Raw genomic sequence first — 144179 nt, forward strand, 5'->3', positions numbered from 1 at the left:
ATCTAAACATTCTTAAAGGATTAGTTCACTTTTAAAAAAACTTTTGCTGATAATTTACTGACCCCCATGTCATCCAAGATGTCCATGTCTTTCTTTCTTCAGTCGAAAAGAAATTAAGGTTTTTGATGAAAACATTTCTCCATATAATGAACTTCAATGGGACCCAAACGGTTCAAGGTCCAAATGACAGTTTCAGTGCAGCTTCAAAGGGCTTTAAACGATACCAGACGATGAATAAGGGTGTTATCTAGCGAAACGATCGGTCATTTCAAAAATAAATTAAAAAGTTTAAGTTTTATAAGCACAAATGCGCGCCTTGCTCTGTTCTGTGATGCGCGTTCGTGACGTCACGTAATACGCAATGACGTTGAAAAGGTCACGGTTGACTTGGGCGGAAGAACTGAGTCAGTGTTTACAAATGTGCGGAAGGAGGACCATATACACATATTCAAATGTCTTTGTGTCAGTTTATCGTTTAAAATGCCCATTTCGTGTGCGTATCCTGGGTGTTTTAATATTAAAACCGTGACCTTTTCCACGTAATTGCGTATTACGTGACGTCATGAACGCTCATCACAGAACAGAGCAAGGCGACCATTTGTGCTTATAAAACTTAAATTTTTTTATTTATTTTTGAAATCACTGATCGTTTCGCTAGATAAGACCCTTATTCATCGTCTGGTATCGTTTAAAGCCCTTTGAAGCTGCACTGAAACTGTCATTTGGACCTTAAACCGTTTGGGTCCCAATGAAGTCCATTTTATGGAGAAATGTTTTCATCAAAAACCTTAATTTCTTTTCGACTGAAGAAAGAAAGACATGGACATCTCGGATGACATGGGGGTGAGTAAATTATCAGCAAAAGTTTTTTTTAAAAGTGAACTAATCCTTTAAATCAAAATACAATTACTCAAGTAGCAAAATGACTTAAAGGGATAGTTCACCCAGAAATGAAAATTCTGTCATTAATTACTCACCCTCAAAACCGTAAGACCTTCGTTCATCTTCAAAACCCAAACTAAGATATCTTTGATGAAATTTGAGAGCTCTCTGACTCTGCATAGACAGCAATGCAACTGAAATGTTCTCAGACCCAGAAACATAGTAAGGACATCGGTAAAATAATCCATGACATCAGTGGTTCAACTGTAATTTTACAAAACAGCAAGAATACTTTTTGTGCGCAAACAAACAAAAATAACTTTATTCAACATTTCTTCTCCTCCAAATCACGTCTTCCATCATTATTGAGAGCACCTCTGCATGTAAACAATTCAAATGCATGTGTTGTGATACTCTCCATAATGGCGGAAGGCATGGAGAAGACTTGTTGAATAAAGTTATTTTTGTTTTCTTTGCACGCAAAAAGTATTCTTGTAGCTTCGTAAAAATTACAGTTGTCACATTGACTATTTTACCGATGTCCCTACTACATTTCTGGGTCTGGGAACATTTCAGTTGCATTGCTGTTTAGGCAGAGTAGAGAGCTCACAGATTTCATCAAAAATATCTTAATTTGTGTTTTGAAGATGAACAGTCTTACAGGTTTGGAACGACATGAGGGTTTCTTGCCCCATCTGCCAATGGGGCAAGAAAAATAATCCTGTTTTCCCTATAAATTTAGATTATTTTTCTTACCCCAGTGGCATCATATTTTTTAGCAAAACTAACAATATTTCGATACATTTTTCAAAAAACAAGACTTAATATCTTAAATCATTTTGCTTCTCAAGTAAATTTATCTTGATTCAAGTATGTTTAGATATTTGTAATAGAAAAAAGTAAAATACCTATTCTTCAGCAGCGCACAAACTGTACAGTCAGCATTCACAATGAAAACTTAAATTATGACCAATAGCAAGCTTCTTCTGCCATGATTATTTAATTGACTCATAGAAAATCCTTTTTTCTTTTTCTTATTAGTTACAATTTTGAGGAGGGGTTCCTGTGCTTTCATATCATTAATATGATCATGCCAACATGACTTGAAGGCAGCTATAAATGTTTAATTAGATTTTTACCCTTTTTAGGTCAAGAATGCATTCCTTTTTGTTTTTGAGATCTGATAGGATAGTTTGAGTTTTATTTTCTGTATCTGCTATCAAATACCTAATCAAATATTTTGTTTCAACCTAGTATACGAGTCCATTTAAAACAGTCTGCTGGTCTATCCATAATTGAAATTACTAGATTGGACAAAATATATTCTTGTTTTAGAATATAAAAGTAAAATAATTGGGTAGTACTACCATACCATAAGATTATTAGATGCTCAAAAAGAATCTCAAGGTGGGGATGGCTGGTTTCCTTGGTGACCATCCCTCACATCTGGTTGCCATGGAGAGAGACGGCAATGTGTGCTGTTTTCTTGTGACCCCAGCGCACTTTTTCTCACAGCCTTTTGAAAGGACTGAGAAAAGCCTAAACAATGGATGAGCCCCTCTTTGTTAGAGGAAAGCGCCGGCACAAACCCATGGTAGGGGTCAGTTTACGTGTCAGAGGATCTCGCCCACTGACAAAGAGGCTTCTGGGACTTTCCAGCTGCTTGAATAAAAGGCTTTCTGTGACCGGTGCGCAGATGCGTCTGATGATGTTTGAGCAGGTATTTAAGCTGGGATCTTTCATTGAAAATTGAGAGCGAAAGACACTTCGGTAGAAAATAAAAAATGGAAAAAGGCAGCCTTATCAGCCGTAGCTTCATTTTGTTTGTTTTCTGTAGATTTTTATTTACAAAAGGTAACCAATTCAGGATGTTTTAATTTGATTATTTCATCCTGAGCATTTTTTATAATACATGTTGGATGCTTGATCACCCCATATGGTGAAAGCTAATTTTTAGTGTAGATTGAAAGCAGTAGTTCACCTAAATAGTTCACAAATGAAAGCTGTCATCGTTTACTGTACCCGTATCCCCTCACTAAAGGCAATATCTTCTGAAGTCACACAACTGAAATTGAATTTGCCATCCCTTGAAAAACATGCCCTTCAACATACTTTTAAATGTCATTTGTGCTTCCTCATATTCAAATTTGACTCTTCGCATCATTGATATTAAACCTGGTGTGGGTGGTGATGGCGCAGTGGATAAGACACATGCCTTTGGTGTGAGAGACCCGGGTTCGAATCCACTGTGAGACACCAATGTGTCCCTGAGCAAGACACTTAACCCCTAGTTGCTCCAGAGGCGTGCGACCTCTGACATATATAGCAATTGTAAGTCGCTTTGGATAAAAGCGTCAGCTAAATGAATAAATGTAAATGTAAACCTGTTCCAATACATCATAGAAGGCTTTAGATGTGGTGCACAAGTCATATAGACTACAAACTTTTATGCTTTTCTCTTCTTATAGAGCAGTTTCTATCATTGTATAAAAAGAGCAGCATGAACATATTTCAAAATATCTCCTTTTTTTGTTGCACGGCTGAAATGAAGTCACAGGTTTGGAGCAACGTGAAATCAGTTTTCATTGACGTGTGAACTGTTGCTGTTGCTTTGTAACTCTAATTATCAGGAGATTATTGTAGTTATTGTATAACGCTTTCTTTTGCTGAATTTCCAATTAATCTGTGATTTCTTTTTATTCATTAAATGGCTTATTCCACTGGTTTATGATTAGCACTAACAGTATTTCTTATGTTTTTGTACAGACTCGGCTCAGGTTTCTTATTTTAACCTGCTGCTCGGCTGCACAGTTTGTTGGTGCATTGGTACTGTAAAAACTGATGTCTGGGAGCGTTAGCAGGAAATAAAGGTCAATGCCTTTCACCAATGATTCATGTGTTTTGTTATTCATAGATTCACTGTCCACTGCATCTAGCAGCATGGCAGCTTGTTTTCAAAGAGCGTCATCGCAGAGAGAAGGAGGAGAGGAGGCTGAACACGCTCTTTGGCCGAGTGTTAAATGAGCACAGAGGAAGTCTCTGTTCTCCTTATGTGCTTCACGCAGCTGATGTGTGACGTATGCACGCTTTCTGCTGACTAAAAGTGGTTTGGTTATTATTTCTGAGAATACCGAAACCATTGATTTGATGTTATGAAATAAACACTATATTTCAGTTATGACGTTTATGTTACCTGGTTAAACAGGAAAGAGCATTTTGTTTAACATGTTGAAAACTATGGCAGTATAAACCACACAATATGATCGCTGTTGCAGTTTGTTTATTCATCGCACTGGATTCTTGCAAAGTAAATTTGCAAACAAAAGAAGTCTCGACCTCCTTATTGCACTGGAGATGACGTGAAACAGTAGGGTAACACAACTCCTGCTTTCAAAACACCACAAATTTAGTCCATTTAAAGATGTCTGTTAGCATGTCGGTAAATACAGTATTACCCAGAACAAAGCATACAAACACTGGGGCACCAACCTTACACAAAGTGACAAATATTCAGTACATTCATTGCAGTAATGCCCTTAATTAACCACAATTCATCCCCCACAATTCTGTACCGTGGTCGTGACTGGTCACACTGACAAATGAACATCATAAAATATGGTATTATTAATGAAATCCAACAGTCTTGTGAACTGTAACATCATAAATACGGTGGCAGGAATGCTACAACACCAGCTCGAGCGGAAACAGCTTGGGTGAATCTCCCGAAAAAACATCCAGTTTAAATGCAAAAAACATCAACCATCCTAAAAATAGGGTTCGTTTTCTTTACAAATAAAATATAACTTGATCTTGAGGTGAAGTATGATCTGGACATTTCTTCATGAGATTCACCTGCTTATTGAAGAGCTTTATTTTGCTTATCAAGTTGACATTTTGACTCAAAAGACATTTGTAACAATGGACCATGATGACACGTTAAAACAGATGCACTTCTGCATTGTGATTTAACACAGAGAATCTTTCCATTATGTAATACAGTGTAACATTTCTTCACTGTAAATCCAAATGTTTGGTACCTTGATTTGCTGGAAATCACTATAAGTAAATAGACAAATACTGATTTTCCAATATTAGCAATGAATACGTTCAGCAGGTTGAGTTCGAGAAACACAGTGTTGCATCTATTTCCGTGTCACAGTGTACCAATAATTGTTGTGAGCATGTCCAAAAACAAAGTAACAACATACAGTTTCTTGTGTTTTACATGTATAACAAAAATGTATGATAGAAGGCGAGCAAAGGTCTGTAAACAGAAACACGGCTACATGTTACGCATTAATGCAAGAGACGGAAGCATTCGAGAACATCAGCTGCCCAATCCACAGATTTGAGTCTCTTTAGTTGTGAGATTTACAGCAGTATGTAGAGTAAAGCTGAGAAAACATTCATATTCTGGGAAAAGCACAATTCAATATTATTAAATATATAAGTAAAATAAGTTAAAGTACTTATAAATGCACTAAATCAAGAGTCATTCACAAGTGCCCTCTAAACACGGTGAAAGGTCAGTGCAAGATACTGGGAACCATGTGATTTGGTTTCATATCAACATCGGTCTGTGAACTAATTTATCAGCTGTGACTGTGAGTCTCTTCAAGTCTGCTGTAGACGTCCAAAGAGGCTCCAGCATGTGTGCATTTGTCTAAGCCACATTCCTGAGTCATTTACTGAATCAGATGTGGTCAAACTGACCAACACACACTCCTCATGCAAGAGACTTTCATTCTTCATCAAACACTACAGCATTGCTGCCCAGATCCAACATGCAATTAGGCATGTAAAATTGCTCAAATACACACAAAACAAGCTGACGACTAAATGAAACAATACACATCTAAAACTCACTGTTTAAAAATAAACAAATCAAAATAAACGGTAAAAAAACTCTATTTTAATCTTTCGATACTACGATGAAAGAGATTCCCTTTCTGTCTAAAAGTAGTGCTGTGCTGATGCATCTCAGACAATTTGTTGTCAGTACGCTAGTCTGAGGTTGTTTGATTTACTACATGTACCATAATAGGGTGAATCTACTTAAGAATCATTCATATTTCAACCCAAAATCAACAAAAAACAAACAAACAATTTTTAATCGTATCAAGAGTGCAAAGGTTTCTAATTGCTTCATCATGTGTGGACAATTATTTTTCATAATTATTCAAACCAGCATAAATTGAAGCATGCTACAGTAACATAAATCATTTAGGCCTACAGTTTAAGTAATACTTTAAGAAGGAAAGTTACATTTATTTGTTGTTTCAATGTTACAGTAATGATCATGAGATTTTTTTTAACATTACGGTTATAAGAATTTGCTTTTAAATGCGTTTTATTATTACGAAAATAATGTCATGGTCAAAACATTTTTAAACTGTAATATCTTGTTTATTCATTTATTCTTTAATAATATTTTAGGTGAAATATGACCCAAATGTGTTCTTCACCCAGAGAATAACTTAATATTTCATTACCGATAACAGTGGTCTGCAATATGTGACTCTGTGGGTTATGCATTTGGAAATATCTGGAAAAATTAGTACCATAACATAATAGCTCAATAATAAGATGGTCCATTTAAAACTGGCGGAATACTAAAGGGAGGCTAGATCTGCGGTCCGGGACATGAAGCTATTATTAAGCAGACAAGCCTTTGACTGGGAAACCGTCAGTGTGCCAGACTGCAGAGAGATACATATGTATAAAATACCTTTACTGTTTGGTAACTCTGTAGCCCACGAGACACGTCTGGCGTCTGTACCTACACAGAGAGCTCTCAAGCATACAGTATCAGCCAGAGAGTGCAAGTCCACGGCTATGAAGCCTCAAGGCCAGGCGCCATTTATGCTGCGTTCAAGTCCTCCTGGGACGTTCGTACTTACGAGCTGACAAGTCGTAATTACGACGTCAGGTGCGTTCAAGTCACTTTGGTCTGAACAAGATGGCCATTTAAGTTTTCTACAATAAAATTCAGCAATTTTTTTTTTTAAGTCTATATCTACAAAATGATTAATAAAGAATATGCATCATTGTGTTTTTATTCAACTTATGAAGGTGATGGAAACTGAATCGTTTTATATTCTATGGTAAGTATACACAGGGGCGTCGGGGTAATAGTGAAACTGAGTAACAGGGCCCTTGGTGAGGGGTGGCCCATAATGATAAAATTATTATTATTATTAATATGATTGATGAGGTGTTGTGTGACTGGGGCCCAACATTTGGTGCTACGCCCCTGATTATACAATAATATAATGTTTTGTACACATGAGCAGCATGTTGAATAAAAAAATTTATTAAAAAGGTAATTGCGACTTCTCACAATTCTGCCTTTTTTTCTCGTGATATAAACTCGCAATTCTGAGAACATAGTCGGTTTTCTTCTCTGAACTGGACTTTATATATTGCGATTGTCAGTTTATATCTCACAATTCTGAGGGGGAAAAAAAGTCGCAATTACCTTTTTTATTTTTTATTCAGTGGCAGGGCTTCCATATAATAACGACTTTGTAGTGACGTTCACGTGCGTTCAACTCGTAAATACGATTTATCCGACATGACTTGAACGCACTATTAGAGGCACCTCAACAGCAGGACGAGCGAGCCACTTTACGATTTCCGTGGAGATCGATGGAGCTGCTCAGTAGGGTGTGGTCGATGGGATCCTCGCTGGCCAGGACTTCTCGGACAGCAGCCTCAAAAGCGGCCCCCACGTTCGTGTCGTCCTTGGCGCTGGTCTCGAAGTATGGACAGCAGCCGTTTTCCTCACACCAAGCCCGGGCTTCCTCCTCGCCGACCTCCCGCTCCTCCTTGTCCACTTTGTTTCCCAGCACCACAAAGGGGAAGCGCTCCGGGTCTCGTACATCTGAGTAATACATGAACTCCTTCTTCCAGCAGCCCAGGTTCTGGAAGCTCTGCAGGTTGTCCACAGCGAAGGTGAGCAGGCAGCAGTCCGCCCCGCGGTAAAAGGGTGTGCGCAGGCTCTTGAAGCGCTCCTGGCCCGCCGTGTCCCAGATCTGCAGGGTGACCAGCCGGCCATCGATCTCCAGGTCACGGTTGAGGAACTCCACACCGATGGTGTGGAACGACTGCGAGTCAAAGCGGTCGGTCACGTAGCGGTTCATCAGGGAGCTTTTGCCCACGCCGCCGTCCCCCAGGAGAATGACCTTCAACAAGAGGCTCTTCCCACTCATAACGGCCCCCGTCGCCACAGGTCTTCACTGCAGCCTGACAAATACATGCAGAGACATTTACATTTTACATTTTATCCAAACTAGAGCCCTGCATTTCGGCCCGGACCCAACGGGCCCTGACTTTTTTACGCCTCTACAGCCGGGCTTCGGGCCAATTTCCACGTCATAGTTCAGACGCGGGCCGGGCATCGGGCCTGTTTTCGGTTTCTCCTTATTTTTATATTGTAGACATCTATTGATTAGCGATGAAAAAAATTGCCGCGCTGGTGGAAACAACATGAGACCGTGCCGCGACTGAGAGCAGCTCGATGGTGTTTAGTGTCCCGCAGCAGCAGCAGGTGCACAAGTGACTTCAGCAGCTGAATACTTCTGCGTTCAAATGCACGCAATAGGCTAAAGCTTGCTGCAAAACCCCAGCAAACATAACCATGAATGTGTCTGCGGGAAATAGTAAGGAGATATTTGAATTATTTACTAATAAACTAATGTTTTCTGAGTCTGTGTCGCAAGGATGAAGTTTCTGATCCTGACTCCCCGTCTCCTCATTAGACGCGCCTTTAGAGAGAAATGCCTCTTTATGGATTATGATTAAAATTATAATTATAATAAGAGTTTTTTTTTCAATTTTTTTATTTCGTTAAGTGATAATTTAAAGCTATCTATAGATATATTTATCATGTCTGTGAGGCATGTATCAGCTTCGGTTCATTTTTGTGAAGCGCTCCTCAAAACAGCAGAAAGCGCATCATGTTTGTTTTCTTTGTTTTATAAAAGAACTACCTTTTGTTGGTATTGTGAGTGCACACAAATACAAGTAGAGCCTTTACAGGTCCGAATGATGTATTACTCTTACCTTTATTAAAAAAAAAAAAAAAAAATGACGGCGTAGGCTATTTTAATTAGTTTCCACTGAAAACAATGCAAGTGTTTGCTGGTGCCTCCAGGTCCTGCAGAGCACGCTTTAGCTTCCACTCGCAGCACAAACTTACATATAGGCTACACACATTATTATTATAGCGCAGGTTTAACGTTTAAACAATGTTATATACTTGAACTGTTTTAGTATATCTATAGATTTTATTTTAGGCAAGTCGTGATGATATGAGAAGGCTAAATTGATCAAACATAGGCTATGATCAGCTCATGCCGCTGCCCGCTTGGTCGTTACTTTAAAAAACAAAAACTTATAGGCTATTTAACGAACAAAAATGCTCCAAACGTTTTTCTAAATTAACTTAATAAAAAACGAAACGAAATATAATAATTTTGCCAGTACACACAAAACTGAACTATTTTAATAGCCGAAACAGTAGTATAAACTCTTTTAGGAGAAGGGGGAAAAAGACGGGCTCGGGTCGGACTCGGGCCGGTAATTCTGATAAGCTGTCGGACACGGGCCGGGCTAGGGCCTAAATTTGAGGGCCGTGCAGGGCTCTAATCCAAACAACTTACAAATGAGGACAATAGAAGCAATCAAAATCGACAAAAGAGCAATGATATGACAAGTCTCAGTTAGCCTAGTCCAGGCCTAGCCAGTACACGTAGCAAGGGTTTATACATATATATATTATATATGTAAAAGTGCTGGACAACAATTAATCGTGATTAATCGCATCCAAAAATATACGTTTTTGTGTACATAATATATGTGTGTGCACTGTAACACACATACAGTATATATTTAGAAAATATTTACATGTATTAATACGTATATATTTATATGATTAATCGCATCCAAAATAAAAGTTTTTGTTTACATAATATATGAGTGTGTACTGTGTATATTTATAATGTATATATAAATACACACACATGCATGTATATATTTCAGAAATATATGTTATTTTTATATATGAAATATATTTATTTATAATATAAATTACATGAATATAAATATAGAAATGTAAATATATACATTCAAAATATATACTGTGTGTGTGTATTTATATATACATAATAAATATACACAGAACACATGTATATATTATGCAAACAAAAACTTTTATTTTGGATGCGATTAATCCTTTGACAGCACTAATATACATACAGTGCCCTCCATAAGTATTGGAACAGTAAAGACAAAATTGGTCTGTTGGCTGTGGAGTCAAGACATTTACAAATATGATTAAAAGATGAATATGATACAAAACTACAGAATGTCACATTTTATTATTGGGTGATTCAACACACAGATGTTTTACCAGCTAAGAAGTTCAGCACTTTTAGAGTTCCTCCCTCTATCTGATGTGATCATAAGTATTGGAGCAGTTGCCTCACAGGTCTTTCTAAGTGATCAGCTGTGTCCTGTTGCATTAATTCTTCAGATATTAAAAGCAGGGAATGGTAGCAGAATTAACAGGAAGGGTACAAAACCATCTTGCCTACCAATATTCAAGAAACTGCCACCAGATTCATTGGGAAGTGCTTCATATTGCATCAGGACAATGACCCAAAACACCCTGCCAGTTCAGTCAAGGAATTTATAGATTGCCCAAGTCAATCTCCAGATTTAAATCTGATTGAACATGAATTTCAGCAGCTGAAGAGGAGAGTAAAGGCAGAAACTCCCCAAAACAAGCAACAAGTGGACTTGGCTGCATTAAAGGCTGGGAAAAGTATTTCAAAGGATGAGACCAAGAGTCTGGTGATGTCTATGGGTCACAGACTCACTGCTGTGATTGTGCGCAAGGGATCTGCAACTAAATAATAGCTTTTAATCTTTTATATCTGCCTTATGTTCAGCTGTCCCAATACTTATGCTCACATCAATGAGTGGGATGAACTCTAAAAGTGCTGTTCTTTTTATTTGGTAAAACATGTATGTGTTGAAACGGCTAATAATAAAATGTGACATTCTGTAGTTTTGTCTCATATTCATCTTTTAATCATATTTGCAAATGTCTTGACTCCACAGCCAACAGAGCAATTTAGTCTTTACTGTTCCAATACTTGTGGAGGGAACTGTATACTTATACATATATACATATATCTCAAGAGTTCATTTGCAAAAGCAGATAACTCGGTTTTTAACAATTTTCAGAACTCATGTTTTTTCATTGTGCATCCAATTAATCTCAATCAAACTGCAGTTGGGTTATTTTGATTAGGTTCAAAAATAACTAAAAAATACAGCTAACTAAAACAATAAAAACATAATAACAATAAAAAAACATGATCTGTTTTTGCAAAAAAACTCTTCATATATATATATATATATATATATATATATATTAGGGCTGTCACGATATTGGATTTTTCACACCACAGTTATTGTGACCGAAAGAATCCTTGATATCAATATATCACGATATCTACAGAAACCTCAATCAAATAAATTTTTACTTTGTTTATTTAGCTTTTCTTTTTTGCCCAACGAACATAAGGAAACTGATAAACACAGGACACAAGACTCTGGTTTCTCTACAAAGCAAGCATACAAACTACATGAAGGCACGAAGGACAAATACACACACAATGACAGAACAATGACTTTCCAGCTTAAAGAAACAGCAGATGAGCTATGAAAGGCTAAAGCTCTCCAAACAAAGAACGGCAGATAATGGTTGTTTATCAGGTGTGGGTCAGATGCTCTAGTGACTGACCCAGAAACTTTGGCCAGGAGGACACCTTTTCTGAGAGCACATGGATTGGTTAAACACAGGACTATCTTCTGCTTTCCTCTTTAATTTCAACTTTTATGCTTGTGCAAAGATGAAGATCAGTGAGTGACAATATGATCTAATGTGAATGTTTCCTGCTTCATCACAAGCAAGAATATTCTAGCTTGGTTACTGTGTAATGGCATCAAGATTACAACATGTCCTGTCAAACCAAGCATTATTCAGACACCAGATATCATCTTTGATATTTTTACTACTAGTGGGTGCAGGACACTGTAGTTCATAAATGTAAGTGAGGATAGCTAAATAGAGTGAACTGTGTATGAAGAATTTTGGGGTATAATCTGTCAGTGGACTACCAGTCAAATGTGGGACCGATAATTATTCAGACACTTTGACCTGACCATGGTTTGCGTAAGTGTTTTTTCTTTAATTGCTAATTTTTACATCACAGACTGAACAAAATTAAGCAAATGAAGAGCTAAATTGGTATTATCTAACTGTGTACTTAAATTTAACAGCTGACAGCTATTCAACCGAATTCATTACATACCTTTCTATCAAAGTTATCTGATATTAAATTACATAATGACATTAAATCAAGATGAATTCGTTCTGACGCAGTTCTTGTCATATTTTATTACCATTTTCTAAACTATAGTGAATAAACTGTGATATGAGAAATGTTGAAGGTGTCTGAATAAATGTTGGTTATATTACTGATCGAAATGCAGGAATCTGGACAGGAATCTGAGCAATCTGTGTTTGTGTGTGAAGATGAAAAGGTTCCTCACAGACATTTAGCAGTGCTACACGGACAACCGATGTTTTTGTCTGCTAAATTTTGTCAAATTTTTGCTGTGACCACACCTTAATTTACCCATTTCTTCTATATTGGAATAACAATTGTATCAAATAAATTTATAATAATTATAAAAACAACCCTTCACTGTAATTATCTAGCAAATACTATTATTGTTAGTACTCTAAAATTATAATAAATGTCATTTTTATAACTTTTATTTTTTTTTAATCAGTTGTGGCTAACACCAGATGTTTTATTGTAGTAATTTTGGTGAATTTTGGTTCAGACTAATTTTCATAAGCAGCACTTATCCCGACACGTAAAAATAAAAAGGCCAGTTTTAGAAGTCCAAAACATACTACACGATACTGGACGAATACAGTGCAATATTATGCGTTATTTAATAACTTAAAGCGTTCAGTTGCGTATCTATTTATTGTAAATACATCTAGAGCAGGAAACAGATGATCGATTCTGCGCATGCGCACAAGTGCATGACAGCTGTGTTTTTAACATGCTAAGGTTTATCTTTATTACTCTCACTATTATTGCTCATTATAACTTAGCTCGTACTATGACTAATAAACATGGCTGATGCTTTTATGTTCGCGTTTGGTGTCATTAATCGTATACATATTTATTCTCAGCCCTGTTAGCTCACTTTAGCTATATGACTAGCACAGTTTTAAATGCTTTATTAAATACACTGCAGCACTGTTACGCATACGTGAACATACATACAGGAGGAAAAGAACCACTTTGCTCTTAAATGACTTGAATCATGTAAAAATACTCTCTGAATTACCTCATATTGTACCGCGAGCAGTGCTGCTGAGATTCACGCGCTGCGTGTACGATAGTGATTGAGCGCGGGCGCGCGCGAGAGAGAGAGTGTGTGTTTAAGCACAATTAATTTTAATGACTAATTTGTTTCATTACATAAGTTCAACTAATATTATATACTAATAAAAGGCCAAATAAATTAGTATAATTATAATTATAAAAACTATAATTCCTCTGTTTGTAATTCTCATCCAGAACTCTAGGTGGCAGTAATGCTCAATTTTTCCCACTGGCATTCCTCAAAGCAGGAAGAACAGTCATGTGTTCATCCTGTGCTGCAGCGAGGACAACAGTGGAGCATGCGTCTGTCCTGAACTGAAGTAAGGAAGTCTGCTGTCAGATCATGTTGTATGGAATATAAGCGTCTGTGTTTGTGCTTTGTCGGAAATGTGTTTTTATATTCTTCTTTGGCTGTGCTTCAAACACAGTGTGAGTGCATTTCTTGATATAATAGGTGCATATGATGCCCCAACATGCTGTTGAAGTAGGCTGGTGACTAGGTTTTGCCGTTATGACCAAAACTGATGTCTAAGTTAGGCACCTTGGTAGGGTTTGGGACCACAATGCCCAAAATGCTGCCTAGAAAGCTCATTGTGTTTTGAAACACAGCCATTTCTTTTCGTCTTCTCCATATTTGTTACTGTACATGTACCTAAATATTTTATATTGTTTCCAGGGCATTTTTATCTACCTGCGTGGTCTGGCTAGAGGTTCAGATTTTTTTTTTTCCCTTTTAAAATTTTTGACCCTATATATATTTATTTATTTATTTATTTATTATATATATATAATACACACACTGCAAAAAAAAAAATTTTCTCTCCAGCCAAAAATCTCAATTCTTAAATAAAGAAGGATTTTCTAGACAAGTAAAAAATATTGTCTTGTTTTCCGAAAAAAAAAACCTAGTCAAATTTAAGTGTTTTAGCTTAGCATAAGCAAAATAATCTTATTTCAAACAGAAAACAAGATTATTTTGCTTTTTTTTTTTCTGAAAACAAGACAATAATGTTTACTTGTCTAGAAAATCCTTCTTTATTTAAGAATTATGAGATATTGCCTCGAAAACAAGACACAATCTAAGTAAGAAAAGCATTTTTTGCAGTATAATATTTATTAAAATAAGGTTGTTTTTATTGTTTTTGACTCATGTAAGCTTACTGTTGTTACTGTAAAACAGCAACATTTTAGATACCAGTCAAATTTGAAATTCTCAATTTTTTGATACCACCGTGACAAAACAAAGCTAGCCTAACAATAAAATATAAACAACATTATTAAAGAGAAGTAAACAGTCAATAATAAACAAATTACAGCAAACAGCAGAAGTAAATACAATAAAACAAAGATGTAAATGAAATAAATAGTGATTTTCAAGTAAATCACTCCAGAGCAGAGTGATTTTTCTCTTTGTCTTTTGTTGTTTGACATTAATCAACATTTCTGTTTCGCTATTACATAATTTTGTGTGTTAAGACCCTAAACCAAACTCAGCTCCATACGCTCTTATTACTTGTGACATTCTAACAAAATATGGGAACGTTCTCTTAAATAGTTGGTCTTAACTTTCATCAAACAGGCAAGTCTGGCAGGTCCTTGTGCACCTGATGGACACTTTACTATCCCATCAGGCAATTTTGGGACCAGATTATTTGTACCCGCTGTAGAATAGGTCGTTCCAGGATGGTACACTAGTTTTTAATGTTAGGAGAAGATCCTCCAACATGTTCTCTCTGCCGAATCCCTTTATCCTTGAAGCATGTTTTATTAGATTGTGCTGGTTTTACCCTGTGAGAGAACCTTTTTATTCAGTTAACTCTTTTGAAGAGTTTTTTAAAGGAGTTAAGCCAAATACAGTTTTAATAAATAGTAAAAATCTGATATACTTTAGCCATACATTTTCTCGCCATGAAAATAGTGGCGTTAAACACAAACAAACTATCCTATGAGGCAACGGGAGAGGATTTGTGACTGGTATGTCACACCAGCAACAATGACAACATGTTGAATGTAGTACATCCGGATTACATTCATACTATATAGAACATGCCTTTAATGGTAGTAAGTAATTACTTTTTCAAAAGAAGAACGTACTCCGAGAGTGCAGTCGAGGAGGTCATGTGCAGTGCTTAAGACAGTGTGTGAGTATGAGTACATTTTCCCTCAACTATTTTGAGCATGCTTCATGCTTCCACATCGGCCAGGCCTTTATCATCGAGCCCAGGTTTATTTTTACCCTTAATAATATTTACAGTCCAATGCAGATACTTGAATTTTCTTTAACCGCATTGCAACAGTTTAATGGGATAGTTCATCCAAAAATAAAAACGCATGTCGTTCCAACCCCGTAAGACTTCCGTTCATCTTCAAAACACAAATTAAGATATTTTTGATGAAATCCGAGAGCTCTCTGACCCTCCAAGGATACTACCACCATGATCAATGCTCAGAAAGGTACCAAGAACATAATAGTCCATGAGACATCAGTGGTTCAACTGTAACTTTATGAAGCTACGAGAATACTTTTTGTATTCATGAGGGCGAGTAATTAATGTCATTTTTGGGTGAACTATCCCTTTAAGCGCGGAAGAATGTTTCAATGCAGTGTCTTTCTCTTTCTCAGGTTGACGATGGCGCTTTGCCTGTGGCTTATTGCAGTGGTCCCAGTATGCTGCTGGGGCCAGGGGCCAATGGACACAGGGGACAGTGGGGTTTTCCAGCCCCAGAGTGCTCTCACTGACATGGAGTTTGCCAGTGTGAGCACGTACCACGGCCCTGGAAACACTGACCCTCGCCCCAATAATAAGCTGCCCATCCTTCTGTGGTGGAGCTCCAATCTGTTCCCGCACTTCCCAGGAGACACAGAGCGTGTGGACTGCTCCCACTCGTCCTGCCTGGTCACAAGCAACCGGAAAGTCCAGCTGTATCGGCGCACGGCATCCATCATTTTCTATGGCACAGACTTCCGGGCGTATGAGGCTCCGCTGCCACGCTTGGCTCATCAGACCTGGGCGCTTTTCCATGAAGAGTCGCCCATGAATAACTACCTGCTCTCTCACGGTGTTGGAATCAGGCTGTTTAACTACACAGCCACGTTCAGGAGGGAGTCGGACTATCCGTTAACGCTGCAGTGGTTACCCTCTCTAGATTATCTTCTGAAAGCCCCGGCGGTCCCTCTGCAGGAGAAGAACCGCTGGAGACAGGCAGGTCTGGCCCCTGTGCTCTACATGCAGTCTCACTGTGATGTGCCTTCAGACCGCGATCGCTATGTTCAAGAGCTGAGGAAATATATAGAGGTAATACTATGCTTAGCAACCAAGAATGCCATAGCATACACTACGTGACTTTTGCCTTGATTTGCTAGATGTTGAAAGTCAGAGCCACTCTGCATACTTTCCGCAGTCTGAGTTGCAAATCATGCAGCGTATGCTTGGCAAATTATTATAATAGTTTTATACACACAGTGCTGGTAGTAACTGATTGCATGTAATCAGATTCCAAAAATTAAGAACTTGTTGCAATTGGAGTATATTACATTTTAAAATGCTCATAATCTGATTTACTTTTTTTATGGACAACATGAATACGTATTTTTCACACAATGGCAGTAAATTATTCATAGTGGAAATCTGGACAAAAATATTTTGTCCTGATATCATGTTTGTTCATATAATACACTAATAGCTTATAATCAACTCATAAACCTACTGCAGACTTACGTTAATGCACTTTATGAAAATTGAATGTTTTCTTTTTTTATAGTAATATGGTACAATTAATTTAAGTTTAAAACAAGTTCAATATACAAAAAGTAGTCATATTACATTAGCTAAAATGAGTAACCTAGATTACATTACTAACTACAGTTTTCATCATGTGATCTGTAATCAGTAAAGGACTATAATTTGTAAGTAATCTACCCATCTCTCTCTCTCTCTGTGTGTGCGTGCGCATTTTGTCCAAAGCAACCTATGTTGCGTTCAGGGTACACATTTACATTTTATCAGTTGTAACGTTCCCGGTTGAATCGAACCTATGATCTTGGCGTTACAAGAAAGCTTGAAAGAAACTTGAAAGTCTGGTAGTATGTGATACTCCGTTGTTTAGTGTATAATACCTAGTTTTTCTCTGAAACCATTTTCAAAGTCAGCAAATGTATGATACCTAGTGTTTTAAAATCTGTTCAGATTTTTCAAGTTGTTTAGTGTATTCCAGCCTTTTGTAACAAAATTAATGCAAGGATATGCATACAATATATAGAATATTTGCACAATGCAAATGTCGTCATCAGCACAGTGTTACACGCAGTTGTACACATTGTTTTTTTGTTTTTTGCATTTATTAATTTGTCCACAACTTGGCAACACTGGCCTCACCAATTGTTGCACAGTCAAAATTTAAAATGAACAGAAGGAGCAAGAAGAAACTACTGGAGACATGGCAACAAAAGACGCCCGCATTGCACTTGAGCACTTATGTGAAGAGAGAAACCAATTTCCACGAGTTCAAAGACATTTTTAATGGCTCATTAGAGAAATAGTGCAGACACTGGATGACAAACTGTCTAGAGTTGCATGTCATGTTCCTGAGTTTATGCATGCTATCAAGAGTTTATTTTATAAAGGCTATATGTTCAGCTGTGCGCATAAACGAAAGATTAAGTGTGCTTTGGTCTTATCATAATTTGTCTTCTTAGATTGACTCGTATGGGAAGTGCCTTAATAACAAACCCCTGCCTGACTATCTGGAGGACACCAGCACAGCCACTGGTGAAGACAGGCGCTTCATGAGTTTCGTCGGCCGTTATAAGTTCCACCTTGCCCTGGAGAACGGCCTGTGTCCCGACTACATGACAGAGAAGCTGTGGCGGCCCATGCACCAGGGCTGTGTGCCCATTTACAGGGGCTCGCCATCGGTGGCCGACTGGCTGCCGAACAATCACTCCGCTATCCTCATTGACGATTTCCCCTCTCCACGGGATCTGGCGGAGTTCATAAAGACTCTGGATCAAGACGACGTGGAGTACTCACGTTATCTCGAGTACAAAACGCCCAGCGAGATCACTAACCTGCTTCTGCTAGAGGGGCTGGAGAGTAGAGAGTGGGGCGTCAACGACATGAGTAAACCAAACTACCTGAACGGGTTTGAGTGTTTTGTGTGCGACAGAGAGAACGAGCGTCTGGCAGCAGTGAAAGCGCACAGGAAGAACCCACAACAAAACCTGCCGCCTCAACCAAAGATGGCCAACAGCTCGCACATGGGCTGCCCACTGCCCAGTCCTGGATATGGGCCTGTGGAAAGTATTGACCCAAATGATAGGTAAACAGATTTTAAGTATCACTATTTCATAAATACAGTGCCCCAAACTAATATTGGCACCATTGGTAAATATGAGCAAAGGCAGCTGTGAAAATAAATCTGCTTTGATTATCCTTTTGATCTTTCATTCAAAAAATTCACCAAATTCTACCCCATCATTGAAGTAAAACAATTGAAAGTTGGGGGAAATCTCATAAATGCTTTCTCTCATTCATGTTGCCCACAATTATTGGCACCCAATTAATGCAACGTCATTTTCCCAAGATAACAGCTCTGAGTTTTCTCCTGTAATGCCTGAAGAGTTTGGAGAAGACCTGATAAGAGATCAGAGACCATCCCTTCATACAGAATCTCTCCAGATCCTTCAAATTCACAGCTGCTTCTCTTCAGTTCACCCGACTCATTTTCTATAGGGTTCAGGTCAGAGGACTGGGACGGCCATGGCAAAAGCTTCATTTTGTGCCCAGTGACCATTTTTGTGTTTATTCTGATGTTTGTTTTGGATTATTGTCCTGATGGAAGATCCAACCACGGCCCATTATAAATATTATATAAGATTCTGACAGAGGCAGTCAGGTTTAGATTTTTTTTTTTTATCTGTTTGTGTTTGATAGAATATATAAAGCCATGCATCTGAACAAGATGTTCAGGACCTCCGGCCCACAACATTAAAGATCTAGCAGTATATTTAACCTGGGGTACATGGGTTACTTTTAATCCCTGTTTGTACTAAACCTATCTTGAGTGTTTGCTGCTAAAAAGCTAAATTTATTTCATGTGACCATAGAAGCTAGTCTGATTTGAAGTTCCAGTCATGTCTGATAACTGAATGGAGTTTGTTTTTAGATGAGCGAGGAGATTTTTTCCTGAAATCCTGCCGAACAACATGTGGTGATGTAGGGGCTGTTTGATATTTTTTTCGGCTTTCTGACCCCAAGACTCAGCTAATCTCTGCAATTCTCCAGCTGAGGTCCTTGGAGAGTCTTTGGCCACTCAAACTCCTCCTCAGCGTGCATTAGGACGATATAGACACATGTCCTCTTCCAGCCAGTTCTTTAGTTGATTAGGATCTCTTAATTATTGGCCTGATGGTGGAAATAGGGATTTTCAATGCTTTTGCTCTTTTCTTTCGCCACTTTCTATTTTGTGAAGCTCCACACTCTTGTTCTGCACATCAGGGCCCGTATTCATGAAAAATCTTAGTGCTAAGAGTTGCTCCTAGTAACAAAATTCTTAGAAATGTGGGTGTTTCCTCCTTAAAATTAAAGAAAAGATCCTAGTAAAGAAAAAAGTAATTCAGAAAGCATCTTAACCCTTAAAAGAAGTCTTAAGGTCCAAACTTGTTAGGAGTACGGACGAGGACTTTTAAGGGGCTTAAGAGTTTCTTTAGCAGCGGAGAAAATGGACGAAACATGAAGAGGGAGAAGAAATGTGTTGCACACAATGCATGACAGTGAGTTTATAAGACGCTACACATTAGATCGTGCAGGGATCATGTTTGTGACCGATCTTATTAAAGATATGCTAACATCTCCGACACCGCACAGAAATGCCATAGCGCCAGAAATGGACAGAATCACTACATTAACATATTTAGCAACTGGAAAAATGCAACTATGCAGCAGTGATGATTTGGGTCTGTACCTGACAGCACTGTCAGAACCTTATTGTGTCGCTGTTCATTTCCTATAAAATACGTTAAGTATGACAGCATGGTAAATAAAAAATAAACAATATGCATATATATGTGTCTGTGAGGGAGAGAGAGTGTACAGGAAAAACTACGCCTGTAATTTCAAAGTGAAGGCCTATAAACCCTACTCTTAAAAGCGCTCTTTTATTTCCTTCATGGACAACCAACCAATCACAGTCTTCAAAAGACTGTGTCATAGCTAGCAACGGGGTCACCCCTGCCTCCTCACTAAGATAAAGGTTTTTGCCTTTTCCTCGCTCAAAGTTGCTCTCTAGAAGGATTCTTAGAATATTTAAGAATACGGGCCCAGAACTATCTTCTTAGGTTTTACTCCTTGTGATGGATAATTAAGGGAATTTGGCCTTTGTGTTCCTCATATTTATAATACTGTGGAACAGGAATTCATGGATGGACAATTTCATGCTCCTAGGTACCCTGGTGTGATTAAAATATCTCTGAAGAATATTCCCTTTTTTTTTTTTTTTTTCTCTCAAGAGTTTCTAGGGGTGCCAATAATTGTGGCACAACATGCATTGGCGAAAAACATTTATTTGATCATGAGATTTTCTCCCTACTTTGTTGTTTTACTTCAATGAAAGGTTCGATTTTTTTTTGATTTTTTAAATGTAAGATCAATGATGCAGATTTATTTTTACACCTGCCTTTGCTCCAATGTTAGTGGAGGGCACTGTATGTGTATTAAATGCATCACATTTTAAGTTAAATGTTTTGTGAATGTTGTTTTAAAGACATGGAGTAGAGTGAAACTGACGTGTGTTTGTTTTCAGCTGGCTCCAGATGTGGCCGCAGGACTACTGGCAGAGTCTGGATCAAGCAGAGGGTTTGGAGTCACTCATCAGACACAATGTGTCAGATCCGTCGTTATTGTGGCAGCATATACAGAGCATCGCTGTGAGGAGAGCCAGAGGCCGATGAGATGAACTCAGGACTCATCCTCGTCACAGATCAAAACTTACTCTGACAGCTCAAGACTGAAATATTTCTGGAAACAGAAAGGCTGATGAGCCATTTTTACATTTTGAAAATTCTTGGAGTTTCTAATCAAATAGAAACAATCACAATAATCTTGTTACATTTAAATATTTCCCATCAGTATTTTGTATTACGCATTCATAATGAATGTTCTTGAGCTATATGTTAATCTGAAAGCTTCAGCGGATGTTGAACATTCACAGCTCACAATCACTCAGGCTTGCTTGCAGCTGGTCACAGAAGTTCTCATAGATGGATATCACTGCAGTTATGATGAACAAAGAATCACGGTTTCTTTGCGTGAGGGTCTTGAAGAGTGAATCTCATGAAAACACAAGGTCAATTTTAACTACAAAAATCAAAAGGAAAAATTACTGCATAAAGTAAAGCAACCCCCTTTTTGGACCATTAAGATTTTAGATTATAATGTGTTTTTCATGAGAGTTAAGCACGATGCATCCAAAATATGTGGCTGGAGTGGCTTTTTTTTTGTACAGTATAACATTTTTTCACATGATGGGAACTAATGGGAATTTGGGTCATACTGGAGCGAAGGTTGTTTACTGTGGTACAGTCACAGTTGAAAAAAAAAGTAAGTTTTTGCAAAAAATCATGCAAAAATTCATAATTAGGCATTATTCTACAAGCAAAATTTGAAGTTTTTTTTTGTACTTATACATGAGATTCTCCTACAAGACTCCTGTGACTTGTTTATGTCTTGACCTGTTTAAATGTTTGTGTACCTCAATATTTCTTATTCAATATTTATATTTTTTATTGCACATTCTTGTAACAAAACAATAAAAGGTGAATTCGATGAGAATTTTGCTTTAATTGTGAATATCGATGCAGGATACATATTTTCATAATAGTTCTACTAAAACGGTTACATAATTTCTTTAACATGGTTTCTGATGATTAAATACAACAAAGATATACATTCTTGTCTTGACTAAACATTTAAAGGGATCGAATCAGAGAAAAAAAGATGCACTACAACAAGCACAAGAAAACATTTTTATGACATGTCTATGTCAGCGGTACGATCAGTGAAGAAAAATAAAGAGGGATGTGTTTTGTGTCAGTAACAAGTCTAATTCCTATTCAAATAAGCAGGTTAGCTATACTGTTGAGGGATATTTCAGGCAGTGTAAGAAGATCTCCTTATAGCACGTTGGAATAGCAGCTCTCACAATGGACCGTCCCACGATGGAGAAACATGTTGTAGAGTAAATCTCCCATTGGTTTACTGCAAATACCACACTGGGGTGGGAGGAAAAAGAAATTCAATACATATTTTCATTAAAGCATATTGTCATATATCATTAAGTACGGCAGTGTAGCATATCACTAACAAGCTAACATGCGTCCAGTATATTGTGCCATACAAATTAGAGAGAAAAAAAGAGTCCTTTGTGTGAGCAGATACTGTACCTTAAAGCAGGATGGGTGACAGGATATGTTCAGGTGCTCAATGGTGATTTTGGCATCATTTCCCACCATTTCTCCACAGTATGTACAAGGAGTCGTATCACTTCTAAAAAGACCAAATGACGTCATTGCTTAGAGCAAAAACAATCCCATTTACACTCATCACTGCTTGTGCAGTAAACGATACATAAGCACGCTTAGAACAGTCTATACATATATATGATACACTATATGAACAAAAGTATTGGGACACCCCAAGTAATTTCCAGGAGTACAAATATAGTTTGTCCATTAGTGTATATGGGCCATTCTACAGAACTGGTGCAAACTGCTGTCCCACAACCAAAAAACACATTTAAAAAGCATTTAAGTATTCAAAACTTAGATGTTTACTAAGATCCTTCTATTATCTATTGAAACCCACAATAATATTTAAAATATTTGTAAGCTTAGTGTATATAAAGCCATCATTTATTGGGTACTTTCAGTTGGGAGGTGGCTATCCTGAACCCTAACTCCTAAATTTTGAAAATATTGAAATAATTTTTGTATTTTTTTCCATTGTTATTTTTAAAAGTATCTTTTTGATTCTTTTAAAAAGTGAAGTTCAAAAAATATTTATTTTATATTTTCTTTGTAAATGATTAAACTTTATGTTTTTTTAAATTGTGTCGCGCATTTTTCATGTCACTACCGGAACAGTGTATGTTTTAGTCTATTGGCCGAGACTGATTTTTAACTACACCCCTAAATTTATTATCAGGAAATATTCTCCCCCTCTCTCATTGCTACAAGGTGTGAGTAGATAGCTATCATCATTTTGAGGTAAATGTGCTCTGTGTGTAACTTTAAAGAACGTCACTACCGAACACCTTTTTTGGAAGTTATTCCATAACAAATAGTTTTTATATGTGTACATCTGTTCAGAACTGTGCTAGCTAACCATGTGCTGATTAGCATCTTTGAGCTAGGTTCAAAAGTATCTAAAATTGTCACTACCTAAACATTTGGGTATTGGGTGTTTTTGGGTGTTATCCCATAGAATTGTCGCAACTAAAACAGTCACGACCGAAACATGTCATCTTTGTTTCAGTAGTGACAAAAGGGAACTCATATCTGGGGGAAATAAACAAAATTTTAGTACATTATGCATTTTTTTTATTATTATTTTAGTCTTAGTAGTGTTTTAGTATGTGAGTTAAAATTGTGTAATGTGATTGTGCTACCAAAGCATTAGTGTCACTACCGAAACATGGGATGTCACTACCGAAACATGGGATGTCACTACCGAAACATGGGAAGTCACTACCGAAACATGGGATGTCACTACCGAAACATGGGAAGTCACTACCGAAACATGGGATGTCACTACCGAAACATGCGAAGTCACTACCGAAACATGGGAAGTCACTACCGAAACATGGGATGTCACTACCGAAACATGGGATGTCACTACCGAAACATGGGATGTCACTACCGAAAATGGGCAGTCACTACCGAAAATGGGCAGTCACTACCGAAACATGGGATGTCACTACCGAAACATGGGATGTCACTACCGAAAATGGGCAGTCACTACCGAAAATGGGCAGTCACTACCGAAACATGGGATGTCACTACCGAAACATGGGATGTCACTACCGAAACATGGGAAGTCACTACCGAAACATGGGATGTCACTACCGAAACATGGGATGTCACTACCGAAACATGGGAAGTCACTACCGAAACATGGGATGTCACTACCGAAACATGGGATGTCACTACCGAAACATGGGATGTCACTACCGAAAATGGGCAGTCACTACCGAAACATGGGATGTTTTGTCAAAAATAAAGTATACTGAATTATCAACTAAGATGTTATGATAGTTTTGGTTAATATGTATATTCAAACTAATGAATCCTTAACTTTGAAATCAGTATGATCAACTTTTTGCCTTTTACAAAGAAGAATTGGATTCAAAATACAACAAATCTCATAAATTACACTTAAAATATTGTTAAAAATGTAATTGTTATTGATTTACCTCTGACAATGTTCAATAAAATAGCAAAATTAAATAAATAATAGGTCAAAATCTTAATATGTCAATATAACCCTTCCAATGCCATTATTATTCATGTGTTTCGGTAGTGACAAATTTGGGGAGAGGACAAATATTCCAAGATTTTCTGAAAATACAATATGAGAATTAACTGTACAATTACTGGAAATGTATACCTTGGATATTATACCATTTTCATACATACAATTTGTTTGTAAAAATACTTTTTTTTCCAAGATGTTTCCAACTTTGACTTTCTGTAGAATGGCCCATATACATTTGCCCCAAAATGTGCTTTTGTGTACGTTTATAAGTACAGAATGAATCCAAAAAGTGTCTTTGTTTCTGGGGCTGCTGTGCACCCGTCATATGTTATGTGAGATATCTAAACGTGTTACCTGGCGTAGTAGCTGGGGCTGCTGTAGTTGTAGTTGGAGGATATTGATGACACATAGTCAGAGCTGCTATAAAAAGGAAGACAGAGCAGTTTTGTGGTTGAAGACATTGTATTGATCATCGACATTGTTTAATATTCTATGACCTTCCTCACAGTATTCTCTGCACAGCATTTATTTTACATCAGTTACAATACTAAAAAAAAAAAAGGTGACAGGTCTGTCCTCCAGATCCTCATCAAGTCAAGTTTTATTTTGTGCATTATTGTACATTAGTCCCTTGAGGGTCCGCTATGCACTTCATGGTCATGTTAATTCATTTCAGTGCTTATTTTTTGGAATATTTGTATTACTTTTGTTTTGTACAGTATGCAAGCAATTTTGTTCTTGCGTTGAGTCTTAAATCTGGGTCCTAAAGCAAACCAATGGAGAACCGCTGATCTTACGGAGCAAATTCTGGCAAAATGACTATAACGGCAGACAATTATTCTAAGAATATGAAGCCTCCACGTTACCTGCCATCAAGAAGTGAGTTATTCACATACTCCTTAACATAGACAAAGTTCCTAAAAAGAGAAAACAAAAGAGATCAGGCATTGAACGGGATAACACTTTCCGGTTAAATTAATCAGGATAAACTATTCATTGGAATCTTCCCACATACTTCTTGGATTCAGATTCTGGGAAGTTCTCCTGGACAGAACTCTCCACTGTTTTGGTGCTGGTTTTGTAACTATAAGACAAATAGTTATGCATTATGTTAGAAATCTCTGATGTACCATGCACAGCCGAAGGGTCTCATGTACTTATGTCCCCCACAGTCAAACATAATAATTCATGATTAACATAAGTAAATGGTAAAAATGCAGCATTTTTAAAGTACTTGTCTTTATCAAGGCACTATTTCAGGAAAGATCTTTTAAGAAACAATGTGTAACCCAAGACTTAAAGCAGGGCTATACTTATTTAGCAGTTGTCCTAGAAAACCTGCCCTATATCTTTTGCTCCAGAGCTCTGCTTCTTTTTTTATGAAATCAGATGCTAAACAGGAAAAGCTAAAGTTTTGCATGAATACTACACGATGGTTTGGCCAGACTGGACATGTGAATGCTTGTTAACCCCATTTTAAAATATCTTTTTTGGAAACATCAAGAAGAAAGACTTTTATTTTTATTCTTTAGGGAACATGGGGACTTCAAAAGTATGTTAATTCAAAAATGAGATATTAAATTTGGAAAGTCAGATTTCTTCCCATGCTTTCACAAAGTTAATATTAAATGTTAATCATTACTCCATATTGAATATTTTAATCAAATATTAAATCATTGTGTAATTTCATATGTATACTAATGTGCATTAAAATATATACATATATTTTTTGTTTGGTCTAAAATATTACTTCACAACCAAAGGAAAAGCTTCCAAAGGGAGCCATGGGATGATGTCAAAAGATCTAAGTATATTATAAATTATTATTTTTTAAAAAATCCAACACATTAACTAATATTTTCATAAAAAAAAAAAGAATTAAAATCTTGTGGAATCACAAAATGAATCATGTTTAAAAACTTTCATATATCAACACTCCCAGATTCTGTTAATAAGATTTTTTTTAAACAAGAAGTTTTGACAAATGATTGATATCCCCGTCTTCTGTAATCTCATAATCTGAAATATGAATAGTGGAATTTTCTTGAATTATTGTTTTGCTATTTACTTATTAAAGCTTTTGTATATGTAATGAACTTCACTGAAAGAACATCAGCACTCACCTGTCCATGTCTGTCTTCCAGTCACTGTGAAAAACACAAAAAACAGATGTTGCTTTTAAAAGGGATCCGGTGGTCTTATTTCCAGAGAGCGTGTCTCCACGTGTGAAAGTGCGTTTGATACTGTGTGAGAGTTTATCTGCAGCTCAGGTGGAGTTTAAGGGTTGGGTTTGACTCAAACTACCACACTATTTCCTTCTCCGGGACTTTAACCCATTATGTTATTGACTTTTCTTAGCAAAGATCTCACAGACAGGTCCAGGTGTTGGCTGAAGAAATGCACTAATAAAGATCATCTTTTGGAGTAATAAACAGTTATGCATTATTGAATTACCTCTTAGTATCAATTGGACTGACATCTTCAGCCAAGGAAACCAAAATTTCTGGTGGCATCCTATCAATTAAGCACAAAATATCTTGATTAAAACTGTTATTTAATCAAATGCACTGTGTAAAATGACATTTTTGCATATAATTTTAATATTATAATTTGTATTAAAATTAAATTAAATTTTAAAAACAGTCAGGTCCATGTAAATTGATTTATATACTCACTCAGCAACCAAATCCACAGGATGCTGATAGTGATTGAATGTATCTGTGGAACTGAAAATAAAAATATACACTATTATGACAAACTGTATCATGATAACCATTATTGTCACAATTGTAGCAAACAGAGCCTGATAAATTAATCTGCACAATTACCTTGAGTCTGGTTTAGGAGGACTGTACCACTCAGGACTATGAAAGACACAAGCAGACAGAGAATGAGGTGCTGGCTGCCATGTGTACACAGATGATTGATAAACAGTGAGACATTCATTCAGAATCATTACCTCTTTGTGGGCTGACTCGATATTGGTATTGGATCATCATCTGAGCTGTAAAAGACAAAAAAATTAATAACAATTTCACACTGCACTTAGAAGCATGTGCTGTCATATGCAAGTGGAATTGTTAAAAAAGGATTCTGGTGCTGAGACAAAGTACACCACAGCACTGTACACAGCTCAAACATGCTTGCTCGACACCAGTGAGAACCCTTTAATGTCAGGGATATCCAGTCCTGCTCCTGGAGGGCCAAGGTCCCGCAGCGTTCAGCTATAAGCAGCTCCAAAAAAATACTATAGTAATTTACAGTAAATACTATTGTGTTTTTGAACCATATTATAGCAAAGTGTATTATACTGGATATATTATAGTGTTTACAACACTTTGTTAATGAATGCTACAGCAGACTGTAGTATTAATTATCGTGAACTGATAAACTGTAATAAATACTTTAGTAACTACAGTAAACTGCAATGTATTGCAGTATAATATACCCTATAGTTGTAGAAAGCTTAGTACAGTATTGGGTAGAGTAATTTGTTTATATTATGTCATAATATAAACAATTATATTATGTAATATGTCATTTTGGTAATATGTAATAAAAAAACATATTATGTTTATATCATAATATTATATATTATGTCTGCTGTAGCATTCATTAATAAAGTGTTGTAAACACTAAAATATATCCAGTATAATACACTTTACTATAGTATGGTTCAGAAACACTATAGTATTTTTGCCTGGACATTTGCCCCATGAGTGCTCAAAGCAAACTTCTGCCGGGCTCCGCAGCAGCCCAGACAGTCAAAACATTACGTCACGAAAGTGTGGACTCAGAGGAAGAGCTCGAGGGTTTAGGGTGTGAGTCTGAAGACCTTGATTAGCTGGTTCAGGTGTGTTTCATTAGGGTTGGAGCTGAACTCAGCAGGACAGTGGCCCTTCAGGAACAGGTTTGGACACATCTGCTTTAAATGAACTGAAAAAAGAAAATAGAAAGAAAGAAAGAAATGATGCTGTACCTCTTAAAATCGTCAATCAGGGATCTCCGGCTGTAGGTGTAGTCAGTGCTGGTTCTGAGAGAGGGGGAACAAAACTATTAGTTACACTCCAATACTCAAGTGAAGCCTTCACGGTCTTCTGAGCTTCTTTTGTGTGCTATTTTTACATTATTAGTCATATTGCTAATCTGTCTAAGACACTGCATGTCATGTGTATTCTTCAAAACTAAGAAATGACAGTTCTATGAATAAAGAATAAATGAGGGCATAAAATCACCTGGTGGTAGTAGTATTGAAGGGAATAAGATCATCTGCAAGCAGGTCCAGACTAGAGGGGAAACACCCAGATCATTTAAGAACCGATTCTATACATGTGCCTCTTCCAGTTTGACTGTTTTACAGTAACATGTAAGACTGTAAACATTTTATTCATGTAAATAATGTGTTAAGTGTTAAAAACTGCATTGTGCCATCTCAAGCTAAATGAATATACTGTAATATACTGTTAGTTGGGGTATAATTAAGCCTTTAGATAACAGGGTTGAGAGTAACAGGGTTACCAGTTTTACAGTTTAATTTGGCATTACAAACCTTTTTAACTATGCAGTTAAAACAATGGGAAAATGATAGTTGATTTGGGGACACAACATAACGTTTATAATAAATTACATTATAGAATTAGTTTATATCTCCGAATTGCGAGTTTATATCACAGAATTGCAAGTTTATATCTCTGAATTGCGAGTTTAAATTGCGAGTTTATATCTCAGAATTGCGAGTTCATATCTCAGAATTGCGATTTTATATCTCAGAATTGCGAGTTTAAATTGCAAGTTTATATCTCTGAATTGCGAGTTTATATCTCAGAATTGCGATTTTATATCTCAGAATTGCGAGTTTAAATTGCAAGTTTATATCTCTGAATTGCGAGTTTATATCTCAGAATTGCGAGTTTCAATTGCAAGTTTGTATCTCAGAATTGCGAGTTTATATCTCAGAATTGCGAGTTCATATCTCAGAATTGCGATTTTATATCTCAGAATTGCGATTTTATATCTCAGAATTGCGAGTTTAAATTGCGAGTTTATATCTCAGAATTGCGAGTTCATATCTCAGAATTGCGATTTTATATCTCAGAATTGCGAGTTTAAATTGCAAGTTTATATCTCTGAATTGCGAGTTCATATCTCAGAATTGCGATTTTATATCTCAGAATTGCGATTTTATATCTCAGAATTGCGAGTTTAAATTGCGAGTTTATATCTCAGAATTGCGAGTTCATATCTCAGAATTGCGATTTTATATCTCAGAATTGCGAGTTTAAATTGCAAGTTTATATCTCTGAATTGCGAGTTTAAATTGCGAGTTTATATCTCAGAATTGCGAGTTTATATCTCAGAATTGCGAGTTTAAATTGCAAGTTTATATCTCAGAATTGCGATTTTATATCTCAGAATTGCGATTTTATATCTCAGAATTGCGAGTTTAAATTGCAAGTTTATATCTCAGAATTGCGAGTTCATATCTCAGAATTGCGATTTTATATCTCAGAATTGCGATTTTATATCTCAGAATTGCGAGTTTAAATTGCGAGTTTATATCTCAGAATTGCGAGTTCATATCTCAGAATTGCGATTTTATATCTCAGAATTGCGAGTTTAAATTGCAAGTTTATATCTCTGAATTGCGAGTTTAAATTGCGAGTTTATATCTCAGAATTGCGAGTTTATATCTCAGAATTGCGAGTTTAAATTGCAAGTTTATATCTCAGAATTGCGATTTTATATCTCAGAATTGCGAGTTTAAATTGCAAGTTTGTATCTCAGAATTGCGAGTTTATATCTCAGAATTGCGAGTTCATATCTCAGAATTGCGATTTTATATCTCAGAATTGCGATTTTATATCTCAGAATTGCGAGTTTAAATTGCGAGTTTATATCTCAGAATTGCGAGTTCATATCTCAGAATTGCGATTTTATATCTCAGAATTGCGAGTTTAAATTGCAAGTTTATATCTCTGAATTGCGAGTTTAAATTGCGAGTTTATATCTCAGAATTGCGAGTTTATATCTCAGAATTGCGAGTTTATATCTCAGAATTGCGAGTTTATGTCTCAGAATTGCGAGTTTATATCTCAGAATTGCGAGTTTATGTCTCAGAATTGCGAGTTCATATCTCAGAATTGCGATTTTATATCTCAGAATTGCGAGTTTATATCTTAGAATTGCGAGTTTAAATTGCAAGTTTATATCTCTGAATTGCGAGTTTAAATTGCGAGTTTATATCTCAGAATTGCGAGTTTATATCTCCGAATTGCGAGTTTATATCTCAGAATTGCGAGTTTATGTCTCAGAATTGCGAGTTTATGTCTCAGAATTGCGATTTTATATCTCAGAATTGCGAGTTTATATCTCAGAATTGCGAGTTTATATCTCAGAATTGCGAGTTTATATCTCAGAATTGCGAGTTTATATCTCAGAATTGCGAGTTTATATCTCAGAATTGCGAGTTTATGTCTCAGAATTGCGAGTTTATGTCTCAGAATTGCGAGTTTATATCTCAGAATTGCGAGTTTATGTCTCAGAATTGCGAGTTTATATCTCAGAATTGCGAGTTTATAAAAAGTAAAGTAAAGTAAAGTCGTGACGTATTGTCAAGTATGGTGACCCATACTCGAAATTGGTGCTCTGCGTTTAACCCATCCAAGTGCACACACACAGCAGTGAGTAGTGAACAAATCCACACACACACACACACACACCGTGAACACACACCCGGAGCAGTGGGCAGCCATGCTGCAGCGCCCGGGGAGCAATTGGGGGTTCGGTGCCTTGCTCAAGGGCACCTCAGTCGTGGTATTGAGGGTGGAGAGAGCGCTGGACATTCCCTCCCCCCACCTACAATTCCTGCCGGCCGGGGGCTCGAACTCGCAACCTTTCGATTACGAGTCCGACTCTCTAACCATTAGGCCACGACTTCCCCGACTCATGTCTCAGAATTGCTCAGAATTTAAACTCGCAATTCGGAGATATAAACTTGCAATTTAAACTCGCAATTCGGAGATATAAACTCGCAATTCGGAGATAAAAGCTCGCAATTCGGAAACATAAACTCGCAATTCAGAGATATAAACTCGCAATTTAAACTCGCAATTCAGAGATATAAACTTGCAATTTAAACTCGCAATTCGGAGATATAAACTTGCAATTTAAACTCACAATTCAGAGATATAAACTTGCAATTTAAACTCGCAATTCGGAGATATAAACTTGCAATTTAAACTCGCAATTCGGAGATATAAACTCGCAATTCGGAGATATAAGCTCGCAATTCGGAAACATAAACTCGCAATTCAGAGATATAAACTCGCAATTTAAACTCGCAATTCAGAGATATAAACTTGCAATTTAAACTCGCAATTCTGAAATATAAACTCGCAATTAGGAGATATAAACTCGCAATTAGGAGATATAAACTCGCAATTCTGAGATACAAACTTGCAATTCGGAGATATAAACTCGCAATTCTGAGATATTAACTTGTAATTTAAACTCGCAATTCTGAGATATTAACTTGCAATTTAAACTCGCAATTAGGAGATATAAACTCGCAATTCGGAGATATAAACTCGCAATTCTGAGATATAAACTCGCAATTCTGAGATATAAACTCGCAATTCTGAGATATAAACTCGCAATTTAATTTAATATCTCCGAATTGCGAGTTTATATCTCTGAATTGCAAATTTATATCTCAGAATTGCGCGTTTATATCTCCGAATTGCGAGTTTATGTCTCAGAATTGCGCGTTTATATCTCCGAATTGCGAGTTTATGTCTCTGAATTGCAAGTTTATATCTCTGAATTGCAAGTTTATATCTCAGAATTGTGAGTTTATATCTCCGAATTGCGAGTTTATATCTCTGAATTGCAAGTTTATATCTCAGAATTGCGAGTTTATATCTCCGAATTGCAAGTTTATATCTCTGAATTGCAAGTTTATATCTCAGAATTGTGAGTTTATATCTCAGAATTGTGAGTTTATATCTCAGAATTGCGAGTTTATATCTCTGAATTGTGAGTTTATATCTCAGAATTGAGAGTTTATATCTCAGAATTGTGAGTTTATATCTCAGAATTGCGAGTTTATATCTCTGAATTGCGAGTTTATATCTCTGAATTGCGAGTTTATATCTCTGAATTGCAAGTTTATATCTCAGAATTGCGAGTTTATATCTCAGAATTGTGAGTTTATATCTCCGAATTGCAAGTTTATATCTCAGAATTGTGAGTTTATATCTCCTAATTGCGAGTTTATATCTCAGAATTGCAAGTTTATATCTCAGAATTCTGAGAAAAAAAGTCAGAATTGCGAGAAAAAAAAGTCTGAATTGTCAGATAAAAAGTCGCAATTACCTTGTTTTATTTTTTATTCATTGGCGGAAACGGGCTTCCATAAGAATCAAAATCTTCATTTTGGAATATACTGTCTCAGAGAGAGCTCTCCTGTCCTCTAGTGGTTTGTTACAAAACAGTGTGTTCTTTAAAGTCAGTCAGCAGACTTATTGCTATGTAATTGTCATCCACCTAATATTTGATGAGTGAGTAACTAGTTCAACCCTGTCACAGTAAACTTAGTGAACATCTGCACTCTCATAAAAATGAGAAATGATACATAGTAGAGCGACAACCAAGTTAAGGATTTTTGCTAATGATAAATGTTCTTTTTTGACAAACCCTTTCAAATGCTTAAAAATAATAATAATGATCTGCTCATTGTGCTTAAAAAAGGAAAGGGAAAGAAGGTAATACTGCTTTAGAACAATGCCAGTGTGAGCAAATAATGACTGAATTGTCCATTTCGGTTGAACAATCCCATTAAATACACCTTTCCTTAGCAAAACAAACTGAGAACCATATAAAGCATAAAATGTTTGTATAAATAAACAAACTAAAGCAATATTTTCACCGAACGTGTTCATTCACTGGTTTGCATGAATGGTACACGACTAAATACTACTTCTTCATTTACCATTGATGCTACTTATGGACACTGCATACATATTCATATGCCTAAGAGTGGGTTTAGATCACGTCTGTGACTGTGTGAATCTGACAAGTTTATCTTAGACTGCATTGAACTATCACATGACAATAAGTGCAATAAATTCACATGACAGTGAGGTCAGATAAACAGTGTTCTCACTCTCTGCTCTGAACTCATTAATACTGTATGAAACCCGTTTACACAAGAATGGCACTGAGATTAATGAACATAATCTTTATATGACGGATGCTATTATGCATGAATGGGATCATCTTGTACCTGGCCGGCTCTGAGCTGAAGGATATCAGGGTGTCCGACAGGCTGCAAAGATAAGAACAGGAAGAAAATGCATCAATATAAAGGTTTCTGTCTACAGACACAAAGCGTATATATCAACATCAGATATGCAGTTATTTACATTTCTGTAGCATGAACATTAATACAGCAAACCTTTTCTCTGGAACTGGTTCAGGCTTGGATTCAGGTGCTTGCTTCAGCTGATTTGCAGATTTAGCTTCAGGGTCTGGTTCTGGTTTAGGTTCTGATGTGGGTTTAGGATTGGTTGCTGTTGTAGTTTGTGTTGTAGGTTTAGTTTCAGCTGCTGGTTTAGGATTGGTTGCTGTTGTAGTTTGTGTTGTAGGCTTAGTTTCAGCTGCTGGTTTAGGTTCAGCTGTTGTTGTAGGTTTAGGTTCAACTGCTTTAGGCTCTGATGTGGGTTTAGGATCACTTGCTATTGCAGTCTTTGTTGTAGATTTAGTTTCCACCTCTAGCTTAGTTTCAGTTGTTGTTGTAGTTTGTGCTGTAGGTTTAATTTCTGTTTTAGTTTCTGTTACTGTTTTAGTTTCAATTGCTGGTTTATATTTACTTGTTGTAGGTTTAGTTTCAGCTGGTTTAGGTTCTGATGTAGGTTTAGAATCAGTTGCTGTTGTAGTTTGTGTTGTAGGTTTAGGTTCAACCACTAGCTTAGATTCGGTTGTTGTTGTAGTTTGTGTTGTAATTTCAGTTGCTGTTTTAGTTTCAGCTGCTGGTTTAGGTTCAGTTTTTGTTGTAGGTTTAGTTTCAGCTGGTTTAGGTTCTGATGTGGGTTTAGGATCAGTTGCTGTTGTAGTTTGTGTTGTAGGTTTAAGTTCAGTTTTAGTTTCAGTTCCTGTTTTAGTTTCAATTACTGGTTTAGGTTCAGTTTTTGTTGTAGATTTAGTTTCAACGGGTTTAGGTTCTGATGTGGGTTTAGGATCAGTTGCTGTTGTAGTTTGTGTTGTAGGTTTAGGTTCGGTTTTAGGTTCAGTTACTGTTTTAGTTTGTGCTGTAGGCTTGGTTTTAGCCACTGTTGTAGTATCAGTTGCTGGTTTAGGTTGCGAAGCTGGTTTAGGCTCAGATGCTGTTTTAGACTGTGTCATATTTTCTAGCACTGGTTTAGATTCTGATGTGGCATTAGTTTCAGTTGTTATTTTAGTTTGTGTTGTAGGTTTAGTTACAGTCACTGGCTTAGGTTCAGATTTAATTTCAGTTGCTGTTGGCTTGACCTCCTTCACCATTGGCTCAGTGTTTGATTTTACACTGTAAATGAAATAAAATTACAATCGAGACAGTGTTAAACAAGAAATAGGAGCTTAAAGTTGCACAGACAGATGTTGTGTAGTTTACCTTTGCACAGACACAGACTTAACAGATGCTGTAGTGTCATTATCATCACTGATGTCTACCCTACAAACCACATACACATGCAAAAGTAAGAGGATGACGATAATGGATAAATAAAAAAAAAAAAGGAAAACCTTGCTACGTGTACTGCGTTAAGCTAACTGAGACTTGTTATAGCACTTGCATATCACTGCTCTTTTGCTGATTTTTTTTTGTCCTCATTTGTAAGTCGCTTTGGATAAAAGCGTCTGGTAAATGACTAAATGTAATGGTGATAACATATATAGGGTTTACACAGGTAAAATGGGACACTTGAACTTAATGCTGTTTTTAATGGAAGCAGATGCACATAAAGATATATGAGTAATATTAATCTGTTCCACCTGTTTTCACCCTAATTACTTTTGTCAGTATGTGCTAGTACCTTTTTGCAACAAAGGACATGCCCATCTCAGCAGAGCTGTCAGGATCCTCTGAAGATCTGGAGATATTAGATGTGAACATTGTGCAGTGAGGAATAGGATATGTATCCGTCTTAATATTTTAATCAAATAGCGGTACAGAGGAAAAGTAATTAAGAATGAAAGGGGAAAAGCCACGTGGATGCACTACCTTAAATTAACTATTAAAGTTGACTATTAAAAAGAACAGCTGAACATTAGTTAACAAATAAAATACACAAAATATGACGTGTTACTGTGTTATTTTAGTTAGTATTTTGGAATACATGTAAAAATGCTTAAAAAGCATTTTGATTAAAAAATATAGATTGTTTTAATAAACAGAACATTAGTTACATTCGTAATGTAAAAATACAAATTAGAATTGTATTGGTAGTTGCTTTGTTGATGGTGTAAAAAATGCTTATTTAACATGGTGGTTATACACTTAGAAAAAAGTGAAAAAGCTATCACTGGATAAACATTATTTACATAATAACTAATGTGCATGGTATTACCATGGTACACTTCCAAAGTATGGTACATTTCCAGAAGTCGTATTTTCAACAAGACACTTACTCATATTTCTTCGCAGCTGACATTACATATGAACGGCGACTTCCTGCCGGTCCCTTCAGCACACTGCTGGCTGACTCTGTCCTACACACACATACAAAGGAAAGGTTAATTTATGAAGAGGAAAATGAAGTCACCTTGGATAAATCAGTCAGTGGAGTGTGGTCTCTCACCTCTTTTCCATTTCATCTGGACTCAGAGTTGGTTCAGACTGCACTGTCTTTTCATTGCTGGACCGAATTGTGTGGGGGGCTCTGGGAAAAGAACATTTATGGAAATAAACATAATTAAGATGTGCTAAAATGAGCTCAAAGGCTTCATGTGCGTGACCCACATGGTTGAGTGTTTTTGGCTAACTTACATTTTCTTGTAAGTCTCAGATGGCTTTTTGTTGAAGCTATTTATTCCACTAAGGGAGGAGAGACAAATAGCATACTATTAAAACTGATTTATCTTTTATTATCAATTGCAAATCATACATTAGAAATGTAGTTTAAGTGTAAAAATACATCCATATTAATTTAATGGAATATATTTCATGATGTTCTAATGTCTATAGAACTAGTATGGTTTCTGATCTTTCAGAATGTTCTTACGCATATCCATTAGTGGATGAATTTGATGTTGGCTTGGAATCAGTTTTCTTGAATACCCCTCTGCAAAAGTAAATGGTCACATATGAAGGAAAGTAATACAAGTCGTGGCCGTCGTGCCCTAATGGATAGAGTTGAACTTGTAACCCGAAGGTTGTGGGTTCGAGTCTCAGGTCCGGCAGGGATTGTAGGTGGGGGGAGTGGATAACCAACACTCTCTCCACCCTCAATACCACGACTGAGGTGAGACCCTTGAGCAAGGCACTGAACCCCCAACTGCTCCCCGGGCGCCGCAGCAATGGCTGCCCACTACTCCGGGTGCATGTGCACTTGGATGGGTTAAATGCAGAGCACAAATTCTGAGTATGGGTCACCATACTTGGCCACACACCACTTCCCTTTCCCTTTTCAAAGGCAGTGCTGATATAGATAACTTTTGATTGACCAAGCATTCTCATTACCTGATTATGTATCCAGATCCAGATGTTTTTGGTCTGTGAATTTGAAAATAAAATACTGTCATTTTTAACATGTAAAAACATGGTTCTTTTAACTGAAAAGTTATTTGGGCAATCAAAATGGTTCTTCTATGGCATCACTGTGAAAATCCCCTTTTGGGACCTTAATTTTTAGGAGTGTATATATTACATATTTATTGACCTATTCCCTCCTATTTTCTACAAGCCACATCTCCTACGCTTCTTCTGTCACTCCTACAGTATTAGGTATCTCCACTGCTTAAAAAGTACATAACCTTATAATAACAGAACATTTCAGATCAGTTTCTTTCCTTGTGTCCATTGCAAAAGCACTTTTTTACTTCTCATAGAACAACCAGCTAGACAACAATCAGTCAAGCTTCAAAAGCAGACATTCAACAGAAACCTTGCTACGAGTCAACAAAGCCCTGCGGTTGACGAAAGCATCCTCTTAATCATTCATCCACATTCTGCTGTACCACTCTGTAGCCATCAACACAGTAATTAACCAGATCCCCTTGTCCACCCTATTGTTCACAGAACTGCACTTCACTAATTTGAGTATTACTTTACAGACAGATTATTCATGGTGTGTTGGTGTCAAATAACTGTTGGTGTGCCTCAGGGTTCGGTTATCAGTCCCTTCCACTTTCTGAAATACACAACATTGATGTGACCTATCATGCAGAAACACAGATTTTCCCACTAGTGCTTTGCCAATGACATGTAGTTCTCCTTCCAACTTGACAGTCTTACAGTGGCTGCACAGACCTTGGTTCGTCTGATAAGGACGGGACACACAAAACCTACTTCAAAAAACTAGCGGCGACAAAAGCCGGTCTGGTTGAAAAAACACCACCTCAAACTTAACCAACTGGGAAGCTTCTCTTCTTCCAAGCCAGTCCAACAATTTAAGACAACACCATTCAGTAAGGTTCACAAATGAACCATTCAGGTTGCCAAGAACTTAGGGATAGTGTTTGACCACCATCTAAATCTAAGCAGACCACATCACCAAGGACAACCAGTCATGCAGTTTTTTTTAATGCTGCACATATGCCTTATCTGGTCTCTTGCCATTTCTACACTGGAGTACCACATTGCTCCTCGAGTTCAAATTTCTGAACATTATTCAAAATGCAGGGGTGCTTTAAGTCGTCAATAAACCAAAAAGAACCCTGCACAATACACAAATGACTCTTTACTGTGCTCTACTAACATCTAGGTTACTTTGGCCTGCTAAATGAGTAGCTGTAGATGTAGACCATGGAGAGTAATATTGCATACTTTTCTGTGTCGGATCTGGGCTGAGGCACATTGGCCGTGGATGAGGAAACAGGACTTGTTTCTTCAAACACACCATTTGAACGGTTTGCTCGCACTTCGGCGACCCTACAAGAGAGAACGTATTAGAAAAATTGTACTGTGAACTTTAAACTTTAAGATTTGCTATAATATTTATTTCTCACCATGGTTTTTCCTCCTCATCTTTCTCAAGATTTTCTTGCTCTCGTCTCTGTATCCAGCTGTTGTCTCCTTTTAGAGCGGTGCGAACCTTTGCGGTCCGCAAAACTGACAGTCTTTCCCCCTCTGAAATCAAGACAGTCCAGAGCTTATCATACACAAACATATAAAGATATATTTTAATATCACTATTGAGCCAAAAGTTGATAAGTTGATTACATCAGTGGTAATAGTAGTATGTGACAATAAAAAAATATATAACTGAAAGTTGAGTGTGCTAAGCAATGTGTGACATGTGGCACGACAGGATTTGATGCTGTGACGCAAGACATCATTTTTTGGTGGTAAGAGTGGAATGCCATAAATTAATAGCTCTGACTTATGCACAAACATTGACCGTTTAACTCATGTGAGATTCAATAAGATAAGATACACTGAAACATTGGTTATTGGATCTTACCTTTGGACATTGTTAGTGGCCCTATAGTCAAAGGTCTAGTCAAGGTCTGAAAACTGTCTCAAAAGACACCTGGATTGAAAAAAAAAATGTCATAAAAAGCAAATATTTGTATTCATTTCATTTATTGGCTTTTCATTTACATGGTAAAATATTTTTTTTAAATAGAAAGTACTGACAATACAACAAAGGCACACTAAAATATAAAGATAGAAGAAGTGTTTCTTGAGCATATATATAATAATATAGAAAACAGTTAAAGAAAAAGTTTTAAATTGTAATAATATTTCACAATATTACTGTTTTTACTGTATATTTGATTTAAAAAAATGCAGGCTTGGTGATCATAAATCAATCAATCAATCTTACCAACCCCAGACTTTTGAATGGTAGTGTATATTAATGAATTAGTTGATAACATTAATTTATTATTTATTTCTTTTTGTTTCTGGACACACTGCATATTTTTTATAATCACCAAGTATTCTGTGAATTACATGCCTCAAGTTATAAACTGTAAGTACTCAAAGGTGATGAACTGTTGGCAGGCTAAACTACCACAATATATATTTCTCATCATGAGACTGCCAAACAAAAAATGTTACACAACTTTCAAACGAAAAAATTAATTCAGGAAATTCTCCAAGTAACTGACAGATTCATTGAATACAGAAAACAGGGAAGTTGGAGAGTCATGTTGATGGCATGCTAAAAATGATTTCAGTTACACAAGTCAAATTATTTGTATTCTTTACGACATAGCCCACAAATCATGAATATATGTTTATTTAATCAGGTTGTTTTGAACCTCAGATGCAGATTAAAAGATAGAGATCTGTAACACTGAACCATCAAGGAAGATTCATGACTTTCTTTTCTAAACCATGTAGAAGAGCCTGTCCATCCAGGCAGAAAACACACACACATACACACACAGATACTGAAAGAGTCTGAACACCTGATCATATGCAACAAATTTCATTATGTCCTTACGTTATGTCCAATTTTAGCCTTTTAGCTACTTTATTTCCATAAGCACTTTCTTTTAACTGAGTTCAAAATCAACCACCCTTAGTTTCCATAATTGTTTGGTGGATGCCCAAATCAGCATCCTGGTGTGTATTTGTTTTGTTCTGAATAATTTGAGTAAGCCTGAACAATATGCTTTCTAATGATCAACATAAGAGAAACCATTATATATAATGTCCAAATGAAAGCCTCGCAACTGCAAGTGACACAAAGCTTATTCCCAGTAAATTAATTTTCTAAAGTCCATAAGGCGCTCCTACAATCCTCATTGCACCATAGTTACACAAAATGGCCTTCAAGCGTCAACACAGCTTGTGCAAGACGAAACATGTTCAAACAGTGATTGTGACAGTGACAGAATGAAAGCCAAGTCAACGATATGAAGGCAAACACACTTTCACTGAGTCATATATCAGCAAGTGCAGATGAAACCAGCAGATATATTAGGAAATGAAATTAAAATGTCCTCAGAATAAGAAATAAGTAGTTGCCAAACCCATATGTGACCCTGGACCACAAAACCAGTCTTAAGTCGCCGGGGTATATTTGTAGCGATATCCAAAAATACATTGTATGGGTCAAAATGAACTATTTTTCTTTTATGCCAAAAATCATTAGGATATTAAGTAAAGATCATGTTCCATGAAGATATTTTGTAAATTTCCTACCGTAAATATATTAAAATTAATTTCTGATTAGTAATATACATTGCTAAGAACTTCATTTGGACTTTAAAGTCTTTAAAGGCGTTTTTCTCAATATTCGTTTTTTTGCACCCTCAGATTACAAATGACTATTTTCAAATAGTTGTATCCCGGACAAATATTGTCTGATCCTCAATTTCGAAAAATGTATCTTTATGACTGGTTTTGTGGTCCAGGGTCACATATAGTCCCAGAACATGTTAGAAACGAGTCGTTTGTGAAGTTTTATCCAATGAAAGAGATGACCTACCTTATTAATGTCAGTTTAGCTGCAGTATGGTAGGTGCTCTGAACAGTGCTGGTGATCTCGGCTGATTGTGAGCTCTGTCAATAAACACACACACACACAGACATGTTCAGGGGAGGTGTTCACTGACAACTCTCTTCTCCAAAGAGCAGGTTCGGGCGTGGGCACAGACCTGCCCAGCCAGTCAGGTAGGCCAGGCCAACCAAACCTATAGGTGTGTACCTCTGTGTGTGTGTCTATGTACTTTATGTTTTGGTTGCAATGATAGGTGTGATACTCTCCCACCTTTATTCGTTGAATCTACAGCCCAAATTCAGACAAATCTGCACAAAAACAATTACTGGAAGTGATCTCCTCTGAACTAGCTGAATTGAGATGGGATTAAGCTGCCGTATGCATGACTGAAAACAGAAGACCGCACAGACATCGGTGTCCAGAGGGACGGTGGCTCGCACCATAAGGTGTTCCTGTGGGACTATTCTAGAAAAGCTTCCAAAAATAACAGCTTGAGCCACTTAGACAGGCTCAAAGTCAATGATGAATAAGGATATCTGAAATTATTATAAAAATAATAATAATTTTAAAAACTGCTTTAAAACGCATGCCAAAATTTGTCTTCACAGTTCAAGTTTTTGAAAAAAAATTATATATATATATATATATATATATATATATATATATATGTACTGTATATATATATACAAGTTTAGATTTACTAACCCTGTAGCAAATGGATTTACCATTGGATTATAAGCTGAATTAGTATTTCAGAAATCTTGACATAGTCATGACTCATGAGGCTCTACAGGTCCTGTCACATGAAACTGAATAGCTTGATTGCACCACCCTGACTTAAGAGGAAATAATTTTGGTGGACAAAACGGTTTTTCAAATATGAATATTTTAAAACAAAACTCCTTTGTAATATGTTTTTTTTTAAACAATATTATGCTATAATAAATATAATGCTATATTATTAAATATTATCATTTTTTAAAGAGATTTTTTACCAGCTTGACATTTTTAAAGCAAATTTCTCATTTATTAAAAATTCAAATTTTAAATCAGAAATTTGTCATAAAATGTGTATTCATGTTACTGTATTTATGAACATGCACTTATAATATAATGAATAATGAATAGACCCACATAAAAAAAGCACATTTTATTTTCGTTAAAGCTTTGAATTCTGATAGGACTGATAGATATGGCAGATTTACACGAATCAAAAACAATGCCTGCCTACTCTCTGCTTACATAAACTTGTCAATGATAACTCAGTGTTCACTGGAGGTGAACGGCTGAGTCAGTGTTTTTTAAATGGAGATTGCGGGACTGTCTAAAGCGAGTGGGGTGTGTTCAGTCTCTAGGATACTCACAAACCCAACAACCAGCCTGCTGCTGCTATCAGACGCACGCACACCCCTGTGAACATGCGAGAAAGCTAACAGGCCTGATGTGGTTTCACCAGGGGTTACACCTACTGCTACGGGACAGGAACAGGTTTGACAACTGAGTCATAGTGATAGTGATTCATATCTGTGAGAGGAGAATCTCAGCTATCTGAACAACACCCCCACCTCCCATCCAACGCCTACTGGAGAAATTGCAAAAATGCAACATTAGTGGAACATTGCTTTCATATGTCTTTTGTGCCAGATAAAGTGCATACCTAATAGACGGCTAGCTTGAAATAATAATAGTTATATTCATATGCAGTTGTTAGATATTGTAGAGGAGGTGGAAATGGGCAGAGAAAGGTTTGTTGGTAGGATAGTCATCCAATAATTACTCTAACGGATACAAGATGAATCATCCGTCATTATAATTACATTGTAAATTAGAACAGTCTTAGAAATACTTAATGCAAATAACTAATATCAAGGTAACATTAATTGCACTGCAAAAAAATAAATATCATCCTTTGTTTTCCCTTATAGAAAATTCTGTCATCATTTAGTCATACTCATGTTATTCCAAACCCATAAAACGTTTGTTCATCTTCAGAACACATACATCACCATGTTAAAGTATAAAAGGGATGGTCAATCTAATACATATGAATCCATATTCATAATCCACAAATTAATATGGATTATGTTTACACTGTGTGTTTATTGCATTAATGTTTTGGTGGAATGGAATGTTTCTTATGGTTTTTGATGAAAACATGAGGGCCGAGAGTAAATGAAGACAGAATTGTTATATTGGGGTAAATTATCCCTTAAATGACACAATTATAGTTGAAGTCAAAAGTTTACATACACCTTGCAGAATCTGCAAAATGTTAATTATTTGACCAAAATAAGAGGAATCATACAAAATGCATGTTATTGTTTATTTAGTACTGACCTGAATAAGATATTTCACATAAAAGATGTTTACATATAGTCCACATGAGAAAATAGTTGAATTTATAAAAATGACCTCGTTCAAAAGTTTACATCCCCTTGATTCTTAATACTGTGTTGTTACCTGAATGATCCACAGCTGTATCTTTGTTTAGTGATAGTTGTTCATGAGTCCCTTGTTTGTCCTGAACAGTTCAACTGCCTGCTGTTCTTCAGAAATATCCTTCAGCTCCCACAAATTCTTTGGTTTTCCAGCATTTTTCTATATTTGAACCCTTTCCAACAATGGCTGTATGAATTTGAGATCTATCCATCTTTCCACACTGAGGACAACTGAGGGACTCATATGCAACTCTTACAGAAGGTTCAAACGCTCACTGATGCTCCAGAAGAAAAAAACATGCATGAAAACTTTTGAACAGAATGAAGATGAGCATTTTTATTTTGCCTAAATATCATATTTTTTCATTTCTTACTGCCCTTCGGAAGCTACAAATGATACTTACGTTTCCCAGAAGACACAATAAGTTAAATTTAGCTTGATCTTCAAATTCAAAAAGTTTGGACGATCCCTCTTATTTTGGTAAAATAATGAACATTTTGCAGATTCTGCAAGGGGTATGTAAACTTTTGACTTCAACTGTTTGGGCAAAATGTCCCATACAATAAGTAAAACAGGAAGCGAATTCAATTTCATTTTAAGTATCCAAAAAAAGAAACATGACAATTAGAAACTTGATTTGAAATTTATACTGCAAAGGTATGAAAAACTGAACAGCTGTTACATAAACTCTGAATTCTTTTGGACCAAAACAGAAATGTCCATATTTACCATATGGATTCAACAACACTGTTGAACTACATGAGGTTACATCCTGGTAAAAAGGTGCATTAAGAATGGGAATGATCAAATGCATTGTTAATATTGCCTAGTAAACACTGGTAAACCAACGGATACATGCAAGGCTCATATTGCAGTTCAGCAAACAGTAATCAATGTCAATCACTCTCCAGCCTCACTGTGGCGTTACGCTCCCTTCCGCAGATGTGGGTAGCTCTCCACAATGCGCACTATTGCCTCTCGTAAAGACACCAGAGGATGGTAACCCATGTCCTTTTTGGCCCGAGCGCAGCTGTAGTAGTGGTGGGTGCCAGCCAGAGCTACTCTCATAGGGGTGAAGGTGGGTTTGATCTGGATCAGCGGCCGCAGCAGCACAGTGATCAGCCACAGCAGCAGGGCTATCCCGTAGACCAGTATGTAGGGCAGGTGGTATCGCGGAGCACTGTAGCCCAGACCCACCAGAATCTGTGACATGAAGTCCCAGAAACGCACCGGCTCATCATGGTTTAAAAGCTAATTAAACTTGAAGTGAAATCTCATTGGCAGAGCTGGGTAGATTACTTACAAATTGTAATCTGTTACTGATTCCAAATTACATCACAAAAATTGTAGTTAGTAATGTAATCCATTACATTACACATTTTAGGTCATATAATCAGACTATTCTTTAGATTACTTTTGACCTACCTTGTTTATCACATTGTTTTAAATTAGTGCTGGCTAATTGCAATTAATCCCATCCAAAATAAAAGTTGTTTACATGATATATGAGTGTACGGTTTATATTTATTATGTGTGTGTGTGTGTATATATATATATATATATATACACACACACACACACGCATGTATATATTTAAGAAAAATGTTTTATGTTTATATATTAAATATTTGTATATAATATAAATATATGAATATATACATGCAAATATTTTCAAAATATATATTGTATATTTCTGTGTGTTTATATATACATAATAAATATACACAGTACACACACATATATTATGCAAACTAAAACTTTTATTTTGGATACGATTAATCGTTTCACAGGACTAATTGAAATATAATAATCTTGTAGCATATTGATATAAACATACAAATATTAAGATTATATATTCCATTCACTGTTATTAACAACATGAAGTGCATTAAGTGAGTGAGTGTGAGTGAAGTGACATTCAGCCAAGTATGGTGACCCATACTCGGAATTCGTGCTCCGCATTTAACCCATCCAACGTGCACACACAGCAGTGAACACACACACACACACACACACACACAGCAGTGAACACACACACACACACACACACACACACACACACACACACACCGTGAACACACACCCGGAGCAGTAGGCAGCCATTTATGCTGCGGCGCCCGGGGAGCAGTTGGGGGTTCGGTGCCTTGCTCAAGGGCACCTCAGTCGTGGTATTGAGGGTGGAGAGAGCGCTGGACATTCACTCCCCCCACCTACAATCCCTGCCGGCCGGAGACTCGAACCCACAACCTTTGGATTACAAGTCCAACTCTCTAACCATTAGGCCACGATTAAGCATTACATTGTGTTGTTGGAAACTTTTTCCTTCGTCAAAGCAGAGACCAGGAGACTTTGGGATAAGTTACTCTTTATTGAGAACTCGCTGTAGTCGCTGTAGTCATCCAAGTCTGACTCAAACAGTATACATTGTAGTTTATATACATTTCGAGGGGGAGGGTTACAGAGGTGGAGACAATCTAAACAAAGCATGCAAACACAGTACAGGAATCGGCCCATTACCAGAATTTCCCTAGCCCTGACATCATCAGCATAACAGTGTGATTCAAATGCATAGGTGCTAATCCAATCAGCCTGACAGTATCACCCAAATGGTCAGGAAGTGCCTAAAGACAAAAGGTTAATGTCTCAGACACCTGGGCTGCCTGACTTCATCTTAGAATGTCATCATCTGTACCTCAAAATGTAAAACACACTGTTTCAGTTTATATACTATTACATTGGAACCTAGATTTATCATTTTATAAATTTGTAATCCAACAGTGTCAATGTATCCTAAACTGGGGATTTGTGAGTTTAAATGAAAAACTAATTATTAATTAAATCATAAACATGTTACATTAAAATAAATCATTTTAAAATCAATCAAAATAAAATATGTACTAAAAAAATGAAATATTTACCCGCATGTCATGAGACCATTAACCAACACCAGAGAACCATGAGCATGCAAATGTGATATTTTTATTAAAATATTTATTTTTAAATCTCAGGGGTACTTCAAGTAAATGTAAAACAGGATCAGATGACAAAAAAGTTTGTGAATTTGTGCATTTTAATGTGTAATCCATAAAACGTAACAGTAATCTTATGATGAGTATTACATGTAATCAGATACTACCCAGCTCTGCTTATTGGTAGTGGCAAAAGTTTAATAAAAGTTCAACCAAATAAATTTACCACAAATAAATAGCTTATGTGAGGGTTTTGGAGACCAGTGTCATTAACATGTAAACCTTTTCAAACAGAGAAAGTGTTGCTATGTTATGGTTGCTGGCAAGGCTTGCGGCAGCATTTTTTCAGTAATGTTCATTTAACCATTACTTAGTGGGTTTAACTTCTGAGGTTTGTGAATACCGACACAGTTTTGGCTGGCTTAGATAGATACTAACCCAGCTGTGCCAAGCTCCTATTGGCCATATGACATCTTACAAGAACTAACAGTGTCAACCAGTTTTTAACATCACACTAAAACAATTTGTTTTATTGTTTTCTAGTGCAGTTTTCAATTTTATAATTTTCCAAGACTGAATATTTACATGACAAAACTCAAGGTCTCTAAGGATGTGCTCAAAATCTGTATAAAAACTGCATAGAAAAAGCTTTTTGACCATTGCTGCATTTAATGAATGACTGCCAACCCCTATGAAAGATTTGAGAGTTTTTTTGTTATTAATGTGTTTCCCTGGAAATGGAAAACCAAAACTTGATGCATCATTCATGTGGGTTGTTTACACAGACACACACACACACGTGGGAACTACAAATGCACATCCAGAAACATCTCTCACTCATTCAGTTTCTTACATACTCTTTCACACACATTCCATACCTGACCGCAGAGCGGAGAAGCAGCCGTAAGGTGTTCAGCTGCTAAAATATGCCCATGAACTACATTCTCCACATAGGTGAAGTCCACAAGATTGGATCCATCTCTAAAGAGCAAACCAGCATTAGACAGCACTTGATTCATTTACCTTTATCACATCAACATACAGTGGGATCTAAACGTCGAAGACCACACCACACATCTGAGATTCCATTTCTAAAGCAGGACATACAACAATAATTTAAAACAATGTCAAATGAATACAAAACAGAGTCCAAATGTTGCTCTAAGTCACCAATTAAATCAAATTGAATTCACGAGATGATTTCTGGAACATGCTGCAGAACATCAGGTTTAGTTCATGCCATTAAAACAGGGGAGTCCAATTCTGCTCCTGGACGGCCACTTTCCTGCTCATACCTCATTTACCTGGAAGTTTCTAGTAATCCCAAAGGCCTTGATTAGCTGGTTGAGGTGTGTTTCACTGGGGCTAGAGCTAAGACGGCCTTCCAAGAGCAGGGTCAGACAACTATGCATTGAAGCAAACGAAGGACTGCTAGAAAAAAAGAACTACTTTTAGTCAAATCACATTTAAGAGCAAATAAACTACTCTAAGGAATCCTAGACTATAGTTGTTAATAACCCTCGGTCATGTTGAGCGTTTTGACAGATAACGCCCCTTTGTGGTCAATTACCAGAGGTACTCTCCCTTGAGCTAGACAGTTTACCAACAGTATTACCAATGAGTAATTCGAGGTATGTTTCTTGCAAAATGTAAAAAAAATTAAAAAAAATAAAAACGTCAGCTTATAACTCTTTAATTCAACTGTACAAGCCACCCGCTCTCTACACTGGTCTCAGCATCAACCACAGAGAAACCCATACGGGCCAAAACAATTAAATTAAATTTCCATAACAATAAGTGGTTGGATACGGAGCACTGCCAGATTCACATTTTCCAAAACACTGCACACTGTACACAGTACAGAAGACAGTATGACAGAGCATTTCTGTCAGAGAAAGCACACATGCCACCGTCTCTGTCACGCAAGAAACAAGCCCAGGAGAGAGTATACGAGTTGTGTTGTTAAGCGTCTGTTTTAGACATGTCCACAGTAAACTAGCTTTTACAACTATTCTTTGTTGAATCAAAGGCTGTCAGTTTTAGGAACCCAAACACCCCAAAATTGGGGGGGAAACCAGTGCTATCCAGATTAACTGTGCAGTGGATGGATGTAGTGGTTACAAAAAACAATGTTTCTGTAGTCGCCTTTCTAATTACGATATTTTAATTTATGTGCTCCCCTTTCTTTCCACAAAAGACACATCTATTTAGACCAGGGCTGTCCAAACTCGGTCCTGGAGGGCCGGTGTCCTGCAGATTTTAGCTCCAACTTGCCTCACTCAACACACCTGCTGGGAAGTTTCTAGTATGCCTAGTAAGAGCTTGATCAGCTGCTTCAGGTGTGTTTGATTAGGGTTGGAGCCAAACTCTGCAGGACCGAGTTTGGACAGCCCTGATTTAGCTGATCAAACACTGTACCTGTGCTATTATGTCCATCACCCGCAGGTGGTCCGGATTCATCGCTAAGACTTAGTTTCAATTGGGATATCCACTTAATACATTTTAAAGAATCAAATAAATGATATTTGTTTCACTATTTTCAAATTCAACTCCACAAACCTCACTACTACTATGTAACAATGTGTGTGGGACTAACAGAAACTCACAAATCATCATTTTGACAAGCATATGGTTTGAACCAATAGAGAGGGTCAACTGCCTGAAGCTGAACATGAAAATTGGCATTTAATCATTTTTAACCCTGTCTATGAAATCCAGGCTCAAGTCTCAAAATCTAATGATGAGATAACAAGCATCAAAGTTTGACTTCAACCATTAATTTCACTATGATTTCAATTCTGACATGGCCTTACTCAGTCAATATTAAAGACACCAAGGTTATATTTTCACAGAATGTTTTTTATCTTATGAAGTATGATGGATAACAGTAAATCAAAAAACAGTAGAGTTTTCACAGCCAGGGTCTTATTGTTTTATTGTTTTTAAACTAAATATATAAAGTTATAGTGTGATAAAATGTGTATTATTCTTATTATTATGATTTAATAGATTATATCCATTTGGAAAATCACCAACGTTTCATTGGGTGGGCCACAATTAAAAGCAGGCGGCCCAACTGTAGCTTTGCCACTGGACTGAACACAAACTGGTCTACTTCGCAATATCACTGGGTAAGTAAACACGTCTAGGCAATAATGGTTCAGTTGGGTACTGATGCAATACTCTTTGGTCTGACTCTGGGAACAATATTCTTTACTGATATTGTCAGTTATGCTACTTCTATGTTTACTACTACTACGCTTACTAATATTACCTCCTGGTAGAATGACCTGCTAAATGACTAAATGTAATATAACATGGCACTTTATGTCAAAACGATTGCTGACAAGATAGTATTCCAGGTTACAGTGTGCCACCTTCTGGATCAAAGGAAGACTCCGCAGCACTGTTTTAGACCTTTGTAGCATGTTACTGGATCAATGCCTGAATTGAGGGATACATTTACAGTAAATGTCTGTTTTAGGCTTACAACAACAGTTAGGTGCTTCTGCATCCTTGTTATTCAGCTATAATTTCCCTCTGATTTTGGGGATAAATTATGGGTAGGTTTAGGGGTAGGGATAGGATTAGGTCCATGTTTTTGGGCAGTAATGTTGATCCAGGAGTATGTCTGACTTGGCAAAATCACGACAGCTGTCGCTCACCCGATGATGAACTTCATCTTTCCTCTGCGAGCTGTATCTACCAGGATGGGCACTAACTGAGGGTCCCGGGGGCCAAAGATGCCATGAGGACGAATAGCAACAGTGAGGAAACCCTGGTCTTTACTGCAGGCCTCCAACACCAGCTGGAACAGAGATTGTTGATTGTAATGCACGTCAACTCAAGCAAAATGAACTCATGAACTATTTAATTCTTTGGATTCATTTCAGAAGAGAGCAGAAGTTCACGAGCAGTGATACAGGGAGATGCAATGCTATTGATATGATTCATACCCACCTTTTCCTGTTGGATTTTAGTCTCTGTATAATAATCCATTGGCTTTTTTGCTTAAGGCAGATCCTCTCTCCCATTCTTGATGTCAGTTCCTTCAAACACCACACTAGCACTGCTGGTCAATATTAATTTCTGTAAAAACATCATGAATATCAACAACATAAAGGAATATTCTGGATGAAATAATACTCTCAATTACCACAGAAAATCATTTTAAATCCCAGGTTGAACAGAGATGAAGCAGAAACCCCCTGATGAATATTTTTTAAAACTGTAACCGTGTTAAATGGATCAAATCAATGTATGAAAATACTTTAGTATGATGGAGCTTACAAAACCATTCAAAAATTATTTTTACAGAGTGAGTACGGATGTTAAATTAAATATTGTATATATATATATATATATATATATATATATACAGTGGCATGCGAAAGTTTGGGAACCCCTTGCAGAATCTGTGAAAATGTGGATAATTTTACCAAAATAAGAGAGATCATGCAAAATGCATGTTATTTTTTATTTAGTACTGTCCTGAGTAAGATATTTTCCATAAAAGATGTTTACATATAGTCCACAAGACAAACAAATAGCTGAAATTATTAAAATAACCACATTCAAAAGTTTGGGAACCCTTGGTTCTTAATACTGTGTGTGGTTACCTGGATGATCTACGACTGCTTTTTTGTTTTGTGATGGTTGTTCATGAGTCCCTTGTTTGTTCTGAACAGTTAAACTGAGCACTGTTCTTCAGAAAAATCCTCCAGGTCCTGCAGATTCGTCAGTTTTCCAGCATCTTTTGCATATTTGAACCCTTTCCAGCAGTGACTGTATGATTTTGAGATCCATCTTTTCACACTGAGGATGATTGAGGGACTCAAACACAACAATTAAAAAAGGTTCAAACATTCACTGATGCTCTGGAAGGAAACACGATGCATTAAGAGCCGGGGGGTGAAAACTTTTGAACAGGATGAAGATGTCCGAATTTTTCTTATTTTGTTGAAATATCATATTTTTCCATTTAGTACTGCCCTTCTGACGCGACAGAAGATACTTGCATGTTTCCTGGAAGACAAATGAAGTACAATTTACCTTGATCTTCAAATTCAAAAAGTTTTCACCCCCGGCTCTTAATGCATTGTGTTTCCTTCAGGAACATCAGTGAATCCCCACTGTATATATATATATATATATATATATATATATATACTACAACTATGTGTTTCACTTCTGTTTCAGTTTTAATAACCATTTCTTACTGTGTAAGTAAGTTGTTTTTTTAGTGTTTGGCTCGTGTTATTTTTTTAGGATTACTGATAAACTAGTTACTGATAAACTGTAGTTTGATTTGTATTTGTTATCTATTTTAATTTTAGTTCAAGTTGGAGTAATTGTCATTTTATTTGTTTTTTATTATCTCTGTATAGGTTTTTTATTAAGTTTTAGTTTTTATTTAATTTGAGTTATTTTAGTACTCAACAAATTACATGGAAATGAAAGAATATTGAATTTATAAATGTGTGTGTGTATATATATATATATATATATATATATATATATATATATATGTGCATGCGTGTGTGGTTGTACATACACATAGATGTAGTTGTTTTTTGGTGTTTGGCTTCGTGTTATATTAGAATCATTATTATATGATATTAGTACATTATATGAGATATTAGTACAATTTATTATTACCATTACTCCAGTCTTCAGTGTCACATTATTCTTCAGAAATATTTATAATATGCTGATTTGCTCCTTAATAAACATGTCTGCTCATTATCAATGTTGAAAACAGTTATGCTGCGTAATCTTTCCATCAATTTAATCCATCCTTGCAGAATAAGTGTTCATGTTTTGTTTTGACTTTAAACTTTTGAATAGTAGTGTATATTTATTTTTACCATCTGCTGACAAACATGACAGTGATATATAATACGTACCTGTACTCCTGCCTCGTGACAGGCCTGTATGACAGTTCGTGTCCCATCGATATTAACCCTCTGAAACAGAGCGCGGTCATCACTGGCTGGAGCAGGTGAAGCACAGTGAAACACTATGGACACTTCTTTCAAAGCCACCAGCAAGGCCTAAACAAGACATCAGGAGAACAGCGGAGAAGGCTGAAGACAGGGTAAGATTCTGCCAGATCAAAACTGAACGATCCCTACCTGTCTGTCACACAAGTCCCCCTGGTGAAACGTCACTCCTGGAAGCTCATAGGCCTGTCTGATATCAAACACGTTCACTGTGTATCCTCTGTCCACTAGACGCTCCACGGGGTGCCTGCCCAAAAATACAGATCCTCCAATGACAGCACAACGCTTGCTGCTCTGCAGATGTTCACAATATCAAAACAAGCTGAATTTATTAGCATCGTCCCTTGCCTGGCAGAAGAACATATCTACAAAGCAAGCAGAGCTTTTAACACAATTAAACACATGCACAAATGACAATAAAATAGATCATAAATCAAAGTAAATGGAATGTATGATGGTCATCGACTGCAGATATATAAATGCACAGTATGGAAACAGAAATTAAAAGTGCATTAATATAAATATGTTGATATCCTAAATACACAACACTGCGCATGCGCGCCTAATTGACTCAGTACAGGTGACAGAGGAAAGATGTTTCAGGTGTAAGTACTATACTCAGTGGTCTCAAACGAGTTGCCATGTGTGGATCTCAGCAGTCTACAGATTAATAAACAATATTCATCTGCTTAATCACAGTTCTTCAAAACTATATGACTACCCAGCAAACAATGACTTGGCGGTCCACCAGCGTTTTTTGGGCGGCACAAATTCAGCGGCTTAACATGGTCGGACCACCGTCGGCACACCATCGGCGAGCCGGCCAATCTAAAAATGCTGTCGGTAAACTGGCGTTTTTTGGGTGGCACGCCACCAGCGGTTTGCTGTAGCTGGGCCTCCGTCGGTACACCAGTGGCAAGAGGAGGGTCTGTCCTGTGTTCTAATGAGCTCTTATATGACATCTTTGTTTTATAATATATTTAAAATTTATGTTTTACATTACATTTTTACAGTATTAGAGTTAAAATGAATCTGAAGCACTGAATAAAAATAGTGAGAGAATTAACTAATTATTATTGTTCAGTGTAAAAATACTGCAAGCACGTTTTTAAATTAAATAAATTGTTTGAATGATCATAAAAACAACAGTACAAAATCGCATAAAAATAACAAAAATATATGATAAAATAAAAATAAAAGTGCTAATTTGCCCCACTGTCACGTGCGTTTTCCAGTTTACACCTATGTCATAGAGCTACAAAACGATTAAAATTCAAAATTTTATAAAATTATTATTTTTAGTTTTATGTTTATTTAAATGCTGCGTGACTGTGACGTCATTTGATGGACGCGCGCTGAGTCTCAATCAAACGCTGCAGAGCGGGAGTTACCATGGAAACGGCCACAACTCTCCAACTGACAGCTGCAACACTCCGTCTCTCGCTGCTGTTTTCACCGTTTTCGGGTGAGTTTAGTACCTAAAGTCACACAAATATTACATACAACTGTTCCTGACACTTTTCTTACTATTAATTGACACGCTTTTGTTGAATATTTAGGTCATAAAGACAGTTTAGTGTCTTCGAAAAAGTCCGTTAGCATCTCAACTGTTTTCAGACAAGGTATGCTAACTCTGTATATTGAGCTCTGATTTATCAAAGTTTTGACTTTTCATCACATGTTTATGTGTAACGTTAGATGGGAAGTTTTAATAGCTTTGTAAAGGTTTTTTCAATCACTTACTGGAATTAGATTAATTTATTTAGCCTACAATATGGGCTGTATCTTTCCTGTTAATCAGTGAGAGTGAATTAACTGAATCTAATTAAAATGTGATTTGATATTTTATGGCAAGCTATTATTGATAAAAATTGTTCTGTGGTTTCAGGAATAACACTTCTGCAACAGATTAGAAGCTCCAAGATAACTATATTTCTGAAGGAAGTTGCTGACAGAGATGTGGGAAACAGGTAACATTAAGCTGAGAAAGATCATTAAATCACTTCATATGCATTTTTTCATTACATATTTGCATGTATCACGATCCATCTGTTACACTTCTTTATTAAAGTTATTTTAAGAAGGTTTTGACATCCAAACATGAGTGAGTGATGTTAAAATGTATTTTATTTCTGTGATCAGAGCTGGATTTTCGGCCTCATTACTCTTCAGTTTTACATTATCATTCAGAAATCATTCTAATATGCTGATTTGCTGCTCAGGAAAATATTTCTGATTTGTATTTTGTTTGTGTGTTATTTTTTTATTTTTTAGGATTCATTGATGAACAAAGTTTAAAAGTAACTGTCTATTTGAAACAAAAATATTTACTCTCACTTCTCATCAATTTAATACATCCTTGCTGTATAAAAATATGAATTTCTTAAACCTCACTGACTGCAAACTTTTGAACCATATTGTACACTACCATTTAAAGGTCTGGAATCTATTTAACAATGAATCATGGAAAAAAAATCAGTTTACACTAAAATGTTTATCAGCACATCTGTTTTGATAATAATCAGAAATGTTTCTTGAGCAGCAAATCAACATATCAAATTTATTTTTGAAGGATCGTGTGACACTGAAAACTGGAGTAATGATGCTTAAAATTCAGATTTGATCACAGCAATAAATTACAATTTTAACATATCCAATTAAAAACAGTTCTCTTGAATTGTAATATTTCACAATGTTATAGTTTTAATGCGTTTTTTAATTTCTCTTTTACAATAAATATAGCTGTGGTGAGTAAAAGAGACTTCTTTGAAAGATGCAAAATATCCTACTGACTTTTGAACAGTTGTGTAAATTACAGTTATGATGTTCCTCTCACTTCAATAATACTGTGGCATATGTAGACTATGTCTGTTCTCTGAATACTGAGGACAAATGATATGCTTACTAAGGGATATAGAATAAAATTGGATTGCGATTTAACCAAATTATAGCAAAGTAAGTTAAATAATGTCACAAAACTCTGGACTATTGACAGTACCCAGAATATCAGACTCCAGTAAAGGAAGCAGAGCTTTTTCGTGTTTTAAGGTCTCTGCACACTGAGTCCAAAATTTCGGATACATTTTTTCGTATTCGTAATCCTAAAAATTTGTCACGCACAGAAACCTTGCACACTGAGTCCGATGCGTGTTAATTAATCCGTTGCGAAAAAATTAGCAAAATAGTAGCCTACTGTAACACACTTGAAGAAGGCAACAAGCGTGATTGATTTTTGGGTTCTTTCGTTTTTTCAGCCAGCAATTCTTTTACAGATCTCACCACAGCTCCGTGCAACACAACTTTGCGTGAACTACTACTAACTCTTCTCTTTTTCTCTTTCAGGTCTGCTCTGGGATTTTCATCTGGCTACCGTCACCCACTGGACACCCATGGCTTAGCTGTAAGTATGCAAAAAATGGATGCATGTACTGAATATTTTAACAAATAAAACAATAATAGTTGAACAGACATTACAAAGAAAAATTAATATATTTGGGGGGCCTAGTTTTTTATACAAAAATTAATCTATCAATATACATATTCTAGATTTCTCCACACTACTAAATGGAGTCTTCAAGCATTGAGGATGATTTTGTTGTCCTCTCGCTTCTTAAAAAAAAGAAAGGAAATATTGGGTCCATCCAATCCTGAGATATAGAGAGGATGGAGAGTTCCCCCTCCTTATTAAGGAGCAGCGGGATTATCACGGGCGATTCAAAGTTTACTCCAGGATGTCAGTGTCTCAGTTTGATGCTTTGCTAGTGATACTAGAGCCACATATTAAAAAGAAAACCACCAATTTCTGTGAACTCAGTGTGCAAGGATCTATATACTAGGCATGGGACGATAATCGGTTTCAAGGTATACCGCGGTTTGGAAAAGTCACGGTTTCAAAACCACTAAAATATTTAATTATACCATTTCTGCGGTATGCACAGTTTTTTTTTTTTTTACATGTTGTCAAAGACAGAAAGTTCAGGACTCCCTCAGTTGTGTGCAGCGACAAGCATAATGAGTCACACGGCCCTGTGCCTCACCGATCCAAATTGATCCAAATGAGGTTGAGGAATTAATGACAGAATTTCAATTTTTGGTTGAACTAACCCTTTAAGCAGCAGTGAGCCTCAAAAATACTTAAAACTGCTTGAACTTTATTAAAACTGTTTGCACTAATATATTTATTAAAACTGTTTGCACTAATATATTGTGTTAACTACTGTTCGTTTTGTGCTTTTCTGTTCCTTTCTTTATTGTTCCTTTGTTTATTGTTCTTAGAGATAAGCCTGTGAAATGTGTTACAAACATAAAAAATAAATAAAACCAAAGTTTCTCTGAGATAATGTGTTATGTAATCTTGTTAAAACATATTTCTTAAAATCGGTATCGAAAAAAGTATCGTTCAGGAACCGGTATCGAATTCAGGGTATCGGTATCGAAAATTTTGGAACGATACCCAGCCCTAGTCTCCAAAAACCTTGTTGAGCTACAGGTTTAATGACTGCTTTTTAAATTATTTTGATAATTATTATTATTATTTTTTAAATTTACAGAAATTGTTTTGATTATGGTTTTGATTATTGAGCTGCAGGTTTAGGCTCACTTTAAGTGACTGCATTTTTATTTTATTTTTTCATTTATAAGGATTTCTTTTTTACAGAAAGTAATTTATTTTTTGATTATTGATTATTATTTATTGATTATATGAGCTGCAGGTTTAGGCTCACTTAAGTGACTGTACTTAATTTAATTAAGAAGAATTCAATTATTTATTTTAATTATTTAGCTGATTAATTATTATGTTTACCTTTCCAAAATGTTCTATATGTTTCTTAAAAAAATATTGTGTTCAGTGGGAAAAAAAGTTGTTGTTTTCTACCCAGACATTTAAAAATAACATATTTTAGACCCATTTTAGCCCATGCCTACTATATACAGTGCTTTGTGCTGCAAGATGAAGTGGATGAACTTGACAATTGCCATTCTGGATTTTGGCGTTCACTTGTACGGTGGCTCTGAACTGTCAAAACACCTCTCAAAATGCTTCCTACGGATGCGAAAAACGGAAAAAAAATCAAACCCGATCAAATTTTTTGTTTTTTATGACGGCCGAAAATTTTGAATGCGTTTTTCTTTTTTTTCATATTCCCCATCCTTTCCTATCAAAATGCATGCTACGGATGCGAATATCGAACCTGATCCGAATTTTTTTTGACGGACGAAAGTTTCGGAGGCAGTGCGCAAACGTGATTGACACAACGTGAGGTCGTATTTATTTTTTAACGTGTGAAAATTTCAGGTGAAAATTTCGGACTCAGTGTGCAGTGATCTTTACTCTTAAACTCTCGAATAGCCTTCTGATTATGTTTGGAGTTCAGACACACTCTTTCTGTTTAAATCTAGATTAAAAATACATCTTTTTTTAGTCAAGCATTCACATAACACATCTCATAACCTTGTACTCTAAATAAATGAAATAATATGAACAGCATCTATGCTAATCCTTTTCCTTTTGTTTTCCTGTCTATCTCTCAGGTTGCCCATCCCAATGTTACTACATCTTGGATCCAGCCTCACTTGTGGTGACTTCAGATGATGCCAACACTCATGAAGACTCCAGATGATGGCAACTAAAGATGAACATACCAACCTGACACATATTATGTATTGTAATCATTGCCTTAAAGCATACGTTGAGTGATTTTCAACCCACTTTGTATTGTTACTATGATGGTAATATATGTGAATGAACAATGTTTAATCTTTCTCTAAGCCCAATAATGTTTTGCATTATCTGAATATTGTTTATTTACATATTACAGACTTTGTGACAGTATGAAGTGGATTTAATTTCACCAAACTTACCCTTTAATGTTTGTCTGTTTAACTGAACATGACTTTGAACAAATAACTTGTATTATCTTAGTTATTGACATATGGACGTTAATTTGTTTCCAGAAGATGCTCCCCTTTGAGTCACAGTCACCTCTGGTTGTTTAAATGAATTTTTTATTATTATTGTAACCTTGAAATATGCATTTTCTAAAGCAGCTTTGATTGTGAAAAGCATTGTACCCTTACAACAGTTAACCATGTTTTACTAGGGTAAATCTAGTAACCATAGCTGTAGTAACTAGTTTATTTATTTATTTTTCCTGAAATAAAGGTTTTGATATGATGGTTCTACTATAGTAATATTTTAGTAAGGCTGGAGTAAAACTGGTAACCATAGTGTTTGAAACCAAGGTAAAGTTTAGGTTTAGTACTATGCTGTAATAAGACCATGAATTTACTACAACAATCATAGTTAAACCATGGTTAAATTTGTGGTTGACTTTTGTATATGGACATATGTGAATCGAATGCTTCTATTTGAAAGTCACATTGGATAAAACCATCTGATAAATATACTGTAAATTCATTTGCATGTTTAATCTGTTCACTGAAAATAAATTTGGAATTGCGATTTTACATTGTTTTTGATCCATTATTGTGTGCAAGGATATTTTGGTTAGCGTAATTGAACTGATTATGAACCACGGACCGACCGTGGACCGCCAGCATACAGTAATTATAAACCAGCGGCTCGTCAGAGGACCGCTGTCGGAAAAGCGGTGGCTGCCGCTGGTGGTCCGCTGGAATAACGATGAGCAAAACGCCGGTGAACCGCGGGCGGCGTCCGCCGGTGGGCCGCCGACTTTGACTCCGGTGGGCCACCAGTGGCCCGCTGGTCTTATGTTAGCTGGGTAGAAACCATTTACTGCACAACATTTCCTAAGATTTTAGTTTTTACTCTGATTGAACTGTTCACTGAAACCAAGCTTACGCTCGAAGCACAAGATATATATAGTTTTTACTGTAAGCAGCACTCACCTGAACTCAAACTAGAGCTGCAGCAGAGCCGTATGAGCAGAGAGCGGAACCTCTGATTGGTCGAGCCAACTGAGTCTAGCCAATGAGAGAAGGGCTACGTCAAAGAGCGCCACTGCGCGAGCCAATCAGGAAAAAGAACTTCAATATAGTCACATCACCAAATACGCCCCTACAAGTGAGTTTGTGATATTATAGGAAAACTTAAGGTATACCTTTATGAGACATACAAATAACAAAACATAATGTTAAATACGTCAATTTCCTGCAAAATGATTGGTTGAATTCTAAAAGCATGCTCCTCTGACTATATAAGATATGAAGAAGTTGTTATTATCTGCTGTCTGTGTAAATAATATGGTCAGAACTGTATATAAAGGTATAAACAGTAGTGTTTCTCTTGCAGAAGGTGCATCTCAGCGACGGGGTTGCCCGATTTCCCTCTTTTTGTTCTTAATTGCAGCAGAATTATTGACTCTTTATTCTGTAATTTGCATCAATGTTGGGAATAGGTGATAATGTTATTTTAACATCTCAGCTAGCAGATGACACATGGTTTTTTCTTAAAGATGAAAACCAGGTTCTGGATGTTTTGAAAGGAAGCTTCAACACAGACAAGAGTGAAATACTTACTGTTTATAACTCTAACCAAACCCTGATCAGTGGAGTTAAGGTCAAGCAGTCAGTCAAATATCTCAATTAACAATAAACAAATCAAAGAAGGAGAGACTGGATGACAACTTTACCCCTAAGCCACAGAAAACAAAGAGCATGTTTAACAGTTGGCTTCAAAGGCACTATACAAGGAAGGACACGGCTCTCAAAAGCAGAAGGAATTTCCAGAATGGTTTACTATCGTTATACGTGGACAAAAAGACTCAAAACTTGTTCAAACTTATTGGAAAAACAAGACAGAATATATCAAAAGGAAAACAATGATTAGGGACCACGCTGAAGGAGGCTTTAATGATTGCACAACTCTTATCCAAGTGTTTCAAATCAGCTGTTGGAGGAAATGCTCCCTGGTTTTTCATTCCAAACTTATTATTTAACCGTTGTGTTGCTTTAAAGTTTTTGCTAGGTTGTAATTTTAAATGTAATAAGTTACCAGATTTTCACAAGCAAGCACCGGATTCTTGGAAACTGGCTTTTAAGCATCATTTTTCACCTCACAAATGTATTGTGTGGAATAATCAATATATTCTGTATAAAAACAGGACGATATTTAATAAAGACTGTGTAGAATATTGTATTTATTTAAAAATTCATAGGCATTGATGGGACTGTGATTAGTTATGAAAAATTCTGTAAGGATAACAATATTGATATTACTCGTATAGAATTTCTGAGAATACTTAATGCATTTCACCTAAGCTTCTACGGCTTATTAAATCATCTTTACGGTACTCTTCTGTAAAGGAAGACATTCCCCGTTTAATGATAGCTGGTATTGATTTATTGGATAAAAAGTGCAATAATATTCACATCAGAAGAATATTACTCTATAAGCAGTATTGCCCCTAGCACTGTCTTCATGGAAACGGATGTATCCTTCTTTATCTTTGTGTAACATATGGTCTGTTCATAATTATTTTGTGATGCCAAACAAGGTTAAATCCTTCACAATTTTTACCCCGTAAGTTATTTCTATCTAAGTTTAGGGATATCCACCGAGAATTCTCTTTTTGTGGATCTGAAAATGAATCAATGCTTCATTTGTTCTTTAGATGTCCCTTCACACCATTTTAGATTTCAGTTTTGATCTTTACATCCTTTAATAACCTCATTGATATTACAGAAGTTTCTGTTGTGTAATACTAGCTCTGCTCTATTAAATAATGCTGTTAAAATGCTGTGCTTGCTTGGAAAAGGTCATATTCACAAGTGTAACGTTACAGCCTCCAAACCTAACTTTATTGTATTTTGCTCTGAATTAAAAAATGTTGCTGATTCCCTGTGTAAATTAAAAAGAAACAAAAAAAGCATACCAGACTTTAAATAAGATTATTGATTCATCTGTGAACAGAGATACAGTGTTTAGATTAGGTTTCTTACTCATAAAGTCAAAACGAAAAGTAAACAAATTTTATTTTTATTTATTTATTTTGCTATTATTATCTTTGTACTTCATTATTTAGTTTTTATATATTTGTTATTGTTCTTTATTTTCATTTATTTTATCTTGTTGGTTTACATATGTTTAACTTGTTGATACTCTCAATCCCTCGCAATATTGCTTGTTCTTACACATTGTTAAAATCCAAATATCATTGTACTTTGTATGTTTTCAAATTTAAAATGTTACTTGCAAAGTATTATAAAAAGAATAAAGAAATATCATGACCAGTAACCAACCACAGGCAATCAGAACTGGATGGGGTGAAAGATGGGTGTGTATGTTGTAATATAAGTTTATGGAAAATAAAAATTAAATTAAATTAAATACAAATAATATATAATCTCTATAAAGCCCCAAGTTATGGGATAAAAATAGACATGAATTGGATACTTCTTTATCCTCAGTTTATTGTTTAAAGAAGCGTTAAAATCCAGGATGTACCTTATTTACGAAATTACGAATCTTATTTTGGCGAATGGACTTGATTCATTACTGGAGCGTCTGGGAGTGTGTTATTATTCATGAGCCAATGTTTCTGCCGACGTCTTCCTTTCAGCCAATCAGTTAGGTCTACTGACCGAGCGTCACAGAACGTAATTAATATTCATGAGCAAAGCCTTCGCCATAGTGTTATTCTGCACCTGCTGGTCTGCTCCCGGTTAAGATGGTAAGTCACGACGAACGCTTCAATGTCGCGATTTGTGCTTTGTATTTTTATTTTATTTTTTTACTTTTATTCAAAATGCTGTCACTCTCTTTTAGCGAACGTTTAATTGTAATTATATTGAAAATGTCTCTCAGGTTTGTGTTAGCTACGCAATCATATGTGTTTCCTTCAGGAAGAATAAACACAGAGGTTATTATCACCTGGGCATTTACAACCACCGATAAATAAATGCTAGTGTTATTTAAAAGCAGAGAATTGTGTCGTCCGCCTAACACTATTATCCCAGCTTGACTCATTTATTACTGTCTAATTAATGTTTGCATTATGTCTTGTATTCTTCATTTAAACTGTAATGTCCACTGCACTGGCCTGGTCTTGTTTTTAATAAAGGTTTTATTCTGTTCTGTATAACACAGGCCACTAGTCCCAAAAGACCGTCACTGGGGGCAGTAGCCCCTCGGAAAAAAGCCAATCCAAAGCCTGAACTGACAGAAGAGCAAAGGCAGGAGATCAGAGAGGCGTTTGAGCTCTTCGACACTGATGCCTCTGGTTATATTGAGGTGAAGGAGTTAAAGGTGAGACACTTTACATGCCACTATCAGCCATATAGTAGCCTACAGAGGGTCTACAACCCCAATAGAAACCTTTATGATGATTATGATGTTTTAGGATTTTGAAAAATGTGTGCATATGTCAAACTTTCTGCATATAATGAAGAATTGTGCTCCAGGTGGCCATGAGAGCGCTGGGGTTTGAGCCTAAAAAGGAGGAAATCAAGAAAATGATTGCAGAGGTTGATAAGGATGCTACTGGAAAGATCTCTTTCAGTGATTTTATGACAGTGATGACCCAAAAAATGGTAAGAATGAACTCCAAACATATCTTATTGAATAAAAAATTTAGTTATTCCAGCCTGAGTTATTCTGTCTGGAAATCTTAAGGCTGAAAAGGACTCCAAGGAAGAAATTCTGAAGGCTTTCCGGCTGTTTGACGATGACGAGACTGGAAAAATATCTTTCCGCAATCTAAAGAGAATGGCCAAAGAACTCGGGGAAAACCTCACAGACGAGGAGCTGCAGGTACAAGAATAACCACAAAACCTGCTCGTGGTCTGTGATAATAGAGCAGTGAGTTGGAAAACATTCATTTTTCATTGGCTGTCTTTAGGAAATGATTGAGGAAGCAGACAGAGATGGTGATGGAGAAGTTAACCAGCAGGAATTTCTTCGCATCATGAAGAAAACAAGTTTGTACTGAATGTTATCAGAAGCACAGGAGTATGTGAAATATTCATTTCTATGTAAACATGTTCAAGTTGTTGTTTTTTTGACGTTTTATGCACAATACCATTCCAAAACCTTGATGCCTGTCAACTCCATCGGTCGTTTCAGATCCGTGTGGGTTTGCCAAATAGCAAAACGTCAATTGTTTACTCTATATTCTCAAGGCTTATCAGTCAGCATATAAACAGTAGCATAACACAGGTTTGTAGTTATTGCGTCATATATGGTATATACTGAAATATTTTGTGAATTTGTCGTAACATGGGTAAATCTCACTTAGAAAGCAAATGCTTTAGGGTCACATTTCAAAATAAATAATTAAAAAAAGCTTATTTTTATGACAATTTAGATTGTGATATTATTTTTATGACAACTACTTTTCATGCACCCCTGATAAAAATAAAAAAAAAACACTGCCATTAGTAAAAATAACTATTACAATAATGAGAATGTATTAAAAAATATATACATACAAAAACCCCTGAATGCTTTTTCTCCAGGAATCACTCATATATACTTTAGGTTTCTGCCTTATAAGTATTTCTGAATAGCATATCACTGCTAAAATAATTGAGAGCCCTGTTGAATGATTGTTATATTGAAGTCTACAATCCCTTCTGTAGACTTTAGCATCAGTGTGCTCACTGCGCTTTCAGGGACGTCTGTACTACAGCCCTTCTCTGTGCCTCAGCTTCTATGAAGGAGATTTCTGCACTTTTAGTAAATACTGTGATCCTGTGCTTGTATTTTTCCCCTTTGTGTTTCTTTATGCACCGTCTACCTTCAAAATGTTTCAGATGTTTTGTATTCAAGTACACTTGAAATGCTATTTAAGTAGTATTTAAAATCAAATAAATTGTATTGAGCAGCAGTTATTGAGATGATTGGTGTTTTATTGCCTCTCTTGCATAATGCAAACAAACACAGGGTGAAATAAAACATTTGGACTTCCAGATATAAGTGTGGAATTGAACTACAACATATGCTGGTCTTCACATTTGCTTATATCATTAGGGGCAAATTAATACTTTTATTCAGCAAGGGTAGGTTTAACATGATAGCCACAACAGAAACTTATTATAAATAAAAATTGTGACCCTGGAGCACAAAAGCAGTCTTAAGTCGCTGGGGTATATTTGTAGCAATAGCCAAAAATACATTGTATGGGTCAAAATTATCCCCTTTTTATGCCAAAAATCATGTTCCATGAAGATATTTTGTAAATTTCTTACCATAAAAATATCAAAACTTAATTTTTGATTAGTAATATGCATTGCTAAGAACTTAATTTGGACAACTCTAAATATGATTTTCTCAATATTTTGATTTTTTTTGCACCCTCAGATTGCAGACCATACATCAATGGAAAGCTTATTTATAAAATTGACACTTAAGACTGGTTTTGTGGTGCAGGGTCACAATTATGTTCTTCACTTAATTGAAAAGTCCTAATTTTGCTTCCACAAAAACCTGCAGCACAAAAATTTCCAACATTTATAATAAGTGTTCTGTAGTGTGTTTTAGATTCAGTAACATGCACAAAATAAAGTGAAAAAATTAAGACTTTAATAACCCAGTTGTTTATTCTGAAGGAAAAAAACTATTAAAACACTGCGACAAACACAAACATAAAAAAGAACACATCCCCTGCAAGAGTTTGATCTTTAGTAGAAAAACGTATGAAAATGGCTCATATATCATAAGGTTTTTATGGCCTTTAACCATAAAACCATATCACAGTATAACAACAACAACAAAACTAGCGATGAGGGCTGACATGCCCTCAAAAATCTATTTCATTGCCATTAAGCTGATAACGCATATGAACAGAGACTAATGCAGCAGTCGTGATGGTTTGAGGTATTTGTGACTCGTGAATGTCTGATTTGAGATTAGCTCTGACTGAGACGTGTTTTGCTGGCGAAGTCGGCGCTGAGTTTGCGCATAACCTCGGCGTGCCTCTGGCCTGCCAGTTCCTGTCTCGCGGAGCTGTAGTTCTCCTTCACGAAGGTGGCGAAGGCCGTGGGCGCCCGCGGCTTTGAGGGAGTCAACAGAACCAGCTGCCCAGTGCACAAAGCACACACAAACTTTGTGGTGTCCAGGGACTTAGAGTGGCGACCGATCCTGTGAGGGATATAAACACGACTATTAGGGACAGAATTTGGATTTATTGTTCAAAGGGGCAGTCACATCATGGCCATAGCCAGGGTTTGAAAATTAGTGAGGTCTGGTGTGGGGTGAAGAATTGTGCTAGAATATCCCCTACAAATACAACTCATATACACTGACTAACATGTAGATGTTTGTGAAAGATGTTTTCTGTTTTGGAGAGATGAACACTTAAATTATACCATACATCAAAATGTGTAGATTGTTTTTTACTACAGGTTACGGGTGGATAGTTTTATCAGTTGTTTATTAATCATGCAACAATACATACCTGTTATTGTTTTCGTTAATAATCATTGCTTTAGATGACTTGGTCTAATGCCCTTATGACTGTTTTCAACATGATTTGTGAAAATTTAACTACTATACTGAATGACAGACTTATTTATGGCTAGTATTTGCGTATTTCATGTCATTCTGTGGCCTACTTGTTCTACAGATCTGTGTACTAGTGTTAAATGCTACTGTTTTTGACAGCGTTGTGATTTTTTTTGCGTGTGCCTTACCGAATGTGCTATAATGTCAGCAATAACCTGTCCCTGGGCTGTTTTGTTTACTGTCAGTTTAAGTGCCGGCGATGCAGTGTTGCCTGATATTGCTATTAATACAAATAAAAAACGAAAAATAAATAAAAAATAAACCAAAATTTTAAATATTTAGCAAATAAGATAATATATCGCTGACCCTAAACTGCAACTTTTCACTTTATTAGCTTTCTAATTAAATGGAAAAGACAAGTCCATAAATGCGTATAATAGCTGGCTCTGGCAACCCTCACAATTTCATACCACAGATGCGAAACATTTTTGCAAACTGTCTAAACTGAATTATACATGACATGCTGACATTCATATGAGGAGTTTTAAATGGCAAATTAGTCATTCAGAGAACAAATTTTATTTTTGAACATGAAAACATTTAACGGGATCCAGACCTCGGCGAGCTGGCTACGGGCCTGGGTCACATGACTAAATTTTGCATGCAAAAAAGGTCCATTGTCTTCTGCCAGTAGTGTAGCGATGTATTGAAGCACACCTCACACTGAAGTCACTTTGAAAACAAGCAGCTTTCTGTTGGTCAATGCAATGCGCAATCTGATTGGGAAAATCTAGACACCGTGGATATCTATTGAAATTGCCTGTAAAAATTCACCAAACACTGGTCTTAAATGTGAGCCATTGCAGCAAGCGGGCCAGTCCTGCACTTACGTGTTCTTGCAGCGGTTGCACTGATACTGGAACTTGTAGTTGATGTCGTAACTGTGGCAGCGGGAAACCATCGGTAGCTCAGGATGAGCCAGCATCGCTTTATGAGCATAAAGCCTCCAGAACGGCCCGTGCCCGTCACGAACGTTGTTTATTAGCCATGTGGCAGCATGACACATTTCATGGACTAACGTATCTCGTAACCGATCTGTAATTGGAAACACAGTGGTTATCGCCAAGTGACGAGAGCTGAGGAGAAGTGTAAAAGCATGAAGACAATACCTGCAGAGTCGCAAACTTTGACAGACAGCTCGATGCGGGCATATCGTTTCCCAGTGCCACGCTCCTGGCCTGAGACGCAATACCCGGCCGTCTTGCGCATCTTCTTGTTCCATGTGACAGACATGTCAGAGGGAAGCTGAGGGGTTGGAATTTATATTGAATTACTTTTTTTTTTTGTTTTTCCACTGGCTACCATAGAAAACCGATGGAACAACTTCAGGCTTAAGTCTGTTGGTGCAGCGAACAACTAATCTGTTTGATTTAAAGGTCTCCTCAATATAATCTTCCTTCTTAAAAATATTCACTGCAAACTCTGAATGAGCCCATCATATGGCTCGTTGTTTTCCGTGCCACTAACCAGTCAACACACACATCAACATCATCTCTTGCATGAACTGAGGATGTCATTGCATAATTATGTGAACAAATATGTGAATTGAACCAGTTCATTGAAACAAACAGTTAGGGGAAAATAATCTGAATTCCCTGTTGCTTAAGGCTCTAGATTATAGGTAAAATGTTGTAAATAATGTTCATTTTTTTGCACAGACCAATCGTTTCGCTTTATAAGACCTCAATATAGATATATCATTCTTTGATATGCTCTTTTCCTTTTACTCTCACATTTTCACCAAGGACCACAATTTCAGCAAAAAATATTTTTAATGTTGACTACTCTTGGATGGTTTGAGGGTGAGAAAATTTACAGCAAATTTAATGGAAATCTACAGAATTTTTTACCTGCTCCATCATCTGCTAAATAAAAATCATGCATTAAAACAAATCCTAACCCTAAATATCAGCAACAGTAATAGAGATGCTTGCCTGAGCAAACACCACTAATGATTACTACAAATGCAATCAAAGGTTTCACTTGTACCTTACTGTCAAACACACTGGTGTTGTAGAGCTGGTAGAGTTTGTTAGTGAGCTCCTCTTTTCTCTGTTTGAAGCCGAGGCAGTACAACGATCCAGGAACAGACAGAGACTGCAGAAAGCAGCCGGGAGTTTTACACACCACCACTCTGACAAAATGAACAACAGGACATGAATGTCAAAATCCAAATCCGGTCTTCAGAGAGGCAGCTGTGGGGAGATTCGGCGGTACCTGCTGTGGGCTGGAGCTCTGGGCTCAGTGTGGCTCACTGGTCTGCTGCTGGGCGTCTGCTGCACTGGGGTGTGGGATGTGGATGATCCTTTAACCAGTACATGGTTAGTAGCTTTCTTACCCACGGCAGATGGGGTTGACAAACAGGGAGGTCGAGGTTTGGATTCTACATGGAGACAAAGTGAACAGAAAATCAGCAGTTCTTCTTTCTGTAGTTCAAATTTGGGCAAAATATTGGCCTCAAAAAAAACAAAAACAAAACATTCTATTACATATGTGACCCTGGAATTAAATTGAATTTCAATTAAAATTGGAATTATAATAAATAAATAATCTTTCCATTGATGTATGGTTTGTTATGATCGGACAATATTTGGCCGAGATACAAGTATTTGAAAATCTGGAATCTGGAGGGTGAAAAAAAAAAAATCTAAATATTGAGAAAATCACCTTCAAATTTGTCAAATGAAGTTCTTAATAATGTATATTACGAATCAAAAATTAAGTTTTGATATGGTTATGGTAGGAAACTTACAAAATATCTTCATGGAACATGATCTTTACTTAATATCCTAATGATTTTTGGCATAAAAGAAAAATGAATCATTTTGACCCAAACAATGTATTTTTGGCTATTGCTACAAATACAGTTGGGCAAAAAAGTATTTAGTCAGACACCAATTGTGCAAGTTCTCCCACTTAAAAAGATGAGAGAGGCCTGTAATCTTCATCATAGGTACACTTCAACTATGAGAGACAGAATGGGGGGAAAGAATCCAGGAAATCACATTGTAGGATTTTTAAAGAATTTATTTGCAAATTATGGTGGAAAATAAGTATTTGGCCAATAACAAAAGTTGATCTCAATACTTTGTTATATACCCTTTGTTGGCAATGACAGAGGTCAAATGTTTTCTGTAAGTCTTCACACACTGTTGCTGGTATTTTGGCCCCTTCCTCCATGCAGATCTCCCCAGAGCAGTGATGTTTTGGGACTTTCAACTCCCTCCAAAGATTTTCTATGGGGTTGAGATCTGGAGACTGGCTAGGCCACTCCAGGACCTTGAAATGCTTCTTACGAAGCCACTCCTTCGTTGCCCGGGCGGTGTGTTTGGGATCATTGTCATGCTGAAAGACCCAGCCACGTTTCATCTTCAACGCCCTTGCTGATGGAAGGAGGTTCTCACTCAAAATCTCACGATACATGGCCCCATTCATTCTTTCCTTTACACGGATCAGTCGTCCTGGTCCCTTTGCAGAAAAACAGCCCCAAAGCATATGTTTCCACCCCCATGCTTCACAGTAGGTATGGTGTTCTTTGGATGCAACTCAGCATTCTTTCTCCTCCAAACACGACGAGTAGAAAGTTCTATTTTGGTTTCATCTGACCATATGACATTCTCCCAATCCTCTTCTGGATCATCCAAATGCTCTCTAGCAAACTTCAGACGGGCCCGGACATGTACTGGCTTAAGCAGGGGGACACGTCTGGCACTGCAGGATTTGAGTCCCTGGCGGCGTAGTGTGTTACTGATGGTAGCCTGTGTTACTTTGGTCCCAGCTCTCTGCAGGTCATTCACTAGGTCCCCCCGTGTGGTTCTGGGATTTTTGCTCACCGTTCTTGTGATCATTTTGACCCCACGGGGTGAGATCTTGCGTGGAGCCCCAGATCGAGGGAGATTATCAGTGGTCTTGTATGTCTTCCATTTTCTAATAATTGCTCCCACAGTTGATTTCTTCACTCCAAGCTGCTTGCCTATTGCAGATTCAGTCTTCAGCCTGGTGCAGGTCTACAATTGTGTTTCTGGTGTCCTTCGACAGCTCTTTGGTCTTGGCCATAGTGGAGTTTGGAGTGTGACTGTTTGAGGTTGTGGACAGGTGTCTTTTATACTGATAACGAGTTCAAACAGGTGCCATTAATACAGGTAACGAGTGGAGGACAGAGGAGCCTCTTAAAGAAGAAGTTACAGGTCTGTGAGAGCCAGAAATCTGGCTTGTTTGTAGGTGACCAAATACTTATTTTACAGAGGAATTTACCAATTAATTCATTAAAAATCCTACAATGTGATTTCCTGGATTCTTTCCCCCCATTCTGTCTCTCATAGTTGAAGTGTACCTATGATGAAAATTACAGGCCTCTCTCATCTTTTTAAGTGGGAGAACTTGCACAATTGGTGGCTGACTAAATACTTTTTTGCCCAACTGTATACCCCAGCGACTTAAAACATATACATTATATAGGCATCAAAAACTAACAAATAATTAGGATTTCCCATTAGAAAATATATCTGGAATTTCATAATTCAGCTCCACGAGAGCTATGACCTAAAAACATACTTGCAAAATGTATGCCATATGATGATTTGATAAGATTAATCACAACTCACTCTCACAATTTGACAACCCAAACATGACACCAAAACAACTGCATCTTTTAGGATCTAATTTTAATTTTAATTCTAATCAGTATGGTATTTCTTCCTGTTGCTCTCCGTTAGTTTAGTTATTTTATACCATTTTCTGTCAGTAACATAAGTTGACAGCTACATCATTACTGATTAGTAGTAGTATATATTTATTTAATGCCATGTGTGCATCTTAGGCTATTTTCATGGCAAAAACAATTTTAAAAAATACAAGTATAACAAATACAATAAAGATCAGCAAACAAACAAGATTTTTTACATTAAGATATGATAAACAATTTTAACCATTTCTGGCAAATTATACCAAACTCTTGAAGTGAGTTCACTTCATAAGAGTTTTTTTACATACATTAAAAGCTGGACAGTCCAATAAAATGTGTTTGGCAGAAAGGGGAACCTTGCAAAACATGCATTGACTAGGGTCTTCACCTTTAAGCAAAAATGCATGAGTCAATCTTTTATGACCTACGTGACATCTGGTAAATACCACTTGTTCAAATCTAGTTTTAAAAGAGATTAAAATATGTTTGAAATTTCCAGATGTATTTCATGTAATTTATTATTTGCGCATGTAAACCACTCTTCTTGCCACTTATTTAATATATAACGATTAATAATAGGTCTGATCTCTGAGGGAGGACATTACTTATTAAAAACAGTGTATGCACGATTATGTGTGACGTAACAACCAACTTGTAAGCTGTTTCTATTCATACAGCACCCAAACTTGCTCTAAAAATTTGCTTGTGAATCCTGAATATTTAAGGTAGCCAATTTTGTCACATCTAGCCCTCCAAACAAGACTAAAACCATGTGAGATGTACCTGGAGGTGGCCTCGGGCTTGCGTGTGTTCTGCCTCCTAGGTTCTGATTTTGTCTGACCCGGTCCAATAAAGACTGGAACTCCTCCTCAGAGCTGCATGTGTCCTCTGGACCGGTGTGTGTCGTCACTGCGACTGCTGGGGGGAGAGCACAAGGCTTTGCAGTCTCCTCTCTGCCTGTACTCGTGGCGTGATGTTCCTCAGATGGTGGGCGGCTGTGTCTGGACCTCCAGGTGCTTTGGATAATAATATCACCGTCATCATCACTGTCGCTCAGGAAGACAGGAGAATCACAGAGAGATGGAGTCTTCTGAACTGATTTAGGAGTTCTAGCAGTCTTGGCTTTCCCTGTGCAGAAACAACATAACTTGCTGCATGCACCATTTCCATAAAAAAATAAAAAAATAAAAATCTATCAGAGCAATCAAGTGTGTTTAGTGCATTTTAGTGACAACAGGCTTTAAGGAAGGTTTATTTGTCTCAAATCTTTGGTTTTATTTTTCCCTGAACTGCAATGAATTGCATGAGAGCCATAAAAGCCTGATGTATGAAATACAATACTTAAAAACACATATGCAACATGCATATGTTTTGTACCATTTTTATACATGAGTTTGCATGTTTTTGATGAGTATCCCATTTAATGGATACATATGCATATGTACGCGTCTATATACACATGCCTGAAAAATCTGTGTATTGTTGACCGAAAACTAAATTTGATATAACTAGCTAAATGATTAAAGGCTAAATGACGGACAATAAATGATCATTTAAGAGTTTTAAGTATTGAACTGATTTTCTGAAATAGGCTACAAAGTCTGAAGTCTATAGACCACACAGTCTATATGTAAAAAAACCCTTAAAAGGGCAGCATAACCCTCTGATATACAAACATTTACAGACAGATTGTAAAAAAAAAAAAAAATTAAACATGCAAGTCCCCTCCAAACATTGTAAATCTGTGAAATACATCAACTTCTATATGAGGGTGAGTATTTCTCCACTACAGGTGGTCATGATGTTTTAAATGCTGCCTGTGAGCTAAACAAAGAATGCATGAACAAAGTCACCAGATCTAAATATTCACAACAAACACCCCTTCACCATGAAACCATGAATTGATACCTACACTTTCACTTTATCCCCAGGATACAAACCTTTTTTATGGTTAGTTATTTTAATTAAATTGTAAGGAACATGAATTTATAATAATGATGTGCACAGACAAATCATTTAGCCTATAATAAACAATGCAAAAAAAAAATCAATTGTCAATTGTATTTCATGGTGAAACACTCAAAGACAATCATACCTTTATGAACGGAAGGCTTCCTCTCAATGACAAAATCATCATCAGATGACATGCTGTCCACTACGAAGTGTTTCAAACTGAGGAGTGAAATAGAAAAGCTGATGACTGACAGTGATGGCGATATATGGAAGAACTTGCTTAATGCAAATTATGACCTGTTACTCGCAGACTGCGACTGGACTTTAGCCTTTGGGGTTTTCACTCGATTTAAAACTGTAGAAAAAATACAAATGTAAAAACTGTGACATCTCTCAAAATCATTTATCAGATTTAAAAGCAGTCGATAAAGGACTTACATGTTTCAAATTCATCATCACTATCTGAAGACAGAACTGGAATTGGTTCTCTGGGGGGGGTACAGTTTTTTAGTTCATGTCAGGGTATTGATGATGGGACTAATATATATATATTCACTATTTTAACAAGCAGATATAAGCACTAGCACTATATTCACCACATGTCAGTCCTATTACTTTATAACACAAAATTAAAAGCACAGGACTCAACTAAAACTGTAAGGATATGAGATTTACAGCAGCTGATGAACATGTGTTTGGCATAATAACTATAAATTAAAAATGTATAAAATCCTCACCTTAGTTCCTGGGCAGCTGATGCAGACTGTTTAAATGTAGATTTGGGTGTAGCCTTTGCAGCAAGAACTAGTGAAAAAAAAAAAAAAAAATCATTAATAAATGTAAGACTACATGCAAGCACAAACTGTTCCTCAGCCCAAACATACATTTATCAAAGTCCTCATCATCTGAAGTCAACAGCACGTGTTTATCCTGAGACTGGTTCTCGTCAGTGTCCGACAGCAGCAGTCTGTGTGCTGGATCTGTGCTGGACTCATAACTGCCCAGCGCTGGACGTCTGCTCTTCTTCAAGCTCTTCCGCAGCTGAAACAACGGCAAGAGACAGGCTCTCATGAGACATCTCGAGATGAGTTTGATGTAAATGATGTATATGTTCAATATAAGCATTACACCTTCTCTTCAGCTTTATCGAGACCACCATCTCCGTCCCAGCCCAGCTTTTCGGAGACTCTCTGAAACAGCGATACAGTGCCAGAATCCATCGCCACACGAGGTTTGGAAAACGACTGATCAGCACCTCACTCTCCTGGTATCACAGAAACAAAGCCTAATCACACGAGGGGAAAAATACATTCATTTACAAATGAAAACAAAACTGTTGAAGGCAGCTTTGAATCTGTTATACATGGGACTTCTCCTCTGTTTACATCAGAACAGATTCAAATTAAGAATTAATAAAATATTAAATGTATGATGAACAATAAATAAACCTATAGTACTATAAAACAATGCACTATAACAACAACGGGACTCCTCAGAAAGGCACCAATAAAGCTAGTTGTAAAAACAAAAAACATATAATTATATATATATATATATATATATATATATATATACTATGCTAATAAGCTGAAAATATATTCAAAAACAGATAATACATAATTAATATACGATTAAGCTAAAAATATAACAAATGACAACATTTGTGAACGTTTAATATCTACATACTCCAAGCCTGTCCTGCGGAGTTTAGCTCTAGCCTGGAGGTTTCTAGTAATTATCTTGTTAATTAAAGGTGTTTAATTAGGGTCTTCAGTAACAGGACTGGACACACATTACTAACGTATACTAATGTATACAGACTTAATAATAAAATTAATATCTCGCCTAAACTGGTCATATTTACCGCCATTTTCGTGTTTGCAGTATCTACTGGCTTCTAACTAAACACGCGAGCTTATGACAAACGGATATTTATCTTTAGCCCAAATGTTTCGTTTATTCAACATACCTGGTAAAACTGAATATGATATTCCGCTTCAATCAAAAAAGCAGGAAGTTTAAACCACCAGCTCGCTGCGGAACAACGTTCAAATTTCCCCAACCGGAACTTGTCATCTGAGGGAAAGAATCAACTTCCGGTGTTATAATAGATTCGGTTCCTGAAATATTTGGTTCCACTGGGTGGCGCTTAAAAGTCAATCAATCTAGGGAACAAGTTTACCAAATAAACCAGGTTTATTTCAGTTAGATTGACTTCTTTTGAATCAAGTGACAATAAGTCAGACTAACTGAAATAAACCTGGCTTATTTAGTAAACTTGTTTTTTTAAGTAAAGCCGGTGATGCCGTTTGTGGAGATGTTTAATCATCCTCTCCTGAGATCTCGAGAGATTTAATGTCTTCTTTTATTTCAGTTGATATAAGGCTATGGCTGGAAGTCAGTTGTAGCTGTTGTTTCTGCTCATCTCATCTTTCCTTCAGTGTTAACAGCAGGTGTTCATCATTCTCAGCTGGACCAGATTTGGTTTTTGGCTGTTTTTTTGTTTTTTTACATCAGAGTTTTACAGTGTGTAGAAAGTGCTATGCACATAAAGGTGAGCTGACTTGACTTGAAGAGGAATTCAAAGAAGAAAAAGAAATTGAAGAAAAGACAAAGAAGTCAAGAGAAATCAAAGAAGTCAAAGTAAAATAACTTTGAAGAAGTTGAAAGAGCCAAAAAAGCAGAAGTCAAAAATAAAGTCAAAACAGTCATCAAAGAAGTTAAAGAAATCTTCGAGAAGAATTCAAAGAAGTCGGTAACACTTTACAATACGGGTTCACAAATATGTATTAATTCATGCTTGAATATTGCACAGATAATCACAGGTTAATGTATAACTCATGAAGAACTAAACCATTTATTAATAATTACTGCATCAGCAACACATGATCATTCCATATGATTCATAGATTAAGTCATCAATAAATTGTTATTAGTTGAATGTGTCATAACCCATATTAGTTCCCTAATAATAGTAGGTAATAGGATACCTGTTCCCTAATAGGTATCTTGCAGAGGTGAGGTATCCAAGTCGCAACATCTAGCTACTGGGGTGCCTCAGGGCTCAGTTCTTGGACCAATTCTCTTTTCTGTCTACATGGCATCACTAGGTTCTGTCATTCAGAAACATGGCTTTTCATATCACTGCTATGCTGATGACACTCAACTCTACCTCTCATTCCATCCTGATGATCCGACGATAGCTGCTCGCATCTCAGTGTGTCTAACAGACATTTCTTGCTGGATGATGGACCATCACCTTCAACTCAACCTAGCTAAGACAGAACTGCTTGTGGTTTCAACAAACCCATCACTTCATCACAATCTCACCTTGCAGTTAGACTCATCTACCATAACTCCTTCAAAAACAGCCAGAGATTGACGATAAGCTGACTTTCTCAGACCACATTGCTAAAACTGCAGATTTGCTTTCTTTCGTGACATGCAACACAACTCCTTGTTCAAGCACTTGTTCTGTCCAGACTGGACTATTGCAATGCTCTCTTGGCAGGTCTCCCAGCCAATTCATTTTCTATTCTATCTACTGGTTTCTTATAAAAAAACAAAAAACAACAACAAAAACACTAGGTTTCTTGGTCCCACTTTATATTAGGTGGCCTATGTATTAATCATTTGATACAATGCACTTATTGAGTACATACATCTTTTTACATTGTACTTATATTTAAAAAAAATACCTATATGTAGATACATCTGTAATTAATTTCTGTAATTACATTTATAATTACACTGTTGACCCACCCTTAAACCAACCCATACCCCCAAACCTGTCCCTAACCTTACCCGTATCCCACCTCAACAGCAGCAGAAGGGTTTTGAAATAAAATATGAACACAATACGTACATTGTACTTATTTTTGATGTAAATACATAGTAGTTAAGGCCACCTAACATAAAATGTGACCGGTTTCTTTTTTCTATATACTATCTACTCGTTTTCTAAAAAAAAAACCTTTCTACATGTACTGCATTAGTTAATGACACTGAAAAAAATTCTTAAAGAAGTTTAAGTCAAAGAAAAAATAACATGAAGAAGCTGAAGTCAAAAACAAGGAGCCAAGAATCTGAATTACCCAGCTGATAATTTTTTTATTTTCCATTTATATTCTGTATCTCTCTCTTTATCCCCTTCGTGATGCTTTATTTGGTGTTTTGACTTCAATGTAGCTTGTCTTGCAGAATGACCATATTATTTTCATTTTATGCAAGTACTGTGATAAATATATTTGTAACAATACTTCCTCAATTATCATCATCATTGATATGTTATGTTATGACATGCATGGTTTCAGACCCATGTGTCATTATCATATATATATACAGTATATATATATATATAAATATTTTTTTTTCCATCTCCCTTTTAAAGCTGCCTTGGGAGGAATGGGTTGTTACAGCAAAAATAGAAAGAAGGAATGTTTACTGTTTTATTGTATGTTACTTTTATTTCTTATTGAGGGTGGAGAGAGCGCTGGACATTCACTCCCCCCACCTACAATCCCTGCCGGACCTGAGACTCGAACCCACAACCTTTGGATTACGAGTCCGACTCTAACCATTAGGCCACGACTTCCCCACAAGTACCTTATTCAGTACCTATATGAGCCAAAGTAACTAGTAACTAACTACTTGAGTAATTTTATCCGATACTTTTTTACTCTTACTCAAGTAACTATTCAGACGATTACTTTTACTTGAGTAAATATTTCTAGAAGTACTTTTACTTTTACTTGAGTACAGTTTTTGAGTACTCTACCCACCTCTGACTAAACCTTGCTACATGTACTGCATTAGGCTAACCAATACTTGTTATAGCACTTGCGTATCATTGCTCTTTTGTTGGTTTTGATTGCTTCTATTGTCTTCATTTGTAAGTCGCTTTGGATAAAAGTGTCTGCTAAATGACTAAATGTAAACAATACCATTTCTCTCCAAAAAGCAACATAGATACACTTTTTCTAGTATTTTTGTGATTGAGTCAAGTACCAACCTGTAAAAAAATAAAAAAAAGTTTAAGGCAACCAGCTTCAGCAGAACGTATTATTTAGGAAATTTCTCAACTTTTTGTTGCATAAACTTAAAACATGATATTGAGAAAACTCAAATCTGCTGAAGCTGGTTACCTTAAACTTTTAAGTTTGCCAAACTTTTTTTTTTTTTACAGTGCACTTTATGCCAGATTTCTAGAAAAAAGAACGAGGATGAAGACTATTAAGTCTTTTTAGTGGGTCCAGACTGCACCCAAAACCCGTCCAATTATCTGTTTAAGTAAAAATTACGAAAATGATTTCTATCAGTTATTTTATTTCCACCACACACTTAACTATTTCGCCACTAATGAAGTTCAATCCAAAGGTAGTACTGCCTCTTTTCCAAAGAGACAACTGTGTCAGTGAAGGCATGCTTGAAATTAAATGAGATGAAATGCATGTAGAAAATAGAATAAAGGTAAATTTCACTTATGCAAAACATTTTCATTATGTGGCGTTTCCATCTATGATGTAATTGTCAAATTATGCATAGAAATGTGATTTATGTACACTGTGATGTTTACATGTCTTTCACAGTAGTTCAAATAGTATCAGCTAACAGTTATTTAGCATCAAAGCTTTATGTTCAGTCAAATTCTATGTTGAGCAAAGGTTTACAAAATTGTTTACTGAATTGAAAAGAAATTGACTGCCGCGCTTAAACGCTGCAAATGTGTTCAGATCCACTCTATGCAAAATTTAGTTTCAGCTACATCTACTGCATCTTTGCTCTTCAGAGTTTGTTCATTTGAGTTCAGAAGATAAATGGAAGTCTCATGGGCTTGGAATGACATGAAGGCAAGTAAATGGTGACAATTTTTATTTTTGAATGAACTAACCATTTAACATCAGGGTTTTTTTTCACTTTTTCAGCAAACTGCTACACTTTTAGTTGAGAGGTCAGAATTCATAAATATTAACCTAATCTGCGGGGGTTTTATAGATGTTAGATATCAAACACTGCTATAGAAAAACATTGTACCCTTGGCTCTAAACTCTTTATTAGATAATCTCATCTGTGAAATCTAGCCCTATGTGTTCTTCAGTCCCAGTCTCCCCCATTACATATCAATCACATAACATTGGATTAAAAAAAAAAAAGTCTGGAAATAAAATATTACACCCAGTCTACACTGAAATTAATGTGGTTGGAAAAGAACCCATTACGATCAGTAAAACGGTGCACACTGCATGACACATGCATCATTTTCAAGCGCAAATGGATTTAGCATTTCTTTATTGAACTGAATACAGCGATTAAATTTACAGTGGGTGCACATCACAGTTTATTCAGCAACAAAACACCCTGCACAATGTTACAGCAGTATAGATCACAATAACCAGCATGTGTTAGCTCCTAAAAGGAATGGAAGAAAAACAAAACCGCAGCCAAGTATGTGCAACTCTCTTCAATGTTTGCCACATCTCTTTATTTCAGTTTATGTATAGAGCCTTGCAGAATTGACACTGACAGTGCATAAATAAAACGATTTAATAGGAAGACAGTGTACAAAACCAAAACAGCTTAGAACATACTTACCTAGACCTTTCCTGGTAAAATCATAAAAAATAAAGAAAAATCAGGAGTCGGTACTTGAGCAGCCTGCAGGCCTTCTGTCAGTGTGTAATAAGACACTCCTCCGTTTAGCGTGTTCACATTGCATGTTTTGAAAAAGACATTTTCCCTATCGATAGCATACGGAAATGTTGGCAAAACGATCTGTGATCCGAGGTATGCATCCGTCACTCAGATCGAAGTCATGATGACAGAAAGCTAAAATAGGTCAAGAAGCACATAACCTAAAACTAAAAAAAAGCCCCTACCTGTGATTATTACATTTATATTTTCTGAATTACTGTAAGACTGCCCCTTCTCATTTCAAACCCAACTTTTTCATAAAGTCCTTAAGAAGCAGAGAAACAAACAAAACCAAAGTGGAGCCAACCAACATCAATTTAGTCAAACGATGGGAAAGGGGGAGGAGTCTCAGTGGAGCAGCTTTGTGAATCCTGCTGTCCACTCTAGCTCGTGGAAACAAAAGCTGGCTGGGATCGTAGTCACGGTGCTCACCTGTGGGCTCCATAGAGTCTCTGTGACTGTCACATACTAGGGGACGGGGGACATGCAGGGACAAGCTTAGTTTAGGAGCTCTCGCTGCTCTCCAGAGACTGCATTTTGACCAGGTGGTCAGGTTTGCCTCCAGTGGCGTAATGCTCCCACATCTGCAGGTAGAGTCTCTCCAGTTCCATGGTGTACTGTTTGGTGTTGAAGAGCGGGCTGCAGATGCGCTGCTTCCACACGCGGGAGCGGACCTTCTTCAGGCTGAGCGGAACGAAGGGAGAACGTGTTTCAAGGATCTTAAACATTTGTTTAGAAAGTGGAAATTGAGTAAAGAAACTTACAATTCCATATCAGTGCCAAGCTTCACAGCAACCTCTTCATACTCCTGACGGCTCTGGGCGATGAGCTCAAGGCAGCCAAGACAGGTGAGCTGAGAGGCAGCGACGCGTGAAGCCAGTGTCTCTCCTACACAAAACATCAAGACCTCAGGATTTTTCTTCTTTTTCAGGCAGGTTCAATTGTGATCATGGATGAAAAATGGTGAGCTATTCCTCACAAATAAATTGTATTATTATTTCTTATTAAAGTTAAACCAACTTTTATTTTGGCGAGTTGTTTTGAGAAACTTTTGAGTTTCTGTTTTAATGGACCTTTTTCACAAGACTGATGATGCGTTTTAATAGTCATCAGCATCATAAATCCTCAAAAGTTTTTTGTACAATACATGTACATTCCTAACACTATACTTTGTATTATATCACCTTTACATGAAACTACAAAAAACTAGTTAATGCTAATATGAGGGTGTTTCTAATGCAGCATCTCTGGGAGGGACGGTAAGTTTGACATCGTTCTCTCCTCTGACTGCTGTTATCAGTCGCTCGCAATTTTTTTCCAAAAGCCGTGAAAACACTATCGTTGAGTTTCTCTTTTACTATTTGAGCAAATTGGAATGCAACAAAAATATTTTTGTGGTACTCTCCCATTCACTTCTCTCAAAGTTAACCCAACTATGACGAAAAAATACAAAGACAGTCATAACTTCTGAAGATAAATAGTGCAAACACTGGATAAAGGATGAAATTTTCCAGGGCATGCGTGTCGAGTATAGGCTGTGAGTTCAGCTGTAGAGTCATCTGAACAAATCACTAACCAAGTATGAGCAATACCAATAGTTATGCTTACGATTCACACTGATACCAAATAAGTTGATACCAGTGATGCACCAAAATCAATTTTTACTGAAACCGTTTCATTTAGCCAAAAACCAAAAGTTTAGAGTTAGCTACACTACAACTGAAAGGCCATGAAAAGATCAATCTAAAAGATCTCAATTCATCAAATGAAGATCAATTCAAATCAATATTGTTAATCCAGGACTACTGTAGTTTACCTGCCGCAGTTTATCCACAACAGACATTGACAGTCAAAAGATTGTTTTTTGGTCACCTGATATATATTTACTTGATGTACCCCCCTGAGATTTGAAGGTAATGAGTTAATAAGTAAAAAAATTTGCATGTTTAAGGTTTCAAACAAATATTTAATATTTTGTTGTTATTTTAAAATATATATTTTTTTAATTACCAGCTTTCATTAAACTGGGAAATTTTGACGTAATGTTTAATGTAGTCTGACTATATTACCTAAAATGTGTAATGTAATGGATTACACTACTGTTGTCATTTTTCATTATTACACAATTTTTCCTATTTAATACTGTAAAGCTGCTTTGACACAATCTGCATTGTTAAAAGCACTATATAAAATAAAGGTGACTTGACTAACTACAATTTTTGTTATGTAATTTGGAATCAGTAACAGACTACAAATGAATCTACCCAGCACTGCTAGCTGATGCCTGTGAATATTTTTGACCATGTTTAGCGTGTGCTCCTAGCTTGTATTACCTGGCATAGTAACCATGGGGGTACCAGCCCACAGCACATCCATGCCTGTGGTGTGTCCGTTACAGAGCGGCGTGTCCAGGCACACATCAGCCAGCTGTCCACGTCGCACATGCTCCTCTTTGGGAGCCACGGGGGAGAAGATGATGCGAGAGACAGGCAGGCCCAGCTTCTGAGCGTACTGTTGGATATTGGGCTCACCCACGGCCGGGAAGCGCAGCAGCCAGAGCACACTGTTGGGCACACGCTTCAGGATCTACATAAGCACGAGAGCACAGTGAATACAGCTGCCAGACAATCAGGTTCACAATGAGAACATTCTGTTGCTTTCAATGAACCGATTCAAAAATCAATGACTTTGATCAGTAATACAATTTCAGTCATTACTAAAAAATGTTTACAGAACTCTTTTGTGTAGGTAACTACAGCTACTCGCATTATTTTAACTGTAAATAAAAACAAAAATATTTCATTTTGTGAAACTGAACGGTTCCAAGAATGGTAAGGAAAGGAACGGTTTCATCATATTTCCACTTAAGATTGGTTCAACACAGCATGTAGTGAAAAGGGTTTGGTCCGACAGTGATTCAACAGCAGCTTCTAAATCTACTTTGCAGTCAATGTTGGGTAAATTACTCTAAAAAAGTCATTAATAATCTTCAACGGTGTAATTAGATTACTGTACAAATTACGCTCTTCAAAAAGTATTTAATTACTTATTACTTTCTAAATCCAATATCAACCTTGACAAGTTAATGATACAAGGATAGACATGAAACGGTTCTTTTAATTATTTCAAATAAATAATAGATAACTACATAAATTATTCTGGTCACACTTTAGATTAAGAGTCCAATTCTCACGATTAACTGTAATTTCTCATTCTCAATATACTTCTAATTACTGCTTATTAATACTTAAAGTAGCTGTTAAGTTTAAGAATTGGGTAGGATTAAGGATTTAGAATAAGGTCTTGCAGAACAAGACATTAATGTGTTTTTGTAAGTAATAATAAATAGCCAATATCCCAGTAATATTCATGCTAATAACCAACTAGTTAATAGTGAGAATTGGACACTAAAGTGTTATCAGTATTCTTATTAACTCAAAGTATTTAAAGTGAGAAGGGAACATAAAAGCATGCATTTTAAGGTTAGACTTTAAATTGATGTTAAATCCATGCATTGTATATAAAATGTTCTACAGCCTATATACAGTATTAAGTTCAATTACGTAAGAAATAACTAAATTACAGCAAAAATAAGACTAATCCTTTACTTTACTTTTTCAAGGGAAAAGTAATTAAATTACAGTAACTAATTACTTAGTACCTAATTACACCCAACACTGTTTGGTTGAAAAAATAATATTATTCGGAATCATTTAATAAACACAAAAGTTGTTAACCAAACAGTTGCTGATTGCCACTGATTTCCAGAGTATTAATTTTCATACTATAGAAGTCAAAGGAGACCAGCAACTGTTTAGTTTCCAGAAACATTGAACGGTTTTTCAGAAGAAAGAAAATCACACAGGCTTGGAACTACAAGAGGATGAGTAAATGATGACAATCTTCATATTTGGTTGAACAATCCCTTTAAAGCACGAGTTTGCTTATTTTTAACCAGCTTTGTATTGTTATAATGTCAGTAGTATATGTAAAGGTACATGTACTCTTTCTCTGTGCAACCTGGACCCAGATATCAGCATACGTTTGTCAGCAAGTCTACCGGATAACACAAAATGCACCATTTTGCATCACCCAGAAGACTTTTGACAGATCAATGGCTTCTATTAAAATTACAGATCAAACTTCTGCATTCTGTATTCCCGCCCACAGATAGTGGGAATGACAAGAGTAAAGGCCATCGCACACGGAGTCTGAAATTCTCGCACGTTAAAAAAATAAATATGACCTCACGTTGTTTAAACATGCCATCATGTTTACACAACTGCCTCCAAAATTTTTGTCCGTCATAAAAAATTCGGATCAGGTTCGATTTCCTGCGTTTTCGCATTCGTAGCAAGCATTTTGATAGGAAAGGATGGTCGAATACAAAAAAACCCTGAAAAAAGTCAGTGTGCAAGGACCTTAAAGGCACCAAAACCACAAGTGTATTAGGGGTGTTAATTCCACAAAAGTCTCTGATTTCAGTTTCTATTCTATTGTATCTTGACAGTAGAGAATTTTCCTATTTAAATCTTACTTTGGCCCACATCTCCAGGGTGAGAGGGTCAATTTTATAGAGCTGGTTGAAGTTGCAGTAGACAATAGAGTCTTCAGGGAGGCCATATTGCGAGCGGGTGGTCACCACGATTGTTCTGGGAACTTCTTCTCCTGTTGCTGCTTTGTTGTTAATCTAAACAGAAAGATTAAAGAACAGATGAGTTAAAAGTTTAGGTACCGTAAAGACAAGCATGTGCCCTATAACTGTGTCGCCCATCCCTAGAAGCCTTTCAACTTCTCCACCACCATGTTTGTGCCACCTACAGCAGTGGTGTGAAGGCCCAAGTGTAGGGAAAAATGGCTATTGCACATCCTGTCTCAGAGCGTGCTATTCTCAGCCAGCTTATGTGTGCCATACCTGCAAGGCTACAGTCCCAGATACTATAACCTCCTCCACAGTAAAAATCTGAAAAACAACAACATGTGGTAATACACTGGCTCTGCCTACTATGAAATTGTCTTTTTGCCAGATTTTCAAGATGATCGAAGAAGAAAACTGAGATAATTTCACCACCAATCTGAGAGAAATTAAGTCTCTCATGTGCAAATACAGCCGCGTTCCGATAAAAACACCTTCACACCACTAAATCTCCAGAGAAAATAATTACAGTCGATTTGGGCGTGACAGAGGCGTCATTGACCACAGGATACAATATTCAGAATTTGATCATTAATCAGAACCTGATATTGCGAGTATGATTCATGTAAACACTTCATGTAACCGATCATAAACACTTAACCTCGTATTCAATGGAGTATTCATTTATATATGCACTCGTCCCAACAAAATTATAAGAATTGGAAAACAGCGTGCATTTAACCCTCTTTTTCAGAATGAAAGCTTAACCAAAAAAATTATGTGCCTGTAAATGTGGTCAACTATTCACCGATCTGTCATGCTAAGAATGATGGAGAGGACTAAATCCCAGTCTGAGAGCAAGCCAAGACCCCACAGCCAGGGAGAACCCGATTTTCAAAGCAGTAAATTTAGTGAAATTGCAGTGAAATCAGCCAAGTGAAGTCCAGTGATGAGATCAACACTGAGCGTCTACGATGGGCCATACCTGAGTGGTGGCCAGGCCGTTGCTGACCGTAAAGCCGTTGATGGTGACCTGGATCTGGCCCTGGTTGATCATGTTAATGATGGCCTCAGCGGCTGTGTTCATAGGGATGACAGGCATGGAGAGGGCACCATTGCTGTCAGTGGACTCTTGACCATCACATTCCATCTGAAGGTAGGAGAATAATGAGAAAAAACATTAGCATGTCCGTTTAACAGGGTTATGGAATGCACTAAAGCAGTGATTTCTCCACTAACCTTCACAATTTTGATATCTGGCAGGCTTTCCAGGAAGGCTTTCAGATCGATGCCATTCAGTACAATGCGATTGTCAAAAATATGGCCATTTGACTTGAAGTCTATCACTGCTTTTTTCTATTGGGTAAAAAGAAATACGTGAGCCTCGTCCTTCTCTGTAATAGAGTTTTTTTTTTTTAAGTGATTAGAGACTGAATCTTACCTTGAGGTGAGGGAACATATTGGCATGGTCTCCAATGAAGAAAGTGTTCGGCATGTAGGCCATTTTCTCAGAGTACTGCTCTGCAACCTCAAAAGGAGACGTCTCCTTATCAGTGATAATGTAGTCCATGAACGGAGCTCCACTGGTGCCTGGGTATCCAAGCCACATGGCCTAGGGTAGATTGGAAAAAGTAACTTATTCAACCAGACCTTTATATATTATCTGAAGTATATGCTGCCATTTAAAAGTTGGGGTTCAGTAATATAATTTTTTATTGAAGAAATTACTAATTTTATTCAGCAAATCACAGCAAAAAAAAAAAAAAAAGACACTCATGTTAGGGCTGTCAATTTTTTTTAATTATTTGTCGAATTTAAATAAAAATCCATTTCCAAAATGTGGAAATAAAAATCCACATTCGAATGCAAAAAAGTTGCATTCGAATTTTAGGTGAGCGTTAAGGAGGCAGCCTTAAGTGGCAAACGAGATGCAATGACGATGTAAGTGTCATTGCATTATAATGTTTATGTTAGCCTATCCAGTAGAAGCCACCGCGCTGCGGTGTTGTTTATTAAAAATATTGCCGAAAAAGAGAACATCAATGCGGAGAAGATCTTGTTCATGTCAAAACTGAAACCAAGCCGTTCACACAGAACGCATATGTATTGCATTTTCTACAGGGACATCTATCACCGTTGCACGCGCATCTCGCACAAAAGAGAAAGCAATGAAAAATTAATGCAATTTTTACTTTGAAAAGAAACCGAGACTTTATAGCGGGTTTTTCCACCCATCTCACTGCATCTCATGTTTTTAAATGAAAAAAGTACTCTGTGATTGGCTTTTGGTCCTTTGTATTAAACTATGCATACATACATGATGCTATTTGTTTATAGTTGTTTAAGCAACTTAATTATATATGGCTTATAAACATTATTTTAACATTATGCACTTTTTTCACAGACAGTCATGTTATCTTATGCTTTGAATAAACGTGCATTAGTAATATTTCAGGAGAGAAGCCAAAAGCTTTTTTTCACCCTAACTGAAATTATGCATTTTACATTCAAATATAATTTGAATATTGATCATATTCAAGTACAACATTCTAATTTAGTTTAAGCCATTTTGACAGCCCTAACTTATTACCAAATATTTCTTTCAAATAAATGCTGTAATCAATAATTATAACATGGTAACACTTTACAATAAGGTGTCATTTGTTAGCATTAATGTATTCAACATGAACAAACAATGAACAATACATTTATAACAGTATTTATTAATCTTTGTTAATGTTAGTTAAGAAAAACACACATTCATTGTTTGTTCATGTTAGTTCACAGTCCATTAACTAATGTTAAACACAAGTTATGATTTTAATAATGCATTAGTAAATGCTGAAATTAACATTAAGATCAATAAATGCTGCAGAAGTACTGCTTACTCTTAGTTCATTTTAACTAATGTAGTTTACTAATAAAAATTATTTTAAAGTTACCAGCAACAATAGTAACATAACATAGTGATAGTATAATAATAATAAACACCACAACTAATAATAATAATAATAATAATGTTTCTAAATACAAATGCATATTAGAATGACTTCTGAAGACCGGAGTAATGATGCTAAGAATTCAGCTTTACATAACATGAATAAATTATCATTATGGGTTTCCTGAACTTAAGTTCCTAAACATGGCCAACTTCTCTCCGTCAATGCAAGTCTACACTCGTTTTAATCACACACCCAACTATATAACATGAAATGAACATTTTAATGTAGATTACATTCTTTAAGCTGGACTCTCGAATGCCTACCTGAATGGGTGCAGGGCGCAATGCGAAAAGCTCATTGCGTGCTCCTTTAGTATAACCATTCATGTTAACCAGGATCTGGACTCCATCTTGATGGATCCTGTCTGCTGCCTTTCCGTTACAGGGGATCTATGAACACAGGACACATGATGAAATCAAAACAGACCCCTGAATGGAGAAGGAAAATGACATGCCTAAAACAAGCCTGTGATATGTACTCATATCCTCACCTGTGAGAGGTCAACGAAGTGATGAGACTCTGCCATGACTTTAACTCTGAAGTTGGTGCTATCATCGGGGCTGAGAGCATAGCAAAACACCTGTGAAAAATATAATAGTATGAGACCACCAGCTCACCACAATGTGCTCAACAGAATGATCTATACAGCACTACTGCATTACAGACTCATCACCTCGAATTTCTCAGAGTTGTGCATGCCAGGGATGGACTGCATCAGGTGGGAAGTGGGATGGTTGCCAAAATCAGAGCTAACGTAACCCACACGCAAACGACCGCCACTGGCCTTCAAGTCCTTTGGATACTCATAGGCAGGTTTATGAAGAGCATTGATCTATAGAACAAGCAAAGTATTACACTGATGCTTATACATGGAATGACTATAGGAACTACTTTCACAACAAAACCAAGTTACAAATCCGAAAACGCAGCAGAACAGAGCAGAATGAGCCTGTGTAAATATGTTTAACGTAATATACATACCTTATCCAGACACAAGTTGCCATGTCTCTCTGCAATTGCCTTGCGGAAACCATGAGAGAGGGGGTAGAGCATGCTGTGATGGGGATGCACAGATGGCAGACGGTTCTTCTCCAGTTGATCAGCCACAATGGTCACCAGCTTCTTCATGCGCTCATCGTAGTCGGTCCAGTCACATACAATCTGAGGACCAGAGCACAATATGACGTCACACAAAGATTCCCACCAGAGTGCACAGTGACAACATGCACTTTAGACTCCTACATACCTGCAGACAGTGAGCCAGGTTACAATAAGCATCAGGGAAGTCTGGCTTGAGCTTCAGTGCAGTGCGGTACGATGCAATCGCTTCAGGAATGTTCCCAGAATCCTTCAAAGGGAGAAGGATGTAATTTGAATCCAAATTAACACTGAAAACCACTGAAAGGAAATGAATTCTCCAGGTTTCTAGATTCATACCTTGTGTATTGAAGCCAAATTACTGTGAGCATCTGCAAAAGCGGGGTTGATCTGAATGGCTCGAGTGTAGCACTGTAGCGCCCCCTGAACATCCTGCATCTCTTTCAGAGTGTTGCCCATGTTAGAGTAAGCATCAGCAAATGTGGGGCTGATTCTGCTCAGTGGTTGAAAACAGACAGACAGTGAGATTTTGAAAGACATCAAAACAAAATGACTTTAGAATGTAGCTAAAAACAAGAACATGCCTGATTGCCTCCTTATAGTGCATGAGAGCCTCCTGAAGTTTCCCCTGCTGCTGCAGGACACTGGCCAGGTTTGAATGGGCAGCGGCAAATTCAGGGAACACCTTTCCAAGAAATAAAAACAAAATTTAAGACACATGAATGAAAACATCTCACTTAATAGGTTACAAAAACAGGTATAATAACGAGTATGCATTTTTAGAGGACTTCACTGGTCCCCTCACCTCCAGTGCTTTTCTGTAGAGCTGCACAGCTTCCTCAATGTTGCCTTGCTCACGCTTGATGTTGGCCAGATTGTTGAGGGAGTCGGCGTGAGTCGGGCACAGACGCAGCGCAGTGTTGTAACACTCTTCAGCTTCAGAAACCTAAAAAGGAAAAATGCAAGTTAGCAGACAATACATCTCGATTCTAAAGACTGTCCTGTGAATTTTCGCAGGCAAACTAGAGCCATTTATATTGGAATCTATGCGGTTGGGAACTTTATGCAAGGGAGAATTGGTCTCACAGATTCCCTTCTGACAACAGAAATCTGCTTGGTTAGAGCTGTGCCTTACAAATCAGCACAACACTGACAACTGAATGGGATGAAACATGAGAGTAGACAGCAGGGATGTATGATAGAGGAATTATGCAAAAACAAATGTAGGCTCTTACATTGCCCTTCTCCTTCAGTGCATTAGCGAGATTGCAGTATGCATCAGGAAAGTGTGGCTGCAGCTCAATGGCACGACGGTAAGTATCAACGGCCAGGTCAATCAAACCCTGCTCATAGTACACACACGCCAGGTTTCCATGGACAACAGCATGGTTAGGGCTCAGGCTGAGGGCACGCAGATAACCAGCAACAGCTCTGTAAGGGGAAAACGACATGTATCAGATTGGCGGAAAAAGCTTCGAGTCAAAATGTAATGGCAGAGAAAGTAACCGTTTACCTGTCAAAGATACGAGCCTCTTTCAGAACATTGCCCAAGTTGATGTAAGCATCCAAAAAGTTTGGGTCCAGAGTCACTGCCTGTAAACCCACAAAACAGCCCATTATACTCATTCATTTATTATCACTGTCCAAAGTGCGACTGTCATCTACAACCAACCTTCTCAAAATGATGTATGGCCAGCCAGATCTCCCCCTGGGCATTGAACACGCAGCCCAGGTTACTCCAGGCCACGGCAAAGTTTGGCTGGGTTTCAATTGCTTTCAGGTAACAAGCCTTCAACAGGTTAACAGTAAAAAAACAAACAAAAAAAAAAACAGGAGGAAGAGGAGGTAGAGAGAAGAGTAGACAGAGGAGGGGTGGTAAAAGTAAAGAAACCAAAAGATCAAATAAAAAGGAAGAAAGGGCAGACAGAAAAAGAGTTAGTCTCCATTCTCACAAAATGCAAAAAGTGAGCCTACAGCATGGGCTCGCGTGCGCGAAATTCTGCCGCGCTAAGCTTCACACTTTTCCTACGCTGCGCAAATCCAACCAACACCTATACTCCGACTTACATTCTTCAGTTATGCGGTTTCAAAAAAAACTTTACAACTAAAATGTTGCACTTAAATCTAAAATACAAAAACGCACGAGTGCCAAGTCAGCTTTAGATCATTGACATTACACAGTAATCTCAGGAAAATTCACAACCTTAAATGCAAGTGCGGTGTGCAGGTGGAGGTCCCTGTAATGCGAGCGCAAAAAGCCACGCAGGCAACCCACACCGTGGTCGCCGCTTGCGCCGCTAGCGCATGTATTCGCCTGCGCCAACGCCAGCTCAAGGTGCAGACAGCAGACCTGGAGCGATTTAACTCCCCACCAGATTGGCACACGAAACTATGAAACCCTCTACTCTTTGGGGCCTTCAAATGGAGGGAGTACCCATGGCCAAATCCAATCATAACTGTTGGCGAGTAATACATTAAGTAGTCATACTATGTAACGGTCATTGCCAATGGTGTCATGTTTAAGGCTGCACAGCCGCTGGGTGCCATGCTAGCAGGGAGGGCATGCAGGTCTGCAACCCGCAAGCCGGGGGTCGAGGGATGGGGGAGTCCGGTTCAAGCGCGCGTCTTTTGGTAGCGGTTTTGTCGCTGCGCAGCCCTTGCGCCACTGCAGACTCACAGCGCATCATCTGCTCAGCAGAACGCTGCAACTCCAAATAAAGAAGAAAAAATAAATCACAATCCAAATGAACAGGAAAAAAATAATCAACAAGTAAGAGAGTTAGAGGGTTCTTACTGTGCTTTCGTTTGCTTACAGCATCGAATCCATTTCACTTTTTAATTTACTTGGGCATTACGTTTTTCTTTCTTTACTAGGTTTTTATTTTCTCTTGCTTTTTTGTTCTTCAAAGGAAGCCACAAGACAGAAGAACTCAGGCATTGGACTAAGGTGTTTTTCTTTCTGTTTTGTTACAAACCCGTTACCATATTTTTGGACTTTGTCTGGGGGGGCGGCCGCAGCTGGAAGAGGAGAAGACTGATGCTGCCCTAGTGTTCCTGTCCACCGGACCGCACCTACGCAGGAATAGTGCCACCCACCTGAAACCTTCTAAATAACAATATCAGTCGTGGAAAAACCAAAAGAGACAAAATAAGAAAACAAGAGCGTTAGTAAAAGTTTGCAATCAAGACATTTCATATGGACATCAAAACTTGTATTGGCAACGCAAAACAAGTAAAACAAAACAAAACAAAAAAAAGGAAAAGAAATATAAAATGACCTAACATCAGTTTAAACCCATGCAATGGAAAGGATTTGACATTTTCAGAAACAGGAATATGTTCGCAAGGGGTCGAGAGTGAAGAAAGGCTTTGAGATGAGATTTACACACAGGTTCAAACTTTTCATTACAGTGTCACATTTTCAAAATACAGGTAAAGGAGGGAGGCCAACTGGCTTGATCTTACCCAAACGAACTGATCACATTGCTCTGGGAATATTAATAATCATAACATACAAGGGGGAAGAAATGTAATCAATGAATCTTTTGTTCTTTGTTTACATGGTTTAATACCTTGTTTGCTTTATCCTGTTCTGCCTTCTTGACTCCTGGCCAATGGATATGGGAAAAAATCTGGGGTTTAAAGACTTCATAATCATCTAGAAGCCTCCACAGCTCTGAAATAAAGAGGTCATCGCTTGTGTTGCGCGAGTATAGTTCTCTCTCTCTATCATGGTATCTGACACGCGTGCAGTGGAGTGCAAAAAGCGATCTGTCTGCCTGGCACAGCCCAGGGCTGACACACAGTGTTGGAAAAACACAAACCCTCCCAAACCCGGAAATCCGTAAATATAGGAGGATGTGAAGTTGAACTGGGGGGAAAAAAAACGAAGGCCAAAACGATACAGGCTCTACTCGAATGCACTATGGAGCCCTTACAAAGCATCTGTTGGCTTGACTGAGGGGTCAGGCAGACAGTTCAACGCGCGCACACTCCACAGGCCCTAAGCGAGCGCGTGGGGGGTTAGGAGCGACAGAGCGGGTGGGGGACCGCCGGCCCCTCGTGCTCTTCCCCACCCCTCCCCCCTAAGGCACCAAATAAGAAGGCTTCTAACCAACAGGAGAAGAACTCTCTCTACAACATCAAGACAAACTCCCAAAGACCCACTGAAACCCCAAATGGCCACTCAAAGGCGGCATTTGAGCATCGTAATGCTGGGGAAGTAAATCCAAAATGACCAAAGGGCCACGACTTTTCAAATTTTAAAGGGAATCAATTGTTTTGAATAATGCAAATGACCCGAAATGTATGGTTAGGGATAGAAGCCATCTTATTTTTTGCATAGCAAAGACCACTATCTTCATCAGTCCATTTATTTCTCCAAGACCGAGCCAGTGATATCCCTCCAAGAGACTACAGGGAAAAAAAGCATGCCAAACTGCAGCATGTGTTTTAGGACCCCTGTTTGGTGTGAGACACAAAAGAGCCCAGCCTTTCTTCCTTTGTGTGGGGCGAGCGGGGGCTGGCCGGGCCAGGAAGCAGTAGTGTTTATAGACCGAAAGCAGCATTGGAGTGAGAGGGGACAAAAAGAAGGGGTGGACAGAAGGGGCGTCTCTCTAATCTAGCCATCCAAATGAACAAAACAAAACAAAAAAGCGAGTGAGAAGTGGGTAAAGGGGTCTTAACCTTGCTGAATTTTAAAAAAATGATTAAGTAAATAAATAAATAAAAAGAGAGAGAATTTGCTTTTGACTAGGTAGGTGAGATACAGGTGACCTGGTGGCTCTAGGTACACTCTGCTCTACTTGAATGCTCAGGCTAGACCTGTAGGACGGTAAAGAGTGCTGACGTGGGGAAATAAAATGAGCAGCACACTCGAGTGCGCTGACAAGAACTGATTGAATAAAAAAAAAAAAGCCTAACACTCACTCCCAAAGTACAAGAATGGCTAGGTGTCTGATGGGGGATTATGGTCTACAGCTATGATCTTAAAACAAAAATCATTATGTAAACGTGCAAGGGCCGACATGTTTAAACATACCTTTGCCTCTTCAAGGCGCCCCAGCGCTTTAAGCAGGTTACCCAGGTCACTGCGTACACAATATAGATCCTGTAACAAAAGACAGAAAAAATAAACTACCAACTGATAAACACAAGACACACTACGGCTGGGTGATATACAGAATATTTACAATTCATTTCATATTTTGTTATAGATACTAAACTTAAATAGCATTGTGAACACAGTGATGATTGTAGTGCTCCCTTTATTGGCCACTAAGGTTCAAACTATTTAAATGATTTAATCCAAAACCCTGCAAATTTCCCAATATTGTTCTTCCTTTGTTTATTACACATATTCAAGATAACTATAATTTTTAAGGGTCAAAGACATTGTTTAGGCTTCGTACGCGTATTTGAAACAATGGTTACAATGACGGTTACATATTAAAATACTGAGATATTGCACATCAGGCTGAAAATAGGCACCCCCTAAATCCTAAACCTAGGGGAAACACTGGTGTGAAACCACTGTGATTCTCTGCGACATTTTGAGGCTTAACTCACAGGATTGTACTGGAGAGCGGACACATATGCTTGAACTGCTCCCTCCATGTCCCCTGCTGCCACCAAAGCTGCTGCCAGGTTGATGTATCCATCGATGAAGTCGGGTTTGAGACGGAGTGCATGGCGGTAATGCTCGATGGCCTCCTGAAGTTGACCCCGTTCCTTGTAAACATTGCCCAGGTTAGAGTAGGCCTCAGCCAGCATGGGGTTCTGTTTGATGGCCAGAGTGCTAAAGTGGGCAGACCTGCAGAATTAAGAGAATCAAACTTTAGAAAAGAGAATAAGACGGGCATATTTTCCTTCATGTGCAACAAACACATCCCCTATACCGTTTCCTTAAAAGAAAAGAAATGACCCAGGTTATTTGCAATTTAAATTTTTATAAAAGAAATGGGCATGCTATCAATTAAAATTATTGTTATTCTTGCTTAAGCAGTGTCATGTTTACAGATTTTAAACAATTTTTCAGAGGATGGGATGGATTACAGTTCTTGCCTGTGGAAAACTGACAGCAAGTCACAGACATAATGCCATGTTCTCACTACTTCTCAATTTCCGTAAAAATGAGATTCTACTTCTACTGGGCTGTGTGAACTTTCATAAAATTTGTTGCTTGTAAAAGTAAAGATCAGTTTCTTTGGAATAACTGTATGTGCACAGTAACCCTAAGAACATGGATTACACAAGTAAACAGGGTCAATTTTGATTTCACATTGACTCTACAAAATTTCTTTGAATCAGACGGCCATAACCTCCACTAAAAAGAAAAAAAAGAAAATTACTGCCTCTTAAAAGGCACAATGTAAGTTTTCACCGCTAGAGGTCGCATGTTCAAAACAATAACAAAGGCGAAGCTTGATGACGCTGTGAAGTTGGGTGGAACGATGGGAGACGTCATTTTCACTATTAAGAGATGTATGGAATTCACAAATCATGTTCACAGATGAGGTAATGAATTATCTGTACCTTCCACAGTTATTCAAACAGCGAATAAATTATACAGAGAAAGCGAACAAAGAACATTATGACTGATTTCAGTCTAGCGCGAGATTAAGCACTTCAAAAAAACTTCCCTTATAATCAGTAAAGCTGTTTATACACTGATAAATGAATCGCATCATACATCTGCACTTGTTTATGATCCAAGCTGAATTTAGTCAGTGCGGGCGCACACTCAATGACAAAACTCCACTGTTTCAGCAAGGACTCATCTGAACGCCTCTGATTGGCCATTGCATTCATAAACTCAACAGACTCGTGTGTGATTGGTTAGAATGCAGAACACTGTAAGAGTCATGATGCAACATTGAGCAGATATTAATTTAACGCTGCAGTCAACACTTTTCATTTCAGCCGTAATGGATTTACTTTAACTGTGCAGCGGCATTTTTGTCCATACTTGTAGTTTCTACAAGCGATAACCGAGGATAGCGCATGATATTATGTTACTGATGACCAACCATGACCATGGAGGAACAGGGACGAGCCAATTGTTAAAACTGGAGTTTCTCTGGATTTACAAGTCCTTGGGAATTTTTGGAAACAACTGCATGAAATATATAACACTGTGCAAGTGGTTTTTGGATGTCTTATTAAAAAAATCTTAAATATTGTGCCTTTAAGACAGGACTGAGAGCACAGCCACCACACCACCAATCCTTGTTCCCAAAGAGAAGCAGCCAAGTAGACCCACAGACCGTGCTCCTTGAAGACAGAGCAAAGATGCCCATCTCACCTGTCAAGCCTGCGACACTGGAAGTGGATAGAGGACAGCAGCAGCAGTACGCCAGTATTATCTGGCTCCTGTCTCCACAGCTGCATACAGTGGCGTTCAGCCGCCTCAAAATCTCCTGACTGATATTCACGGTGCGCCAGCTCTGCCAACCCTTGGAAGGAAAGCATACGTTTGGTTGGTTCTGAAGCACCAACGCAACCCAAAGGAGGGGGAAAACAACATGTTAGAAGAAATGGAAATGAGATAAAACAAAATAAAAAAAACAAAAATAAATAAAAAGACAAAAACAGTGGTGCTGTTTTAGAAAAATTAACGCTATAGTGTGGTGGTATATGCTGTTATATATATATATATATATATATATAAAACAATTGCCACTACAAAAAAAAAAAAAACCCTGCTAATTTTCTAAAACATAGCACTGAAGGCTCCTGTAATGATGATAGCACTTTTAATGTACTGCCATTAAAAACAAATATATATATAATAATAATAATAAAAAAAAAAAAAAAATATATATATATATATATATATATATAAAAAATAAAAAGGTTTTATTTATTTTTATGAAAAATAAATTCTCGGCAGCTACTGATATAAAATGGCTGAAATTAATCCACTGAGGCCCGGTTTCACAGACAGGGTTTAGCCTAAACCAGGATTAAGCCATAGATTAATTAGGACGTTTAAATCATTTTTATAAACATGCCTTAGAAAAAAACATTACTGGTGTGCATCTTAAGACTAAACAAAGGTACTGACATGTTTTAAGATCAGTCAGTGCACGTTTCTTTCAGTTGAAACAGCTCAGATTTACATTTTAGTCTAGGACTAGGCTTAAGCCCGGTCTGTGAAACCAGGGGTGGATGTTTTAAAATCATTAATGAATTAATAATTGAAATAAAAGTTATAAACCTTAAATTCAAATGTAAAGGAATGAATCAGGATGAAAACGAAAAACGGAGCTGAGGTTTGTTATGAATGAGTATGATGTGATATGAAGATGCAAAGGACAGATTCACACGTGTGCTCCAGAGTTAAGAGAATTTAAGAACTAGCTTCCTTTCGATTCAAGAGTATGAGTTTAAATTAGGTGACAGGAAGAAGAATTTGCTTGAAATTAAATTGAATTCAACACAAAACTGATTCCATTAGTCCAAAAAAGCTTTGCAACAAAACTATATTTGACTGATTAGGCTCCATTTTAAATTAGAGCATTCTGGGAAATGAGACGCCCATTAAATTTAATAAACTTAATATATATATATATAGCAATAGAAACCTTCCATATCAAACACTCAATATTAATGTTTCTAGAAATTACCCACGTTGTAGGCTATATTACAACATATTAAAGGTTCTCAAAGTGAAAATGAAGTACTTAAATCAGTCATTGCATTCTTTTTTAAAATTTAATTCAGATTTTGGAATTGAAACTTTATTCTTAATTATGAATGGCGCGCAATCTACACGCTGTTAATACTAAATACTGACAAATATCACGTGTTATGACTATAAAAATATATACAATTACAAAAAGACCGCTCATAAGGCAACAATACACGAGGATGCTGGATATCTTTATGAAGGACACCATCCTAATAGCGTTAGTTGGCTGCTCTAATCTTGTAAAAATGAGGAAAGAAAATGCTACTTTAATTTCACTAACGTTAGTGTTGCTGAAATAACGTTAGTTTATTAATTAATAATCTACTTGACGGTTTGCCCATGCAAAGAAGCCAGTATTATAGAGCTGTAAGAAATAAACAACACATTGAGCAAAGATGAGTAGTTTGTATGAGGAGCCATGGTTACCTGTGCTATCAGCCACGTTCCCCACCGAGCTCGCCATCTCTCCTTCACTCTTCACTGAGTCCTGTGCAACGGCGGACAGTGTGACGATTTAAGAGAAGGTGGAAAAATATAAAGGTCTCAAATTTAGTTAATTTAAAACTAGGTTCGGATATTACTGCAAGAAACGCTGAAATCGTCGGTAAACAGCCCGCGGTCTTCCTGCTGCTAAGCTAACACTAGCAAGAGAAAGCTGACGCGCAAAGAAAACGCCTTAAATTGTTTTTCTCGACGTTACTTGCTCTAGGAATATATATCTTAAAATTTTAAACCTTAAATCGAGATTGGTACTAAAACTAGCGAATTTATAATCGATACTTTCACCACTGCGGTCTTTTTAGCTAACAATAGCTTTCCAATCTCTACCGAAATGGCGGATGTGACCGGAACTTCTTTTTTGAAGAGGAGGGGCAGGAATGTTAAAAAATTAGGTCCAAAGAAAAAAATGCGTACGATTATTAAATACTTATTATGAAAGCAATTTTCGACGAGTGTGCGTTAGTGTATGTATCAGATATAGAAAAAATACTAAAGTTTAATCGTCGATATCCGTTTTCCAAATCCAAGAACTGTTTGTGTATGGCGTCATCTAGATTGTTCTTTGGCTTTATATGCTGTATCATTGCGCGAGCTCCACTACACAGATCAAGTATGGCAGCGTTCAGATGCGGAGGAATACTGTCAACAGCCAGAAAATAATAATAAAAATCTAATATATATATATATATATATATATATATATATATATATAGTAGTTTTAGGAATTAAATATTATTAAAAAACACTCTGAAAGAAAGTTTGGTCTATGTAAGTGCTAGATGCAAATAAATGAGAATAATTTAAATAAATAAATAAAACAAAAAAAAATTATTCCAATAGTGAATATGGTGATGTGATGAAAGGCGGTAATCCCTGTGACATTCAGATCACTAAATATAAATAAATATTATTGTGACAGTGCTTGTATTTTTTTGGTACTGCAGTTAACATAAAATGCAATTAATAGCTACATTTAAAAATATATTGTTAATTTTCTGACATGAAGAACTGACTTTTTAAAAACAAAGAAACCCTGAGTGTGCAGTCAAGAAAGTCAAGTCAGATGTGGAAGAGAGGAGAGAGAGATGGAAGGAAGGCAAGGCATTAAGTTGAATCTGGAGTGAAATAAAGGATGAGGGGAGTAAAATGTAGATGTTTTAATATGATGTAGAGTGAATTTTCACCAGTATTCTGTTAGATTTCATCAAATTGAATGTTCTATCAGCTGTTTTGAATTTTATGCACAAACTTATGAATTTGACTCATATAGGCTATATGTTTTGGGGTTTGGTAAACGTGTTGTTAAATATGTTTGTTTAATTAAATACAAAGTAAAAAAATGCTTTTGTAATTGCTAAATAAGATACAGCATTATTTTTTCAGCTAGCCCACCTTACCTGAGATAAGCATGATCTCAAAATGTTTATTGGTATAAACCTTTCAGATAACACATGATATGAACTGAATTCAAATGAAAATATCAAATCCCCGGTGAAAAACAAGTGCACTTCCATAATGCATAAAGTGCTCTATTTGTGCGCACTAATTTTGTACTTAATATACTAAAAATGATCCTTTAGTACTTTTAAGATCATCTAAGTGTACTCATTTTGAAACACCATGAATATGAACTAAAATGCACTTTTAACATACTATCATAAAATGTATTTAGTTTCCACTTGTAGTACACTTGAACCCATCTTTCATTCACTTGTACACTCAAGTGAAGTGGTAGCTAAATATATTTTATGATTTTATGAAGTGCATCATTTTTTGTATATTAAGTACAAAATTAGTGCGCAGAAACAGAGCACTTTAAGTATATTATGGAAGTGCACTTGTTTTTCACCTGGGATGTTAACTAGGTAATAAAGAAAAAAATCATCTGGGTTTACAATTTTACATTTACATTGTCATTTAGCAGATGCTTTTATCCAAAGCGACTTACAAAAGAGGACAATAGAAGCAACAAGAGCAATGATATGCAAGTGCTATGACAAGTCTAAGTTAGCTTAATGCAGTACACCTGATTTTTAATTTTCCAATCCAAACTTGTTTGAATCCTGACTGCCATGTCTCGAAGGTTAAATGTAAGGGCCAGTCATACTGCCAGCAGTCAGCAGAGGGCGTGGATCCATTCGCAAGAAAGCTTTGTGCTTATTTCTAATGCGTTGCAGTCAATCTGCCATGTTGCTCTGCCCCTATAAATCTGGTGGGGTTGTGTGGGTAAATGGAGGGTAAATGGTTTAAAGTGGCCTAGACCTCAAGTCATCCTCTGTTGCCATTCACAAGGCTTCATGCTTTCCAAAAGCAAGGGAAGTAAACACAACTGAATCAGTTCAGCCTTGCATCCTGCCCCAGCCCCTCTGATTGACTGACATGTCTAAAGGGCTGAGCCTGTGATGTGAGGCTCATTGACTTTTTTCTCTCAAGGGTCTGGGCCGATCTGTATGGGAAAGGGTTGACATCATTGCTAGAAAGACTGCTTAGAGTGTGTTGATTCAGTGTCCCACTTTACCCTGCCATAGCGCTTGGCTGTTGCCTTGGGAAAAGCTGTTGTGCACAAATGATGTCATGGCCATGTTTTGGGCGATTGTATCTGACATCTTTTATCTTTGTGCATGCCCAGCTCTGGCCGAGCCAGGTTAGAGCTCCTGTTAAAGGGTCCGGTGTCATTTATCCACGGGCTTTCACACAGCCTCTTGCTATTTTAAGCAACAAGTGAATGGAAAGAAGGTCACTCGGAAGCCGTCTATCGAACCAGCTCCCTAAAAGCGATGTTTTGGGAAAGCGTTATTAACTGCTGCAAATTGTGAAGCCACTTCACAACATTTGTTTTGCTCGCAGATCTGACGACCCACATATTTCAGGTCGTATCAGCTCAATGTGCCCATAAAACAATGACCGTGTTTATTTTAATCCTGCAGTTTTTAACCAGCCCACACTTTTTATTGTGCTAGTGTGGTGAGGTAAACTGTTGGTTTAGAGTCTGATATTTGCATTGTCCTGGTTACTACTGTGTGAGCAGAGCAAATGTGTGCTACCAAAACAGACCGTTTCTCATTGCAATGCACCAGACCTCTGTGTGCTTTAGCTCCTCTTATGCATATTCTCATTGCTGTACATGTTTGCGTTGCCTACATGTGGTCTCTCTGAATGAGACTTGAATGCTGTAAATTCTGCTTTCGTAAAGGTCATAAACCAGTTTTGTGTTAGTAATAGCTAATGAGTATTGCTCATACTGAGGGACGGTGACTGGAACAAACAAGGCCACAATATGCATGCGGCATTTCGCTCAAAATATGACCAATACGGAGTTTGTTTCAGTGGTTCAAAACAACTTTCCAATGCAAACTTTCCAGAAAATGTCATGCAAGGAATTTTATTTTAGTCAGTCCATCAAAGTCAAACACAAGTGAAAACATACAGTGGAGCTGGTGCAAACATATCCACATCCCTATGAGCTGATATTGCTCTGTTCTCACTGCTGTCATTTCTATTGTGTTATTGAGAGGATGGTGTGCAGCATTTATGTACATATTCATCTAAACAGCGTGGGCGGTGTCGTAATGTTCACAAACAGTATACTGTTGTTCAGCCTTTTCAAACTTGCGAAGAACAAAGATGTATAGAGTATACTGTGGCTTTTAAAATTTGCATGAAATAAAAAGTCTTCCTATCAAGTTTCTAAATGCATGTTGCAGACCTTATAGAGAATTATGCATATGCTTCGTTTAAATTTTTTTTTTCGACTTTATAATGTTTGACCAAAATGTCTTGACTTCTGTGACATATGCAGTTCTAGTCCAATCATTTAGTCCTCTTAAACCCCTGTAAGCTGACATTTAGCTGCCTCCACTTTTGAATGCAATCAATATTTGATGCACAGAATCAAATCCCACCCTACATTCTTTCTTTTTTAGTAATCCAATACAGAAGAAAAGCTTCAACCTAAGTATTAAGCTTTGGCATAACTTGTCTCACACTGTTTGTGCTACAGACCTGAATGATATTTCAAATCATTTGGTTTGTTTAGTTGAGGTGTGCTATTATTATTTTTAAGTGACTGGAGGTGATTTTCACCGGTTGTGCAATAAATTTGACATTACTGGGTTTAGAGAAAATCGTAAAAATGTAGTATTACCCACAACGTTAGGTGTTCTCTGTAATCTAATGTTCTTTGCTGTTTTTTTGCCTGCAGTGGTTATTCTGTAGATCCTCTGATTCAGCTGTTTGCAATGGTGTCTCCTGCACGAGCCCCGTTATTAAACAGCGTTCCCTTCCTTGCATGCATTTTTAGTTTTGGCAGCGACTGGACTATTGAGCATGCCCAACCAAATCTACAGCATCGATAATTCTACTGTGGGCATTTTACAAAATAGAAAGTGGATATGCTACTCTTGACTCTAGATGTATTTACATGTCAGAGTCAAAGATTCTGTAACTTGCATAACTATATGTGTGTATCGCAGGTTTTTTAACACTTAGTGGTTGCTTACTAGCGTAAGTCACAAGAATTCCTCCTTTAATTCTCAATGATATTGTGGTCTCCAGATATTACTCACTGTAAATTTGCTCGATTTGAGGCATCATTTCTTTTTAGCTAATGGTCATGCCGTACAAATGGTTCAGAGTTTAATACTTGGGCTTTTGGCTTTTTGAGGTCTGTTCAAAACTCACTAACAAAACCTTTCCTTATGACTTCATGCTGAAATGATGTTGCTCTCAGGGTCTTGGGAATGTGTCCTCCTCCCAATTTTTGTTTTATCAGCTTTCTGCAGGCTCTTTCATACTATCCTTATAATGGATAACCTTCAAGCAAAGATGCAGGGATTATACTTGACCAATTTTGCCTCTCATTAACCATTTCATTGTTGTGTAAAAATCTCAGCTTCGACATAGATTATTTGAAAAGCATAATGGCCTGTTCTCTTCTCATTATGATATTGTTTACACCAGATAATTGAACTTGTTCATAACGCAACTCACAGTCAGTTAAAGGTCATTGCTATAATTCAGCCGTCATGCTTTGACTTGACAAATCACATTATATCTGAGCTCACTGTGCCAAACAGTTACTAGAGGAGGAAGAAAAAATGAAGCAAACCCACAGCAGCTGCCAGCTGCAAGTTCTTAAATATCAGGTGCTCTGTGTTTGATTCATGCCTGTAGCCTGTAGTTAATGTACATGTCAGGCCGTTTACTCATTTTATAGCCTCATACTTTCCGGTCACATTGTGTTTGTCTGAACAACAAAGGTATGCGGAAAAAGGCAACCTTTTAAATTCAAGCTTTTTCTGAAGTCCACATACTTTTTTATCGCTTTAGAACGAGAAACTGTGATGTTTCTTTTAGATTCTCAAGCTGTAATGTGCATTTGCTTCAAGCAGTTGTTGAGTGTCTAGACTACAATCATCTTAAGCTTTGAGTGAGTAATAAGTTGCTGCTTATTAATTGTTAGTAAAGTAGTTATTAAGTTTAGTAATTGGGTAGGATTAGGGATGTAGAATATGGTCATGCAGAATATGTGCTTTATAAGTACTAATAAATAGCGAATATGTTATTAAAATGCATGCTAATAAGCAACTAGTTAATAGTGAGAATTGGTCCCTATACTAAAGTGTTACCGGTTCTTTTCATGTGTTTTGTTTATTACAGTGTTGTTAATGTCAGTTCAGTGGCAGAACATATTGAAATCATACACATCAGGGCTTTGTACTGTATTTAAACCACACCAGTGCTGTGCAAGAGGGTTGGAAAAAATTCTAACTCATATAAAAAATGCATATACATAGGTGCATCCCAATTTGCGTACATATGCACTATACCAGGGCTGTCCAAACTCGGTCCTGGAGGGCCGGTGTCCTGCAGAGTTTAGCTCCAACCCTAATTAAACACACCTGAAGCAGCTAATCAAGCTCTTACTAGGTATACTAGAAACTTCCATGCAGGTGCTGAAGCAAGTTGGAGCTAAACTCTGCAGGACACCGGCCCTCCAGGACCGAGTTTGGACAGCCCTGCACTATACTATCAATTTTTAATAAAAGTGCGAGTAATGTATTCACGCTGAAAATTTCAAAAGTAAAAAGTGCACTTTAAATACCCAAATGATGCATTTAATTAACAGAAAAACTAACATAGCTTGAGCTATCAGACCATGATTATGAATGACAAAATAACCTTATAAAATTCTTACACTACACAGTTGAATATATTGCATATAACATAGTGTATAGTGCGTCATATGGGATGCAACTTTGTAGTCCCTATTTTCCAGCGATGAAACGGAGAACTAGATATTTAGTCCTACTGAAAACACTTCTTCAGCGAGTGTCAGGAGTTAAAATATTCTTCATCATCTAACAGGATCCTGATTGACAGTCTGATCCTCCTTTACTACACCTTCCACCCCTGGACAGCACTCACAGTATCATGGTGGTGTCAGAGATGTAATTGTAGGTGTATACCCTGGAGTTGCATAACTTGTCTCCACCCAATCATAATGGCTGTATTACAATCATAGACGCATTTGCCACTCCTCTACCTCAGGGAAAACTGTTAGGGCATCAAATTTGTCAGGTTAGATAAGAACGTGTTTAGGCCTAAACTTTTTATTGAGATCTTTACAATTGCAGAGTTACATAATTAAACACTGATCTTTCCGCTTAATTTCAGTCAGATAAAGACTTTTTGTCTGCATCTCTGTTGTGTTTGTGAGACAGATTTGTGTTTTGGTAACAGATTTGTCTTTCTGTGAAGTTGAGAAATACTGTCTATTTGACTTGACGTGCTTTCAAATGAAATCCTGGCTTTGCCACATATCATAGTGTGACGGTTGAACTGCAGTGAAAGCTCAGAGAGATGTGTCGTGTGTTCAGACGGGATTACAAGTGCTGACTAGAGCTTTACAGCACCATAGAAATTTCCTGAGTGATCAGTGCAGTTTCATTATGTTCTTAAATCAATTGAGGGAAGTTTTAAGAAGAGAGTGGGCAAAAGGTTCCTTTCCGAAAGAAACATTACCAGTTTATTCTGTGCAGGGTTTGTTCTGCTCCTTTAAAAGAAGGTAAATAATGGTAGACCTGCAGAGCCAAGACTCCACAGTAACCTCTTTGATGTCAGTGGCATCAAGACTGACGTGCTTGGCTGACGAACTGATGTTCTCCACCTCCTCCAATTATCCACTTATTAAAGCTATACATGTCTTCAGAAATTATTTTATAATAATTTCACAACACTGAGCATTTAGCTGATATAAGCAGTGTTGTGGAATAACTATAGTTATATGTAACGGAATGACGTAATTTAATTACAAAATCATTTTAACTGAAATCTGTTACAGTTACTGAGAAAAATGTTAACGATTACGGGATTACATCTGAATAGTTGGCCAAATCTTGGTGCTTCAGTGGTTCTTCACCGGTTCTTTGGCATGACTGAGGGGCTATATAGCACCGCTACCATACACAGAACCTGTTAAGATCCTGTATGGTTCTTCAGTGGTTCTTTGGCATGACTGAGGGGCTATATAGCACCGCTACCATACACAGAACCTGTTAAGATCCTGTATGGTTCTTCAGTGGTTCTTTGGCATGACTGAGGGGCTATATAGCACCGCTACCATACACAGAACCTGTTAAGATCCTGTATGGTTCTTCACCGGTTCTTTGGCATGACTGAGGGGCTATATAGCACCGCTACCATACACAGAACCTGTTAAGATCCTGTATGGTTCTTCAGTGGTTCTTATGTGGTTCTTTGGGGTGATTAAGGTCCTATGTATCACCACTGCCGTACAAAGAACCTGTAAAGCCCCTTTAAAGGTTCTTTACGAGCCAAAGAACCACTGTTGGTGCTGAGCACCATTTTTGTTGAAGAAATACAATGCAATATGGCACCTGCTGTATCCACAAGTTTCCTACGTCCCATGAGGCATTGCGTCAAAAGTGGGCGCGACTTCCGGTTCGAAGTAAACAAGCGGGAGTTGACACTCATTCATTCATTAGTTGACCGTCATTCAAGATTTAGTGATCCAAACTTAATGGTGTGGGAACACAACCTCAACGAAATTAAAAGGGGTGATATAACAGTACCTTTACCATCCGCGGTAGATGGTTGGGAGGATGACGTGAAGAAGTGGCCTCGTATCACCTATGGTAACATTTTTAGCTATTTTGTAGATTCAGTAGCCTGTGATGGTAAGGCGATGAGCAATCTGAAAAGCTCAGAGGCATATCAATATCTACACAGTGATAAAGTCGGTCGAGTGTTGTTTAAGGACGTCGGAAACGACCTTGCGTATCTAAAAGCTGACATTGAGCCGAGCCTGCACGTAACACATCATAAGGCTTGGGTGCTAGTTTCAGTGACAGGTGAAGTACAGACAGCGGGTTGTTCATGTATTGCAGGGTCAGGACGCTCTTGTAGTCATGCAGCAGCACTTTTGTGGAAAGTCAGTAAAGTTAGGACAATTGGGGCACAAAATGTATTATTGTATTGTGTATTATTGTATATTTTTAATTAATTAATAAGTGTACTAAACTGAAATGTTTACTGTGTGTCATTCATGTTCTGTATATGTTGCTTCACAGTAGCCTTGACTTAAAATATTTATTTTAATATTGTTGGATAATAAAATTGAATCAGATTTAGTTTTAGGCTTATGTTCAAAACACTCACGTTTAAGCCACTGAATTAGTTTAGTGCGGTTATATGTACAACCACGAACAGCACATGTTGTCCCTGAGCTCCGTAACGACATCTCTCATTAATGTTTGCGACTTTAAATAGCAGAAAAATTGACTCGAAAAATACCTAACCTCTTCGCTATCTAACACAAAATACCGTTGATTTACTACTTCCGCCACCTAACCGGAAGTTTCTCCCACGTTCTATTTTACAGTAGCGCCCCCCGGAAACAGGTGGATAGCACCTTTAAAGATATGGTGCAATATAGCACCAAACGTTGTTCCCCTATAATTACGAGCCAAGAACCACTTTTAGTGCTATATAGCACCATTTTTTTAGAGTGTATTATTTCCTATTTGGGTTTATGTATACGCTTTATTTTTTAAGTTTAACTGTTTTTTTTTCAAGGATTTGTTAGATGTCATTGTTTCCTGTCGTAGCTATGCAAAGATCTGATTTCAAAAATAGTATCATAATATCTTATGATTTTTAAATCTGTATCTGTAATCTCAGAACAATCACAAAGTAAAAAGAGGAGCTGAAGTCAGATTTTGTGGTAGTTGTGCTTTAAAATTAAATGATTATAATCTTAATTCAAGTGAAGAAGGATTTTGAAAGTCTGGCAGTGTTGAGTAATACTGTTAACCCTGCCTGCTTTAAATGTTTCAAAATGATTAACAGTTGAAAACATTCATTAGAAATGCATTAGAAAAGTAATCAAAGAGTGATAAAATGTAATCAGTTACGTTACTTTAATAAAGTAATCGAAATAGTTACACTACTAATTTCATTTTAAATAGGGTAACTTGTAATCTGTAACCTATTACATTTCCAACCTTCCCAACACTGGATATAAGCTCCACTGTATTCTGTTTCCTCCACCAGCAGGAGTCATGGCATATTTGATCCATGTCCAATCCCGGCCAAACAAGCCAACGTTGTGACTCATTCCCATTAGAAAGTCATTCACTTTTGCTTCTCTTCCAGACAAATGATCAGTACCCTTACTCTCGGCCCCCCTCTTCAATGCGGTTACATAACCGGCCCACCTTGCAAGGCAAGAACAGCAGGGGAACAATGTGTTCAGTCAGTGGCTCATCCCAGTACTGCCTGAGTGCAGAAATCACCCTGTTTATTTGCCCAAGGACAATACTGTCCTGTTTAATCGGTTCAGCCGCTAATTATCTTCTCTTATCACGTTGTTTGTTAGCAGTTTTGGAGTGTCACAAGGATTGTAAGAGGTGCCCTACTTCACCAGCTCCCTTCATAAACTTTGAGAGCTTGAGAAACACCTTTGGAACTCACTTAACTGGTACAACGCATTGCTGGTCAAATAAACTAGTTACGAGACTGTTTGTCAAAACCATAGTAACTTAGTCACATATCTATAGTTTGAACCTTGTTGGTTTAGCAGTAGAGAACTGTTTGATTCAGTTGCAGGTTCCTTCTTAAGTCATGCTCCTGCAGGTACTATATCGAAAAATTGTGCATTTATTCTGAAAACTAAAAGAATGACATTTATATAGACTGAAATAAAAGATATACATTTTCATCATATTAATCTATTTCAGATATCTAAGTCCAGAACAAGAAACTATATGCGTGTAACCACAGTTTGAGGAAACATTGCATTTACATTAACATTTAGTCATTTAGCAGACGCTTTTGTCCAAAGCTGATGACAGTAGAAGCAATCAAAACCAACAAAAGAGCAATAATATGTAAAGTCTGGGTTAGTTAAATGCAGTGCACATAGCAAGGTTTTTTAGTCATATAGATAGCACAGAAAATGAATAGAGAAAGCTAGTATTAGAGGGTAATTTTTTATTATAAATAAAAAGAAAACAAGAATACACTGTAAAAAATGACCGTGATTTTAACGGTAAAAAACTGTGAAAATGCTACAGTAAACGGTAAGTTCCTGTAAAATTTACAGGGAAAACCCGTAAACTGACATTCCCAGAATTTTTGTTTGATGTTTTTTTCTTTGAAATAACTATGTTTCTTCTTAGTTTTTTCTTATCAGTTATGTTTATTAGGGTTGTAGGTTACATAAAATGTTGTTAAATGAATGTTTATTGTATATTTAATTTTAATGAGTCTCACCATGATGGTGTTTGTGTGAATGACACTGTGCACCTTCTCTATATGTTGTTACTTAAAAGCTGCTTGTGATGGGCTTTGGTTCATCATGTGACTTTCTCATCACCACCTGCATTTGGTGGTTATCAGTGTACAAAAAGCAGATTTCAGTATATCGGTTAATGAAATTACGGTATTTAACTGTAAATTTAAGTTTTTTTTTTTTTTACAATGTAGAATAGAAAAAAATGAAGACCATTGAACATTGCATCATGTTGGTAATGACATATGGCGATACTTTTGGGAAATGCACCCCCGAAAACCTTTGCAACCGCAATCCACAACATGTTTTGCACAAGCAAGCTCCATTCACCTTTTTTAATGTAAAAAAGTACTTCAATCCATCTGAAATGTTAACACGTAATGCTGAGTAAATTCACTGTAATGGATGATATAGTTGTGGTCCAGCCCTTTTCCTCCTTAGGTAGGCTATCCTGTTTATGTTCCTCAACACTGTAGAAACATCAGGAAATAAGGTCAGATTTACAAAAGCCAATAGCGGCAGTAATCTATTGTCGGCAGATAAAACATTGATGGACCAAGTCCATTTGGATCAAGAAACTAAAAGCAGAGTTTATCATCACAATAGTGTGACCAGTGTCAGTTTCCTTCTGAGGATTGTCCTTGAGTCTGTGTGCTATATCTGACTGATGTTCTGTGTGTGTTGCCTACATTCACAGCGCAACTGTGGCCTGGTTTCTTGTGCCTATGAGAACAGAAGAGAGAGGAAATCGGGTTGGCTGAAAGCAACTGTGGAAGTGCCTAGAAAGGAAGCCAGAGGAAAGGGCGTAAGAACAGCTCCATCACAGAGTACAATTAAAACCCCAGGCAGGTTCATATTCCCTCATAAATCTGCCAAACACTTATCTTTAGTCATCACTAGTACATGACTTGTACAGAAATATGCCTTAGACTGTGCAATAAAACAAAATGCAGTTGGTTGTGTATAACATATATTATACAATGCCATCAAATGTGTGTGTGTCTTTGTGTGTATGTGTATATAAAGTCACACCAGAGGTGTTCAGCTGGGATCAGGACTTTCTGCAGACCAGTCAAGTTCTTCCACACTGACTGAATCAATCATGTCTTTTTGAACCGTGTCTTATACACAGAGACACTGTCATGTTAGAATAGAAAAGGGTCCTGTTCAAACTGTTGCTATAAAATTAGAAGCACACAATTCCCTAGAATATCATTATATGCTTTAACATTAAGATTTGCACTCATGGAAATTACTAAAGTAGTCAAACATGTTCATTAGAAGGGGGTGACCCAATACTTTTGCCAATATAATATATATATATATATATATGCACATATATATGTGGGTTTCTTTTAAGACAGGTGATTGTTTGGGTGAGTAAAAATGGGCGGCTTCCAATAGCTCAGCAGCTGTTGGGGTTAAGTTAGGGTTAAGTTTAGGGTTAGGTTTTGTTAATCCATCACTCTCACTACATGGGTCAGCTCTACTTAAATCTACACCACAGTTTGTTTCTGCTATTTTTCTGCATCTTTGAATTCCTTGAATTGAGTTCTTTTTAAAAAAATATATATTTTAATATCCCATTACACAAAAAGTTTTGACTTGACCATGTGATCATTTAGACAACTAAATATAAAAGCAAATTGTATATAATGTGATTTATGGTGGTTATACTGATTTTAATCCTGTCTATGGATGCATTTACATTCCAGGGAGAATAAATACATTTTTAAGGTACAAGAAAAGGCACATTTAAGACATTTTGTGTTATTACTGTAAAACTTGAGCTAAATTGAAAGTATTTGTGCATTACTGTATAAAGTAAATACTGCACAGTTTGTAAGTGTTTTGAACATTTGTTGAAACAGGATCAAAAGCAGTTATGTAATTGTTTGGGTGGGTGTGAAGTTTTTTGGGTGCAGGAAACTGGCAACATTTTACACTTTTCTGTCATCTCACGGCTGATAGGTGCTTTCCTTTTGGTCTTAATGGGTACTCTCACTACACTTTTATGATTGTGTTTACCAAAACAACATTAAACCTCTTGCTGCTAATCATGAAACACAGATTAGCCGCTGATCTTGATTTTGCTTTGCTGGTCTGTGTCCAGCTATGTGACTGATGGGGTCTTTAGAGTTTGACCATTTAGGTGCAACCAGGGAGCTCATCAGTGGCCAAGACTGTCCTGGGGTCAAAGAAGCATTAGCAGGAGGTCATGATCTTTACCTTATCAAGTATCAGTTTAGCAGACAGTGTGTCTGAGCTGTAACAGCCATTCAGTTTTTATTGAATTTAATTGCAGTTACTTAATCATCTCTTTTTACTGACATCCTATAATAAAAACAATAATATATTATTTTATTTGTCTTAATGATCCTAAAAGAGTTTTTGTCTGTTGCACATTTCATTGACAGCGATAGACATCTGATTGGAACTAACTGTGTTAGCTGTATTCAAACCATGAACCACATGGATACTAAAGTTGTATTAATAAGACATGCAAATTACCACACTTAACCACCATACTCAAAACTGCTGCAGTTCTACATTTAAATAACACATGTACTACAGTATTTTAGTTTGCATGTCCATATTTCCAGTTCCTGCCAGGCTGTAGCTGTTCCCAAGAAATACATCAAGGATATTAAACTATGTAAAATACTTAATATCTGGAGAACATGTATGCATGAAGTAGCTTATTGCACTGAGCTGTATCTGTAATACCATCAACTGCAAATGAATTTGTATCATAGTGTACCGCATTTATAGAATGAGGAAGGCAAATAGACTATACTACAGCAAACTACAAGTACATTTTCTAAATAGTACTTGTCACAAGTTTGGAAGCATAATATGATTTTAAAATGTTTTTAATAAAGTCTCTTATGCTCAACAAATGTGCACTATTGTAGTTGGCACTTGCGAGTATAACACCACATACGTTTTTTTCCAGAACAGAGGGAGACCAAGACCACCCTGCTGAAGTGGACCCTCCTCACTTGCTTTGGTTTAATGAACCTGTCCCATTGTCTGTGCTCCCATTGGTTCTAGGGGCTGTAGAGAGGGTCTTTGATGTGCACTGAATGAATAAAAATAAAGAGGTCCATCCAGTGAAGTATTCACTCCAAATGCTATTTACCTCATTAATCAAGAGTAAGTCTGGTTAAGGTTACAGCTGTCTGCAGCTTTTATGGGAGGTCTTGCACAGATAGTAAAAAAGGGGAATGCATCTTGTTTTGGATGAGCTTCATCCTGTTCAGTGAAAACATCCTGTCACGAGTTAGGTGGCATTACTTTGACATTATGCTGTTCAGATTTGTACGTCCTCCGTGTCTTGAAGACTTCTGAGATTTCCATTGAAAAATGGACCCAAACCAGATCTAGGAACCAGAATGCCATTGAGACTTGAGGGTGGACTCTTAACTTGGGCCAGTAAGCAAATACCTAATAAGCACCCAAAACACCCTAGCAACCTCTTGGAACACCTTATCAACCAGGTAAGCACAAATGATATTTAGGGCCAGATTTACTATCAACTTGCACCAGCGCAAAAAAAAAAGTACTGTCAGGATTTACTAAAGACATGCAGTGGGAAATTAGCACTGAAAAGGCGTGGACAGTTATTTTTGAGACTCACCTTATTGAATATGCATTTGTAGGAGTTTCCCTTTCCATCAGTAAATGTATGGTAGGAGAGTATTTAAATGAACACTCGTCAATTCACTGGTATTTGCGGCATCATTTAACGCTAGAAAAGCATGTCTTAAAGCAGGCGGTAGTAATTTGCGCTGCCTTTGGTAGATTGCGCTGGTCATTATGGAAGTGAGATGTTGCATTTGTGTTCTTTAATGTGCACACTGTCAGTAAATCACCTGCAGAATCTTCCCCTCCCATCGGCGTTTTTACGGAATTACGCTAATTTGCCTTGTTTAGTAAATCTGGCCCTTCATATCTAGTACTAGGGCACCTATGCATTTTTCACTATTTTACCTTTCTTTTAATGTGCAATACAGCTGTTTGCGCATGTAAAGGATCTGCAAAGTTACAAAACACAAAGTCCACACCAAAGGGAGTTGAGCTCTCAAACAGAAAACAGCCGCATTAAACTTTTCATGTGGTCCTGCCATCATTTCTATGACTTTAGCATGTTGTACATTTGAATAATACCTGCCTACTGGCTGCTTTGGCCCGCTGTCAAACAACAGTTGTAAGTGATTTAGCTGTGTTGAGGACACACTCTCTTTATTGGACTCAGGCTCAAACTGGGATGACAATACTGATTGCATAGTTACCATAGTACTGTTTACAGCCACTCATGAAGCCTCAGGAGCTAAAACCAGTTTATGGTAAGCGCCGTTACATTTCCCACACTTGATGTCAGTTCCATCAGCTGATGACCTCTGGATCATCTGCTATATGTCTTGTGTTTGGAGGCAGATGTGCTGCACAGAGCGGACAGCCCAGTGATTCTCCCCAACAACACATAGTGACATATGGGGTTTGTCCATGTGGAGTGGGTTTTCTTGAGAGGTTCAGCTTGGCGACGATCATGTGACCATGTACAGTGCCTGCATTCTGAGATTAAAAAATCTCAATTTACCATTTTAAATGTTTATAGCCCAGTCAGTGTTGCTTAAAAACAGTCTATTTTGTGCACGTACTGTTGCAGTTTTTTAAAAGCTGCCTGTTTTTTAGCTGGTGACTGGATGTTAAAATAATAGAAGTCATGCTTAAATTCTGTTATTAGTTTAACAGTGGAAGCTCATCTCTGTGGCTCAAGGGCTTCTTTCTTCCTGTTGTGGATGTCACTTCTGATATCCCCTAGATAATGGCACTTAGAAATATAATACTCATGAATCAGGGGAATTATTTTAGTAGGTCTATTTAAAGACAGCATCAAAACTGTCCGAAACCTGTTTACCTTCTTAGTGCACATTCTTGGTCTTTTGTGTCCATTTCATTGTGTTTGTAATCATTATAATAATTTGCTCCGCCTCTAAAGTTACTTATTTAATAACTCCTTTTCAATTTATATACCCCCAATGTGTGCTATACCCTAATACAGTAGTCAACATTTGAAGTGGATCCACTTCAAATGTTGACCACTGTACTTAAAACAATCAAGGTAATGCCATAGCATTAATATAAGAATGGTTAAAGGTAATTATAACATTGAGTTTGAAAAAGAATGGTTTGCTGAGATGTCAAGAAGCTCTCATGAGTGAATCGTTAACTTTCTATTCTTCATTGTATTCTTGTAAATGGCATTTCGTCCTTGCCAACAACGTGTGTGTAAGCTGTATAGCTTTTTATTTCATTCAAGTTCAGAAATGTGTTCTGATTCGTGGCATTTGAATGAAATGAAATAAACACACAGATCTTAGTATTCACATAAACACAGTCGGTTATGTCTAAAATGAACGTGAACAATTAGGAGAAAACAGATGTGGATCAGTATATTATATTCTTTCTTCTTAAAGTGACAGCAGCCTAAATAAACCTGCTGTGGAATGTTATTAATGTTAATCAAACAAAAGATAAATCTAATCACAGTTCTTCTTCTTCTCTAAATCTCTTAATCCTGGCAGGAGAAACAGACAACTTGGAGAAAGTATGTGATGACTTTGCTTGGCAGAAAATGATGTTTTAAAGAGATACTCTTCCCAAAAATATAAATGATCTGATCATTTATTCATTCTTATACTGTCCTATATATGACTTTTTTCTTCAGATAAACTCTATCTAAAGATTTTAGAAAAATAATCCATCTATGTGAGACCATATAACGAGGAAGGGACCTTTAAAGTTAATGCTTCAAAAACGAGAGAGATGTTGTGAAGATGTCTTTAGTAGATATGTATTCCTCCACTGGGCTCATATGAATTGCTGTGTGTGGTTTTTTTAAAGCATCAAATATGGACTCATGGAGGTTGATTAAAAAGTGTTGTATTTATCAGAAGGAAGTAATATACATGGAGGTTAGCATGAGGGTGATAAATGATAAGAGAATTTAAATTTTTAGACGGACTATTAAATTAAATGCATTGTCAGCAAATTAAAAACAATAAATAAGCCATTATTTACACATACAGAATAACATGGGATCTCATTTGATATACTCTTCCCAATGTTTCAGGAAACTGAGGTTACTCTTCAACACACTGCAGTTCTCCATGGCATTCTTGGAAAGATCTTGCGTGTTTATTTTTATGTTTTCTCTTGATTCAGCTACTTGATGACACAAGCTGACATTGCAATACATGTCAAAGGAGTTAGACAGTATGAGCAAATGTTTTTGTTACTCTGTAAGTTAAAGTATATTGAGTGTGCATTGTTTTTATTGTTTTTACGTGCTCAGGGAATATTATTCTTCTCAAATGCTCTTTTGTTGGTTTTGATTAATTCGGTTGTCCTCATTTGTAAGCCACTTTGGATAAAATTGTCTGCTAAATGACTACATGTAAATGTACAACTCTTAACATTTAATTTGGGATTTTTTTCTGATTCAAGCATTGTTAATGAACAACTATTACAAATTACCATGTTGGTTTACATAATTTTTCTGCATTTTGAAAAATGTTTTGAAATGTGAATGGAGAGCTGTGTGTGTGTTTTTTTTTTAACTAGTTATAGCTATTCTCCGTGTTCCTCAGATCAGCAGTGGAAACTGTTAATGATAATAAAAAGGAATGTTTCAAGTATTGAAAATTCAACTTTGCATCACTTTGCATGTGTTTTCAACTGTAGAAATATTTAGCAGTATTTTTACTGTATTTTTGCCTCGGTGAGCAGAAGAGCCTTTTGAATGTGTTGATCACTTGTCGTCCTGACCGTTCACATGTGACAGTGAGGTGTCAAAAGATTAAAGGGCCAAAACAGAGACTGAGCTCATAGATCTTGGGCTCAATCTGTGCTCCATGTGAATGAACTCATTAATTGAGATATATGGGGTAATCAAGCGTAGCCTGTTTAAACGAACGCCTCAAGCACGACCTCAGTGTCCTCTAAGTGCATCTGTCTGTGGTTGAGTGGAGCTGACTGAAGCTGACCCCAGCTAACCACACAAAGGGCGCTCACTTCACACGGGCCGAGTGCTGCTGCTCTCTGTGTCCCAGCCAGAGATCCTGGAAATACACATGTGCTGGAGATGTTGGCAAAATGATTTGACCTCACACTCTGAGAAGGCGAAACTAATAGCTTGTCACCTTTATTTTAACTTTATTAACGTAATATAAAGAGAATACAAATGTTTTGTATTCGAAAAGTAACCAGTAGGCTAAAGTCACAAAATCAACAGAAACACTGAACTAGTTCTTGATTGGCATTTAAAAAGTTCGTACATTTAGCTGACAGACCAACTGTTACACTTAACATAATAATAATATTTAACACATACACTTACTACTACCATTCAAACGTTTGAGAGATTTTTTTGTAAGAAATTGATACTTTTATTCATCAAGGAAGCATTAAATTAATCAAAAATGACGGTAAATAAATTTATAATGTTACAAAATATGTTTTTATTTTTTTGAGAAGCAAATCATATTGCAATGATTTCTGAAGGATCATGTGACACTGAAGACTGGACTGAAAAAATCAATTATTTAAAAAAAAATATTAATAACATCAAATAAATGTAGCCCTGATAAGCATAGACATCTTTGAGAAACATATAAAAATCTTACTGACCACAAACATTTGAATGGAACAGGAGAAATGAATGAAGCTGGACATTTTGGAGTTAAGGCCTAAAACGCTGGTCTCAGCTTAGGGATTTAGAAAAAGTTGTTACAAAAGCACTGTTGTTTTTGTCAAGCCAGTGTAATTAAGGTCAATTGAAAGGGCTCACCAGCATCCATCACTGCCGTGGACACACTCATCGCTTCTTATTCAGCGAATCATTCATTAAGTCCAGTGTAAACAGCCAATGAAACATCAACCGTACTAATGTCCCAAACAGTCTCCACCACCAGCTCTCTTAGATGACCCAAAAACAACAAACAGGTGTGGACCCTCAACAACAGGATGACAGGTCTCAACACCTCCATGCTCCCTGCTGATTTCCTCCTCCCAGCCATCCACCGGGGAGAGGGACAGACCCAACCACGTCTGTTTCTGTTTCAAACACACCAGAGCTGATGTTTACATAGCTGCACCCACAGAACCGAGTGCTAAGCAGTAAGCATGCAGCCAGCGGATGATCTAAAGTTACCCATGATAACCTAAAGCCTGTTAAGCTCTGGCTCACGTGAGAGTGCGAAGCCAGAGAAGAGGCTTTCCAAAACCATTGTTATTTATTTATTTTTCTTCCTGGCTGAGGGGGTTAAGAGTTACTGAAAGATAGTCGTTTAATCTGCCTATGTTTGAGTTTTGGAAAAACTATGAATTTTCACTTTAGATAGTCAAGAGAGGATGGTGTGTGTGTGTGTGTGTGTGTGTGTGTGTGTGTGTGTGTGTTAACCATATTTTGGGGACAAATTTGTACCCAAAAGTGAGCTAAACCTGACAAAATCTCCAAAAACCTCCCTTTGGGGACGTCCTAAAACGGGTTTAAAAATAAACTAAACAAAGTTTTTTTTGAAATTGTAAAAATCCAGAAAGTCTCCTGTGAGGGCTAAGTTTAGGTGTAGGGCAATAGCACATACAGTTTGTACAGTATAAAAACCATTACGCCTATGGGATTTCCCCATTTAGATAGCTAAGTAAACGTGTGTGTGTGTGTGAGTGTGTGTGTGTGTGTGTGTGTGTGTGTGTGAGTGTGAGTGTGTTTGTGTGTGTGTGTGTGAGTGTGTGTGTGAGTGTGCACCTGGTATTCATCACGTCCTGGGGACCAAATGTCCCCACAAGGATAGTAATACCAGTAAATCTTAATCTTGTGGGGACATTTTTTGGTCCCCATGAGGAAACAAGCTTATAAATCATACAGCATAAAGTTTTTTGAAAATCTAAAAGTGCACAAAGTCTCCTGTGAGGGCTAAGTTTAGGTGTAGGGTTGGTGTAGGGCAATAGCACATACAGATTGTACAGTATAAAAACCATTACGCCTATGGGATGTCCCCATAAAACATGGAAACCCAACAAGTGTGAGTGTGTGTGTGTGTGTATGTGTGTGTGTGTGAGATATAAACAAGGACACATGACTCAGGTTTAACAGATTTCAGCTAAATCTTAAATATCTGCATTTTTTACATCTTGTCATCACTTATTACCTTATTTTTAGTCTTGCTAACAAATGCAGATGAGCTGTTGTTTTGTTTTGTTTCTTTACCAGATCAATGTTAACGCCAAAAGAAGTCAAATGACAGAAACTCAGACAAAATGAGGTTTTACATTTGAACCCCAAGTAATCTCTTGTGATTCAAAAATCGTCAATTAAAATTCAGAGATTTTACTGTGTTCTCAAAAAAAGTCCAAATGATGTGAGCTGCTATCCGTATTTATTTTATAACGCTGGCATACTCTGTATTAAAAGTTTGTGCACTGTTAAAATGTTTAGTGTGAGATTTTCTGTGTAACAAAATCTGCATGTCCTTGCTATACATCAAAGACGTATCCTGAGATGCAATTGCAGTAGTTATACTATATATGAAGTATATACTATAATTATATATATATACTATAACTATAGGTTTAATTTAACATGTTTGGACTGCTGTCTGTGTGCAGAGGTTATTGTAGGTGTTGGTTGATCTGAGGAGTGCATGGTGAATTCATTTTCTCATTAAACTTTTTATGTTCGGCTAAATTTCCGACAATTTCAGAGTTTGTGGTGTTATGCTGATAACTTATATTTGACATATTGTAATCTAAATTTTGATTTTTGTTATTTGAATATTTCCAAATCATCCCCTGATCTGGAACCTAGCCCCTATTTTAGAAAACTTCAGATTTGTGTTCATTTGTGGGTTTTTTACTCAGAAATAATGGTAACAACACCACAGACACACTGTTAGTAGTTAGCACCAATGCTTATTTGCATAAGCACGACTCATTAAAACTCAAAATGCCCTTAAGCTTTCATTTGACTGAAGATATGTTAAATCCATTTTTAATTACAGAGCAATGAATGTTTTTGCCTAAAACTGCAACTTTTGCCTGTCGTTTGCCACTTCAGTTGAAGAATAGCCCTCCTCTTTTATTGCGGCTGAAGAGTTTCAGGAGAAACACCTGAGGCAAAGTTAATGTGTCAGCCTCTGCAACCTGTTAGCAATAAAAAGTTCCTCTGGGCAAACAACAGGCCCCTACCATAAAGAAGTGCACTTAAGGGTCAAGTGGATTTGGCAAAACAAAGGGATAGTGGACAGAGGAAGTGTTTAACTGTTTTCATTGGCTCCATCCTGCAGGGGTTTGGTCAAGGTCTCCTCATTTTAGCACATTTTCCACCACGAGAGGCCAAACAGAGTCCAAACTGAGAGGCAGGCAGGAGGCTGGATATTGTTGCTAATAATGCTAATTAGCATTGATTGCTGTCTTTACTCTCTACAGGGCTTTACTGCTTCCAGCTAGAGCTTAGTCTCTTATGTGTGCTTAGCCTGACAAAACAAGTTGGCAATGATAAATTGAGTTTCCCCTCATGGTCTGTGCAGACCACCCTTCACTGGCCACGGCTCCCTTTGTGCTTTTTACATTTTCTCTTTTCCGGCCAAACACACTGCAGCTCTTTTATTCTGTTGGTGAGATAAGTCTACACACTTGTACAAAGTATTGCTTGACAGAAACACCGTCCGTTTGCTAACATTTAATTTTTTTGGTACCAGAACCATTCAAATTCTATAATATATGACTAAGAATTCACTAAGATTGTCTGATTGATTGATGATCAAAATTTTGCAGAAACATCTTTTCAAATGTTTTTGATGTAATAATCCTAATTTACATAAAAAGAAGGCATGTTTTTGCAGTGAATAGAATAAGAATGACTTCATTTAAATATACATTCAGCAGCCCTGTTTCATTGTTTAGTTGGTTAGTGCATAAGACACAGGTTTTTGAAGTTTAGGCTTTAATTCATATGTAAACTTTGATCAGTGTGAATACACAGAGCTCATCAGATACTGTATGTTAAGCATGGAAGTGATGAAAGAGTATTAAAAATATGGAGGCATGAGTGAACGAGTTTTAATTCGGATTCGGTGCAAATAGTCCGCCTTGTTGGCAAAGGCTATTTACACTAACTCTGCCCACTAATGTGTGATTGAGTTTGTCAACACTGAAATACTACAGCAACTCAACATCGGTTTCAGTGGTGTAGATGGGAAGGCGCACGCCTTTCATGCGATCGACCACAGTTTGAACTCGCTTTTTGCCAAACTTTTATTCTCCCTTTTCAAATCTCATATCGCATCGGAAAGGCATTTATTTTCAATAATAAGGAAATAATTTAAACGTTGAAAATAAAGTATCGGGTAGGTGTAGGGAGGGCTTTCTTGTGGCTTCAGAGGACTTGGCATGCAGTGCAGTAGTTGTATGGACTACTTATTTGTGTTTTTCTCACTTTTTTGAACCGGATAGCCCTGTATGCTTTCATCATTTCCCAAACTGTTGTGTTTTGCAGAAGAAAAAAGTTGAGCAAACGATGACGCAATTGTCCTTTTTGGATGAACTATTCCTTTCTAGAGTGAATGCAGGTGAACAGCGGATCACTTTATTGTTTCGTTGTCATCTGATATCCGCGAAGCTGATGTTTCTGGAAATTCAGGATCAAGCGGAAAGCGGATACCGGTCCGTCAAAGGTGCGACAGCGTCTTGTTTAACCAACATCTTAGCAGTCCATGCAGAAGGTAGGCCGCATTGTTATGCCACAGTTTAGAGCTGATGAATAGAAGGCCTCGGGAAAGACTGGCGAACCCAGACCCTGGAGGGGTGGAAATAATGGAGGGTTAATCCTGAAAGCAGTCCCTCCGATGCCCGCCTCCCAGACCCAGCATGTCTCCCATTCAGTTTTAAACACTGAGGACCTACCAGAGTTGAGACGGGGTAAAAAGGGCCTTCCAGTTCTGTAGAGCTGGGAGGGATGCACTTTCTGATGGGAGCGTTAATCTTCCGGGCCCTCGTCTCCAGGGGCCAAGCGAGCCCCCTTCTTAAATATACCCCGCTATATGAGGCATCTCGCCAATGAGGGTGACATCATCAGCTGGCATAGCAGAACTGGGAAAGGGGTGTAATGAGGTTGATATGGACACAACAGAGGGTGCACAAACGAATGTGTGTTGCCTGAATAAACAGAGTGTGTCAGCGAGAGTAATAAGGGTTTACGCGGCACGAATCACGTACGCTTGTTTCCCACCTCTAAAATTAGGAGCTTGTTTTATTTCTGCTATTTGTCATGTTGATTGTCCGATCATACGGCGGCGGTACGGCACAGAACACACCGACTCACATTGGACCGAAAAGAATTTCAATAGCCCAACATGAAAAACATGCATGCATTTCTATAAAACAACAATAATAATATAACGGTAACACTTTACAGTAAGGTTTGTTAGTTAATGTTAATCAGTGCATTAACTAATATTATCTAACAATGAGCAATACATTTATTACAGTATTTATTCATGTTTGTTAACATTAATTAATAAAAAGAACAGCTGTTCATCGTTAGTTCATGTTCAGGTCCAATCATTAATATTAGCAGGTAAAACTTTGCATTTTAATATGTATTAATAAACGTTTCAATTAATATGAACTGAGATTATTAAATATTCATGTTAACTAATGGAGTTAACTATGTTAACAAATTGAACCTTATTGTTGTGTCAGCAATATAAAAAAATAAATGTTTATAAATAAAAAAATTAAATAATACCTTAAAATAACCTGTGAAACCACCAAATATGCACAGTCTTGTCAAGAAGACAGGACTGGTTGACATTGCTCTGTTCAGTGAGTGTTTTTTGATTTGGAGTTGAGAGTCTGTAGGACAATGTTTATGCAAATGACTGTCTATCCATGATCACCCTCCACGGTCCACTCCTGTCCCTGCTGTATACATCGCCTATTTAATCATGTCCCTTTGTGTGCCGGCCACGCTTTGTCAGAGACTTTAAAAGACTTGCTTTAGGAGGAACGGGTCTTTGAATATTAACTGTGTGATCACTGTCGCCACACAAGAAGCATTCTTCAAACTTTCTGTAAAAAACAGGCGAGAGTCAGGCACCACTCGGCTCTTCTCACTGAGTGACCACTGAAGCCCCTGCGCTCAATTACACACAGACCCTTCAATTTGCCCAGCGGTCCACAGCTAAACTTTTCGGCCCTAATACATTTTCAGAGACATACAGGGTGATAAAGACTTGTGATTCTTCCCCGGTGGACGATGAAAATCAACCATTTCCATAAACTTACATTGATAGAGGCTTCAATGCCCATTTATTAAAGGAACAGTTGATCCAAAAATTACAATTCTGTCATAATTTACTCACCCTCTTGCCAGATTTCCTTTCTTCTGAGGAACACAAAATAAGACCTTTTGAGAAATGTCTCCCTTAATTTCTTATTTGTCTGTATAAGTCTACGGATCCCCGAAAGAGACATGGCCGTGGAGATATGAGGACATGTATTTGCTCTCAAAACTTCTGTGTTTTCTCTTGAAAAATGTTGCATTCTCTCGCAAAACTATTGCGTTCCCCAAATAAATTTTGCACTCTCTTGCGAAACTTTTCAATTCTCCGAGAAACGTTGCATTCACTCACAAAAGCACTGAAATATAGTTTTTATTACTTTAATCAAAAATATTTTGCAAGTGACCGTAAGGTTTCTTGAGGGAGTCCAAATGTGTTGTGAGCAAATGCAAAAACATTAAAATATATCTCCCCATCAGAATAGAGTGTGTAGTGTATATAAATCTGGTTGTTCGTGTTTTAATGTGCTTAGAGAAAAGTGCAATTAAATTGAGACCAGATAATTGTGTACATGGGTGTGATCTAAAATCATGGTGTGGTTCAAAGCCATGACTGAGCTGGGAACAAGGAGAATTTAACAGGTGTGTGTACAGCAATAATCCCTTTTGTTACATTAAGGAAATCCAACATGGATTCGCAATAGTGTTATTTTGACAGATGCACAAGCACGAATAATGAGTGTCTGCACATGAATAATTAGTCCATGCAGATCAACTCACTGCAGCATATTCTGAGTTGTTGCATCACACCCAAGCAGTGTGAAGACAAACATATCGCCACCTTTCAAAATTCATGTGTCTTTGTTTCAGCTGGCCTGCAATCATATTTTTAGTTTTGCTATCTGAGAGCAACGAGAACACACTTGTCTGGCAATACACTGATCAGGATCTCACAATGGGTCTGACGATTCACTTTTTTTATGTGGGAAATATGTATACAATGCCTTCACAATGGAGAGGAGAATAGGAACTCTCTCTTTATCAGCTTCCAATTCCCAGGCTTCAGGCCAAGAACAGCTTATTCAGACAGTAGTGTATAAAAAAAGACGATAAATGACTAACTTCGACTTTTATCTAGCTCTGTGGTGATGGTTTTTTACCGATGGTCTGGGCTCTAACTTGTGAATTTGTCTTTAAGTTTCACTGTTTTCTCTTGAACGATGTTCTTCCAGCTCAGTGCATATCACCTGTTTAATTGTGAGCCCATATTTGCTGGTTCTTTGTCTCGTTTTTGCATGAATGCTGCCTCTGGCTTCCTATAGGGCCACCTGGCTTCCATTAAAAGTCTGAGAGCCTCTGTCTGTGATCAAATGCAGGTGTGTCAGCACACAACTAGGCCATTTCACCCGTCTTCAAACACTTCCAAGAAAGCACACTAGATGCAGTCACCATATTCCTAACAGCTTCCACAAATAATCAATGCTTTACCAGTTATTGTACAACACTGACTTTTTATAGATCTTGCCATTTGTATTGCATGTTGGTGTTTAAAAGAATATGTTGGCAGAGAGGGACAAAATGAAACAGGATACTTTTCAAGTAATGACACAGAGGACTGGTTTGTACAGTTATAGTCTCGGACAGCCGCCCACGACCGTTCACACATCCAACACAATCTGATTGGAAGGCTGCTAATGCAGTTTTCAGTAGTGAAGGTGCAAGGTTTTATCAGTCCACCAAAATGGCACACTTTATGTGACAACATTGTGGTTTGTTTCATTACATGAAGTCAAAAAGACTATAAAGTGTTCCATTAGTCATTTTGTAATTCAGACTGTACTAGAGATTACTAACCATCCGCCTGCTGTATCGTTTACATTTTAAAGTGTTTGTGTGAGGCACTTACTTGCAGATAAATCTTATTTACTTGTGGAAACAGAACAGTATATTCTGTTACAGTTTCATTTCAAAGGTTTCAGGTCAGTAAGAAATGAATACTTTTATTTAGCAAGGATACATTAAATTGATCAGAACTTAAAGACATTTATAATCTTCCAACAGATTTCTATTTCAAATTCTATTCTTTCTCTTCATGAAAGCAGCATGTATTGCGGTTTGTGCAAAACTATTAAGAAACAACTGGTCTCACTTTATATTAAGTGGCCTTAACTACTATATGCATCAAAAAATAAGTAAATGTACTTATTGTGGTCATACTGTATTGCAAAACACTTCTGCTGCTATTGAGGTGGGATACGGCTAAGGTTAGGGACAGGTTTGGTGGTATGAGTTGGTTTAAGGTGTAAGGGATGGGTCAACAGTGTAATTATAAATGCATAATAATTACATACAGGTGTTTTAAAAATATGTAAAAACATGTATGTACACAATAAGTGCATTGTACCAAATGATTAATTTAAATATAAGTACATAGTAGGCCACCTGATATAAAGTGGGACTGATATAAAGTGTAAAATTGGGTGGTGATGGCGCAGTGGATAAGACACATGCCTTTGGTGTGAGAGACCCGGGTTCGAATCCACTGTGAGACACCAATGTGTCCCTGAGCAAGACACTTAACCCCTAGTTGCTCCAGAAGCGTGTGACCTCTGACATATATAGCAATTGTAAGTCGCTTTGGATAAAAGCGTCAGCTAAATGACTAAATGTAAATGTTAAATTAATTTGAAAATAAACATAATAATATAAACTAATAATGGAATAACTGAGTGAACTATACTGTTTTCAACATTGATAATACTGTAATAAGTGTTTCTTGAGCATCATGTGGTTTCTGAAGGATCATGTGACAATTAAGAACGGAGTAAAGATAATGAAAATTCAGCTTTATATCATCATCATGGCAGTAAATTTAACACAGAGAACAGCTATTTTAAAGTGCAAAAATATTTCACAATATTGCTGTTTTTACTGTATTTTTGATCAAATAAATGCAGCCTTTGTGAGCATTACAATCTTCTTTCACAAATTTTATTTTTTTCAATTTTTTCAAAAATTTCAATCTTCTTCTTTCCCAACTCTTTGAACAATAGTTATGTTGTTGATATTTATTACTTTTGGAAATTTTGCACATATTTTCTGCACAATTGCAGTGACTACAGTACATTCTTTTAATAAGCGCTGATTTTGTTGCATGCCACTGAGTCTATTATTGTAGCATACACAATGATTGCAGAATAAACATCATGTAAAACTCTCACTGTGGTTGGTTACATATCATTTGAATAGTGGATTTTCCATCTAAGCGGGTGGCTCTTAAAATGCACCAATGTGGAGCAGAATTTGCTGATAGTCAAACATCTTACTTAGTGAGGCTAGTTCATTTACGGTGGCTGATTAATGATCTGTATTTTTATTTATGTAACCACCCCAGTACATCAAAGCAAAGCTAAAATGACACTGCATGTGTATCATACTGGTATCTTGATAGCATTTTTTCATGAATTCCAACTAAAAGGGCTGAGATAAGAGCAACATTTCTAGATACAAAGATACTATTCTGGCACAGCAGTTCCTCGGCAGTGCTGAGGGATATAGGGGCATAACCTCACAAAAGCCTGTTCTGATGAGCTGTGCCTGTCAGCATGCTGTAAGCTTGAGTTGATCTGGGAGAAAAGCTGTAAATGTAGAGGTGATAGGACTCAACACTCGCTCGGTCACCTGATATCCTCTCATTTCCATGTTTCTCCTAATTTTGGGGATTCTGTTTTTCCTTTCAGGTGCTGGCCAAAGCTCCAAAGCTCACTGTGCTGTTTCCCATGACCAGTTCTCAGCTCACTTCATCTTGGGTTCTCATCACCAGAACTGATCAAAGCCTTCTCCAGCGCACAGGAAGATTGCAGCGACTGGCCTTACCTTGATACTGGAACTGACAAGAAGATCAGAGGCTGCCCATATGAATGTTCTCAGTGTATGAGAACTGATCCTCAGTCAATTTTGCCTTTTGTGTCTCGGTTGATGGTATTTTTAACCAAGGATGAAACTGACTTGAGATCAGTGCTGTTACACTGAATAACAATGGCTTCTGTTTCTCTCATAATGGTGTCTCGGTGCACACTCAGGCCTCCTGTTGTGTTCACTGCTTATTCAAAAAGATGAGGATTGCATTTAGTGATAATAGGAAAATTAGTCCTGTGATTATTCCTCATTTGTTAGCATGGACGAATGCATATTGAGACAAACACCAGGGAGCACCATTACCAAGTGTACATGTATCTATAAAATGTGTGTAGGGGAGAACGGGGTGAGTTGAGCCAGTTTTTACCTATGTGTCTGTAAAGCGAGCACATGACAGTAATGGGTCCAACTTAAACATGCACATCAATTTCAGGATGTGGTGCATCCTTGGGAATAATCACTTTGGATATATAATAAGCTGCTTTCAAAATATGGCTTTCCAAAAAAAGTGGTATCTTGGCCTTACCCAGTGAGGGGTAAAATGAGCCACATGGAGTTAAACTGTGCCATTGATTATGCTGAAGTAAAACTGAATTTTGTTTACCTCAAGCTATGTCAAAGGAAGAGAATTTCAATAAAAATTAATTGAAATCTATGTGGACTCGGGGTTGCCAGGTTTTCACAACAAAGCCCGCCCAATTGACTTATCGGTAAGCCCCTCCCCTGAACGCAGACCAGCCAATGGCAGTCGAGTATCAGTTGCACGGGGAGCGGAACTCGGACATCTTTAGCTTTCAGCGCCATAGAGAAGCATTGGAAGATCCGAAGCTTGAATTGGTTTTATGGGGTTTATGCTTCAAAAATGGAAAAACTATGTGCCTGGGGTACTTGTAACACTGATTCCAGGTATCCTGAGAGGATGGGCAATATAATTAATTTTATTACATTTCCTGAATCCAAACAAAACAGAGCAAAATGTCCCCAAGTATTCAACCCCAATACAAATGAAGACAAAAACGTTCATTTTCTGGTTGTCATACACTCATTAAGTTTTATTTCCATCTGCTCAAGCAGAACATTAATGTCATCTTGTGCTATAGCAAGGTATCTCTGGCTAAAACTATAGCTAACTTTAAAGTTAGTGAGTCCATGCTAACATACAAACCTAAATAGCGGACTATTCTCGCGTCTTGTACAGTGTAGGTCAAAAACACTTAAACGAAGGGCTACATTTCAGTGCCTCTCCATATTAAACTGGTTAAATGTACATTAATTTAATCGTACCCTGCGATGTGTTGATCCTGCATGTTGTCATCCGCGATCGTGATGACCGACCATAATATGAGACTTCTCCCGCTTGCATTGAGATCTGTAAACCCTAGCTTACACTGTATAAATAGGCCAATTTTTTATAAACAAGGTCTATTTAAAATTTTAGTTTCCAGACAGTTTCCTGAACAGACAAAAAACTGTTTTTGAACATAAATATGATAACCAATGACTCCATGGGCCTCTCTTTATCACAGGGTGAGGAAAATGGATAACTCATATCAGCAAGGTTCTAATCACCCTGCTCTCCACTATATATACACTATATATTTGAATTCATATAGCTTAATTTAAAGATTTTTTCTTGGTAGTAAAAATTTTAATCCTACTATGGAGAAGGCATACGTCATGAATATTAATTAGGTCACGTTGAAGTTGCTGAGTAACTTGCCTATAGCGTTTAAGACCTTTTTTTTTTTTTTTTTTTTGTAATAATGTATAAATTTTCATGATTTTGAAGGACTGTCCACTGCTTACCAGTTTGCATTTCTGCTAAATCGGTTAGACGAGCGGCACGTTACCTAATTAATATTCATGAGATAATTCTTTCCCGTAGTAGGATTGGTGAATTCCCTCGGGGGAAGCCCAATGAGCGCATCAGCTGCTGCGCATGCGCATGAAGGAGCGCAGAGAGCGCATCAAAAGTTTGGGAGTTTTCGGTGGACGGAGTCTATTAATGGGACGCTCCGGCGTTCAGTGTGTGTTCGCCAATGTTTTATGCTCATAGACACGCGTGCAAATTTCTCACAGTGGACGGGGAATTCTTATATAGCTTTTTCATTTAGTTCTGAATCGGATTGCATGCGTAATGATCCGAAGTTAAAGGTAAGTAGCGTTTTATTTGTGCTTCTCTCAAACCGACCTCTCTGAACTGAGTATATATTTTCACTCGCATCATCCAACAGTATTTCCGAGTGCCTCATTTCTACTGGAGTTGTTTATTTCTAGGAAATTTAAATATAAGAGTTTAATAAGCAAATATATAAGACGCTGCCTGCAGAGACAACTTGCCAAGACGTTCATAAAGTTACTCGAACAGCTTTAACTGAACTGAGGCATTATTTTGACTTGTTTTTAATCATCTGCGTTTTTCCACAAGTCTTTTTTGTAACAGAGGTTAATAGAGCGCGCTCAGGAGGCTCTGAAAAGAATGAAAATGTAGCGAGTTCAGTCTGCATCATTCTATTCTATTTCTGTTTCTCTCACATGATCAAGTTTCTGATATATATGGGACTTTTTAAGGTGATCTGCACTGATAGCTTTGCTTGTGCAGGTTCTTTAATAAACATCTGCCGACTGCATTATCAATCGATACTGGAAATTATTTAGTTTTTTTACATGCATGCGAACTTCCATAATGTGCTTAAAGTGCTCTATTTTCACAATAACTTTGTACCTAATATACTAAAAAAAAATCTTTAGTGCTAAAATGTGCTTTTAACATATAATCTTTATTTAAAAAAAATTGTAGTACACTCGAACCCATCTTTCATACACTAGTGCACTCAAGTGAACTACAAGTGGTAACTAAATACATTTTTGAAACACTGAGATCCTGAGTGTGTTAAAAGCATTTAGTTCATATTCATGATGTCCCAAAATAGCACAGTTGGGTGCACTTTGATCTTAAGTTTATCATAAGAAGTACTAAAGAATATGTTTTTAAGTATATTAAATACAAAATTAGTGTGTGTGAAAGTAGAGCACTTTAAGTTCCTTGTGGAAGTGCACTTTTTTTTCACTTGGGTTCCTTCAATACTGTTTAAAAGCATCCCAAGATGCACCTCATTGATGGCTGAGAGAAGGAACAGTGTGAGAAGCGTTTTAATGTCTGCACACAATTCCTATACTTTATTCCCATTCTTTCATTTTGATTATTATTATTCCAAAAGTTGAAAACCGTAGTTTTTGGACGTGCATGTACACATGGAGGCTCATGTTTTTGTCAGCACAGCCTCTTGTTTGCTCTGCCAGTAATCCAGAATCTGTGTCAGCTTCTGTCCTTGTCCTGTGGCCTCATTCATTAACTGGACTGGAGGAAGGAGCGTCACATAGTAGATGCTCGGAGCACATGTGGCAGGAGTTTCTCTGAGGAGGAAGGAAGCACTCAAGGCTTGAGCGCTTCATGTGCTGGGAAATCTCAACACCTTGGACCCTTTTGAGAGTGTTACCTCAGGTTAAATTCTTCCCTGGCAGCAGCACAAGCACAGAGGGGAAGCACACACCGTTACAGACACCCTCGTGTTAATTGGGTGAGGAGCTGCCAGGTGCCTGACCCCATAGGCTCGCTTTGGGTTGCCCCATTGCTGTAAACAACATCATTGTTTGTTGATCGGTGCTCGTGTGCAAGTGAGGATGAACTGCATGATGTAATCTGGCTTTGCTATAGGAGCTGTGATCAGCTGGGCTCTTCTAAACAGGACATTTTGCTTTGGATTTGTGACTTTTTGCATTAAACCAAAATGATTTCTGGCTAGTTATTTTTAGGTTCAAATGTATGCCATATGTGTGTATACAGCACCAGTCAAAAGTTTGGAAAATGACTACTTTATGTTTTGAGAGGAATCAATTTTTTTTTTTTTTTTTGCAAGATTCATTGATTAAAATGCTCAAAAGAGCAGCAATTGTTTGAAATAGAAATATTTTGCAACATTATGAATGTCTTTACTGTCACATTTGTTCAGTTGATAATCATTCTTGAGCAGCATCTTAGAATGATTTCTGAATGATCACGTGACACTGAAGACTGGAGTACACTCTTAAAAATAAAGGTGCTTCACGATGCCATAGAAGAACCTTTCTGTCTAAATGGTTCCATAAAGAACCTTTAACATCTGAAGAACCTTTCTGTTTCATGAAAGGTTCTTTGTGGCGAAAGAAGGTTCTTCAGATGATAAAAAGGTAAGAAAGAGATGGTTCTTTAAAGAACTTTTTGACTGAAGGTTCTTTGTGGAACCAAAAATGGTTTTTCTATGGCATTGCTTGAAGAACCTTTTAAGCACCTTTATTTTTAAGTTTAATGATGCCAATAATTCAGCTTTATCATCACAGCAAAACGCATATTTTAATTTATAGCTATAATTTTAAATTGTATACTGTATCAACATAACAGTAAAACCAATATTACTTTTAGAAACAGTAATATTGTTTTTATGTTGATCAAATAAATTCAGCATTTTTGAGCATAAGAGACTTTTCAAAAACTTATGGATGATAGTGTATATATAAAATAACTATTCATTGTAGTTTCTTGCAGTCACAAGCTATAGAAGTCGGATAGTTGATCTATTTTTGTTCTCATATTTTAGTGATTTTAATTTGCATGCTGTTTTACCAGTTTGCAGTGTAAAAGTTGTTGTTTCAGTGCATCTATCTTGTTTCCCGCTGCAGATATACATCACAGCCGTGAGGAGAGTGGACAGCATCTCTCTTGTGGACTTTTCACCTGTGGTATATCATTTGTCTGGAAACTAAATCTTCAACATTTCATGGAACATACTTTGACACCCAAGAACAAGAAGTGAAATCCATGGCCACCATCCCCATCCCTCCCCCCCCCTCCCCCTCCTCCTCCCCCGCCGCCTCTTCCGCCCGTCTCCAGCGGTCTGACCCGAGTCGACTCTGGCCGCAAACACCGGCTTCGCAACCTCAACTGGGAGCGGATCCCCAAAGAGCGAGTGGAGGGCCGCGAGAGTGTGTGGAGCGGCTCTCTGGATGAGGACTGTGAGCTCTCCATTGACCTGAGCTCTCTGGATGAGCTCTTTGGGCAAAAAGAGGGTGACAGGCCAGACCGGGCCACTGGCTTCCGGCGCAGTTTACGGCGCTGCGGGTCTCCACAAGAGACGAGTGCAGACAAAGTAAGAGCAAGTCTCATTATCTTCCACAAGGATGAAGCTACATTTTTCCTTTTTTTTTTTTTTTTTTGCAACATGAAATTGTTGGTCTTTTGAAAGCCCTGTGTTGTTGGTTTAAGGTCATGACTATCATATAACGTTCAGACGGGATGTTTTTGTGTTTAATCAGCTGAATGGAGCACAAAAATGGAACAGATTAGAGTTTTATGAAAGTTAAACATTTAATTTCACACGCTCATGGCTCAAGATGCTTGAAAAACAAGGTGACAAAGACCTCATCTGTGTTCAGTTTAAAAAAAATAATTTGCAGTAATTGTCTTAAATTTATTGTTGAAGGCAATGCACTTTTTTGCAGACCTGCCCTCTTTTTTTTTTTTAAATAAATGTATAAACTGCATCATAATATATATTTTTTTTCAATATTTACAGCAAGTTCAATGAAGACTTTTAAACAATTTATAGGCACGGTTTCACAGACAGGGCTTAGACTAAACCAGGATTAGGCCATAGTACAATTAGGACATTTAAGTCATTTTTATGAACATACTTAGAAAAAAATATTACTGGTGTGCATCTTGAGACAAAACAAAGGCATTGATATATTTTAAGATCAGTCAGTGCAAGTTTCTTTCAGTTGAAACTGCTCAGACTTGCGTTTTAGTCTAGGATTAGGTTTAAGCCTGGTCTGTGAAACCAGGGGATATTGTTTTATTTAAACCAAGCGGTCACTTTTGCAAACTTGTCTGAGTTTGTGTGCTGATTACCTTAATTTGTGTTTGCAGGTTACACTGCTCGACTCAAAACGCAGCATGAATGTTGGGATATTTCTGCGGCAGTTGAAAATGTAAGTTTTGGTTTCATTTTTACTAGTTATGAACAGTATATACATTAGCCAGGCCACTTGAAAAGACAATATTTGCACATTTATCTGCAAAAATTGAGCAAACGCATTAATATATATTGGTCACCCTGCTCTATATAGACATCTGTATTGGCTGTTTTAAAAATGGGGGCAGTGATATTGTCCCATTTGTTACAAACAGGAAGTGAAGGTTTCCTAGAGAGAGCATCTTAACACTTCAGCCGGGCACTAGCTGCAGGTTATTATGTTTATTTTTGAGCCATTGATTGCCCTCAGAAGATGCTGTCCTGTCAGAACAGCTGGGTTTGATGGTCCCTGAACGTGGGCAAAGGTCACACCTGCTTTTTGGCCAAATGAGCCTTGATGAGAAATGCAACCTGAACTCTGCACTGGCTTTTCATAATTTGCACTGAGATTAAATGTCAATTTTGAATCAGGTGTTTCCAATTAAATATTACAGAGTGAAAGCAGTACATACAGGAAATCATAAGCCTTAAATCATTATTCATCCCTTTCAATGCAGTTGTCTTTGTTTTATGAAAAAGGGTTGTTTTTCATGTCAGCGCTTGCTGAGTAAATATATGGGTGTAGCAGTGCCCATTTGAGTTTGAAAAGCCTTTCCATGGGACTGATATCTGTCAGAACATGTGGAGGAATTACGGAGAAGTGCTTATGCAGGCAAACGCATTTACCTGTGTGTGCAAGTGTACACTACTAGTATGAATTATACTCGGCCGTGGCCAAAGCAGGTCTTTGTTGCCTTTTTTTCATTTTGCACTCAATCAGGAAACCGCAAGAGCCTTCAGTACTTTCTGACATGAACAATTAGGCCAGAAAAATAAAAATATATAAAAGTGTGGTCTTGTCGAACCTCTTGATATAAGCAAATTAACCAGCTGTGGTCTTGATGTGTGTGTGTGTGTGTCCTTTCCTCTGGCCTGAGGAACCAAATGAAACTAGATTGACAAGCATCTGTGACCTCATTTATGTCAATGGGACCAAATCCAGAACGTGTGTTTTTCATTTATTTGCTAAAAGAAAAATCATGTTTACAGTAATGTATTTAAAATGAAAGTCTAGGGGCAAACGTTGCACTGCAGAAGTGTTATGAAATGTTATGTAGCAAGGCATATTACTAATCAAAAATTAAGTTTTGATATTTATGGTAGGAAATTTACAAAATACCTTCATGGAACATTATCTTTACTTTTAATATCCTAATGATTTTTGGCATAAAAGAAAAATCAATAATTTTGACCCATGCAATGTATTTTTGGCTATTGCTACAAATATTCCCCAGCGACTTAAGACTGCTTTTGTGCTCCAGGGTCACATTTGTTTTCACACGATATCCCTATAGACACCAAAAAAGGACTGAAAGGGACACTTGCCCCATAGACTTCCATTGTAATTGCATACATATGTACCAGGATTACTATTATCTAAAACCATAAAACTATTTAATTTCTTGAAATTAAAAAAATAAATAACAAAAAGAAAAGAAAACAAGCTTATTTTATTACAGCTAGTAGCCAAAGTTGTGTCAATCACGTTTACACACTGCCTCCGAAACTTTCATCCGTCATAAAAATAAATCAGACCAGGTTGGATTTTCTGCGTTTTTGCATCCGTAGCAAGCATTTTGATAGGAAAGGATGACTAATACGAAACGCACGACTCGGTGAGCCAGAGATTTGTACTGTATATAGACAGAGAAAATGCTTGAAAGTGATGTAATTTTCAGAGTTTGCTCTTCCCTCAGTGCTGCTAGGGAGATTGTGGAGGATGTGCGGCGAGGGGTCGGAGAGCGTTACGGAGCTGAGAAACTGGCAGAGCTCTGCAAGCTGCTGCCTGATAATGAAGAGGTACTGAATACTCTCTGACACGCCACACTTCACAGAAACGGACACGTCTGTCCTTCCACGCTTCGGTCTGCTTCATATTAAAAGCAATTAGACATGATGCTGTTTGTTTGAGATCATCTGTTTATTCGGCATGATCTCCTGTTACACTTTCTGATTATTAGAAATGTAACACTTCCAACCAGGAAAAGTCTCGCTGGGCGGATAAGGAGATAATTTGCCTTAGAAATATTTTCTTTAAAGAGAAAATTGAGAGAGCCACAATATACTTCAGGTGAAATCAAAGAATGAGCAGGTGTGACGGTATTGTGAAGTAAATCTGGTCAAAGGGAAGTTATTGTGGAGCTCACCTGCGCAAACTTTCCGTAAAACTTCTCTCCAGCTGTTAAAGACTGGGAACTTTATATCAGGTGGCCTTAACTACTATGTACTTAAATTTAAATGAATCATTTGGTAAATGTACTTATTGTATGCATGCATGTTTTTACACTGTACTTATATTTTTAAAAATATCTATGTAGTTACATCAGGTAATTAGTTTCTGTAATTTTATAATTACACTGTTGACCCACCCTTAAACCAACCCATACCACCAAACCTGTCCCTAACCTTACCCGTATCCCACCTCAATAGCAGCAGAAGTGTTTTGCAATACAATATGACCACAATAACTACATTGTACTTATTTTTTGATGTCAATGCGTAGTAGTTAAGGCCACTTAATATAAAGTGACCAAAATTATTTCAAGAAATGTAACTGGATGCCGTTTCACTTGCAATTGGAAAAAAAGTGCATGTCATGACACCATAGACATATACAAAGTGTCATGGTAGCACACAATAGTGTTCATTCATAATTCACATATTCAATACATACTCAAATTAAACCACATTTACAGAAATCCATATAATCAGCAAAAAATAACCATTCTGTCGCATTCAACTACTTTTATTTCCAGCGAATTTATGTCATAATTGTCTGTAAACCTTGTCTTACCAACTGTTCCACAGGTACGTGTTCAATGAACCATGAAAGGTTATTGCACAAGTATGAAAAATATAGTCCCTTTCCTATAAAGATCTGTAAAGCTTATGTGGATTTTACAAAATTATCTTTAAAATACTGTATCCTGAAAAGAGACATTTCTCTCTCTTTATTTTTTTTTTTGTTTGTATAAATGAAAGCAGGACAAATTTCCTCTGAATATTCAGAGATGCACTGGCCACTCTGGTGGATAAGTGTCAATTAGTTCAATATGTGAGCTGTGGAAGAAGCAATCATTTAATGTAATTTACATTACATAATGCCTCTTTGTATATTAAAACGTATAACTTAAAATACTTAAATCTAGTTTGCCATAACAGCAAGGGAGTGGCCTTTGGATTCAAAGACGTGCATGAAACTGACGCAGCTCAAAAGAGAAATAAGTGCAATAATTGAGAGCATTTATAAAAACTTTGTGCAATTAAAACGTGATGTTATTGTAACTGGATTTTGATGAAGATTAATGCAGTTCAAAATGAATGGTTGCATCCTGTTGGAAATAACGGTCTGTGATTCAGTTCATGTCATAAAAATCTCAGGCTACCAAAGTTACGACCCTGGTTATAATCAGTGAATCTAATACTTTAGTATCATGATACTGCCATAGTACTGGTACACTGTGCAACCCTAGTATACCGTATTCATCATCACACATAAATCTACTTTGTATTGGTTTCTTTTTGTCCAGGAGGCCAGATTGAAAAAGTTCAGCGGTGACCGTAGTTTATTGGCAGAGCCGGATCTCTTCATTCTCTCGCTGGTGGAGTTACCCAGGTAAGAGTTCAGGACTATACATTCACAATAATCCACATAGTTTCTTTCACTCCTCGCTCATTAATCTGCTCATCGTCATCATCTCTAGCTTTCGCATGCGTCTGGACGTCATGATCCTCCAGCAGGAGTTTCACCCTGCGGTGACCTGTCTCTGTGTGGCGGCCAGATGTCTGCGGGAGGCGGCTCTAGGTAAAAACTCTCTTGGTTTGTTTGGACCTGTTGCAGCTCTGGAAGCTTTCACTCACCTCCTAAATGAAGTTCACGTGTGAGCCACAAAGAATCCGAGAGCTTGTGCTCAGCCTTTTTATGGAGTTTTGTTCTGGTGTTTGATGGTGTAAGTGGATCCTGATGGGGGGGGATCATTGATGTGGTTGACGCTCATGTGTTGTTTGTGCAGAGCTGCTGAGCTGCCCGGAGCTTCACTACATCCTGCGACTGGTGCTCAAGGCAGGAAACTACATGAACGCTGTAAGTGTTTTATCTGACGCTTGTGCATCAGCACTAGGGTGACCATATTAGAGGACAGTGGGGGCAGAAAGTAGCACAATGACCATATCCCAAATATAAAAACTCAAAATATTGTCAATAATCATTCCCATACCTAAAATACATATTTTACAGTCACCGTTATGCAGATTGATCCTAAACACAGCTAAAAGGCTTCCTACTAGTGGCCATTCTTCACAAAACTTAACATCTACCACCATTTTATCATGGGTAGAATGCTAAATGTTTCAATACAAGCGTTTCAGTCAAATGTAATTTATGCAATATTTCAAACCTTTAACCCGCTGGAGAAAATCAACGCGCCGCAACAGCTTAAAGGTGCCATAGAATGGAAAACTGTATTTACCTTGGCATAGTTGAAGAGTTCTGTACATGGAAATGACATACTGTGAGCCTCAAACACCATACTTTCATCCACCTTATGTAAAAAAGACCACTGAAAAAGAGGCAAATCCCAACATAACACCGACTGTGACGCTACAGTCGGGATCATTCATTTTTACGCCCCCCCAACATTCGCATAATGTATACCAGGACCTGCACAGCCAAATCATTGATGCAGTGTTGCCAGATATTGCTATTAAAACAAACAAAAACTGATAAATAAATAAAAATAAGCCGAAATTATTTCAACCCTTTTGCAATTAAGATACGATAAAGATATTGCTGACCCTAAACTGCAACGTCCTACTTTATTAACTTTCTAAAGTGTCAAAGAGTGAAAAGACAAGTCCAAAAACGCTTATAACAGCTGGATCTGGCAACACAGAGGCTGCGTCCTCGCTCACAAATCTCTCTCAAGCCTCGTTCACTCCACCAGCGTCTCGATCGCTGCGATCATGTTCACACCACAGACGCTAAACATTCCCGCAGAATCTCTTAAAATCTGTAGCTTTGTCTGATACTGGCTCAAACATATAAGGTCGGTTGCCTAATCTCTCCATCGTTCATGCCGGACAGTAGAGATCTGTTTGCTGTGTGAGCTACTGAAATGAGCCGCGCTGTGAAACAGCCAGTCAGAGCAGAGCTCAACATTATTATTCACGACCCTTCCAAATAAGGAAATAACAGACCATTTCATTCTAGGGACAAATCCTAGGGTTGTAAATGGACATGTAAAACCGTTTCTGGAGAATTTTTGCCCTTACCTAATCCATTTACCTTCTATGTAGATATCAGAGAACAATTTAAAATATTGTATCAATGCATTCTATGGCACCTTTAAAATCAGCCCAATTCTGTGCAAAAAAAAAGGGGATTTGGCAACCCTGCATCCAAAGTGATTTAAGCACTCCACATATTGATAGCGGCTCAAATTATATTCAATATTAGAAAGTTTGCGGGCGTAGGCAGTAATTCTCTGAAATTCAGGGGAGCAGGATTAAGAAAACAAGACTTTAATACAAAAACACACAATGAATGGCGACTGTAGAAAGCAAAAGCCAGATGCAATTTAAGTCCAAAAAGAGGACATGTCCGGGGAAAAGAGGACGTCTGGTCACCCTAATCAACACGTATCTCCTGGTCTGAATTCAGTCTGAGGTCTCTTGTGCTCTCAGGGTGGTTATGCTGGGAATGCTGCTGGATTCAGGATTTCCTCTTTACTCAAATTGGCCGACACCAAAGCCAACAAGCCAGGCATGAACCTCCTCCATTTTGTCGCCATGGTAAGTGTGACGGATAAACATGTAAAAAGTCACTCTTTCATAGATAAAAAATAAAGTACACAAAGCTGCTGGGGTCATCATGTGATGGAATGGAATCAGTAGGACAGAATTCTGGATCAAATTCAGTCTGAGTGTTGTTTTTTCTCACTTTCAGGAGGCTGTGAAGAAGGATAAAGACTTGCTGATGTTTCCCAGCCGCTTGAGTCACGTCGGTCCAGCTTCAAGGTCAGGAAACAAACAAGCTTTTAACAGTGTCAAAATTCCCTAGCTCCCAATCCAATACAATATCAATGGATTCATCTTGCAAAACCTGTCAAGAACATGTCTGGGTCACATTTCATCCCAACATCAAAAGAATATTTTACATTTAATAAAGATGATCTAGAGTAATGTAGAAAATAAAGTTTTTTGTGAAATCATTTTCATTTTTACTCAACTTCTCATTACTTTCATTACAAAATATCCCTTAATGAGGAAACACAAATCTCAAAAGTAAAAAAAAGGTCACTCTTTAGTTAGGGGTTCAATTCACTGTTAACTAACTAGTGACTAAGGCATCTGCCCAACTTCTAGTTTGTTGCTTATTAATAGTTAGTAAGGTAGTTGTAAGTTTAGGTATGGGGTAGGTTTAGGGCATCTAAAATATGGTCATGCAGAGTAAGGCAATAATAGATGCTTTATAAGTACCAAAAACAGCCAATATGCTAGTAATATGCATGCTAATAAACAACTAGTTAATAGTCAGAGTTGGTCCCTAAACTAAAGTGTTACCAAAAAAAATAAACTCTCTTTAAAGTATTTTACATCAGACTTTTTTGTTGTTGTTCTGACTTTGTTCTTTTTTTAATTTTCTGGTGGAGTGAAATATGACCCAGTTTTCACAAGGCTTAGTGAAATTAGCTTTTTTAATATATTTCACAAATATTGCACTTAGAACATCATGTTCCTCCGTGATTAATATTAGAAAGAAAACTTAAATCACAGATTGTTTGGTTTTTCTGGGCAGGTTGTCAGAAGAGTCTGTGGTGGAGGATCATTCTCGACTGCAAAGCAGAGTTGCTGAACTCCGAGTCAGAGCTCAGGCTGATGCTGAAATCGAGCAGCAGACCAGATCATTTCTAGAGGTTCGTTCCCATCAGCGTCCAGATCATATTCACAGATGTTCATGTGTCTGTTCAGCTTGCAATTTCATAATTTCTTCATTCAGGTTGCGGAAGTGAGGCTGGAGGAAGCTCAGGACGAGCTGGATAGCTTACAGAAGACCAGTAAGGGCCTTGTGGATTTCTTCTGTGAAGATGACAAGTCCTTCAAACTGGAGGAGGCCTGTCTTATCTTCCACTGCTTCTGCCATCGGTTCCAAAGAGCTGTGCAGGTGAGCAGCCTTGTGTTGAATCATGTTGACTGTCTCTTTAAACTACAACAACCAAATAAAGTTTAAAATGCCTGAAGCTAGAGCTGCAAAATCTGAATCTTTTCAGCCTCTGTGTTGCCAGATCCAGCTGTTATAAGCGTTTTTGGACTTATCTTTTCACTCTTTGACACTTTAGAAAGTTAAAGTAGGACGTTGCAGTTTAGGGTCAGCAATATCTTTATTGTATCTTAATTGCAAAAGGTTTGAAAATTACAAAGAGACACAGTTTAACTTGATATTTTTTCATGTAAATGTGACCCATAGTAACCACTTAAGTGATGTTTAATTGGTTTGGTAAAGTTATTGATAATATAAATATTAGTGCTGTCAAAAGATTAATTGCATCCAAAATAAAAGTGTTTGTTTACATCATATATGTGTGTGTGCTGTGTATATTTATTATGAATATATAAATACACACATATACACTAAATATTTACATGCATATATTTATATTCATATACTTTGTTATATACAAATATTTTTAATATAAAAACATAACATTATTTTTCTTAAATATATAGATGCATCTTTTGATTTATATATATATTAATCGCATCCAAAATAAAAGTTTGTTTACATAATGTGTGTGTACTGTAAATATTTTAAAAAAAAATTATGCTGTGTGTTTATATATACATAATAAATGTGCACAGTATATATTATGTAAACAAAAACTTTTATTTTGGATGCAATTAATTGTTTGACAGCACTAATAAATATTCTCTACTAAAAAAAACATTTTTCATTTTGATTTTTGAATCCCAATCATATCGAAAGATTTTTTTTTTTTCTCCAAACAGAAGAACCATAATTTAAAGTCACCCAAACATTAAACTTGCATTTTTTTTTAATGTTTAGTTTTTTTTTACATTGTAATATATATAGTAAAATGCTAGTTACAGATTATGCCAATAAAAATCATGTAAATGGGCAAAAATAAAGGTTAAAAAGCAAAATTTAGGTATTTTTCATGTAATGTAGACATTTTTGTTAATATCCAATAACTGTATGTGCTTCTGGTAATATACTGTATTTACTTGCATGCATTTTTCTTAATAAATGGAAAATGTCCAGTGGCTTCCATGAACATTTTACCTGATGGCATAAATCTGTGACTAATCAGTTCATTGAAATGGCCAATCAGTTTAAACCGATTTATGGAAATAAAGTTCAGAATCTCAAACGTGATTTGTTCCTATCTGCTTTCTAACAGGAGAACACCGAGAGGGAAGTACAAGAGCAGCGGCGTTTGGCGCGCGAGCGTGTGAATGTGGAAAAGCGTCGCTCTCTGGCTCTGTGCACCGGGCTGGAGGTGGAGCAGGAGTCTTCTGACCTGGAGCATGCGCTGCAGAGGAGCTTGAGTTACACGGGGAGCCGCCGCAGCCTGCGCAGACTCTCGCAGTACTTCCTCCGTTCCGGTGAGAGAAACGTCAAATCTCACAACCCACAGCACCAACAATCAGAGGACTCAGACCTACATGCTCTCAATCCTGAAGCATTCAGCAGAGACTCGGAGCTTAGACATTTGCTGCTGAAGAATGATGCTGACACTGAGGAGACTAAAGGGATTAATAAAGTCAAACAAGCTCTGCGTTTAAGCACAGATTCGACATGTGACCTGCAGCGAGATGCAATGGCTTTCCCGAATGCTACAAAAATCCATTCTAGGTTGAATACGAGGACAGTCCCCAGTGATAACGCTTTTGTTGCTTTGGGAAAAACAAAAACGTCAGATCAGCAGGGGGCAGTGAATGTCTCTCCGCTCACAGGACTATCCCCTAACAAAGTTTTGAAAGTTGAGAAACCAGTTCAAGACAGCTCTGAAAGGCTGACGCAGATAGAAACCGATACCTTGAAGGATGCTAAGAATAAAGAGAGTGTAAATGGCACATCTCAAAAGAGAGAGACGTGGTCAAGTGCATCATCTCCTCCTGAAGATCTCACCCAGGAGCCCTGTAGCCCAGACAGAGAGCACGTTTACCCGGCAATTGGAGAGACGCTGGAGTGTCACACCCTAGTGAGGGCCCTACGCTCCTATGAGAGCCTTTCTCCAACTGTGACGCGACCAACCATCAATCACTGCTCCAAATGGAAGAAAGAGCGGGAAGCCGAGGAGCGAGGCGGCACAAGCTCACCGCACGCCAAGGATGATTCCCGTCTGGTAAAGACGCCGACTCGAGGGCCAACCAAAAGACTGCTGGTACAGCGAGGAGGATCCTCCAACAGCAGCGGGATCCCGAGAGTGCGCACAAAAGCAGAGCCGACCCCTGCGGACGCTTTGTCGACTAATCATGTGTCACGGCCTTCCCCTACACGTCCTTCGTCCATACGCACATCGCTAGCGGCACGCTTGTCTGGCGTTCAAAATGAACTCAAGCGCAACAGCAGTGCACGCCAGCGAGTAAACGCCCCGTCCGATACGGGGAAGCAAAAAGGTAACACTACTGAGAAGCTGACCCCGGATAAGGACAAGAGTCAGGAGCCGTTTGTAAGGGGTTCGCCGCTTCGCGTCTCCAAACGCCTAGCGCCCAACTCTGAATCCCAGTCTCCCCGGAGCATGCACTCTCCCACCGCTGCTACGACTGCGAAGACAATCCGTACGGCCATCATAAGTGCAGCCAAAGTCAAGACAACCAAGAGTCCTGGCACCAGAATCCCAGGCACTAAAATTCCCAAACCTGCTCCCCAGCCCACGTGGAGATGATATCTGGTTTCTTTAACTCTGAGTAGCAGGAGGTTGATGTTATCTATGCATGTCATAACATGCGTAAGGAACTAAATTGATATGATTTTCACTAGTGGATGTCAAGGTTTTTGTGTGAATGGTCAACTCAAACTGCAGAATGCCAGTAAATAAAGGAGCCATTCTTTGGGTCGGCCCAGAATGGACTCTGTAATGCATCTGAGCAGAGTGACTGCTACTTCCAGAGCTCTCCGCTGCTAATTCAGGTCACAGCGAGTTTCGCCTCTCATTTCAGGACTTTGATGGAAACGGTCAGGAGAGTCGCGTCCAGCACTGTCTTTAGCTCTACCTCTGGACACTCGAGTGCTCTGTGCAGGTTACAGCGCACATCCGCAGGATTCCTGCCAGAACCTTCTTTCAATATGTTTTGTTTGTGATGTTAGAATGTCGAATGGAGCTGTCACAGTCAAAACAGACCACAGTTAATGACTGAAGTGAATGCTCCTGTCATGTGGGATATTGATTTTAACTTGCCCTTTGATTCAGGTCAAATTGACTGCTTGAGTTACAGGTACAAAATAATGATGCAAAACTTCAGTTAAAATCATGCATGTAATAATTCAAGATCCCAAAGCTAATGTGTTGAAGTAAATTGTGTGTGTCCATTTGTACATGTTGGGTTCCTTCAACTCTGATGCACTTTACAGACGAAAGAGAGATTTAATGCTGGCAGAAACTTTCTTTGTGGTAATCTGCTGTACTTGTGTGTGTTGTTTATATGGAATGTTAAATTAACAATCAAAAACACAGCTGCCATTTTTAATGTTTGTATCTGTAAATAATGAGAATTTGAAATAAAAATTGAATTTACTGTTATTCTTTCTGCAAGTAAATGTTATTTAACATAAAATTGTTGAGTGATACAGATATAACACACAGCTGGTCATGTGAGCTGGTCAAAATGGCAGCTACATCAAGAAGCAGTGTCCAAAACCTGAAAAACGCTGCCTTCACGCATAATATAACAACACCCATGCAATATTTGTTACACCCAATCTAAAAAAATATGCCTGTCTGGATTTTCATCCTTAGGTTTTGAGCACATCTCTCAACAGCATCTCTCGGCTGAGCCTTCATCTTATGTGAGTGAACATTTTAAACCGATTTGTCTAAAGCATCATTAATCTCTTTAGTTGTAAAATGAACACCGGTGGAGAGGATTACTTGCAGCACATTTAAGCATCTAAACATAATAAGAGATGAGATCATACAGCAGGACAATGCATTTGGGAAGAAAGGACATAAATTCTAATTTTTTGAAGTTTAATGATGGTGGTAATCAATGTTGGGTAAAGTTACTTTTAAAGTAATGTATTGCGATATTGCATTACTCTATTAAAAAAGTAACTGAGTTAGTTACTTTATGGAAAGTAATGCATTACATTACTTTTGTTACTTTTTGGCGGCTTGGCTTGCTTTTTTATTTTTAATAACAAAAAACCAAAAGTGCTTTACTTATTTGAAAATGAACTCAGATATTGTCTAGTAAATATAAAAGTAACGCGTTACTTTACTAGTTACTTGCAAAAAGTAATCTAACTCGCGTTACTTGTAATTTGTTAACATAAACGCTGTAAGCAGAGCTGGGTAGGAACGGATTACATGTAATCTGGATCATGTAATCAGATTCCAAAAATTAAGTAATTGTAATTAAAGATTAAATTATATTTTAATATACTCGAAATCAGGCTACAGTTATATTTTTTATGGATTACATGATTTCATATTATTCACACAATAGCAATATTTTATTCATAATTTATTGATTTCTCCCTAATGTCTCTTTTTCATCTTTTAAATGTTCCTTAAGTAGCCTACCGCTTCTATAGACAGAGATCAGTCACTAGTCAGGTGGTTCCGCAGTGTTTGACAACTGGATTAACGTTTTGTCATCTGATCCTCTTTCATCTAATATATTTTTATTTGAAGTACCCCTGAAATTTTAAAATAAATATTTTAATAATGAAGTATCACATTTGCATGTTCATGGTTCTCTGATGTTGGTTAATGGTCACATGACATGCAGGTAAAAAAATAAAATCTTTTTTTTCAGTAAGTGTTTTATTTTGATATCATAAAATTATTTGTTTTAATTTAACATTTTTATGATTTAATTAGCTTTTTCTTAAACTAATAAACCCCCTGCAGTTCCTTCACAACCCCAGTTTGGGAAACCTTGACATAATATAATGTTTAATGCATGTTTTGATCGCAACAAACAGAATATATTTTCTTACTCTGTGTATTTCTATATCATTCTGTTTAAATCAATGTGAAAAATGAGATGGGTCAAAAGTAGTCTTACCTAAAATGTGTAATGTAATGGATTACGTTACTAACCACAATTTTTGTCAGGTAA

At 37.3% G+C, this 144179-nt stretch overlaps 8 protein-coding genes and 1 pseudogene across 13 annotated transcripts; 4 read left to right on the forward strand and 5 right to left on the reverse strand.

Moving 5' to 3' along the window:
- Positions 1 to 4146: 4146 nt before the first annotated feature.
- On the reverse strand, positions 4147 to 13395 carry rab9b (RAB9B, member RAS oncogene family). The gene is made up of 2 exons (XM_079391223.1): positions 13324 to 13395; positions 4147 to 8127 (listed from the first exon to the last, which is right to left on the reverse strand). The coding sequence occupies exon 2, from the start codon at positions 8091 to 8093 to the stop codon at positions 7485 to 7487; it is 609 nt and encodes a 202-aa protein (XP_079247349.1). The 5' UTR covers positions 8094 to 8127; positions 13324 to 13395; the 3' UTR covers positions 4147 to 7484.
- Positions 12979 to 22303, forward strand: pofut4 (protein O-fucosyltransferase 4). Its single transcript, XM_079391201.1, has 5 exons — positions 12979 to 13040; positions 13557 to 13681; positions 15985 to 16657; positions 18058 to 18680; positions 21162 to 22303. The coding sequence occupies exons 3-5, from the start codon at positions 15992 to 15994 to the stop codon at positions 21307 to 21309; spliced, it is 1437 nt and encodes a 478-aa protein (XP_079247327.1). The 5' UTR covers positions 12979 to 13040; positions 13557 to 13681; positions 15985 to 15991; the 3' UTR covers positions 21310 to 22303.
- A 92-nt stretch (positions 22304 to 22395) lies between these two features.
- LOC306852865 (uncharacterized protein) lies at positions 22396 to 41666 on the reverse strand. Its single transcript, XM_079389985.1, has 25 exons — positions 41527 to 41666; positions 39547 to 39615; positions 39092 to 39212; positions 38910 to 39014; positions 37605 to 37637; positions 37147 to 37206; positions 36912 to 36959; positions 36724 to 36804; positions 36554 to 36634; positions 35959 to 36015; positions 35538 to 35597; positions 34344 to 35450; positions 34095 to 34214; positions 29125 to 29175; positions 28869 to 28922; positions 27849 to 27893; positions 27718 to 27753; positions 27565 to 27615; positions 27344 to 27403; positions 27013 to 27036; positions 25905 to 25973; positions 25756 to 25806; positions 25244 to 25309; positions 22801 to 22903; positions 22396 to 22629 (listed from the first exon to the last, which is right to left on the reverse strand). The coding sequence occupies exons 2-25, from the start codon at positions 39554 to 39556 to the stop codon at positions 22531 to 22533; spliced, it is 2592 nt and encodes an 863-aa protein (XP_079246111.1). The 5' UTR covers positions 39557 to 39615; positions 41527 to 41666; the 3' UTR covers positions 22396 to 22530.
- A 3235-nt stretch (positions 41667 to 44901) lies between these two features.
- On the reverse strand, positions 44902 to 53591 carry LOC306853465 (sterol-4-alpha-carboxylate 3-dehydrogenase, decarboxylating-like; annotated as a pseudogene). Its single transcript has 7 exons — positions 53571 to 53591; positions 53081 to 53242; positions 52853 to 52999; positions 50907 to 51035; positions 50612 to 50754; positions 47816 to 47927; positions 44902 to 45228 (listed from the first exon to the last, which is right to left on the reverse strand). The product of its transcript is annotated as a sterol-4-alpha-carboxylate 3-dehydrogenase, decarboxylating-like (transcript).
- A 76-nt stretch (positions 53592 to 53667) lies between these two features.
- LOC306852821 (uncharacterized protein) lies at positions 53668 to 59415 on the forward strand. Its single transcript, XM_079389916.1, has 5 exons — positions 53668 to 54413; positions 54508 to 54570; positions 54837 to 54918; positions 56291 to 56348; positions 58481 to 59415. Exons 1-5 carry the CDS (start codon positions 54341 to 54343, stop codon positions 58529 to 58531), a joined length of 327 nt encoding a protein of 108 aa, XP_079246042.1. The 5' UTR covers positions 53668 to 54340; the 3' UTR covers positions 58532 to 59415.
- A 3098-nt stretch (positions 59416 to 62513) lies between these two features.
- On the forward strand, positions 62514 to 64761 carry LOC306852988 (centrin-2-like). The gene is made up of 5 exons (XM_079390129.1): positions 62514 to 62601; positions 63018 to 63176; positions 63332 to 63460; positions 63543 to 63680; positions 63769 to 64761. Exons 1-5 carry the CDS (start codon positions 62599 to 62601, stop codon positions 63856 to 63858), a joined length of 519 nt encoding a protein of 172 aa, XP_079246255.1. The 5' UTR covers positions 62514 to 62598; the 3' UTR covers positions 63859 to 64761.
- A 668-nt stretch (positions 64762 to 65429) lies between these two features.
- gcna (germ cell nuclear acidic peptidase) lies at positions 65430 to 75156 on the reverse strand. 2 transcript variants are annotated; one of them, XM_079390514.1, is made up of 13 exons: positions 75038 to 75156; positions 74199 to 74353; positions 73953 to 74109; positions 73806 to 73872; positions 73507 to 73556; positions 73366 to 73423; positions 73211 to 73287; positions 71899 to 72243; positions 68649 to 68814; positions 68421 to 68565; positions 67541 to 67676; positions 67262 to 67466; positions 65430 to 66008 (listed from the first exon to the last, which is right to left on the reverse strand). In XM_079390514.1, the coding sequence occupies exons 2-13, from the start codon at positions 74286 to 74288 to the stop codon at positions 65777 to 65779; spliced, it is 1728 nt and encodes a 575-aa protein (XP_079246640.1). In that variant the 5' UTR covers positions 74289 to 74353; positions 75038 to 75156; the 3' UTR covers positions 65430 to 65776. The 2 variants fall into 2 exon arrangements, with proteins under 2 accessions (XP_079246640.1, XP_079246641.1); XM_079390515.1 differs by having other exon boundaries at positions 74199 to 74332; positions 75038 to 75142.
- Positions 75157 to 79339: 4183 nt separating this feature from the next.
- Positions 79340 to 98036, reverse strand: LOC306853633 (UDP-N-acetylglucosamine--peptide N-acetylglucosaminyltransferase 110 kDa subunit-like). Of its 4 annotated transcripts, none has more exons than XM_079391183.1 (23): positions 97613 to 98027; positions 95798 to 95948; positions 94063 to 94306; positions 93536 to 93604; positions 90167 to 90283; positions 90008 to 90087; positions 89730 to 89925; positions 89300 to 89440; positions 89079 to 89179; positions 88834 to 88987; positions 88643 to 88744; positions 88378 to 88557; positions 88070 to 88228; positions 87887 to 87976; positions 87660 to 87785; positions 85836 to 86006; positions 85634 to 85750; positions 85380 to 85544; positions 84674 to 84721; positions 84296 to 84448; positions 82092 to 82344; positions 80523 to 80646; positions 79340 to 80442 (listed from the first exon to the last, which is right to left on the reverse strand). In XM_079391183.1, the coding sequence occupies exons 1-23, from the start codon at positions 97647 to 97649 to the stop codon at positions 80262 to 80264; spliced, it is 3159 nt and encodes a 1052-aa protein (XP_079247309.1). In that variant the 5' UTR covers positions 97650 to 98027; the 3' UTR covers positions 79340 to 80261. The 4 variants fall into 4 exon arrangements, with proteins under 4 accessions (XP_079247309.1, XP_079247308.1, XP_079247311.1 ...); XM_079391182.1 differs by having other exon boundaries at positions 95798 to 95978; positions 97613 to 97786; XM_079391185.1 differs by lacking the exon at positions 84674 to 84721 and having other exon boundaries at positions 97613 to 98036.
- Positions 98037 to 127700: 29664 nt separating this feature from the next.
- On the forward strand, positions 127701 to 142635 carry LOC306853564 (uncharacterized protein). Its single transcript, XM_079391067.1, has 12 exons — positions 127701 to 127917; positions 130483 to 130949; positions 131729 to 131790; positions 133571 to 133673; positions 135404 to 135489; positions 135578 to 135678; positions 135887 to 135957; positions 137556 to 137663; positions 137818 to 137888; positions 138670 to 138787; positions 138871 to 139035; positions 140291 to 142635. Exons 3-12 carry the CDS (start codon positions 131756 to 131758, stop codon positions 141779 to 141781), a joined length of 2349 nt encoding a protein of 782 aa, XP_079247193.1. The 5' UTR covers positions 127701 to 127917; positions 130483 to 130949; positions 131729 to 131755; the 3' UTR covers positions 141782 to 142635.
- The last annotated feature ends 1544 nt before the right edge of the window (positions 142636 to 144179 follow it).

The sequence above is a fragment of the Barbus barbus genome (assembly GCF_936440315.1).
Source record: "Barbus barbus genome assembly, chromosome: 33".
NCBI classification, from domain to species: domain Eukaryota; kingdom Metazoa; phylum Chordata; class Actinopteri; order Cypriniformes; family Cyprinidae; genus Barbus; species Barbus barbus.

Coding starts and splice junctions, on each gene's coding strand:
- rab9b (XM_079391223.1), bottom strand. CDS start 8,093: ATGAGTGGGAAGAGCCTCTTGTTGAAGGTCATTCTCCTGGGGGACGGC.
- pofut4 (XM_079391201.1), top strand. CDS start 15,992: ATGGCGCTTTGCCTGTGGCTTATTGCAGTGGTCCCAGTATGCTGCTGG. Junction 16,658..18,057: donor AGCTGAGGAAATATATAGAG/GTAATACTATGC, acceptor TTGTCTTCTTAG/ATTGACTCGTATGGGAAGTG. Junction 18,681..21,161: donor AGTATTGACCCAAATGATAG/GTAAACAGATTT, acceptor GTTTGTTTTCAG/CTGGCTCCAGATGTGGCCGC.
- LOC306852865 (XM_079389985.1), bottom strand. Junction 36,016..36,553: donor TCAGCTGCGAAGAAATATGA/GTAAGTGTCTTG, acceptor TAATATCTCCAG/ATCTTCAGAGGATCCTGACA. Junction 29,176..34,094: donor AATCTCAGTGCCATTCTTGT/GTAAACGGGTTT, acceptor TTTCCCCTCTAG/TCTGGACCTGCTTGCAGATG.
- LOC306852821 (XM_079389916.1), top strand. CDS start 54,341: ATGGAAACGGCCACAACTCTCCAACTGACAGCTGCAACACTCCGTCTC. Junction 54,414..54,507: donor GCTGTTTTCACCGTTTTCGG/GTGAGTTTAGTA, acceptor TTGAATATTTAG/GTCATAAAGACAGTTTAGTG. Junction 54,571..54,836: donor CTCAACTGTTTTCAGACAAG/GTATGCTAACTC, acceptor CTGTGGTTTCAG/GAATAACACTTCTGCAACAG.
- LOC306852988 (XM_079390129.1), top strand. Junction 63,461..63,542: donor CAGTGATGACCCAAAAAATG/GTAAGAATGAAC, acceptor GGAAATCTTAAG/GCTGAAAAGGACTCCAAGGA. Junction 63,681..63,768: donor TCACAGACGAGGAGCTGCAG/GTACAAGAATAA, acceptor GGCTGTCTTTAG/GAAATGATTGAGGAAGCAGA.
- gcna (XM_079390514.1), bottom strand. CDS start 74,288: ATGGATTCTGGCACTGTATCGCTGTTTCAGAGAGTCTCCGAAAAGCTG. Junction 73,873..73,952: donor TGATGAGGACTTTGATAAAT/GTATGTTTGGGC, acceptor TTTTTTCACTAG/TTCTTGCTGCAAAGGCTACA. Junction 66,009..67,261: donor TGCAACCGCTGCAAGAACAC/GTAAGTGCAGGA, acceptor TATCCCTCACAG/GATCGGTCGCCACTCTAAGT.
- LOC306853633 (XM_079391182.1), bottom strand. CDS start 97,649: ATGGCGAGCTCGGTGGGGAACGTGGCTGATAGCACAG. Junction 84,722..85,379: donor ACGGCCTGGCCACCACTCAG/GTATGGCCCATC, acceptor GTTGTTTTTCAG/ATTTTTACTGTGGAGGAGGT. Junction 84,449..84,673: donor CTGGGACTGTAGCCTTGCAG/GTATGGCACACA, acceptor CTTTCTGTTTAG/ATTAACAACAAAGCAGCAAC.
- LOC306853564 (XM_079391067.1), top strand. CDS start 131,756: ATGAATGTTGGGATATTTCTGCGGCAGTTGAAAAT. Junction 131,791..133,570: donor TTTCTGCGGCAGTTGAAAAT/GTAAGTTTTGGT, acceptor CTCTTCCCTCAG/TGCTGCTAGGGAGATTGTGG. Junction 135,958..137,555: donor CAGGAAACTACATGAACGCT/GTAAGTGTTTTA, acceptor TTGTGCTCTCAG/GGTGGTTATGCTGGGAATGC.